The sequence below is a fragment of the Amborella trichopoda genome, chromosome 5 (genome assembly GCF_054954075.1).
Source record: "Amborella trichopoda isolate Santa Cruz 75 chromosome 5, AtrichopodaSantaCruz75HAP2 v2.0, whole genome shotgun sequence".
NCBI classification, from domain to species: Eukaryota; Viridiplantae; Streptophyta; class Magnoliopsida; order Amborellales; family Amborellaceae; genus Amborella; species Amborella trichopoda.
The window spans coordinates 42,943,444-43,065,633 of record NC_142340.1 but is presented as its reverse complement, the minus strand read 5'-3'; the positions used below and the strand labels follow the sequence as shown (position 1 = coordinate 43,065,633).

Here is a 122,190-nt window from a genome sequence, read left to right as displayed (position 1 = left end):
AAATCCGGTAAAAGTAAGGATTGCCAAAAAATAAGGTAAGCTATAGAGCCGTGATTATTTCAGATTTGGTTAAAAAAAACATAATGAAAAGATTAGATATATAATGATGTCCTAATATAAGATTGTGATTTGTAGCTGTTGTATGGATATACCAAAGCCATTAAATAATAATTTTATATCGTTACTATTGTCATTAGGTTAATACTTAACAATTTTTTGTTAAAACTAGTATAGTTGGTTTGGACTCTCGCTCTTTCTTCTTGTGGATTTAGACTCTCGGGTGAGCCGTGACTCTACGGTCTGCTCTGCCGAGTTGAACATTGATGAAGTAATGATGTATCTTACAATAAATCCAGCAACAATGCTTACTCTATTGACATATCACCATTTATTGGGAGCACAAAATGAAACACCAACAACAATACTTACCACAAGAACTATTTTAACAAATAAAAAGAACTGTGAACGAACATATACAATTATTTTTCAAAGAAAAACACTAAAAGGCCCTCAATATAGGATTGTACCTAATTAAAAAGAAAATGCAAAGCCCTAAATTCGTAAAATAGTGGTCTATCCAAAATGCTATGTTGTATACAACTATGTTGGAAAAACCGGGCGATCAAAATCGATAACCACCCGATTAGATCATAACCAACCACTGGTCGGTTTCTCTTTTGGGTGGTTTTGGTGATTGGTTAGTATTTTAACAAAAAAAATTCAAAAATGTATATAACATCCCAAAAATAAGGAATTTGGTTTATAATATATTTTTTAATTATTCTTTACATTATGGTAAAGATTAGAAATTGTTTTGGTCATTAATACTCACTTTTATATTTATTCATCTTTTTCAAAAAAATTTAAAAATATCCTTAGGCACAAATCAATTCTTGAAAATCCATTTTTTTCATTAATTTTCAACTTCATTTGAATGAATTTGTTGTTAATAATTCTTTATGTAATTTTCATATTTCAGAAGCTTTTTTTCTATCTTTTTTATTTTTCCAACAATTTTTTGACTGCTCGGGACTTGCCTGGTTAGAACAGTTGAATCGGCCGGTTAAATCGCTTCCAGCCCCATATCTGGTTAACAATTCTGGTTTGATTTTGCCAACACTGGTATGCATCAATAAAATACAAAATTAAAAAATAGCAATATGAAATTAATCAAATTTCTCCAGGCATAAAAAAAATAACAAAATGCTTAAGAAAATTGGAATCTTGCATTGAATTCCTAACTACCTAAATCTTTAGTATCATTGAATCTCTCTTTTTCTCTTTATAAGGATGCTATGGGTTTAAAGAAAAAATATATATATTTTTCATACTCTTCCTCTAACTTAACTTTTATTTTAAGATATACGATTGTTTTAATTCTTTTTTTTTGGGAGTATTTTTCTTACACTTTTTTCTAGGAACCCATTGGTGAAATTTTTCGTAGAAATTTTTGTTAAATCAAGATTCTTAATTTACTTCCACTGTTAATGTATTTATTTTTAAATTAAAATTTAATACGGTTAAGTTAATGAAGAAATAAAGTTATATAGGAAAAGTTTTTTTGAAAAAAAGATAAAATATAGATTTATATTAGTTCCAATAAAAACAATGCAATTTCTTGAAGATGTTTTGAAAAACTCAAAGTTCCAAACGTATTTCGTAAAATGGGAGATTTTTTCGAAAACATCGTGTTTTAAGCGAAGAATTGCTAACCAGGCATGTTACATACTCAACTAGAAAACCATGAGAAGATACTAACAGTTCTATAACCGCAATTAGAAAACCATGATGTGACACTAACAGTTTTATTACCGTATGTTGAGATAGTTATTTCAAGATAAATGAAGCTTTTTTTATGCTAAGATATTAACAGTTCTCTTTCAATACTTTTGTTAAGGAAATGCATACAATGAGACTATTTATTTTTTAATACAAGGAGATCATAATCATGACCATTAGATTTGAAATTAGGTGGTTGAGGATGTGTCATTGATAAAGCACAATTCCAAAATAAAATTTCTCGAATGTTATGCCTCATTTACATCCATTGGATTTCTAGTCCTATTGCCAAAAGTTATTGTGACTTCCTTGTACAAAAAATAAATGGTCTCATAACAAACAGTTTTTTTTGTTAATACTCATAACAATCGTCTTCCAATATTTTTAGAAGGAAAAGTCGTTCGACTCGTGAGAATGTTGTAAAAGGAAATGCACCTAAATGAGTTCATAAAAGATTATTCCAAAATAGCTTTTAAAAAAATCATTATTATTATCATCATCCACGCCTTATCCTAACTTATTGGGATTAGTTAGACAAATCATGTTTTGTCATTCCATTATATCGAGAGATATACCCTTAATTATACCAGAAGAGCATCACATCTCTTCTCGCTACTTCCATCCATTCCTTTCGAGCCTTATCACCCTTCTCGACTGGTATTGTTCTAGATTGATGCCACACGTGGTCAGACTATCTAAGTCTATTTTCCTTCATCTCATCGTCTATTGGAACTACCCTAGCTTATATATATTCATTATGAATTCTACCCCTTATCTTGTCACTCATCCACCTCAACATTCTTATCTTAGCTGCACTTGTAAAATAATTGTTTCTAGACCACTCAATATTTCGTCATAATATTTTGTCCCATAAAGCACGGCTAGTCTTATAGCCATCCAATAAAAAGATCCCTTTAATTATAAAAAAAAATTAAAAATAATTTTAAAATTTAAATACTTGAAACAAATTCCATATTTAAGATTATCATAACTAAATCATCCATCTATTAAAAATTTAAATCTAAAATGCATCTTTAAGATAGATTTTAGAAGGCGCCCAGCATGCACATGTGAGTCCGGGGACTAGTAGAAACCCGTCCTCCCATCCTTCTTATCTGTAATTGTATTGAAAGTTTAAGATGGAGCTAGACTTGGGATTGAGGAAAACTTTTAACTAAAAATTAAGTTTTTCTATAAGACTTGAGTAAAACTTTCATATAAACAATGGCCACCTAGTTTTATTTAGAATTTCATTGATGCTGGGCTGGGAGTTTTGGGTTTCATAGTAAACTTGGGTATTTAATTTCCATAGTAAAAATTTGATAGTGGGTGTGATAATTAAGTTTTATACATCTGGTATTGGGTGGTAAAATTCAGTTTCAAAGTTAAAAAAAATCTGATAGTGGGTAGAAAAAAAGGAAAAATTACAAAAAACCCCAAAGGATACTTTCTAGACATCCTACCACCAACAAAGTTTTATATAGCAACTTTTACCCCAAGTTGAGGTTTTCTAACAAATACCCCTCAAGTCAAAAAATCATATTTTTTGGATGAAAATGCTACAGTACCGAACCACCCCCATTTTGTATCCCGCATGCCCAATGCGCCGGACCGCCCCGATTTTATGGCGGGCCACGTGCTTTCCAAAAGCCCAAAGTGCCAGACCGCCCCTATTTTATGTCGGGTCACATGCTTTCCAAAAGCCCAAAGTGCTAGACTGCTCCTATTTTGTATCGGACCGCATGCCCAAATTGTCGGACCGCCCCTATTTTGTGTCGGACCGCATGCTTTCCAAAAGCAAAGTATTGGACCGCCCCCATTTTGTGTCAGACCGCAACCCCAAAACGCCAGACCACCCTTATTTTGTGCCGAGCCACATGCTTCCATAAGCAAAGTGTCGGACCTCCCCCATTTTGTAGAAACAAAAAACAATCCACGAAAACAAGAAAGGAGAAACAAACACAAAAGAAAGAGACAGCCAACGACAACGTAAAGACATATGTGGTTCGGCAACGTGCCTACGTCAACGGGAGATGAGAGATTCTTTATTGGCAATGGAAAATAGATTTACAATAGCTCTCTTCCTCACGCCTCTCTATTCTCTCTGATTTTACAGTAATCTACATTTTTCCCTTAACCCTTAAAAGAACCCCCATCGCTACAATATATATATATATATATATATATTCCCTTACAAATTAGCAAAATACCCATGTACGTATAAACATTCAGTCCCAAATAGATGGTACAAATTACCGAAATACTCTTGTAAAGATATTCGAAATTTTCCTCGAGGGCTGCCGTTCCCCGAACCCCCACAAGGGCTGAGTCAACAGAGTCTACCTATGCCGGACACTCCTCCGGGCTTTTAACGCCCCTCTAGAGTTGTCCGTTTGAGTCTACCTTGACAGATCTATTTCTTCATAATACAAGACATCAATCCTTAACACACTTTGTGATAGACCGCATGCTTTTCAGAGAGTATTTTGGTCTTCATTTGATATTTTTTACCTTTGTTTTTTTTATGACTTGGGGGTATTTGCTAGGAAACTTAAATGTGGGGTAAAAAGTGAAAATAAAAGTTTGGTTCGGGGTAAGTTGCATAGGAAGTCTATTATTGGGGGTTATTTGCAATTTTCCTTAGAAAAAATCAATATTCTCCAATACTACACTTTAATTTTTTTAAAAGAAAATGAATTTAATTATTTGAATGTGTAAAAGAAAAATAGATTTCAATTATTTAAATGTGGTTTGTATTTTTTGATAGAGGGAAATTATATAGCAAGCATATTATCCAAAAATACACTTATAGTTTTTTAAAAAAAATTAATTCCAATCAAATCATGCGCTGCAGAATTTACATGTTATATATTATTTTGATAGAGAAAAATTACATAAAATAAAATTGATGCAGCCATGCCCAGCATAACCAAAAGTTTGTAACTCCGAGGACCATTGTTAGGGGCAAGGTTAGTATTTAAATTAATAATGAATAGCTAAGATTAAAAAGAATGGTTTTTTACGAGCTTTTTTGGTTTTGACTTTGCTTAAATACTTGCTATTAAAGAGTTTTGAGGGAGATAAATTATTATTTGGCTGAAAAACTTCGAGTGAATAAAATTTAATTTCAAGGTCTGGGTGAAAAGAAAGGAGAATTTTTCTTGCAGAGGTGCTTCTACCTTGTAGTATTAGATTAAAGATATTTCTCGAAGGAAAATTTTGAATTGTAATATTGGTATCGCGATCTTGGGACAGCTTGTCGGGGTGGCGATTCCACAATGTCCAATATTCCATCTACACCATGCCTAGAATAAAGAAAGAAACGAAATTTTATCAAAATTCACCTGAATTATTTAATATTTACCTATTTTTGCCTTCAAATTACCTACGATTATGACTTTGAATAGTTAAAAACGAGTAAAATATTAACCAATTGATATGTTAAATATATTCTATAAATTTCCCCAAATATCTATTTCTAATATCTTTTAGAAAACTTGTCTTGCCATGTCTTAACATCCTAATGATTTCCATATTCTAATAAAAATATGTCTTGCCATCCTAATAATGAAATGACCTAGTTTTTTTTTTGCGAAGTTTACCATAGTGTCACTTAAAATTGTAAATTTTTGTTCTGGTCACATTTTATCAAAGCTTTCTATTGATTTATTATAGTTTTCTATTCATTTATTGAAGGAAAAAGTTTATAAAAAGTTGCAACATTAAAATGTAAAATTAAAGATGTACCTAAAACGCCATCATAAAAGGCTATTTTAATGTTCAAAAACCCTCTAATTGATCATCTCGACATCAAGATATATGAATATGAAAAAAAATTTAGATTTTGAATCACATAAATAATGCATCTTGCAACACAATATATACACCGTCAATTCTCAAGTTTTTCATATGTTTATAGATCTACTTGATTTTAACCATTTTTAGAGTCTAAAATTTTATAATTAAAGATAAAAATAGATTTATAGATAGTCTTAAGAATATTTTACACCAAAATTACATGTTATGAAAAAAATTGGTGGTGAGCTTTAATTGGATTGTTTAAGGTTGCAACCTTATAGAAACCACACCCTTTATTTAAAAGATTTAATAGCACTCTATTCACTTATTTAAAAGATTTAGAAATTTCCTAAATCTGAAAGAAACGTCGGCAAAATTCCAATCTAAGCAATTTGTTAATCTAGGGGCGTCTCAAAGATAGTGACCAGATATAATGTATTATAGGGATATGTTTCACCCTCAAATAATTATTCTAAAAACTATCTGAGTATTGTTAAAGAGGTGACCCTTTCTAAGGGCAGTTAGGCTAATAGGTAACCACATTTTTGTGCTTCGCACTAAATAAATGCCCATGCTGCTCTATATAACGTCGTACTGTATATTAAAAAAGTTAGTGAAATTCGTTAGGTAGAATATCATGAGGGAAAAAGTTTATATAGGGGCCCATTAAAAATCCTATAGAAGAGGGTGTTCCAGCATCGGAGAGCCCTCCAATTGATCATCTCGATCTGATGTATAGACATGGAGAGAAACAAAGATTCTAATCTAAAAATAGTGTATCTTTTAACAAGTTACCTAGACCGTCCATTTTCAAGATTTCAAATTGTTTATTGATGTGCTCGATCTATACTGGTTTTGAAATTTAAAATTTTATCACTCAAGATGAAAACAAGTTTTAAGCCATCATAAGGTTTATGATACATGAATGAAAGCTCTAAACAAATTTTAGATATACGCCTTACTTCTACCATATAAGAAGGCAAAATACAAACTTCACACTGTCATGAAAAGGTCCAACCACCTCAAAAAATTAATGAGGCGGTTAAAATCAACAATTTTGTTTGGGGTTTTTTTTTATAAATACTGTCATTTAGATACCTCTTCAAGAATCTTGCTATAATATCCTAAATGCCTTTGTTCCGCTAAACAAGCAAGGGCATTTAGGTAATTTATCTCACTTAAGTCGATTGAGCCAAATGTCATGTATATACGACCTTGTTCTTAGATCCAAATAGGGAACATATTTTTTATTAAGTAAGCAGAGGTATTTTCGATAATTTGGTGCCACTTAAGTCACCCATATCAAAAAAGGGTGTCGTTTGTATAAGGTATAACCTTAAATAATCCAAATAAGGTGCAACCCTAAATTTTATTATAAAATATAATTTTAATGTAAAAATTTTTAAGGATGGCCTTATAATCCATTTTCATTTCATAAAATTTTAAAACTCCAAACATGGTTCAAATCAAATAGATATAGACAAACATGAAAATCTTGAAAATAGTTGGTCTAAATAATATGCTGCAAGATGTACTATTTTTGGAACTCGAAAACTTTATTTTTTTCACATATATATATATATATATATATATATATATATATATATATATATATATATATATATATATATATATACATCTTATGTTGTGATGATCAAATAGAGAGTTTTCCAACATGATAACAACATTTTCTAATGGATTTTTGAGGTGCACATTAATTCTACACTTTAAGGTTGCAACCTTACATCAACTTTTTCCATCAGAAAAATATAAATATCTTGCTTGTTCCAAGTTCCAGAACATGATTTTGATTTTTTCAATGGAAAAACATGCTCTAGTTAGCACATAGAACAACCATAAATATTTAGGTTATTTGGATAGAGTAACTTGAGTGACCAATTAGCCAAAATGCCTTGATTATTTATGGTTCCGAACTTGAAACAATGGCAGAGTGGGCATTTTCTTACGAAATACTTGAGGAGGCACCTATGCTACATAATTTATGAAAAGTAAGTACTTCGGTAATTTAGTTGATTTTAACCACTTCATTGATTTTTTGAAATGGTGTGATGCAGCTTTGAAAGATCTATTGACATGTGAAGGCTACTCATGAATCCTAACATATGAAGTACAATATGTACGTAAATGGAAGGATTAAATGTTTTAAAATCCGGTTATTTTTTATCCTTTGGCCTTAACAAGATTGTCTTCTTTTTATCCTTCACAGAGGTCTAACTCGGATTCGTGAGAAGCTCCTTTCAGTGGATCATTGGAAATCCAGTGATCATGCCTCCCTCACCTCTAAACTCAATACTTGGATCAATCTTTGGGGTATTCCCATACATGCTTGAAATTTTTGGTGTTTTTCGGAGCATTGCTAACCTTTGTGGGGAGTTTTGTGATGGAGCATTGCTAACCTTTGGGGGGAGTTTTGTGATGTCGACTGGAACAATGTAGTGGTCCCTGACATGTCTTTTGTTAGAGTCGTCTCCCCAAGGCCCCCCAGAAGAATTTTTCTCAATATTGGAACATAATCATCCATGATTGATGTCACAATTGAAGGTAACTCCTCAACTTCTTCAGTTGTTTGCCCTTGGCTTTGGGGAATTGTTTTTCTTTCCTCTTCCTCCTCTCAGCCATTTTCCAGCGTAAACTTCTCGCTCTCAGGTTGCGCCTAACTCGAAGGATTATGTCCCCACATAGCCCTACTTGGCCAGACCTAGTGGTGCTTCTTAAAGTTTTTGATGGAGAGGCGGATGCATTGGAAGACGACTTATTGCAGGTTGAAGACTTGAATGTGGCCATTACTCAAGTTAATGATGGGTTGTTCGAGCCTGTTGTGGATTTCGATGCTGTTAATGTACCTTTTGGGGAAGATAGTGGTTTGTTACTGTCGGAAGAGGATTTGGGGCGTGCACACCATGACCAGACATATTCTCAAGATGTTGTTGATGAGGATGTGTTGCCTCCTGAAGTTGTAGTCGAAGCTCTGTTGGGAATTTTTTTGCCTCCTGAGAATGTAGTTGCGCCTCTGCTGATGGATGCAAGCATTGACGGTGAGCCTACTGGTGTTTTTGAGATGGCTGTATTTGACCAGCCTGCTGCGACTGACGTTAATTCTAAACCTCTATCGGATCCTATTTCGTCTGTAACTCTTGGTTTTCCTCTTGCTAAGAATTTTTCTTGTCAATCTTCAATCAATATCACACATGAGCAGCAGGCTTATTTGGATATGTTGGGGGATATGGGTGTTTTCCTCAATACACCATTACCTTCGGTTCTTTCTCCTATTGATGCCATTGTTAAGCCTTTTGCAGATCAATTTGTTGTGATGCCTCTGGTGTCCTCCTCTGATGCAGTTATAGAAGGCTCTTCTGCTATTATTCTAGCTCCTGTTGATCCCTCTGCTGTTGAGATCGAGATTGTTGGCTCAGTGGCCTCTGTGCCATTGAGCAACAAAGGAAAGTCCAAGCAAATTCGGGCTGGGACACGTTCTTCTACTCGCCTCCCCCCGCACCTCATCTGGAGGTATTTCTATCCTGAGCACGAGCACAGATATCCAGCCCCTGGATGTTTCCAGCAACTCCTCTTCTTCTTCCAGTTCTAGCGAAGTTGGTGACTTGGATGGATTGGATGACACCTCCTCTCCTTATGAAGATTATTAGCTGGAATGTTTGAGGGCTCAGAGACGAAAAGCGTAAGAAGGAGGTTCTTTTCCTAATAAATAAATTTCAGCTTCTTGTTATTATCTTGCAAGAGACTAAGCATTACTGACTTGTTTTTTTTGGAAGCTAATGCTATATGGGGCAATATATATGTTTGTTTTGAGGGGATTGATGTACAAGGCAACTCGGGTGGGCTGTGGCTTCTTCGGGACCCGACATTTCTCCTCTGTTGCAATGTTACTAAAACCGATAGATGCTTGACTATTACTTTTGTTGGACCTGCTAGGGGTTTTAAATGGGTTCTTGTTAATGTCTATGGTTCTAATTCTCCTGGCCTTAAGGCCACTTTCTTGGATGATGTTTATAATTGTTCAATTTCTTCTGGGCTTCTTGTATGTATTGGGGGGACTTTAACTTGATTAGGCATCCTGAAGAGATTTCTTCATCTTCTCATTACAACTCTCACATGCACTTGTTTAATGACTTTATCATGCGCCATAACCTGTCAGACCTTCTGATTAGTGGGCCTCATTTCACTTGGTCTAACAATGGTGTAGATCAACTTATTCTTTTCAAGCTGGATCGTTTTCTTATTTCAGGTGCTTGGGAAAATACCTTTTTCTCTTGTTAAAGTCCATGCTTTAACCAAGCTTTTTTCTGACCACTTGCCTATTTGCCTTAGTACATATGATGTTATTTCTGGGCCCAAGCCTTTTCGGTTTGAGATTGGGTGGCTTGATGAGCCCAAGATTTTGGACAATATCAGCGATTCCTTAAAACTATTTTTCTTTTGGGAGTGCAAGTTTTTAGTTGTATAAAAAGTTGCTCTCACTTAAACACAGATCACTGATGGGAAGAAAAACACATGATACCATTTAAAAGGTAAGATTGACACCATTCTCATGGACCTTGAGATGATCGAAAACCAAATTCATGAATAACAACAGTTTATAGAAATTTTAAGGGTTGATAAGAATTGTCTGCTAAATAATTTACATGAATATCTGCTATTAGATGAGATTTATTGACGATAAAGATATTGGGTAAAGCGACTGAAAGAGAGATAGAAACGCTTAGTCTTTTCATGCCATTGCTAATGCACACAGAAGGCAAAATGACATTTTTACTCTGAATCTACCAAGAGTTGCTGAAGGGGTTTCAGTTGACAAGAACAATGCCATTGTTAACCACTTCCTTAAGGATTTTTCTAGTAAACATATTTTTTATATTAACTTGGAAGGAGTTCCTTTTAGGACTTTGTCACCCTCTTTGGTTGCAGATCTAGAGAAGGGATTTACTGAGGATGAGGGAAAAAAGGCATGACAAGGCGCCGAGACCTGATGGAAACCCGCTTATTTTCTTCCATAAATTTTGGGGACTTCTTAAACATGACATTATTCTCACGGTTAAGGAGTTTTTGGTAACTAGTCATGTCCTGAAAAATTACAACTCTACCTACATCTCACACATCCCCAAGAAATATATTATTACGGAGCTCAGTGATATTCGTCCCATTAGTCTACTTTCTAGTCTTTATAAAATTATTGCTAAAGTTTTAGCATAAAGACTTAAAGTAGCTCTGCCTTTTCTTATTTCTAGAAAATAATCTAATTTAATTTGTGATAGAAAGATTTCAGATAGTAATCTCATTGCCCATGAATACCTTCATTCGAAGTCCCTTGATATGATGGCAAGGGTTGTTATTAAGCTGGATATGGAAAAGGCATTCGATAGAGTTGAATGACAAGTATTATTGGATATTATGAGATGTATGAGCTTTGGTTCTAGGTGGTCTTCTTGGATTCTTGGGTGTTTGTCCTCGACTAATTTTTCTATACTTATCAATGGTTGTCCTCTCTCTTTTCCTTTTCACCCTGATTGGATAAGCATTCAATATGATGCTTAAGAACATTGTTGGTAAGGGCAGACTCCAGGGCTTTCAGGTGAGTTCCAATGGCCCTATTATCTCTCACTTGTAGTACTCGGACGACACTTTAATTTCTGCAATGTTGACTCTATTATGATCAAGAATCTCAGTGACTTCCTTATTTGTAGCCAGCTAGCTTTGAGCCTTAAAGTTAATTTTCATAAAACATCAACGATTGGGACTTCTTGTGATTCGAGTCTTCTCAATTCTCTGGTTGTTATCCTCCACTTTAAGATCAACAAGTTCCCTATTAAGTATTTGGGGGTCTCTATTTCAAACTCAAGGCTATCTAGAGTGGTTTGGGACCCTCTTATCCAAAGATACCAAGTTAAACTGGATCTCTGGAAATTCAAAACTCTTTCCTTGGGAAGGCGTGTCTCTCTGATTAAGTTGACTTATACCAACCTGCCTATTTATCTAATGTTTATTCTTCAAATATCTAGTAATGTTTTCGAGATCATTGAGAGATATATAAGAAATTTTTTTTGGGGTTCTTATGACAATGATAATAGGAAGTTTCATCTGGTCAATTGGGATAAAATTTGCACCCCAATCAAAATGGGTAGGCTGGGCATCAAAAGACTAAAATATATGAACTTGGCTCTTCTCTCGAAATGGTGGTGGAGAATCATTCAATGTCTCAACCATCTTTAGATTCAGGTTCTGGCAGCCAAGTATGGTTTTGATCATATCTCCCATCTTATTAAAAAAGGCACGGGTGGTAAGTTTACATCACAAGTTTGGAAGGGCATATACAGTTGTAAGAATGTGGTGTTAGGCAATATTAGATGGCTTCTAGGCAGTGGGAAGGATATTTTCTTTTGGTTCAATAGATTGCTTGGTGATAGTTCTCTCTCTATTCTTTATCCTGATCTTTTTTCTAAAGTGACCTGTCCTGCTGTAAAAGTTGATGACCTCACAATCAATTATGGGGCTCTCATTTGGAATATTGAATGTACTTATAACAGATTGCCTGACAATGTGATTATGCAGCTTGAAAGCCTCCTTCTCTTGCTTAAAGGTGTTGACGTCTCACCTAATATAGATGATGTGGTCATCTGAGAAAGAAAGCGACGGTCTTTTCTCAGTCAAATCAGCTTATAGACTTCTTTTCTATGATCGATTGTTATGGTCTTTTGAGGGTGTCCATGCAATTTGGAAATGGCCTATCCCTATGAAGATACAAGCTTTCCTTTGGGTGGCATTGCAGAACAAATGCCTCAAGCTAGACAATCATCATATTTGTGTTTGTCTTTTGTGCAAGAATGCAGAAGAGATAGGTTGTCACCTTTTCTTACATTGTTCTTTTACTGATGCCATCTGAAAATGGGCTCTTAGTTGTTGGGTTTCCCTCTCATGCTTCTGGCTAATTTGATTTCTATTATTGACCATCTTCAAATCACCACATTTCCCCCTAAAGGTCTACTTATTTGGAAAATCCTGAAGAGCGCCATTCTTTGGCATATTTGGTTGGCATATTTGGTTGGAAAAGAAACATAAAAAGTTTTGATGGCTTATGTTTGGATCTTCACATTATCAAAGAAAAAATTATGTAGTCTCTTTGGGACTAGTTTTAGGTCACCAAAGGAGGGCGGGGGGTCTCTGGAGCAGATATCTTTGTCAATCTAAAACTACTTGTCTTTACCTATGTGCCTAAGAACAAGCTGGTCTCCTTTGGGTGCCTCCACCTTTGAAGTCTTTCAAGCTTAATTTTAATGGGAGCTCTCAAGGAAACCCGAGCCCAACTAAAGTCGGTGGTCTCCTTTGAGACAATATTGGAGCCATTATTTTCTTATTTGTTGGGCATTGCGGATCCACCATTGCTAACCAAATTGAGATTGATGCCCTCCTTCATGGTTTGGAGATCATTGTCAGCAAGCGCATCAAGGGAACTGTCTTTGTTGAAGGAGACTCTCTCAATGTGATCAAATGGTGTTTGCTAGAACAATGAATTACGTGGACTCTTCACTCTTTGTGGTTGAAAATTATGGATTTATACTCCTCCTCAGGGATTTGTGTTTTATTCTCCCACATTTTCGAGATGCTAATGACTCTGCAGATTGCTTAGCCAAATTTGGAGTTTCTTTACCCTCCTTATCCATTTTTTATGCTCTGATGCCAGTGTTGTAATTTATGCTTTTTAAGCACGCAATCAATAAAAGTTTAGTGTTAAAAAAAAAAAAAAAAATCTTAAGTCCCCTTAAATCCCACATCATAAACCCTATTTTAATAGTTATTTTATTTATTTTCTCAGTAGATTTCAATATTCTATTCATCATTTATATTCTGGTGATGAAAGGGGGCGAGCTTAAGTGTCAAGTTTTCTTCAATTCTGCAAGGTCATTTCAAAGTTGGATAAGTAGAGATCAAGTGAGCACATATGACAATTACGGCTTGATGGTTAATCTTATAATGAGTAGACCATCTTATGTAAAATTAATATCCCTTCTTTAAGGGCCTGATGGATATCCTTAGGGGAAAGTTTATATAGAGCCTAGGCTCTAAACAATCAAATTAGAGCCTAACTCAAAACTTTTATTGAAAGAAGTTGTTTTGATGCCCAAATATCATCAAATTGATCATCTCGACATCAAGATGCATGGACATGAGAAAAAAATGGATTGCAAGTTTTGAAAATGGTGCATCTTGTAACTAATTTTTTGACCGTCAATTTTCAAGATTTTCAAGTTTTTATAGATGTGCTCGATCTACACTATTTTTTAAACTTTAAATTTTATAACTAACGATGAAAATATAATTTAAGGCTGCACAAAACTTTCTAGTATTGAAACCATATTTCTCAACTCTATTTGAAAGTGGGCTCTAAACAATAAAAGAAAAAATGCATTTCAAGTTTTGAAAATAGTGCATCTTGTAACTAATTTTTGGAGTGTTAATTTTCAAGATTTTCAAATTTTCATAGATCAACTCGATCTCCATTATTTTGAAAGTTTAACTTTTATAACTAAAGATGAAAATATAATTTAAGGCTATCACAAAACTTTCCAGTATTGAAACCATATTTCTCGACACTATTTGAATGTGGGTTCTAAACAATTAAAAAAAATATAGATTTCAAGTTTTGAAAATAGAGCATCTTGTAACTAATTTTCAGACCGTCAATTTTCAAGATTTTCAAGTTTGTATAGATCTATTCGATCTACACTATTTTTGAAACTTTAAATTTTATAACTAACGATGAAAATATAATTTAAGGCTATCACAAAACTTTCCAGCATTGAAACCATATTTCTCGACACTATTTGAAAGTGGGCTCTAATTTGATTGTTTAGAGCGTCAGTTCTATATAAACCGAAGTCAAAAGGGAAAACGTTTATATAGAGCCAAGGCTCTAAACAATGAAATTAGAGCCCACCTCAAAAATTTCACTAGAAGGTTTTGTTTTAATCCCCAAATATCCTCAAATTGATCATCTCAACATCAAAATGCATGGACATGAGAAAAAAATGGATTTCAAGTTTTAGAAATAGTACAACTTGTAACGTATTTTTTGACTGTCAATTTTCAAGCTTTTCAAGTTTCTGTAGATCTACTCAATCTACACTATTTTTTAAGCTTTAAATTTTATAATTAAAGATAAAAGTATATTTTAAGGCTATCACATAGATTTCTAGTATTGAAACAACATTTCTCAACACTATTTGAAGGCGGCCTCGAATTTGATTGTTTAGAGCCTCGGCTCTATGCAAACCACACCCTTAAAAATGATATATTTAAAATTATCTATATAATTTATCTCGGATAATTTTGTGAGGGGCATTGTTGATCAATAATGTAGGTCATTATATACAATACTTTTTACTCTAAACAATAAATTATTATTGATAACAAGTACATCCATGAGACAATGGATCCGAATCCGATTCTAGACCTAAGGGGTAGACCCGATCCAGGTCTTGGTATGGGTCCACGTCCGATTGGGTTTGGGTCTGGGTCCTGTAAAACCTGACAATTTCTCATGTGCTAATACCATACCACATTTTTTTTTGACTAAAAGATATTAGTCAAAATGTGGAAAATATGACGTAAGAACCATTTCGTGACGTCAGGACCGGTGACATGTCCGATCTATGTCATGATGACACAGATTTGTGACATCTATGTCATGACACAGATTTGTGACGTCGGTCATCAAGTGATTTCTTGTAGAAATATAGCCAGATCGTGGATCCTAGACGGTTCCACTTATGCCCGATCTAGATGGGATCGGTGTATTTTTAATCTTGATCCAAACAAATAGCTTGTATCTAATGCAAGGATTTTTTTTATTTTTTTATTTTTTGTTGCGATGCAAAGTTTTACTCGGGTCAAAGTACCAGCTATGTTTTGATTCTTTCACACGTGCGTACTATATATTTGGGACTTGTTTTTACAAGACGTTATCGCGTGGTCCTCAGCGAACAAACTATACCCTTACTCTATGTAGCAAATGACTTATCTAGAAAGGTATTTTACCATGGGATTCTACTTCAGAATCACGTATAAATATTTTCCAAATAAGAAAAATGAACTTTGAACTCTTTAAACAATTAATATAACTATCTAAAAACAATTACATAATTTATAGGGTTTGGTTTCTATAAGATTGTAACCTTAAACAATCCAATTAAAGCGCACCTCTAAATTTTATCATAACATGTAATTTTGGTATAAAAAGCTCTTGATACTATCTAAAAATATATTTTTAAATTTCATAATAAAATTTAAAACTGCAAAAATGGTTAAAATCAAGTAGACCTATAAACATATAAAAATCTTGAAAATGGATGGTTTAGATAATGTGTTGCAAGAAGCACTAATTCTAGGACTCAAAATAGTTTTTTTTTTTTTTTTTTTTCATATGCATACATCTCAATGTCAAGATAATCAATTAGAGGGTTTTTCAACATTAAAACAACCGTTTCCGATGGATTTTTGAGGTGCATCTTTAATTCTACATTTTAAGGTTGCGACCTTCTATAAAATTTTTCCCAATTTATATCTTATGTTAAGACATTATTTTTAAGTTCATAGTACACTTATGTTTTTCAGGGATTATATACAATGAGATCATTTACCTTTGATACAAGGTGGTCACAATTCCTTACAACAATTTGAAGTGAAATTTGATAGTTTTGATATGCCACAAATTTCGAAAAAATTTCTTTTGAAGTTTGAGCTTGGTGAATGAAATACTTGCATCCAGTCAACTTCACATCCAATGGTGTTAGAGGAAGAATTGGTGTGTGAAGAGAGAGAGAGAGCTTCTTCCATTTAAAATCTGTGTTTTAGAGCGAGAGATGTGTATTTATTTATGTGTGAGAGAGAAATAGAGAACACTTCTCTTAGTGGCCAATTGTGGTTGCTTTCCACGCTACTCAATGATCTAAGGGAATTAGTTGGACAGAGAATTTGTTGGACATTAATGTTCAAAAAAAGAGTAATAGTTGGACATTCGATATAAACAACGACATTGCATAAACGATTTTTTTTTTAAATCAGTCACTGTGAATTTCATTCATCCATGAATGATTAACATTGCACAAACGATTCTCCGGTGCTTTCTTCCACACTCTACCCAAAAGGTCTACTCAACTGCAACAACCCTCACATTTTATAAAGGCTTCACCTCTTATATTATGGGGAAAGTATATTTAGGGCAGGTTTAGGATGTGTGAAAATATTTTTTACGTAAAAAAACTCTCTTATATTTATGTGATTAGGTGTGGGATTTTTTTCACATCAATTAGTCTCTACATTTAGGGGTACCCCTTGGTGGTGCATTATACAAACCTTACCCTTTAACAAAATGGAAAGTATGTAAATAGATTTTTATTTTTGATACAAGGAGGCCACTATCACTCTTTTGTTCAATTTAAAAGTGGGTGATTATAAATGTGACATAGACTAAGTTCAAAAAAAAATTAAAAAAATTTTCGAACTTTGTAATATAATTAAAGTTGTGCAATTTGAAATAAGATGGCTAGAGGTATTTATGATCTCTTTGTAATAATGGTGACATTGTATACAATCCCTTAGAAAGAGTATACAAAGGGACCATTAACTTTGATACAAGAAACAATCACTATTGTCCATCAAATTGCAAATCGAGTGGTCATAAGTGTGTGATTAATAAGTACCAAATTCAAAAAAATATTTGTTGAACTTTTTCATGCTAAAGTGGCCCAATTTGAAATCGGATGGCTTGAGTTATTTGTGATGTCCTTGTAGCAAAAAGTAAATGGCCTTATAATATACAATTCTATACATAAATAAAGTGAAAGCAAGAAGGAGAGAAGAAAGGAAAGAATATGGCAGTAGAAAGAATAGAATAAAAGAATAAAAAAATGAAAATAAAACGCCGTCTCACTGGATGTGATTATTAGTTGCTGATTAATAGAATATATTTACATTCTTTTTTCATTTTATAATGTTTGGAAATTATCTCAAATCAAATGATGGGTATTCACCTTTGCTATATAAATACCTATGTAACCTAAAGTAAGGTATACACGCGGAAACATGGGGCAACTTCACACGTGGTATGTGGCACGTGATTTTGTCACACGTGTCTGCTTGTCGCACGAGATTTTGTCACACGTGTCCGCTTGTCGCACGTGTTCGCGTGTCCGTGTCGGAGTGGTGATATTAGATCCGTCGGTTGATGATGTAGGCGGTTTACTGTTTAAAACTGTCCCGTTCTCTCTAGACACGGGAGGTTCCCGTATTATGTGTGGAACAGGCTCGTTCTGTGGCGATTCCTGAGTCGAATCGAGCGAGTCCTGCTCGACTCGGCGCTTTTTTAAACCCTGCATGGAATCATTGCAGGTGGGCCTTCACGGTCATTGAAAAAGCTTTGCATCTTCCCACTTGGTCCAAAGGTCCCATTAAAAAAAAAAAGGTGAGGTTTCTATAAGGTTGCAACCTTAAACAATCCAGAGACACACATTAAAATTTTATCATAACATGTAATTTTTTTATAAAAAATTCTTAGTATTATCTTAAAATCTATTTGTATATCTAGTTAGAAAATTTAAAATTCTAAAAATGGTTAAAACCAAATAAATCTATAAATATATGAAAATCTTGAAAATGGACGGTCTAGATAATGTGTTGTAAGATGCACTATTTTCGAGACTCAAAAACTTTTTTTGTTCATATTCATACATCTTAATCTCGAGATGATCGATTAGCTGGTTTTTACAACATTAAAACAATATTTCAGATATATTTTTGAAGTGCACCTGTGATTCTACACTTTAAGGTTGCAACCTTATATAAACTTTTCCCAAAAAAATAAAGATATGTCAATTTAGAAGCTGAAAAAGTTTATAAAAAGTTGCAACCGTAAAATGTAGAATCACAGTCACTCCAAAAATCCATCAAAAAATGTTGTTTTAATGTTGAAAAAACCTCTAATTGATCATCTCGATGTATGAATATGGGGAAAAAAAAAAAGATTTTGAATCTTAAAAATAATACATCTTAGAAATATTATCTAGACCGTCCATTTTAAAGATATTCATATGTTTATATATCTCCTTGGTTGTAACAATTTTTTTAGTTTAAAATTTAACAAAGTAATATATAAAAATAGATTTTGAAATAATCCAATTTTTTCACCAAACTTATAAATTATGATACATCCTTAGAGAAACCACGACCGTTAAGAAAAAGCTGTACAAGGAAAAATATAAAGTTTACAGGTGTAGTCATTAAAAAGCAGCATTCAAATTTAAAGGTGTACACTCTAAAAATATAGACTTTAAAGGTGAATTCACATTTAAAGGTGGAAAGTACTAAAAGAAAAAAAAAAAAAACAAAAACAAAAACAAAAAGGAACGGTCAGGGTGAAACTAGCAGAGTTAAAAGACTTACTCGGCTTACACGACCAACCTAGAAAAGGAAACAAAATATATAAGGAGAAAGTTTATATAAAGTTGCAACCTTAAAATGTAGAATCACATATGCCCTCAAAACTCCATTGGAAAAAGTTGTTTTTGCAACCTTAAAATGTAGAATCACATATGCCCTCAAAACTCCATTGGAAAAAGTTGTTTTAATGTTGAAAAACTCTCTAATTGACCATCTCGACATCATTATGTATAAATACGAAAAAAAAAAAAAAAAATTGAGTCCTGAAAATAGTGCATCTTGTAACACATTATGTAGACCGTCCATTTTCAAGATTTTTATAGATCTACATGATTTTAACTATTTTTGGAGTTTAAAATTTTATATTAGATATACATAAATAGGTTTTCAGATAATCCTAATATTTTTTTACACTTAAATTGCATGTTATGATAAAATTTGGAGATGCACCTTAATTGGATTGTTAAAGGTTGCAATATGGAAACCACACCAAATATATAAATATCAGAATTAAAAATAGGGAAAAATGTATACAAATTAGAGCCTACCTCAAAAATTTCACTAGAAGAGGTTGTTTTGATGCTCAAATATACTCAAATTGATCATCTCGACATCAAGATGCATAGACATAAGAAAAAAATGAATTTCAAGTATTGAAAATAGAGTATTTTGTTACACATTTTTTTATTGTCAATTTTCAAAATTTTCAAGTTATCATAGATCTGTTGATCTACATTATTTTTTACGTTTTAAAATTTATAAATAAATATGAAAATATATTTTAAGGCTATCACAAAAAATTTCAGTATTAAAACTACATCTTTCGACATTAGTTGAAGGCAAGCTCTAATTTGATTGTTTAGAGCCTAGGCTCTATACAAACCGCACCCTTAAAAATAAACTAAGGGAAAATTTCGTATAGATCCCCATCGTATTTCACAGTAGACCCTCTTTCTATTTTTCCTTCATGCAGCATAAAAAAAACCCTTAAGTATTTTACCCACATCTCTTCTCTCCTAGGTTTATTCATTTTTGGCTATAAAAACTAGCTCCAACAAATTGTTTTATTCCATCTCAATCCAAAAGCTTTTTTAAAACGTGCAAAATATGGTTGAAAAGGTTTTTGGATTGAGATGAAATAAAACAATTTGTTGGGGCTAGTTTTTGTGGCCAAAAGTGAATAAACATGGGAGAGAAGAGATGATGGGGTACAATGAAATATGGGAGGGTTTTTTTATGCCGCTTGAAAGAAATATGAGGGTCTTCTGTGAAATAAGATGGGGAATTAGAGACATGTACGATATTTTTACCTAAAAACAAAGTTTTACAACACTGAATACTTCAAAAAATAATTGATTTGTAATAAAAATATTTGAATACAATTTTTATACCTGTATGGCAGAGTAGTTGATAAAATCAGTGTGAGTTTCAATTTAATCTTGGCATATTCCAAGTCGAGTTGCTGAATTTTTTTTAAAAACAGCCTTATAATCTCTTAGAGCTCCAGATAAAAGGGACTCAATATGGTTCTCATTTATATGTCAATATGGTTTTGATAGAAAAAAACATACAACTTATTAAGAATATGGTGTTCACTATAACAAAGTCATTTCTTATGGTATTGTTTATGTTCATTTAAAACCTAAAAAGTATATCATCGTTAAAGTTATGGTACAATATTATTGTCAATTATTCATTATTCATAAGCTCATTACCTTATAGGAGATTAAAAACAAAAATAATAATAATATAATATAGTTAGTTCAATATATGAGAAAGTCGTCATTGGTTATTTTATTTCTATATGCAACATACGTAATTCAACTAGTAAATATTATGGACAAGAACGTCGATTTGAGGGTTTTCAGGGTCTTTTTCCACATATATTAGAAACGGTGTTGTTGGGCTTTAGTGGCTAGGTCCATTACTATTGCGTAGCGAAAATGACCTTTATTGGGTGAATCAACAAAAGGTGAAAAATAACAAATTTATAAAGGTTGTAGTTTCTATAAGACTAAGGTCCTAAATAATCAAAATAAGGCACACCTTCAAATAATATCAAAAGATGTCGTTTTAGTATCGAAAATCTTTATGATGGACTAAAAATTTGTTTTTATCTCTAATTATAAAATTTAAAGCTTAAAAAATAGTGTAGATCAAACAAATCTATGAACATTTGACAATATTAAAAATTGTTGGTCTAGATAATGCATTACAAAATAGTATTTCCAAAACTTGAAGTTCATTTTTTTTTAATGTCCATGTATCTCAAGATTGAGATGATCAGATTTGAGGGTTTTTTGGCATAGATTCTTCTCGTGAATTTTTTAGGTGTACCTTTGTTTGATTGTTCAAGGCCTCATTCTTATATAAATTTTTCTCAATTTATGACAGGTGTGGTTTGTATAAGATATCAACCTTAAACAATCAAAGTAAGGTGCATCTCAAAATCTTTCTAAAAGATGTAGCTTGAATGCCAAAAACACTTACAATGATGTAGACATCTATTTTAGCACCTAATTATAAAATTCAAAGCTCTAAAAATGGTGTAGATCAAGTAAATCTATAAATACTAAAAAAAATTTAAAGTGGATGGTTTAGATGATGTGTTACAAGATGCAATATTTTTATGGGGATTGTCTACAAAGAGACCATTTACCTTTTGTACAAGAAGGTCACCATCATTCTTATCCCTTAAATTTCAAAATGGATGGTCGTAAAAGTATCACTGATTAGACAAAAAGTTCCAAAAAAAAAATTTCTCCAACTTCGTGACTCATCCCAAGCCATACAATTTGACATCTAATGATTGAGAATAGTTGTGACCTCCTTGTACAGAAAGAGTTGAAACCCTTTTTTTTTTTTTTTCTTATACATTGGTCTCGATGTTCAAATAATCAATTATATGGTTTTTTAATATCAAAACAACATTTTTTAATGGGCTTTTGAGATAAATCTGAAAATTTATGTATATATTCATTACATTTATCATTATTATAAAAATACCTTTTAGTTTCCGTTATTACCGATATATCAGTTTTTTGAACTTCATAACAATTTTTTTATAAAAGATAGAACTCACTATTTTCAGTTTTTCAAAAATAAAAAATTAAGTAATTTCGATTTTTGAAAAATCGAAATTATGTTTCTTTTTCAAAACAACGGCTTTGAGCTCAGCTCTCTTTCTTATCTCATAGAGTTGCCTCTTTGCTTGCATTCTCTTTCCTTGCCATTTGGATACACCGCCCGGATAGGTTCCTGCATTTGGAATGTTCAATGGAGCAAAGCTTTTCTTGGTCACTGTTAAAATCGAAATGGAGAAATTTGCAGGCAAAGATGGGCGTTCCGGGTTCAAAACCCTAGACCGTGAGAGGTTTGAAGTGGGTTTTGGAGTGGAAATTAGGATTTGCAGTATGAACATTTTCTCGCTTTAGATCTTAGAGAAAACAATAATAATTCATAAATTGCAAAACCGACAAACTATATCAAACTATGACAGAGAAAATATTGACACTACTAAGAAACCTCAACTCTATATTACTGGGATTGATAATGAGAAAGATACCATAATTCCTGAACAAGATGAGAAGCAAAAGGTAACACATTTTTTTAACAGAGGGATTTGAAGAAGAAACCCAACTTACCCAATTTCGGTTTATGGAGTGTTTTGAAGAAGAAAACCCAATTTCCTTACTTTCTCTTTTTTGGCTGAGTTAGATTTCTCGTAATGCTCCACTGCTCTTTATATTGGGCATTAAATTTATCTTTTTTTGGACTAAGCTTTGAATTTGAATTTTGCAGAGAAGATTCTAAGGTTGCAACTAAAAAAGAGTGAGAAAGATTCAAGTCCATTAAAGCTTGAAATGATGCTTTTTGGGCCCGACCTAACTTCTTTGCAACTTCACCGCCTCCTTGGAACCTCAAGATCGGCCATTGCTGCCGTTTCGAAGCTCTGGAATAGCAAAACCATAGCAAGACTCAAACCCACCATTCAAGCCAATTCAAAGCTCCATCAAACCAAAATCAAAGCGTAAAAATTTTCAGATTTTTGAAAACCGAAATTTCTTAAATTTTGGTCTTCGAAAAACCGAATTCATATTGTTTACGGTTTTTCAAAAACATGAAATTTAAGAAATTACGGTTTTTGAAAAATAAAAAATAAGCACTTTCGTCTTTTTTCAAAAAATGTGTTATGAAGTTCAAAAAATGAAAATATCTATAATAACAAAAATTAAAAGTTATATTTCTATAATGGATATATATAAATTTTTCTAATCTGAAATGGAGAAACAGAGAAAACAAAAAAATGATAAAAATGAGAAAAATGGGAACTTTCTTTTTGGTTTTTCAAAACTTCCGGTGGAAAATCCAGTCATTTTGTCATTTAAAACTTTTCTTTACAAAACGTTTCGAGTAAATAACATCTTAAGAAACATTATATAACACACATCTATAATTAGATTATTCCTTGAGAGAGATGTTATAGAGAGAGAAACTGTGCATGACATACTCTCGGTATCTCTCGTACACATGAGAGAGACTATTTGGGCGAGCCAACAGAACTTACATGAGTTATAGAGAGATTACTTGGACGAGCCAACCAGAACTTACCCAAGTAACTTAGGTTCTCCACCCTAGCGATCCCGAATATCCTGAGTTTGGTGGCCAAGCTGATATTAATGAGATAGCCGGTGGTTTTTCTAAAAGGGGTGCTATTTCTTCTTCGCTTTTGTTGTCTCCGAAGATGTTTATTCTTTGATGTAATTATATTTTTGTATTAAATAAGTTTTTTAATATTTAGAAAAAAATATGCTTGGGGATATTAAAAATTCAAATAAATCATAAAAATCCAAAAAATAAGAAATTTATTTGTAATATATATATATATATATATATATATTGGTTATTTTGGTAAAGATTGAAAAGTATTTCTTCCATGAATAATTAGTATTATTTCTTCTTCTTTTATAATACTTTTTAGCCTGGCTAGACAGTGCCAGACTTAGGCTGAGTAACTCAGAACTCGGGCCAAGTTACTCGGTTACACAGACTCGGTCCATGGCCAAGGTGACATCTTACATTTTTAGTGTTCCCTTGAAAACTTGAGAATATAGAATTCTGAAGGTTGTTGCTCCTATCCCAACATGTTCTGCATGTCTAATGCATGTATGCATATGTATCTATCCTCGTGGTTGTGCATGTATTGATTGTATGTATGTAGTTGCATGAAGTCATGACCATGTGTAGCTTGCAAGGTACCTGCGTGGGGACCTATGAGAGAGAGAGAGGAGAGAGACGATGTTATTAGTGTCGGTGAGAACGATAACCACAATGTGGTGACTAAAGTGTGGGATGCCCATTTTCCGAGAGAGAGAAGGGATGTTATTGGCACGAAGGTGTGTGTCAAAGAGACAGAGTAGTTAACATTATAAAGTGAGAGTGAAGGGATGTTTTTTTTTTTTTTGGTAATTCAATAAGAATGACGAGCTTTTTGAAATCATTAGTTATTTTTTAATGCGTTAAGTGACAATGGAAGCCTAGATCTTAACTGGGGCACAAATAGTACTACCACCACGACCCCAACCCCATTCTCAGAGTGAAGGGATGTTGTGTCACTAAGATAACTGTGGGAGAGAGAGGATGTTATGTGCCACTACGATGTAAGAAAGAGAAAGGATGTCATGTGCCATTAAGATGCGATAGAGAGAGAGAGTGGATGTTATAGAGAGAGGGCCAGCATGAAACTCATGAACTGCACCGCTTTCAAATAGTTAATGGGACTGAATCTCAGGACAAATACCTCAAAAAAAAAAATAGAAAAAATATTAGATGGCTTCTAAAAAATGTGAAAAACTCAGGAAAAAAAACAAAGAATGAGATTTTTAACTTTAACTTGAGCTTGTGGTTGGTATAGGGTTGAAGCTTTAAACAATCAAAGTAGGGGGTACATATAAATAGTGCCAAAAGATTATTTTTCAGTAGCAAAAATCTTTGTGATTCTTGATAATTTATTTTTATCTCTAATTTTATAATTTTAAAGCTTAGAAAATAGTTTACAACGAACATATCTATAATAAGCACTTGAAAATATTGAAAATAGATAGCTTCCAAGATGCACTATTTCCCAGATTTAGAATCTTTTTTTTTTTATATCTATACATCTCAAGATCGAGACGATCAATTTGAAGTTTTTTTTGACATCAAAGCAATCTCTTCTAGTAAATTTTTGAGGTGCACCTTAAGTGATTGTTTAGGTCCTCAACCTTATACGCATTTTGTCCTTTCTTTAATGTAATAAAAGAGTGTACAATAAGAATTGCAGTAAGTAGTTGGTGACTATGAGTTGAAAGATCCCATATTTGGCTAAAGCATCAGCTTCATGAATAGCTTCTTTGAAGCAATGAGACAGAGAACTCAACCTTGATCATATTTCTAACTTCTTGAACCAAAGGGATTAATCTCCAAGGGGGGTTAGAGACTCCACTGCACCAAGAAATTGTCTTGATTGAATCACCTTCCTCAAAAAAATGGGTTGAAATAAGTCGAAGACCCTGAAGAAGAACCCGAATTCCTGCGCCGTTAACCATTACTTCCTCACAAGGCCCCGAAAAGGAGAGAATGATATTATCTTTGTGATCTCTAAACAAACCACCGATACCTCCTCTCCTAGGGTCGCCCAAAGAACTACCGTCAAAATTAAAATTGATAGAGTTTATCAAAGAGGTTGCAAGACAACTAATCGCCTGCAGGATGATGAATGAGACCTGCCACCTCTGAGAAGTTAAGAATAATTTGCTCCTTTGAGGTAAATTTACAGTCTTTATGAATGGATGCCTAATCAACTGTCTGTGCTAGTATGTTGCATCTTAACTCATCATTACTCTTACATTTACCCTAAAAAAGCATTCTATTTTTTTCTCTACATATGTTCCAAACAGCACTAGCCAATAATGCTCACCAAATACATCTATCAGTTTTAGATAGTCCTGGGCTAATCCATTGTTGCAGCAAGAGACTCAAAGATGGAAGGATCTGCAAGTTAAGATTAAGTTCAGACCTACCCCATGTCCATGGCTGAACAACAAATATACATTCGAGGAAAAGATAATTCAAGGATTCACCATTAACTTTATTGAGAATGCATACATCAGTTGAACGAAATCACCTTCTTCTCAAGTTATCTATGGTAGCCAACCTCGCTTAATAGGCAATGCAGAAGTAAAATTGAACCCTAAAAAGAACATGATGCTTCCAGACCTCGATAAGATTATGATCAACAATTCTATTCATGTCCTCAACAATAAACAATAAAATGATTTCACAGAGAGAGCTCTAAAAGTAGTAAGATCCCAAATAACATCGTCTTTTTTCGTCTGGTGGGTAAAAGAACTCATGTGAACTCCCCAAGAGGCAAGTATATTGAGCTAAGAAACTATCTGAAACCCTCCTTTGTCTTAGCAATTACAGCCCAAGTAGTAGAATGACCTACACAAAAGAACATCAATAACAATAGTTGGAGGATCACATACCTCAGAAAAAACCTTAGCAATGGAAACTCTAGAGGAACGTCACCAAGCCATTATCAAACAAAAAAGACGTAGCATTATCCTGACCCGCTATCTTCATATAATGGGCGAGATAAATAAGTCTACAAAAATCAGTGCAACTCCAACTACTTGATGTCGCAGCTTTAGATCTTGGAGTTTTAATACGAACAGTCCCCACTTCTTCACCATACTATTCCATCAAGACTCGCCTCCATAGTTGATTCTGACATGTATGATATCTCTACCTTCACTTGGTAAGTAAAGTGGTATTCATAAGCTTAGGCTTTCTAATCCACAACCCACCGAGAGGCACATACTTTATCCAATTTCACCATGTTTAACTTTTTGGATCTAACACTACTCGCTTCGCCCGCAAAAAAGCCCTCATTAAACCTTCTCAAGCTCTAATCACCTGTGAAAGCATACGAAAAAGGGATATGAAATAAACCAGCAAGTTAGACAATGTTGATTTGATTAGAGTGACCCTCCCGCCCAAAAAAACGTATTTAGATTTCCATAAGCCACTTCTTCTTACCTTTCTACCATCAAATCCCAAATAGCTTGAGAAGGATGAGAAACTACAAGAGGTGGACCTAATTAAATATTGGCAAAAGAAGCAACTTTATTAACTGCATATCTAATGCCAAATTTATTCTTTTTATCTTAGCCAAATTAAAATTTGGGACCATATTTTAATAAAAGTAAAAAGTTCCCCACTCGAACCTCACGAAAAATTATGGAATCATCAGCGTATTGCGAACGTGAAACTAAAAACTCACCTATCCTGATTTTGAAACCAGATACTAGATCTTTGTTCACCACAAACTTGAACATAGCAAAAACCGTTTCTGCAACAACAGTATATAAGAATGGAGATAAACTGTTGCCTTGCTTAATGCCTATGGATGCTCTAAAAAACCTTGTATCTTTCTCATTAATAAAAGCGAATAAGTGAGAATTAGATATATGGCCCTCAATCCATAATCTCCACCTTGATTCGAAGCCATCAATCCTAAATATCATATAGCGCATTCTATTCTACCTTATCATAGGCGCCTTTTCGAAATCCATATTGCTCATTATTCCCCTTGAGCAACAAAAATACAATCCAAGGTTTCAAAAATCGTCAATCCAGATTGAAATTACCCTATCCAAATAAAATATCGTCAGAGCATATCTGGTTTTTCAAAAACCGGGCGGGGTCCTCCTTTAATCGGCCGGGCTCACTCGACCAGTTCTGAGCAGTGGCCCACCCTGTAATTTATCGCGTCTTGAAAGTCACCAACTCACCAGGTCAACAAGTGGCTTGCACATGTGACTAACACTAGAACCATACAATGTGAGCCTAAGCGTTTTATAAAGGCTTTTACTTTTTTTAAATCCCGGATGCAGGACTTTTTTCGAGCCCACTCTACAGTACGAAAGGATTTTGGGAGAAACGAATAAAATTTGGGGTGTTGAATAACAATATTGCTTCACTCTACGATATAAAACGACTTTGCACAGGGCATTTAAAATGAAAAAATTGTTAAAAAAAAAAAAAAAAAAAGACCTTAGAATAACAAAAATATATTGCCGAGAAAGTAGAAATGGAGTATCATAGTTTTTTTCGTAATGGCCATTTTGGTTTAACAAAACCATGGGCTTCTTTTCTCTCTATTAACTCGAAAGGTCTAAAACTATTATAGGATTCTTTTTTTTAATATAAAAATTTGAGTTATAGAGATCTATCTTATTTAAGTGAGTTACATTTTAAATCTTATATTTGCCATAAAATGGATGTAATGGATAACAAACATTTTATTTCTAGTGATTTTTTTAAAACATTTTAATATGGGATCTTACCGATCTGGCCTATTCTTCGATCTGGATTGCCTATCCACCAATCCAACACAATTTTAAGGGTGACCATTCCAGGTCACCGATCCATTTTTTAAAACCTTGATGCTATCGATTTTGTTTGTCTTTTAAAAAGGCTGATTGGAGCCTTGAGATGACATAGTCCAAAACATATTTAGCAAGCCACAATCTTAAATGGGCTACTAAAGAGGCTAACAGGTCTAATATCATTTAGGCTCTTGATAACCACTTTTTTAGTACCAAAGCAATGAAAGTGGATTTCATAGCTATATAGATTTTACCCTTTGCATAGAACTCGTCAAAAAGACCTAAAAGATCTTCTTTAATGATATCCGAAAAAACTCTGGAAAAAAGAAAAGCGGAAAGCCATCCAGCCTCTAAGCCTTATCTTTTCCTTAACCCAAACACCACCTGTGCAATTTCATCCTCTTCAAACTTTCTATCCAAAGAGCCTGGGATTTTCTTGAAATTAAGATGGTCAAAAGAAATTCCCATACTATGACGTGTTATGAAGGCCTCCTTAAAATAATTGACAACACCATTTTTGAATTTTAATATTTGCATACGGTTATCCCTAATCCTTGAGTTAGTAATATCATGAAAGAATTTAGTGTTATGATCTCCCTCTTTCAACTATTTAACCCGAAATCCCTGTTTTTAAAAAATTTCCTCCATTCTCAGAGCTTCTGCAAGGAAGCTTAATGGCTATATTTGAACTTTATTACTCTTCTTTCGATTGTTTTCATTAATAAACAACATGTATCATATGAGATGATTTTAAAATCTCAAACTCCACCATACACTAAAGAGACTGATCATGTTATGAGTTATCAAATTACCCATAAGATATAAATTATGTAACGTTTTATCCTTTTGCAACCATTTTATGTCATTCTTATGTCTCTAATGCTGGGTATTTTGAAATTAAATCAAAATATATGGGTAAAATATTAAATTGTTCTTTATTTTGCTAAATTTCTTTACAAAAAGGCACTACAAAGTTGACCTCATACATCAACCTCAATTAAAACTTAATTAACTTTGAGGCAACCTTGGCTATAGTTTAACTAGGGTTACCAAGTTGTCATCAATTCAAAAAAAAAAGAAAAAGGGGTTGATGGATGAGGGAGGTCATCTCATTTTTATGCACACAAGTCTTCTCATACGACAAAAAAGAAGAGCGCGAAGCGTCTCCATCAGGTAAAAGAAAAAAGTTTATATAAGGTTGCAACCTTAAAATGTAAAATTAAAGATGTACCTCAAAATTCATCAAAAAATGTTGTTTTAATGTTGAAAAGCCCTCTAATTGATTATCTCAACATCGAGATACATGAATATAAAAAAATATTGCATCTTGCAACAAATTATCTAGACAGTCCATTTACAAGATTTTCATATGTTTATAGATCTACTTGATTTTAACCAATTGTAGAACTTAAAATTTTATAATTAGAGATAAAAATATATTCTCATATAATCCCAAAAACTTTTTACACCAGAATTATATGTTATGATAAAATTTGGATGTTCACTTTAATTGGATTGTTTAAGATTGCAACCTTATGCAAACCATACCCTTAGGTAACCAACCTACTTAAGAAGATTTTTCTCAATTTGAAATCTTAAGAACCACTTAAGACTCACTAGATGAATATTTCAGGATTTTGAGTTCTAAAAACTTAGAAACGAGTGTTTAAATTGGACAGTCATTATTCAATAGTAAACTATTATTGTTTGTAGGGAATAGTAGAGGCGGTTTTTTTTTTTGGCTAGGTCGAGGAATATATATATTCCAAAATCTAAGGTCATACTCCTACACAGGAATTAAAATATTATTTTAACATTTTTCCCTTTTTTTGAATTATTTCATAAATCCATCTGGTCATTAATTAATTTTCTCAAAACTAATTTTTTCACTACTTTGTTAACCTCATTTAGATGTTTTTTCTTTAATTTTACTTTAATTTCATTTTTTTAGAATTTTTTTTTGTATTTTTTATTTGTTAACATTTTTTGGTCTAGCCAGACCCGGGTAACTCATAACTCAGCCCGAGTTACTTGCCTACTCCAGCTCGGCCCATGGCTGAGTTCCGTCCTCCAGTCGTGGTTTCTAGGGTTGGTAATGGACCCGAACCCGACCTAGCTCCAAGTATGGGTTCAAAAATTGAACCCAGCAGGTTAGGTCTTGGTCCAAATATTGGACCCAAACACTTTTTAACTGATCAGAATAGTGTTATTATTTTAAAAATATTTAATATATAATATTTAAATAAATATCACTTGATATTTTTAGTTATAATATTTAGATAATACATGTATATATTTAATATAATGTTTAAGTAAATTTAAATATATATCTTATTTATTTTTGGGTTGGGTTCGTAAATTTTTGTTGGGTCTGGGTCCGGATCCACCCAAACTTGAGCCCGACCCGAATTCAACCACCCCAAGCTCCCTTGTGCCCTAAGTCAAGCCGTACTACCCCTCTCTATCTCGCACACTGTTTTAACCCAAAAGTATGTTGCCTCCTCTCTCGACCATCTCGGCTTGAATATTATGATTGTGAAAAAAAATTAAGATTTTAAGCTCTAAAAATAGTCACAAATTATCTAGACTGTCCATTTCACCCTAAAAATAAGTGTTTAATGATCCGCAAGATCTGTACCAATTTTTTAGTTTCAAATTTTATTGGCGGTTGTTCTATCATGAATACTATGAAAAATAGCAAGAGCTTTTTTCTTTTCTTTTGTTACAAAGAAATTGGAAAGAACAATTAAAAGCCAATAGCCTCGAGACTCGTCATCTCTTTCCCCAATTTTCTTTTACAACTTTCTTTGGTCTTGTCTTGTCCCTTGATGTCTTTTTATAAAGTGCTAGTCCTGGAAAACCCTAAATCCGATTAACTTTGTATGTTTGCTTCTTCTTCTTTTTTAATGGATTTTCAGTGCCTATTGTTTGTGATATGGGTTTGGAAATGTGTTGGTCATTCATATGTACAGATCACTGCCGCTTATCCCTTTCGACCTTGTTGCAATTTTTTGTTTTTTCCTTCTTCGTCTTTGTTTTTTTACTATAGGTCTTTTTGTTTTTATTTTGAGGAGTTTATCATTGGATTCTTGTAAGAACAATTGTTTCATGCGGGCTGCACTGTATTTGTACAATATGTGGTTCAGAGGTATAAAACATTTATCTTAAAGATGGATGCAAATAGACGGTCCATCTAAAAGCAATTGTAACTAACATTCTAAATGTTTTTTTAATATAATTATTATTTTTAGTTTTTCAAATTTATTTATTTTTCATATTCATGATCTCCATGTTAAAGATTATATATTCTCTAAAACATTTACTTAATATAATTATTATTTTTAGTTTTCAAAATTTATTTATTTTAAATATTCATGATCTCCATGTTAAAGATTATATATTCTCTAAAAAATATGATTAAATTATATTTAAAAAATATATTTATTGCCAAGTCCGCATTTCTAAATATGCAGGCTTGGCCGCGTGCTAACCGTGTCCTTCTTGTAATGACCTTGTTTGTTATTGCTAACGGCTTAAAATTTAGCTTTTTTAAAATAAAAAATAATCTTATTCCAAGTTTGGATATGTGTTGATGGAGCAGAATGGCGAAATTTGACTCATGTAGCTGATCCCAAATAATTTAGATATAGTCAGAGTTTAGATATGTGTTGAAGCTACTTTACATGGTCTAGACTCAAATAATTATATGAAATGAACTCCTTATCTACTAAGTAGTATTAATAGGTGTCACACCCCAAGAATTTACAGTACTGTTATTCCTGAGATGTGACGAACAAAACATATATACATCTATTGATCGGACAAATTTACAGTGGCGAGGTCTTACAAAGTCAATAAAGAAAGCTAGTATAACAACAGTATCTTCCAAGGTTGATCTTGACTAGCACTCAAAATGAATCCGCAGTTATCCTGAAAAATGTTTACCATAGTTTGATGAGTTTGGCTACTCAGTAAGAGATCATCATAATCCTAAAAATAATCATGATTGATAGATATTAATATTTTCAAAGGCTGAGATCTATTAATAGAAATGCATCAATAATTGCATAATTAAGTATAATCCGAGTAATTGAAATGCTTATAACACTTTTAACGGTAGTACATAATTCAAAGGATTTCACAAAATACCCTACTGGCGTCCCAAGTAGGTCACCTATATACCCCATCAGCGTCCTGATGGGTCCACTTAATCCCTATCGGCGTCCCAGATAGGTCCACTTAATCCATGCAGGTCCACTTATACCTCACCGGCGTACCGGATGAGTCCACTTAATCCCTACCGGCGTCCCAGATAGGTCTACTTATACCTCACCGGCGAACCGGATAAGTCCACTTGCATACTTAAATTATTTCTAAATCTCTTTAAACATTCGAAAGCAGCAATATCATGTACTCAACATATCACTGAAATCATTAATATGAATTTCACTTAAACCATTAATAACAGTCACTCTCTATAACATTTCAAAAATAACCAATCAAATAATTTGGGCTCAAATTTAGAAAGGTAGCAGTTTGTAAAGGCATTCTAGCATAATTGCCAATTTAATATGTATAGAAAAACTCTTATAAAAATTCAAGAATACGGAATTATCACAATTTATGGGATGTTAATTTGCAAATAAACATTTCACAACAATATTATAATCAATTGCAAAAATGTCAATTTTTAAATAATAAGGCAGTCATTTGCACATGAATTTTACAATGTCTAAATATTCAAAACAGTAGAAAGAAATATCATAATTTTACTAAAAGCAGAAATATCACATTTATTTCTAATAATAGACAAGAAAAATAAATAATTTTATTTTTCTAATTTACAGCATTCAAAATTTCTAACATAGATAAAATATCACAATTTTTATTAAAAAGATTATTTTTCAAGATAATGAGGTCACGTGCGCATAAAATTTATCGCGCCTAAAATTCATGATAATAAGCAGAAATAATTATTTCATTTTATTTTTAAAAAGAATGGATTATTTTTCGAGACAATGAGGTCACTTACACATAAAACTGATAAAATAAAGATCCTAAACGGAAATATCACTATTTATTAAAAACAGACTATTTTTCAGGAGGACGATGTCACTTACCCACAATTATTTGAGAGGGAGCTTCCGATAAAAATTCGGTTCGAGAGAGAAGTTCACTGTGTTTCGACCAGAGAGAGATCTCAAAATTTTGTTTTAGGGTGGAAGTGCTCACATCTCCTATTTAAATTCTTATAACGTATTATTATATTATTTTCTTACGCTCTACCTCATACCTGAGGTGTCGCGTTAAAAGCAGACTTTTATCGTACGAAAACCACGTCAGCTAAAGGACGCTGCTAGCTGCAAGCAGCAGGACGCAAAAGCGGGCAAAGGAAAAAAAGTAAAGGCAAAGCAAAACTTAATCCAAAGCAAAAGTTTTTGAAAACAGTGATGGTCCCCAAGGACCATCATACTTAAACAGAACATCACCTATTTATAAGCATATTTTCTCCTTTATTTTTTATTTTTTTTTATTTTTTTTTTTATTATTTTTTTTTTTTTGAAATTTTAGGGGTGTTACAATAGGACTCACTCGTGATTTTATGGTTTTTCTTTTGTTTTTGTGCTGCATTTTTAGACAGCACAATTGGGTTATGATTTAGGAAGATTTTTCATGGATTTATTCATTTACAAAGAGGCAATGTGATTCTCAAAATTTCTTGAGAGGTTTTTTTATGACCTGGTAGAGGAGGTGGTTGCATCGTCTAATTCGGGTAGCGAACTCCATTTTCTAAGAGGTGCATAAGTTCCTATGGATCACGAGTGTTTTCTGCAAGAAGGGGGACGAAGTAACCATTGTAGATCTTGCGCCCGAGTAGCTGATAGCATTGATTTTAAAAATCGGTGATCCAATCCGGAATCGGACGATCTGATTTTAAAAATCGGCGATTCAATCCGAAACCAGGCGATCTGAATCGGGAATGGCCACGACCGTCCCGAATCTGGTAAAAAACTGGGATTCGATCGATTAAGAACAGTGGACTCGCTGATTTTCTTCACGGAACCGCTGATTCCGACAATTCTTCACTGGGTCCGACCAACTCCTACCGATTCGTCACCGGGTCAAGCGAAAATGAAAGGATGAGCAGCTTTTTCTTGAAATATTTTTTTAAAAAAATTGGGACAAAAATTGTCAATCTTCCGATCCAATCTACCGATTCCCACGATCCGACACAAATATGGGTGTGACCGATTCGACTCACCTTTCCGTTTTTTTAAACATTGGCTGATAGAGTGGTTGATGGAGTCTGCCAGTTGACTGCCACTATTTCTACCCATGGAGTTGCCCCAGGCATTGCTTCTTAGGCGTGACAAAGGACCTGAACTGGACTATGGAGCGGACGACCAGACTAGACCCGGAAATCGATGACTCGGGTCTGGGTATGGGTCCAAAGATTGGACTCAGTAGGTCGGGTCTGGGTCCGAGTCCAAATATTGGACCCGAACACTATTTGCATCCGTGTCCAGGTCAATGTGGACCCGACCAGAATAGTATTACTATTTAAATAATATTTAATTAATATCTAAATGAATATAATTATATATTTTCAGTTATAATATTTAAATAATATATGTATATATTTAATATAATACTTAAATATATTTAAATATTACTTTTATTTATTTATTTTTGAGTTGGGTCTAGTTGGGTTGAGGTCCAGATCCAACCCGACCCATTGCCACTCCAACTAATTTAACCCCTTATTTGTGTGTATTTGGTCACGCCAAAAATCTCAATTATAACCAATGAGCTACTCAAGGCTTAGATAGCTCACCTAAGGAAACCAGCTCTCAAAAGTCATATGTCCCTAATACACCATCTAAACACCATTTTGAAAAAAATAGGTCAAATTGGAACGTTGGAACTTCATTTGCATAATCGCAAAGATAAAATAATTATTTTGAAAATCTTGCCTTCAATAGATGTATGTCCATACGTAATGAACATATTATATATACTGTTGAATGCTTAAAAAATAGTTCCATTTCAGGTTTCTAGAGTACTAAACAAGTTACCAAACACGCGAAATTGATTACACAGGGTTTTCCAAACCTGTTTACAAACATGAGAAGCTCCTTCATGTAAATTGTTTGCATACGTGATTAGTTTCACATGATCGTTCTTGTCTTTGAAAAGGTAGCTTGTGGATTAGATTTTTGGGTATTTCCGTACATGTCTGGTCCTTGCTCACTTTTCATAAACTCGCAAGTATGGTGAGTTTTGTGATGTTGAGAAGTCGGCGTTCTCTGGGTGGAGGCTTCGAATTATGCCTTTATACCTACAGAACAAAAAAAGGTTGTTTTATCCCCTTCAAGGTTTTGGCTTCTTAGATCGAAGTGCAGAAGATTAGAGCAGTGGTTGATGTTCAAGTGGTGCTCGCAATCTTGACAGCCGTGTACCCTCTCTAGCACCATCAAGCAGCAAGAAAGAAGCGTGTGATGCAGAGGCTGCCTTTTGACCCTATGGCAGTTAACCCTTTGGCGATGGTGGTGGTAGTGGATGATGCTGAGCTTATTGCAATGGTGGAAGATGTGGGGGTGATAGAGGAAGGTTTGGCCATACTTTAGAAGAGGACACCTTTTTAGAGGTGTGAACTCTACTCCTATCACTCTTATCCCTAAAAAAATCTGTGATTACTACCTTGGGGGACATTAGACCGATTAGCATATTTACGAGCCTTTACAAAATTGTAGCTAAGGTCTTGACAGAGAGACTTAATGAGGTTTTACCTCTTATTATTTATGGCCCTCAATCGGCTTTTATTAAGGACATGCTTATTACTGACAATGTTATAATTGCTCAATAATGTATTCGCTGTCAAATCCTTAAGGGCAGCCCTAGGGTGCTTATGAAGCTGGATATGGAAAAGGCTTACAATATGGTGCAATGGAATGTTCTTTTAGAAATTATGAAAAACATAATATTTAATGCAAAGTGGAGACAGTGGATCTGGGGTTGCTTATCATCAACTCACTTTTTTATTTTGTATAAAGGCAACTCATTTGGGTTTTTTAAAGCTATACAAGGACTATGTCAAGGTGATCATCTCTACCCTTTCTTCTTTACTATTTATGAGGAATGCTTTAGTCTGATGTTCACCAATGTAATGAGGAGGGGACACGTTAGTGGTTTGTATATGCCTAACAGTGGTCCGTGTATTTCTCATTTACAATATGCTGATATACCCTTTTGTTTTGTGGAGCACAAAATTCTTAGATTTCTAATATTGCCACTTTCCTGAAATATTGTGAAGTTGCATTGGGTTTAAAGGTTAATTTTGGAAAAACTAGTATTGCGGACGTTAACTGTCGTGATGTGGAGGTGTCCTCTTTAGCCGAGGTTTTTGGCTGTAAAATTTAATATTTCACTATTACCTATTTAGGGATGCCATTGTCAAACGGTCAGCTGTCTATTGCGATTTGGGATCAAATCCTTCGACGCATCCAAGTCAAGCTTGATTTATGGAAGTTTAAATATCTTTCCTTTGGGGAAAGGATTACACTTATTAAGGCGTGTTTGTCTAATTTGCATATTTACCAAATGTCTATCTTATAGATCCCTACCTCCGTGGCCAGGAAAATTAAAACTATGATGAGGAACTTTCTGTGGGGGTTCTCAATGGAGGAGAAAAGATTCCATCTCCTCCGTTGGGATACTCCTTGATTTGATAGAATGCCCTCTGGAGCGCACTTGTCAGCAAGTTGGGAAATAAAACACCGTATGGCTTGTACTCGACCTTGAAACCGCGGATTTCCCGAAGGTTCTAGGGAGGAGGCATTTCAGTAATGGCCCATATTTTCGACGGATCTACCTCAAGGGTGTGTACGCCCAAAAAGGAAGGGGGGCTTGGTATTAGAAAAATTAAATTGGTAAATCAAGCTTTGTTATATAAATAGTGGTGGAGTCATTGTCTCGAAGTATGGGACTGATAGGTTTGGTATGTGGGTGGGGACTAGGAATGGAGTCAGCGGTATACTGTTTGGAAGGCAATTCATTCGTGTAAAGGCTTTGTTCATCGAGACATTCGGTGGTTTCTGGGTAGTCGTAAGAAGATTTTTTTTGGCACCACAAATGAGTTGGGGATTATCCTCCGAAATTGCTTTTTCCTTTGTTCTTTCAAAAGATGGCTAATCCTGAAGCTACAGTCTCATACTGTTTTGCTCGCAACGGTACCCTAATTCTGTGGAATATTACCCTTCCTTATAATAGAGTTTCTGACCTTCTTTTCACTTAATATTTAGGGTTACTCAGTTTATTGAAGGACATATATATTCATCATAATGTTGTTGATAAGGTGGATTGGGAAATTGACAAAATTGGGATTTATTCGGTTAAGTCTATGTATCATTTACTATTCCATGATAGGGTGAGATGGTCCATGCCTGAAATAGCTATTATGTAGAAATAGCCCTTACCTCTCAAAGTGCTAGGCTTTTTATGGCTGGTAGTCCAAAATAGGGTGCTCACGATTGATAATCTCATTAAGCGAGGGAAAGTTCTGCCTAATATTTGTCTTATATGCAAGGAGGATGGGGAATCAGGTGACCATCTCTTTCTCTATCGTCCTTTTGCTAGCCACATATGGAGATGGTTTCTTGAAAAGCTTGGAGTTGCAATTGTTACGCCGTCTTCTATGGTTGGGATATTACATAGCTTGTTGGTTACCTTACCACGGACTGGGGCTGTTGTTTGGCAAATCTTTAAGGGTTTCATTCTTTGGGAAGTATGGAAAGAGAGAAATAGAAGAGTTTTTAAAGAGATTTCTCTACCTTTTGGAAAAGTTTTGGAGAGGATTCTGCACTCTATCTGATTACATCTTTTTGTTACTACTTGTGGGCAGGATATATCTGAAGTGGATGTTCGAAGAAATTTAAATAATCTTTTCCATTTGGGTTTCATGAAATGTAGGCTTAAAGGTAGATGGAATGCTCCACCACCAGGGGTTTACAAACTTAACTTTGATGGTAGCTCGGTTGGAAACCCGCGACAAGCTGGTATTGGTGGGGTGCTTCGTGACTGGATGGATAATGTGGTCTTTACATATGCGGAGCCACTTGGGGTTCGAATTGCCAATTTTGCCGAGCTCTTTGCTCTTTTTTGTGGTATGCATATCATTGTGGAGAGGAATTTGGGTGGCTCATTCATCTTTGAAAGGGATTCCCTCAATAACATTAAGTGGTACACATGAGCGCAGTTGATACCTTGGGACCTCAAATCTTTATTGTTTCAAATTTTGGACCTGCCTACTCATATTCCGTCTCTTTTGTTCATGTGTATAGGGAGGCTAATGGGTTGGCTGATTCTCTTGCTAAAGGAGGTTCATCCCTTTCTGTTTTGTTTATTTCTAATTATGTAATCTCCTTTTAATTTAATACAATTTATGAACTTTCATAATAAAAAAAAAATCCATTTTTTGTGAAACAAACATACCCATAGGGTGTCGATGATTCTACCATAGAGAATTGCCGATTTTTGGGGGGGAATGAGCAATTCCCATCTAGAACCAGCCCATTCTTGAAATAACAGAGGAACCATCATTGGGCACGATGACTTTCGATCTAGATCGGTGATTCTTTAAACCTTGATTCAAAGTGAGAAATGATTGAAAGTGGCTATCGGGCATGTAAGAGGTGAATGGTCTAATAGAAAAATTAAGTTCAATACTTTGGATTCTCAAAATACGAAGTTAGAGCGTTTATAGAAGGAAAATGTTATAAGGTTGCAACCTTAAAATGTAGAATTACATATACACCTTAAAAATCCATCAGAGAATATTTTTTTAATGTTGAAAAATCCTCTAATAGATCATATCGACGTAGAGATGTATGAATATGAAAAGAAAAAGATTATGAGTCTCAGAAATAGTGCATCTTGCAACACATTATCTAGACTGTCCATTTTCAAAATTTCCATATGTTGATAGATCGACTTGATTTTAACCTTTTTTGAAGTTTAAAATTTTATAATTACGTATGAAAATAGATTTTCAGATAATCCTAATAATTTTTTACATCAAAATTGTATGTTATAATAAATTTTTGAGATGTGCCTTATAGAAACCACACCCTTTATAAAAAAATGAGAAGAAAAATACGTAAACAAGATATGGACATAATATTTCTATTTTTGGGTTTTTTTTTAATTAACAATAAATTAAAGGGGTATTTCTCTGTTTTTTCTATCGTATACTCCCCCTACACAAATATTCAGTATGCGTTTTGTTAGGCAATACCACTTGGTGGTGTATAACCTTAAATTCCTCAATATTTTCGAACATTTAAATACCCTTGAATTGTAATACAAATTTTTTTAAGTAGGGGCATTTTTTGTTATTGAGAATGGTATAATGGATATTTCTATAAGAAAATAGTGGTATTATATTAGTAGTTAAAAAACAATTAATGCATCTTGGGGTGATGTCACAACCATGTCATTGTCCACTGTTGTTAATAAATACTTTTGTTTATATTAAAAATTTCTACTTTGCTTTTGACTAATTATTTAAAATACCCCTAAACAAAAAGTTATTACACTATAAGATAATGGTATCTAAGTATCAAAAAATATTTAAGACTTTAAAGGTATACACCACCAAGTGGCGTAGCCTAACCAAGCTATTAAGTATTTGTTTGCATTTCTATCTTTCTCCACCTCTCTTGCTCTTTTTTAAAAACCAGAGTGATGGAAAAGCTAAAATGAAATCAGCTAAACCACTCATTTTTGGTCAGAGAATTGAGCAAGTCTATTACGACACATGCAGCTCTAATCAGCCTGATCATTGGTCTCCTGCCCATTTTACTTTATTATTATTAGTTTATTTCTAAAATTTTAATCTAAAAATATTATTTTAAAGTTCTTTCAGAGCCATTCCCAATGCCACCCACATATAAAAGTTTAAAAAGTAAGGATAAAGTTGCAACCTTAACCTTATACTATTGAAGTAGGGTGCACCTCAAAAATCCTACAAGGGATAATGTTCTAGCATATGAGAACGCTCAAATCATCTTGACCTTTAGATGAATGAACATGAAGAAAAAAATGAATTCTAAGTCCGAAAAATAGTGCATTTTGTAACAAGTTATTTGGACCGTTTATTTTCATGATTTTCAAATATTTTTCGAATCGTACTTTTTTGAAATTTTAAATTTTATAATTGAGAGTAAAATAGATTTTAAAACCAACATAAGGTTTTGAACTATTGTTTCATAAATGCGATCCAAAGGTATAAAGCATCCATTTTAAAAATAGATGCAAATAGGTGGTCCATTTAAAAACAATGATAAATACCAGTCCAAATGTTTTTTCATATAATTATTATTTTTAATTTGAATTTTTTTTTTTTTTTATGATCTTCATGTTGGGAATTATATATTTTCTAGAAGTGAAGAACAAATTATATTTAAAAATTTTATTTATTGACAAGTCCGCATTTCTACATGTACGGGCTTTGGCCGAATGGTGACTGCATTCTTAAAGAAGGACAAAGCACAAAAAGATAAATCGGGGTTAAGATTTCTTTCTTCCGCTGTCTGGCGGACTACAAATTAATTTGCAGATCCTCTCCGTCTTTCTCTTGTTTGACAATCTAGATCCTCTCTCTCTCTCTCTCTCTCTAACTTTTTAATGGTCCTCTCTCCCTCTCTAACTTTTTACTGGTCCTCTCTCTCTTGGCTGAGGAATCCCTCTGTTTTCGAACCCATCGCCTTCGCTTAAGATTGCCCTCCCTCTCTCCTCTAAAGAAACAAATCCGTAGATTTATCATCAAGTCCATTAACCCTTTCCTCCTTTCTCTCTCTTCTGAAAACAAATCCATCCAGTTTTCTTCAAAATGAATCAAATCCTTTGACCCCTTCTCTCTCTGCTGTGGAATCCCATCTCTCTCCGTCTCTCTCACGTACACAGAAAACCCCCCAAAATGGACGATACAGAGGATGATGCGAGGTACCCACCGAACCCTTACCCCTTCAATTTCCAATCCTCATCCTCTTTCCCTTCCTCCCATCGCCCCAAACTTCCTCTTCGAAACCCTTCTCTCTCTACACCCAATGGCCATGCCCATGGCCATCGATCTCTCCATTCTCGCCACAACCAACAACTTCATCAAGAAGAAGAAGAGTATGAAGAGGAAGAAGAGGAGGAGGGGGAGGGGGAGGGGGAGGATGAGGAGGAGGAGGATCTAGAGAGAGAAACAGCAGAAGAAGACGAAGATGATGAACAAGAGGGAGAAGAAGACCACAATGAGGAGAAAGAAGAAGAAGGTGACGAAGAGAGAGAAGCTGAGGAGAGAGAAGAACATGAGGAAGAGGATGAAGGGGATGAGGTAGAGAGAGAAAAGGCCCAACCCCACCACCCCATTAAAGAGGAAGAGGAGGAAGACCATCAGCCGGAGAAGAGGCAGAGGCGTCATGCCCACCCCGCTCAGAGGTTTGAATTCGCAGCTCGAGCTTCACGCCCAAGCTCTGGTAAACCCCAACAACTTTCCGTCTCCTCACCATTTGGTCGAGCTTCACAGGCGGACTGGTGTGAACACTCAACAATGGTGTTATTGGAAGCTTGGGGTGAGAGGTTTCTTCAACATGGGCGCAAAAGCTTGCGCTCTGATGAGTGGGCTGAGGTCTCGAAGAGGGTTTCGGCTTCCTCTGAAACTCCAAGAACTGAAGCCCAATGTCGAAATCGACTCGACACTCTGAAGAAGAAATTTAAGAGAGAGAAACAAAGAATCGCAGAGGCCAAGGCTTTAGGCCATACTTCATCTTCAAAATGGCCCTATTTCAAGAAGATGGATAGGCTCATGTCCCAGGTCTCCTCTGCAACTCCTCAAGCCTCGCCTCAAGCACCTGCTCGATTGGCTTGTGGGCTTGATTCGGGCGAATTCGTGTTTGGAAACCCCAGAATTTGCTTGAATCCACCTGGTGATAGTCCAGAAAGCTCAGACTCTGGTTCAGGGGATAGCCCACCTCCACTGCCAAAGAGGGCCAGGGTTTCAGATTGGGGTTCGGATGGCGGGTCATTCAGGCTTTTAGCCGATTCCATTCAGAGGTTTGGAGAGATATATGAGAAGATCGAGAATAGTAAGAGGCAGCAAATGATGGAGCTTGAGAGGATGAGAATGGACTTTCAGAGGGAGCTAGAGTTGCAGAAGAGGCACATAATGGAGAGAGCTCAGGCTGAGATTGCAAAGATGAGAGAGGAAGAGGAGGAGGAAGAAGAGGATGAGGATGAGGAGATTGATGTGTCGGTCACAAATGTTAGTGGTTGATACCAGTATCTCTCTCTCTCTCTTTCTTATCTCTATTGTGAATTTAGTCTCGGTTGTTTGCATGGAAATTGGTAGGGGACATCTATGAATGATGGAATTTAGATGTGTTTTCTTTCTATTATTTCTTCCGTAAATTATGTTTCACTTGGTCATTTGCATTGAAATTTACTTGAAAGATGTTTATAATGGTATTGTTTGCGTGGATCCTCTCTCTCTCTGTTGTGTGTGTGTGTGTGTGTCTGGGGGGGGGCTCTGTGTTGTGCGTGTATGTGTGTTGCGTGTGTATGTGTGGTGCATGTGTGTGTGTGTGTGTGTGTGTGTGTGTGTGTGGGCTGTGTAAAGGCTCAGTTTCAGTTGATTATTTACAAAGAGGCATCATAAACAATGGAATGCAAATGGGCTACCTCTGCCGCTCATTCTGTTTCAGTTGGTTGCTTACATGAAGATTTATCCATGATATGGTCTAGATGATGGAACTGAAATGAGGTTCGTTTCTTCATTCTTTCTTAGGATTCTTCATATTTGAATTCAGAGAGTATCATGCTTTTGGTATTTGATATGAGACTTCTTTGAAGACAATATATGTGTTACAGGACTCAAATGGGAATATTGTCTCTGAACTTGGTGATGCGTTATTAGATGCATTATGCATTGATTATTAACATATATTTCTTTTTGATTGGCAAATATATCTGTAACCTATTGAACTTTTTTTTTTTTTGCATAGTTGTATATGGCTATACTTACTCTTGTGTATCGCTGTCTCCTTGTCATTTTTGTGAATTTAAGTGTTTGTTGGCATCTCTTATGGAATTTTTCTTAACGACTATTATCTATGTAAAGAAAAAGTAATTTTTAAGGTTTTTGCCCCCTTGTAATTCCTCCAATAATCATCTGCATTGTTCCTTATCACGTTTGGGTTTTCTGTTGGGTCCCTTGCTAAAGGTTAGACAATCAGTTCTCCCATCTCCAGCATGAAATTAGAAATTTCTTTTTGCCATAGTTTGGTCTTGCTGCCCTCTAAAGAATGATTTGAAGTCCCCTATAAATGTGTGTATCTATTAAAGATATTGTTGTGAAAATCTATCTATTAGAACCCACTGTTGTAAGGACTGGATCGGCTAGTTCAAGTGGATTGGACTCCGGACCTGGGCAATGCCCATCCATTACTCTTGTCAACCCTTGAATTTTGGGTTCAATTAAGAAATTGGTCATTCCTCCAATACCTGTGTATCTCTGTTTCATTGTCCTTTTTGTGAATTCAAGTGCTTTTTGGATCTCTTATGGATATTTTTTTAATGACTATTGTCTCATAGAGTGAAAATAATCTTTGGGGTTATTCCCCCTTGTAATTCCTCGAATACTCTTCTGTATGTTCCTTATCAGGTGTGGGTTTTCTATTAGTTCCTTTAGCATTAGATAATTAACTATTTGATCTCGAGCATGAAATTAGAAAATTTTAGGTTTAGAATGGTGATGGTTTTACCGCAGTTTGTTCGGGAGTCTAGCTATTAAAGACATTGTCTATTTTTTTTTAATCTGTGCTATTAAAGACATTGTTGTGAGAAGATATCTGTTAAAATCATTGTTTTGAGGAATGGACTGGATCAACTAGTTCATGTAGTTTGGAATCTGGACCTAGGAAAAGCCCATTTACTCTTGTCACCCCATGAATTTGGTTCAGTTAAAACAAAACCAAACTTATCAATCCAGCTGGTCACACCTGTTGAATCAGTTGACTCTTGCAAGCTTTGTCGTGCCTTTTTTTCCCCTTTTTTCTAGCCAATCTTGCTGTTTAATCCAAATTCGATTGGACCAATTACTTTATGTCATTCAATGGAAGGTCTGAGGACATTCCCCTGTGCAGTTATCCTGGCCTTAATCCAAGGCATTCCATCATTTTGGGCTGTTTTTCCTGTGGACCTTGAATATATTCATGTGATATCATTATCCTTGAAACAATTGGATAAGATTACGAATGCATATACCCAAACCCCTCAATCATATGGCATGCAATTTTTTTTTTTTGACATAATTAGTTTACTAAATTATTATTAGGATAGTGTTCAGGCTAATTTTTCAAGTCCTGCTCTACACTTGGCTCAAAACACAGATTATTTCTTCCAAGCTTTGAGGATTACAGCTAAAATCTGAGAATATCATGAGTAAAGAGCATCTATTCCTATGAATAACTAAGGACCTGATAAAACTGGATATTGAATATTCAGAAACTTGAAAATTTGTATAAAGGCTTTTCTAGCTTCCAATATATCTGGATTACATATTATCCTGATATATGTTTGTGTATGTCTACCTGTATTTCAGAATTTTTATCGGTTTGATAGTTTACTATTTGGCTGACCAATTCCGTATAGCCTCTAAACTGCTCCTGGAATTAGCTTGACAGCCCCATTAATATTGCCAATCTTGCAAAGGCCATTGATCAGTATATTGCATGTTATAATATCTGGAACAACTCCATTTTTAATGATCGATCCTCATGGTGTGCAGTAATTTATGGGCATTTTCTTAGATTTGTTCAAGCTAGAATGATGAACTCTATAAGTCCTGGTGTCTGGAGGGCATTTAGGGTTTTCCCAGCTTTGTCCCTCAACATCTGGTTGTAAACAGCTAGGGGAACCTGGAAAGCCTCTTCCTCCATTAAAACATAGAGAATTGTATTGTAAGTGAAGGTTTTCAGCCTACCATTGAACTCATCCATCTTGCTAAAGCGTTCCACTGCCTTTTTAGTTGTACCCAACTTTTTATAAGCAGAAACCATGGCTGTAAATTATGCACTCTTTCCAAGTCATATAGTCAAACACTCCAGCCATTTCCCGATTCTTCTTTTTGTGGCAAAGATCAGCAATTTTAGTTCACTAGAATCAGTGGTATGCAAAGCCCAAATCTTTCTTTAGGGCCCAATCAATCTACCACATCTTGATAGTTGTTAACTTTACTGTAGCCCAATATGAGCAAGGAATAAGTAGCATGTATTTGTAACCAGAAAATATCATTTTATTGGGGACCCTCACAATTCAGTGTCTCCTTTTGCACAAAGCCCTTGAATCAAAATGTTCAAGCAACAAATTAGCCACAATTGGTTATTCTTTTGAGAAAGCAGTGGGCCTCCTGAAACATTGATTTGTTAAGAAAAGCCTTTTAACTGTGCATCATATGGGGCAACCCAAATAACACAAGTTTCTTCCACCATTGTAATAGTTTCTGCAAATCTCTCTATTGTGCAAAGCCCATCAAACAGAAAGATAAAAATTACAGAATGAAGGTTTAATCCAGAATCTGTCATGTCCTTAAGAAGTCCTACTACTTCATCAATTTTGAAGTTTCACAAAGGCTTTGAGGTTAGGAGAGATTTGAGAGAACTCTCCAAATGAATGAGAGAGAGAGAGAGAGAGAGAGAGAGAGAGAGAGAGAGAGAGAGAGAGAGCCCTGCAATTGAGTAAAGCCGTGCTTTAGAGAGGAGAGAGTGTAGAGAGAGAAAGCTTGAAGCTTCATCCATGGAGCCCAAAGAAGGATAGTCTACTGAATCTGTCCAAAGATTTGGATGAAAGAAACAGCAGTTGTAATGATAGGCTATGGAATCCATCCACTGCTTTGGATGAAAGGAAATAGCAGTTGTGGTGACCTACTTCAAAAGAGGCCAATGACTCATCAAGATCAATGGCTGCCCTATCAAGTTTATTAGCTCTGATATCTACTGTTACAAGGCATGTGAACTCATCCTGGTTCTTGGCCACCATTGATTGCAGCATGATTAGAGGATTGGATTTGGGACTGAAGGAGGTCAAACTCTCATTCAATGTCATCAGGCGGAGTGTTGTCAAAGCTTCAGTTGCTTTCTACCAGAAATATGTTTGAGAGGGAGAGAGAGATGATGAGTTTCAGAGAGATTAGAGGGCTGTTGGTTTGGAGTTGTTGAGGGAGGATGAGAGGGGGAAACTGAATCATGATAGTTTCTATGACGGAAAAATGGAAAGAAAGAGAGAGATGATGAGTTTCAAAGAGAGGAGCTTAGTGGATATGGAGTCTTGCTATTTGAAAGGGTTGCTTTGATAAGAGTGATGCGCCACCAAAGAAATCTTCCTTTCCAAGCTGCTAGCCATAATTACCAGGATTAAGATTGAATCAGGACTGGGACTGTGGGATCATGACAGGCAGGATGCTCCCTGTAATAGGGATCGGGGTCCGCATACCCTAAAATTTAGGGATCTTAATCCTAATATGTGGGGGAACTTGATTCAAATTTAGATGGGATCTATTGATGAATTATACAGGAGTGATATCCATCTGGTTAAAAATTGAGGCCCCCTAGAGTGCTTAATTAGTACTGTAGTGTGTTATATGATACTATACCATACAACACTAGTATACAATGATATATTGCATACTACTATATTGAACTAATATACTATGCTATAGACTATATTTTTCTATATTATATTGTAGGCTACTACTATATGTAATTTTTTATGAACAAGTTTACAGTACCACACTGCTATACTATAGTGCAATGCTAGGGAATCTGGATGCCCTATAACTTAGGATCTTGATCCCTAATAGGAAGAGTCAAGGTTCCAAAGTTCAAAAATTGCGGAACAACGAAATTCCCTCCCCTAGAGTGCAGGAGCCAGTTTCAGGAGAACAATCGATACCTTGGTTGGACAATCCCCCACTATAGCATCTCACATCTCACAATTGCTTACATGGTTTTCCAATACAATTGGGTAGTCCAAGTTATCTGGATGGCAAAGAGTCGACCTACATTCTACACTCATGGGAAGTTTGGTGTTCCACTGCAACACCCATGAGCTTGGACTTTAACATGTAAATACTCATGCCAGTGGATGCTTCGAAACACTTCAGAAACAGCCAGAAGGTGTCTACTTCTTGGAGGTCTCTGTTGCAGAAGACGAAAGTATCATCCGCATGTTGAAGGTGGGAAATCTTGGAGCTGCTTGTAGATGACTTGAAGCCACTAAGATGCCTAGACTGGAAAACCCAATCGATAGAATGGCTGAAATTTTAGCACGATAGCAAACAAAAGGGTAGCGAAGGTCATTCTGTCTCAGTCCCTGAGAGGATGGTAAGTAACCTTTAGGAATACCATTGATGAGGATGGAAATGAAGGGGGATGTAATACAGCCAACATCTTTTCATTCAGGACCTCCATTTTTTTAAGGAGCACTTTGTCTAATATGGTGATTAAAATATCATCTGTCTAGATCGGGATTCATCGAAGAATATGTCAATGCTTGGGCTGAATTGGCAATTCTCTTGTAGATGATATATACTATTATATATATAATTCATATCACAAAACTTAAGTTGTTCTTTGGCTAGAGCGCTCCAACCTCAGATCTTCCCTATGAGGTTGGAGGTTTGGATCCTCCTAGATGTTCTCTTTCCTTTAAATTTTTAATATATATTTCCTATATTTTATAGCATATTTACTGTACTTATATGGTTTTGTTAAACCTTAGGAAAAGGAGAAGAGAGGATTCAAACCTCAACCGCCTCGTTAACAACTAGGTCCAATCAATTGAATGTCTCAAGTTATTTGTAATGGTTTAAATGTTAATTTTATTTTTTTATTTTACCGGATCTACTATCCAACCGATTTTGATCGCCAATCCATCCGATCCGAATTGTGTGGGTGATCCACCCCACCGGTCACTTTTCTAAAACACTGGTCTAACAAGATCCTCTCTACATGGTTGTGAGCTTTTCCCAGTCAAGTTTGACTGCAAACAAAGTGACTTTGAAAGGTGTCTCAAATGGACACAGTCGTCAGTGACCCTTGCACCATCGATAATTTGCCTATTTTTTATGAAAGCCTCCTGTCTGGGATATATGACCAATTTAAAGACATCCCAGCAATGAAAGACTGGAACTTTGAATAGAAACTTGTGTGGGTTGAACAAGCCAATGGGTTGAAAGTCTTCCAATTCCTTAGCTCCCTCTAGCTTCAGAATCAATGCCATGAACGTGGAATTCAGACCTTTGCAGATTCTTCCTTGATGATGGATTTCATTACAGATGACAAGAATGCCAGAATATTAAGTGACACATAATTTGCTCAAGAAGGAAACTAGGAACGTTCAGGGCTTGGAGCCTTTCCTGACCAAGGTCAACCACAGCTCGAGGGATTTCTGACTCAGTGGAAGGACCCTTTTGCAAGGAAGGCGTACTCGCTGAGCAGAGTGAGAAAAGAGGTGTCAAATGTCCTCTGTCTGGGCCTGTTCTTCTGAACAAGCTTCTGAATGAACTTGACACTCACTGCTTCCTCTTCTTGAGGCAAGTACTTTTATTTGATTAATGGAAAATTGTGGAAAAAAGTAGTGTTTCTCTCGTTTCTTCAAGTACGGATCATTAATCTCATTTGTAATAGCCCCCATTGTGTCTTCAAAGTTCCCTGGACATTGACTACTGCACAATCTTTAGGACTGCTCAAGTGTTTGGAACTTCTTTTCTAGGGAAACCTAGCCCAACCTTTGATTGTGAAGGATGGCCACCATTGTGGAATGATCTGGCCCTTTAGCCACATCAATTCAAACCTAAAAGTTTTCTACCCCACTGACGCTAGGGAGGTCTTTAGGGAGATGGACTTGTGATTTGAGACCAGCTTCACTAAAATACAGGAATGGAGACCAAGGAACTGCTATTCCCATTCCAATTAGATGAGGAAATTGTTGATCTTTGACAAGATAGGGCTAGCTATGTGATTGACCAAGTAAAAACAAACACTGCGATGATGCTAACATTCCTATTTTTCTTGAATGACCACCTCATTAAAGCGTCACCAAAGCACTAAGGAGTAGGTGGCATGGAATCAACTTGGTCAAGTTATTCTCACAAGAGATCTCTCAAATTGGATCTATTGGGGCCATAGATTGCTGCGAATTTTTGGTCAAAATGGTCTAACACCCTGAAGAGACGGATTAAGACCGAGGAGCTAATAGATGCTGAAATAAAATCGTGGACTGATGGGTCCCAAATGACCCCAATTACCCTTGATGCACACAGGGCATCATGGGCTTCCCATTGGCAGTCCATTTACCCCAGATCTGGTGCACTAAGGGGAGGGAGGGAGTCTGAGTCTTTGATTCTCAGATGGCTAACCTGTCAAGAGCATACTTCTAAGAGCAAGCAAGAAGGGAGTTTTTCCTTCCAGGGGAAACCCTGAATGTTCTAGTCATAATCTTCATGGGGAATCCAAGTCGCTCGAACTATCACTGTTTGCTTCATTGTATTTAAACGAGGTAACAATGATCGCCTTTTAGGCATGGGGTGTCTCTGGCAGTGGAGAGCTAGGGGAGCAGTGTGAGGAGTTGGCATGCTCAGACATATGGGGAACTTGGTTGATTGGAGGGCCTGGGGAGAGGACTGCCCTTGTGAGGCATCAGAGAAGGACAGTTGGTTAGAACATGGGATGAAGAGATTGGGGGCAGGGGGCTAGGAGAGGGAGATAGCGTGGGAATGAGAGAGATGATTGACCGGTGTTACAAGAGACTACATGGCATATGGTTGTCTGAGACCGATCAGGGTATGTTGGGGCTTAGCCATGTGTGGAAATAAGACCCTAAGAGGAAGAGGGGCATAACTGGATATAAAGGTGGAAGGGGCACAGGAGCCTTGGAGGAGGGAAAGGCATCTAACTCGGAGACACACATTCAGAGAAAGCACAAATGGGACAGGCCATAGGGAGAGACGGGATAAGAAAGAAGGGGAGGGGGCTCCCAAGAAGAAAGGAGAGGGGGAGGCAGCAAAACCATGGGGTGCACAGTCATAGATGCACGAGCCCAAAGGGGTGGGCATGAGGGAGAGAATGGGCTTAAATCTTAGGGGATTGAGTTGAGGTTGATGACTGCCACCCATGCGGATGGTGGGGATCTCTTCTTTTCGGCTTCCTCTGGGTTGATGCAACAAGGCATCATGATGAATCCATCCTACATTGATAGGGCATGGGGTGGTCATGTGTGAATGTTGGACGTTAGCTCGAGTTTGATGTTTTGGTGAGGTAAAGACGGGTGGTGATGCTCTCACTGACATGAGCAAGATGGGTAGTTTCTTCAGACAGCCCTCGTTGGAGTGATATGTGGTAAGGCCTAAGATGCACCATGGGCCATATTTATAGAGGGCAGAAAGTATGGATCGTCTAGGCTTAAGTTGGTGCACTGGCTATCTAAGGAAGGGATCCTTCTGCAATTAGTGTTGCATGTGTGCTGGGCGGTGAGGGCCATGCTATATCTAGGGAACATTGGTGACTCTTGCAGTGAAGTGCCAGTGGGCCCTGGGGGGTTATATGACAAGGAAAGCTCCAATGGGGATTGTCATCGCTCGATGTTCAATTTCAAGGGTCGCAATCTCAGGATGGTTAGTTTGTCTGAGACTGGTGCTTCTTGACACTGCAGCAGCAAAGGAATCAACGCTGTCAGATTTGTTCATCAAACCACTATGGGAAATCCTTTAGTTCAAGCTGGGGACTTTTCCAGAGTCCGTACAATGCTCGTGATGCACTAGGCTTGGGTTCATTCTCTCTGACTATGGAGAGAATGGGTTGGCAAGAGGACGAGACGTTGACAAGGCTGTGGCTAGGGTGGTGGCTAGGCTGGACAAAGGGGCCACATGAGACTCATGGGTGCCAGCCGTAAACAATGGATGTCTTGGAGACGGGTATTTTCTTTCATGCCAGGTAGGCTTAGCAAGAGACGCTTGCTTGTCTTGAGCCATCTGATGGAGGCCTTAGGTGACTCTGGTGATGGACAGCAGATGTGATGCCAGGCAATCCCCCGGGATGTGAGCCAAGGGATGGACGGGGGAAGAATTGGTATGCAGTGTTCACCTACTCGAGCCGAGTTCCGAGTACTCGGGCTTGCCGCCATGGCAAGCCCAACTTATCCCCGAGCTGAGTGTCCCATGGGGATCTCAAAAAATAATTCAAAAAAATATAAAAATTCCCAAAAAATAAGGAATTTATTTGTGATATGTTTTTTATGTTTTCTATCATTTTTTCAAAGATTGGAGAGTGTTTTGACTGCGAATACTTGTTTTTACATTTTTCTCTTCCTTTTTGGGTTATTTCTAGAATACCGTCATCACAAATTATTTTTTTCAAAATCAAATTTTCATTATTTAACATCATTTAGATGTTCTTTGTTTAATTTTACTTTAGACATATTTTTCCTATTATTGGGAATATTTTTGTATTTTTGTATTTTTTTATTTTTAACATTTTTTAGCTTGGCTAAAACTCGGTTCAAATTTGGGCTGAGTAACTCAGACTTGGGCCGAGTACTCGACTCTGGCACTGGCCTAGTTCCCAGCCAGAGTCGTTCCTTCGAGCACTGTTGATATGCGCTTGGGGGTACTCTTCTTGTGAATTTCTTTGGTCCTCTTGGGCATTGGAAGTGGATGGAGATGATGAGTCTTGGGCACGTGGGGATGAGTTGGTTTGGACACTATCTGCCTAGTGAACGCGATCTCCTTTTGTTTGTTGTCCCTCTGATTGGGAAATCTAAAATGCTGATTTTGGCTGCGCTTTTGTCCTTGACTTTCATGCTCCATCTTTAACCTCTTACCCCTGAGCGATAGCCCTGGGCATAGGACCCCCATAATCCAAGTTTTCAAGCTGCCTTCCATGGAGAATAGGACCAGAGAGACTAGTCAGATAAGGGTTTTGGATGCCCTGCTTGGCCCTCTGTGCAGATGGACGGAGTTTAGGATGAAGATCTCAATTAGTATCCACATGTCACCCATGGGCATAGCCCCAAAAGTTTCCAGTCCACTTTCAAGCATCCCAACAAAAATCCCCAATATGGAAGAACATCTCCTAATGGTAGCCATGGATAAGGATGCCTTTGGCTGACGTCCAAACTCGCGATGGCTCCAGTCTTGATTGACAAGGTTTCTGCAGTTAACCACCTTTGAACTTCAGGCTTTTGCCATTAAGGGCTTCTGAGTTTGGGATCAGGAGAGGAAATACAATAGGATGCCTTCCCCACCCAAAATCCTGCAGGACAGTTGTGACTCCTTCCATATCACTTGGCCCCAGGCCTCAATTCGTCAAATGTCATTTCCTGTGGATTGAAGAAACCTGCCTGGGAAACTTGAAGATTTTTCTGTGTGTCTAAGATGAAGTCTCCTTCCGGAGAGAACCTAATAATGAGTTGGATTCGTCTGAGCAATAATGGGGGAATGTTGGTCAAGAGGGAGCTTTGCACATAGAGGTTCTTGATGGCCGACGTTAACTGGTAGGTGGACTCAACGGAGATTTTCTGGTTAGGGTTTTCTTGGAGAATTGCACTGAATTGAGGGTAGAGAAGAGAGTAGCAACCTGGGAGGCGGTCTAATGAGGTGTGCATGGTTGTGGTATAGCTCAAGGAGATGGACCCCATGGTAGGCACTGGTACTGTATTGATTTGGGCCATTCACCAGTACTATCTTGATGTAGCCATGAATAACTTGTCTGGGGAGAGAGAGTCTTTGAGACTTGACTGAGGAAGAAAGAAGGGTGAGAGAGGGGTGGGTGGGAGGAGAGGTTAGCATCAATGGGGAGGCGAGAGTGATGATACTGAAGACATAGGGGCAAGGGGAACAGGAAGGGGGTGGAAGAAAAAGGTTAGGGAAGAGAGGTGTTACAGATTTCTGCTGGACCTTCATCTCAAACTCATTCTACTAAGGGGTTTAAGAATGCGACAAAAGAGAGAATGAGTGAAAGAGAGCAAAATAACATACTGTCCTCTACCTTATTTTCACACCCAAGCGCAGACCCATCTCAAAACCAACATAGTTCTCCATCCCTCCCATAACATGACTCGCCCTAAAGCACTCAATCTTGCCCATGGAACTTCATATTGCCTCGACACCTCAGAGAGTCCCCTTCACCATCACCAGCACAGAATGGCGACAGTGTCCAGACCATACTCACTCACCCCCCCCAACTCCATAACTACCCACACAGGTGCAGGATGACAGTATTTTTTGGGTAAGTAGTGCAGGATGTCAGTTGCCAAACCCAACAGAGAAACACCAGTTTCAAAGAAGAGGCCATGACACTTCCTCTTTTAGCATAGCTAAAACCAGTTTCGACGAGCCAATTTTGGAGGTTAAAATATTAAAACATTCTAATTAGGGTTCACCCCACATTGACAAAGATTTAGTAATCCCTCTTGAATATTCAAGACCTCCTAGTTATTCCTCCAAAAAGAGAAAAAAGACGATACCTGTCTACAGACGCATATCCTATTGCTTTAATAGAATCATGTGGAGCTGTGTATTACAGCTGTCTTGGCTAAAACATTTATGCTTTATCCGAACTATATCTTGCTCCAAAATATGGCTTTGCCTATCCAGTATTTATAGAGCTATTAGAAAGTGAAGTTCTCGGATACTCTACACCACAAATTGGAAGCCAAGAACAGGAGAAAAGAAAGATCATATTTTTCCTCCGAAGTTTGATGCAGATTACAAGGATTTCTGAAGAGGAAGAATAAATAGTTTGGCAAATAAAAACGGCTTCATGGGCAAATATTTTATCAGATGAAGAAAAAGAAGAACGAAGAAGAAAAAGAAAGTTAATCCTCATGTCCATACCAAATATTAGAAGGTATGAGTTCTGCCAATTCTTTATTTGGTTCAGATGATGATGAGTTTATTTTCTCTGATGATGAGATAAGTATTGAGGAAATAAAACAACGTTTCAAAAGTACCTATAAAGGAGAGTTTCGAAATCTATTTGATACCCCTGTTGCAAAAGAATTACAAAAGGATGATGTTTATCAATTAAGAAAGATGGTACATATGAGAAATCTTTTATTAGTACCAGCAAAAATAGTTGTTGTTGGCGGAGAAAATTAGAAGAAAATAAAGCTATTTTTGGACATGGGCTAATATAAATTTTTGTGCCAAGAAATTATGGAAAGACTGGATAAAACACCCACAAGGAGAAGCAGTATGGTATGAAAAATGAATGGCATAAGGAAATCAATACAATTTACCCTAAATGTCCCTTTGAAAATTGGAGACAAAATTACTATGGTAAATTTTGTTAGAATTGATGATGGTGGTAACCAAGCAGGAATTGGCTCGGTAACATTGGATGAAATTAGTCCTTACACCATCTCAAAGGCTCTGCTTATTTTTACTATAGAAGGTGAAAAACAGATTGTGCCTAGAATGCCTCAATCTTTTGAGATGAGAACTAATAATTGCAAGGAAATCCTTTTATTGTAAAAATAATGAAAAGAACTCAAAGTGGAAAAAACGCAAGAAAAGTATGAATTGATAAAGCAGATCAAAGGCATGAATTTGAAGTAAGTTCCCAGTTGATGGACATAAAAAGTATTACAGATGCCCTCAAGAGGTGGTGTAGAGAACATGCTCAGAAAATTGCGACAAAGATTCCCTACTGTTCATGTACCAACTCTTCATGATATTTCAGTCGAGAGTAAACCCATTAGATGCAATAAAGAAGATTAAGAAGAGTTGAAATCCCATAAGTAAGAGAATTGGAAGAAAAAGGGCTATTGAAAGTCAGAGTCAAACCATTCTTGTGCAGCTTTTATCGTAAGAAATCATAATGAAGAAAAAAGAGGACAGGTGGGAATGGTAATGAACTATATTCCTCTAAATAGGGTGACTAGTGCTATCCAATGGCCCTTCCATATAGAGAAGAATTGTTTCAAAGGGTTGCAAGAAAGAAAATCTTTTCAAAATTTGCCTACAACTCAGGCTATCACCAGGTCAAGATTATAGGAAAAGGATATCCATAAATAACTTTATCCACTCGAGAAGGATTGTATGAGTTGATGGTGATGCCTTTTGCGTTAAAGAATGCCCCCTCAAAATTTCAGAGAAGGATGGACACAATTTTCAAACATTTTTCTAATTTTATTGCTATCTATATAGTTGACTTTCTTGTTTTCTCTGATAGTATGCAGGACCACTTGGAGCGTTTAAAAGTTTTTGAAAAAATTGTAAAAAAGCATGGTATTGGTCTCTCAGCTTCCAAAGATAAATTCCAGATTGCTAGAGAGATTATAGAATTTATGGGAGTCCAAATTTCAAATGGCCTGATCAAGATGCAGTCCCTCCCTTGTAATCCTGAAAATTGAAAAGTTGCCACTAACTATGAGAAAAGTTACAATGCCAAAAGTTTCTTGGATGCGTAAATTATGTCTGGGATTTTATACCGATCTCATCAGAAATAACCAAGAAAAAAATAGTTGTTATGACAAAAGAGCCACTTTCCTGGACAGAAGATGCCTCTAAAGAAGTTTTTAAGTATTGCAAGGAGAATTAAACCAACTGTCCCCCTTTATCCCCAGTCTACGAAGGTCCTTCCATCTTATTAACAGATGCATCTTCAGACACTTGGGCAGTGGTGTTATTAAAGTATTAAGGCAAAGAAGAAAAAGTTTTGAGTGTATGCCAGTGGGCAACTTAAAAAGAATGAATTAAATTATTAGCCCAGAAAAATAAATTTTGGCGCAGTTACAGAATTAGAATGATTCCATACTGCTGTAATTGGAGAAGAATTCATCTTGAGAACAGATTATTCTAAGTTAGTATTATAAAAAATAAAATTATTAGTAGTCCAAAATTACAACGATGTGCATGGTGCCAATTTTTATTCTCTGTATAAATTTACCATTGAAAAGGTATCAGGAAAAGAGCATTATCTATTAGATGTTCGCACAAGAGTAATAAAGACAATCAGACCGGTACCAAGAGGTGTTTAAGATTAACCTAGATATGATATAGACACTCCTACAGCTAGACAAATTTTGGTCAAAAAATGAGGACTTTTTCCAATTGGCCATTTTGACATGGAATTATCCATCTATTGACTGCTTTCTAACTTCTGCAGGGTGAATGAGCATCATCATAAACAATTTAAGATGGATATCACTAGAAACTAAGATAATTTCTTGGTTAATCCAAAAAGAAGACCTGGATGATTCAACTATATGCCAATAAAACATCTAGACTTTAAGATCTTGGGATCTGCTAATTGGGAAGATGATTTTTATCTATATTTCCGGGGAATAATTTTGCTAACCAAGATGTTACTTGAAGAGCCTATAGAACAAAAGCCACACACTACAGAGGAACTATCGGCACTATTCTCTCATCAACTTATAAGACACTCCTGATGGACGTAGGTAGTTTCTCTAAGTCCTCACCTATTTCATCGTAGATAAGCCAGTTAGGGTGGCTATCCCTCTATAACTTTTTTCAAGGTGACTTTACATCCTCTTATCTCCTGGTGTTCTACCTCCCTCTTGATAATAATAAGGAAAAAAACCCGTTTTGTTCTGTTTCCTTTGTGCTCTCTACTCCACTTAAACTTCTCTAGTCCATCTCCCAAACCCTCTATTTCTGTCTTTCTTGATCATTTCTCTCATGTGTTTCACCCTTGTGCACTCCTCCCTCTTTCCTTCTTTCTTTTTCCTGTTTTCTCTTTCTTTTCTTTTATTTTTGTCCTTGGATTCTTGTATGTGTTTTGTGGCTGAAGTGGGGAAGGGTGATTATTCTTCCTCAATCTCAAGCTGACAAAAGAACTGCATTGTCTACCTTGCTTAACTTCCTGTGCGTAGAAGACGCTGCCAAGTGTCCTTGATTTTTCAAACTCCCATTTTCCTTTGTCTAACTTGTGTTTCATACATGTACTCACCTATAGTCATCAAATTCCTCTTTTTCCATTCTCAGTTATCTCATATCTGAGGGACATCTAGCACACATCTTAACAGCAGTCAGAGAACTATACAACCATGACATTTGGCAATCGCTAATCTACATCATCTATCCAATGAAGTGTGATATCTATGACCGGCGCCCACATATGCATGGATTTCATCTGTGAAGTAATCCATTATCTTTAGAATTCTTTCCAAGCTCTTGATGTGTTCCTTCGTTTTTCCCTTACTGCACTTTAGCATGCCTGATCACATGCTTCTCCAATATTGCTTTCTTTCACAAACTGTTAATTAGCAAAGCCACTCTCTGTTGATTTGATCATCTTTGAAGCCATGCATTCCTTAGAAATTTGAGTCAGTGCTTTGTTCAGTTTCTATTGGTACGAGCACTCATCAAAGTCTATAGGTAAATACTCATTTGAAGATGCTTTGTAAGTTTTGTCTTTATGATGAGGGACAGATTTTATAGTGTTGAAGATCTTGGGGTCCATGGAAATAAGTGGCGTATTGGTTGCTGTTATAAAATCTATAAAACAACCTAGAGATCATTAAGACTATCTGATAATGATGTGTACAAATGGGGTCTAAAGCGATGAAAATGGAATAGAAAATGGGTGCATGCTGACTATTTCGATTGTGAGATGTGGAGGATTTATGGGATATATAAATATGATGATGAATAGGAAATTGTTGTTAATGGGTTTGAATCCATTGTTGCTTTTTGTCGATACTGGGTGGATGAAGTTTCATTTTCTGATATCTGAAAGAGAGATTTCACTCAATCACAGGAAATGATTAAATGTATCAAGAAGGCGATGCATTATGTGTGTATATGCATGCATGTATGTTTGTGCGTATGTATATTTTTGTCCACATCTATAATTCTTACAAAACGATTGCATTTGGGCAGGGATATGAAGAGTCTACTGCACAAAGAGCAAACTGCGTTTGGGGGTTGTTTGTGAATTTGGTTTAGAGATGGTGATGTTGCATTATTTTGCTTTCATCCAAGAGTTGAAGGCCCCTCTTTGGGTATGTATATTTATGATTATGGGGATCTGCCAAACCCATATTTGTATCTCTCTCTCTCTCACACACACACATTTCTTTCCAAGGCAGAGTTCGGAATCCCAGTCCTGATCCTGAACTTAGTCACGTTGTCAGGGTTGACTTGAGACTGATCATGTCGAACTGAGAACTTTTCACAGTTGAGAGAAATTTTTTTGGTTTAGAAAATAATTTGAGTGGAAAATAGGCAAGAGAGAGAGAGAGAGCGAGGGAGGGAGGGAGAGAGAGTGTTGTATTTCTAGTTTATTAAATTCATTCTCTAATACAAATCCAATAATATAATTTGAATTTGAATTTTGTAACAAAAATAAAAGTCCCACTAATGATCAAAGTGGTAAATCGTGAAGGGGCGCCCAAATTGAGAGAAAAGGATGTAAGAGAGCTTCTTATTAGCATTTCTTTTTGCAGTAGAAAATCGTGAGGGAGAAATTGTTCATAATATTCATATATAATACCCAGTCAAATGGTTTCTTATTTATGGTAATACTTAAAGAGTAAGTCATTAATGAGTTGATAAAACATTCTTGGGAAATGTACAGAAAAAAATTGTTTTATTTTTGGAATTTAAAATCCTATATAATTCATAGGTTGCAGATTTTATAAGGTTACAACCTTAAACAATGACCTCCAAATTAAATTTTATCATAACATGTAATTTTGGTATAAAAAATTCTTAGAATTATCTCAAAATGTATTTTCACATCTAATTATAAAATTTTAAATTCCAAAAATAGTTAAAATTAAGTAGATCTATAAACATATGAAAATCTTAAAAATGAAGGGTCTACATAATATGTTGCAGCATGTACTATTTTTGGAACTCAAGATCATTTTTATATATATTCATACATCTTGATGTCGAGATGATCAATTAGAGAGATTTTTAACATTAAAACAACATTTTTCGATGGATTTTTTAGGTGCATCTTTAATTCTATATTTTAAAGTCGCAACCTTTTATAAACTTTTTCCTAATTCACATTTACATTCAAGTTGCTTTTAAAGAGAATAAAATATATATTAATTTTCTCTTTTCCTATATATTAAATTAAGCTCAAATTTGAGATGTTTATACTTTTCACTATCACATAATTTTAAAAAGTATTAAAAATATAATTTAAAAACAATAAATAATCAAAATACCCCTGTGGTATTCAAGGTATTTTAGTCATTTTGAATTGTTGTTATATTTTAATTTGAAAATAATAAATAACAAAATACCCCTATACTATATAGGGAACAGATAAATTAAAATATGTTATATGTTTTCGAAAACTGGGATTCTAATAAAATACGAATTTTATGGAATTATTTTTTATTCCCAATATGAAATAGAATTTCTCTATAAATTTTCCAACATTCTTGTAATTTATTGCTTACGTGTTATTTTGTTCATCAAATTTACTTCATTTCCTTGAAAAACACATAATTCGATTGGCTCTACAACACTCAAAAAAATGAGTCTTGACATGACTCGGACAGGTCGGCTGAGCCTATAGGGCAGTTTAATCCAGGTCGGGAGAGAGCCTCGTTTGACCTAGTTTGAGACCAGGCCCGGTCAATCTGACCTAGTCTTGGGCCGACCAATCCAGATTTACATATTGTGGCTACAAGTATGGCAGATTCATAACATTGAGTGAGGCAGGGTTAGGGGTGGCAACGAGTCGGGTTGGCCGGACCTTGGAAAAATGATATGGGACCTAGACCCGAAGCCATTGTACTTGGATCCGAAAATATAGTGTGAGACCCGGACCAGATTCAAAAATTAAAAAAAATTTGTATTTAACTATATTTAAATATATTTCATATATTGGGACCTAAAAAATATTACCGGACTTGACTTGTCTAATTTTTAGACCCATACCCGGACCTGGATCGGGTCTCTACCCCTTGGGTGCCCGGCTGGGTCCGGGTCCATTGCCCAGTTGAATCTCTTATTTCCTCCACGTGGTGCAGTCCTCAAGCTTTAAATAGCTTCAAACTATTATCATTTGAATATATCGCTTCAAACTCTCCCTCCATGGTTTTGAAGTCTTTCTTAGGGTTAGGGGAAGGATTCTTGAGCAATAACCGAGCTGGTTGAAACTCTCTAAATACTGTGTTCTAGAGTCCGGACAAGGTTCATGGTGGTAGGTTCAGCGGGCGTAGCCGTGTCCCTCAGCACCCACCTCATTAGTGGCTCTTGAGGTGGGCGAATTGTAGGGGACATCTGGCACTTCTTGCTCGGGTGCGGGAAGTGTAGCATTGATTTGGGAGCCACAGGGGCTTCCAAATTAACATTAAAAAGACGTCTTCTAAATTACGTGAAAGATGGGGCTTTCATTTTCCATGAAAATAAAACCCCCTTATAGTCTAACTTTAAAATTCTAGTAGATGATTTTTTGTTCACCACATGAAATTTTAGAATTTTATTTGGGGCTATATAAGAAAATGTATACAATCATTTTGATACAAGGTCACACTTATCCTTGACCATTAGATTTGAAATCGGGTGGCTAAAGATCTGTCATTGGGTACAATGTCCAAAATAAAATTTCTCAAATATTGTAACACAATTTCATGTATTGGATTTCACATCTATTTGTTAAAAGTAATTGTGACACCTTTGTACCAAAATTCAATAGTCTCATGGTACACAATCCTTATTTTGTATTTGGAAAAAGTTTATATAAAGTCAAGGCTCTTAACAATCAAATTAAAGCCCACCTCAAAATTTTCACTAGAAGAAGTTGTTTTGAAGTACAAATATCCTCAAATTGATCATCTGGACATCGAGATGCATGGACAGGATAAAAATGGATTTCAAGTTTTGGAAATAGTTCATCAAAAATAGATTTCAAGTTTTGGAAATAGTTCTAATGCATTTTTTGACCGTCAAGTTTCAAGATTTTCAAGTTTTCATAAATTTGCTCTATCTACATTATTTTTTAAGCATTAAATTTTATAATTAAAGATAAAAATATATTTTCAAGCTATCACAAAGATTTCTAGTATTGAAACCACATTTCTCGACACTACTTGAAAGTGCGATTTACTTTGCTTGTTTAGAGCTATACAAACCGCACCTTTTATATTTAGGGAAAAGTTTATATAAAGCCGAGGCTCCAAACAATCAAATTTGAGCCCATCTCAAAAATTTCACTAGAAGAGGTTGTTTTAATGCCCAAATATCATCAATTGATCATCACCACATCAAGATGATGCCTAGACATGAGAAAAAAATGGATTTCAAGTTTTGAAAATAGTGTCTTTTGTAATGCATTTTTGGGCTGTTAATTTTCAAGATTTTCAAGATATCTCGATCTACACTATTTTTAAAGCTTTAAACTTTATAAATAAAGATGAAAATGTATTTTAAGGCTATCACAAATATTTCCAATATTGAAACCACATTTCTCAACACTATTTGAAGGTAGGCTCTAATTTGATTGTTTAGAGCCAAGGCTCTATACAAACTGCACCCTTATATTTATACCTACATTTTTTGTAATCACACCCACCAAAAGAATTATACATCTACATTTTTGGTAACCACATTGGATCAAAAAGAAAGATGGATTTCTTAATGCTTAGTGTGCTAACACTTTGGATCATAGGATAATGCATGAGACAGTGTCAGGAACGGACTGAGGCCTATGTGGGAGACATGGCAAGGTGCCACAATATGGTATCTTGAGTTCTATTTCTATTCAGTTAACATTCCCAATATATATATATATGAGACAATATCAGCTTACAAACATTTGGTTCAAACTATTGGTGGTTTGTGTAGCTTTTAATAGTGAACTTAGAAAGTGTGCAGCACATTTCTATCCAGAAACTCCTTTATCTTTGAAGAAATTAATGTACATTTCATAAGAATGACATTTTATGCTCAATGGACTGCTATTTTGCAGTTGTGCAGTGGCAATGCAGTCAACTTAGAGGCTTTCTTGATTAACATATATAACTTCAGTGTATAATTCAGTTGGGAAATTCAGAAATTAAGTTCATAGTCTTTTATGAAAATCCTAAGTCAATTTCATTATTGGATTTCTACATGTTATGAACAAATTTCAAGATATTATGTTGCTTTTTTTCATCCATGTAGTGTGGTGTAATGGAGCTCTTTGCTCAACTCCTTGAGAGCAAGGTCATAATCCATGCTTGCATACAAAAGGAAAAGGGAAAAAAGAAAAAAAGAAAAGTAAATCTCCCCAAGTATTTTTTTTCTCAATTATTTGGCCTTTTTAATGTTACCAAAGTAATTCCAAAATCATTTGGGGGAAGAAAAACACAGACACAAAGATTCCTTGTAAATTTCCTCTAGTTATGGCTGTAAGGTTCAAAGACTTCAAAGACTACAGTATCTTAATTGTTCTCACCAGTGAGCATCGCCAACACATTCATGGCTGCGTTTTGAAAACGTTCTCTCTCTTCTTCTAACGTCTTCTTCCTGTTGATTGTTGATTCCTTACTCTGAGCCATTTCCTCTGTTATACCATTGGAGCTTTCGTCGATCTCACTGCAATGACAATTTATCGGCAAAAGATTGCAATTGCTAATTATATTACTTTCAAAATATTGATAATAAATTTAAGCTAAAAGCATGCACTGTTCATGTTTCGTAGAAAGAAACACACATAAATGTGCGTGTGCATACATGAACATGTGAATGCGTGTAGGCATGTCTGTACATATCTATCTTACAATTATCAGAACAAACCTAATCAAAATTTCCCGACATACACCTTGATAAATGGTTTTGTGCCTGATTCAAGAATGAATGTGCTTCGCATATATCTGGTAAGTGTTCCAGTACAAATTTCAAGCAATATATGCGTGATCCATATGCAGTACAGGGAATGTCTATTCTCATAGATTACACCATTAGTTTAGTGTGATGACACTCGACTTCTTGTGGTGGCACATGAGTGAAGGATTATGTACATCTGAAGAGATTGGTGATATCATAGTGTATCCATCAGATATTACTGTAACTAAGTTGTCAGGATTCCATGAACTGGTACATATTAGTCACAAATCACACATGCTGTGTTTTGAAAAGAGTAATCATATGTAGACACCGACTGTCCCTGGTAGCCCATGAAATACAACCATCTTACAAACATAAGGAAAATAACAAGCCATGCAGATTCATGTGGGATAGTTAGCTTCCACCATTGAGAGGTGATACAGATGCATCATTATTGTTCTTTAGAATTCATGTAGTACATAAATGTTGTTCATGTTTGCTAAGAAGGGTTACTTGTCGGAGATACATAGAGGATGGCAAAGCCAATATCAGAGAGTATTGTGGTCGACAACCCAACCATCGTGAATCCTGATATTTTTTAAAAAATGCTGCTTATTAGAGATGTTTCTCTCTCCTCCCCAGTTCACAAAATATCTGAGAATTAATGCTTATTTTGGGAAATGTTTCTCTCCCTTTGAGATGTACACATGAAAAGCAAGCTAACATCATAAAAGAGAGTGATTCCTTTTCTTTGATAATTAAAACAGATTGAATCCCCATGAAAATACATCATCATCCGATCCTACCATCGTCCATGAGACAAGTTTATGCAGTTATTTATAGTGCCATTGTTTCTGATTTCTCAATTGATTGTATATTAGTTACATAAACCATAGTTATCACGTAGATTTAATAACTGAAATTTTGTGTATACGATTTAAATGGGAAGGGATTTTGGGGGGATGCAAGTTAGGCTAGTGAAAGAACCCTTAAAAGTTCTAAGAGGAGAAGATTCAGGGCGAATTTCGAACTTCATTTGCGAGACCAAGGGGCCTACTCATTAAGGCCTTTTCCTGGAGCAATTGTCAAGCCACATTTATTTGACATCTGAACAAGTTAAAACCAGACATATTAACCCTTCTATGTAGTTGAAGACTTCCTCAACCTGCAGTTTTTTTTTGTTTTTGGGAATGTTTTATTGTATTAAGATCAAGAAATTACAAGCCTATAGGCAGCCCACAACTGGGTGCCCTGTACAAAAACCACAAGGCTTCGAAAAATGCTTTACAATACATTATACAAAGATTTTAAATTGTCATTTATATTTTTTAACAATACATCTTCAGTAAAAAATTCAAAACATATGGTTTCTTCTGATAGGAAGCAAATTTTACGAAAAGCTTGTATTCGATAGTGTTAAAAACTAAGCCTATAAATAAGACCAAAGCTCATTGCATCAGTAGAAGAAAGAACATAAATAAATTCCTAACATAATAGCTCAATATAGATAACAAAATAGGTGTCTAAATGAGAATACACTATTTTTGTTTGACAATGTCAGGTTTATTTGCTTCAGATTTGATGATATATCTGATTCAGGTCAAACGCAGATCAGATACTGTTCCAAATAGAATAGCACTTCAATGAATGATGCAATGTTTCAAATAGTCCCAACTGTTTCATAAGGTAATAACAACTATAAAAACACAATTTTGTTGGAAAGCATAATTATTTTCATATATTACAGACCTTATCATCCGAAGCATGTTCTCTGTGGCTCCTTGTGCTTGTTGTATGACATCTACAGTTATAACAGAATTAAGCAATAATCAATACGATTATATGAGTGATATAGAACTGTAACAACCTTCCTCTCTCTTCTGTCCACGTTATAGATTCACTTCATATTTGTTTGCTCCATGATAATATAACCTGAAATCCGAATAAGATGCATCTGCTCTTTGATCATTCAAACTGATGTCTCGTATAATCATATATTATGGCATAAAACTTTATTTATAAGAGTTTGACTACACTTAATCAATCTATAATCTAATTTCTTAATGCCTTCCTAAATTATTTTTTAGCATATAACCAGATCTATCATAATAATCATTGTGCAATGTCCGCACATGGTAATTTCTCATAATCACAGAATTTTTAGAGTCAGGCGTACAAACAGATCTACTAAATGGAAGTTATCAAAAAGAAGTTGTTGAATTGAAGATCAAGTTATCAAAGAAATCCAAAGTTATCAGTGAATACACAAGACCTCAACAAAAAAAGAAACATTTCTCCTCAACTCATAAGAATTTCAAAACCTAACTCTCATTAAATTTGTCCGATATTTAAGCATGCAGCCTAATGTCTCACGGATATGTTAGCAATACCTTAGTAATGATTTCTGAAATTATAACCCCATTTCTCAAAATAATCACCGCTTTTTTGCCAAATTTATAATGGATTCAGAATTTCATATTTCAAGTACACAACGAGATCTACTATTGCAACTAAATGGAAGTTATAAAATTAAAAAAAAACAAAGAGATTAAAGATCAATGTATCAAGAAGAAATACAAATTTATCAATATATTCACAAGATCTGGAGAAAAATGCAGGTATCCCTCATTGATTAATAGGAATTTAAGAGTGAACAGCTTTTTTTTTTTAGAAACGAGTGAACAGCTTATTTCTCTCTATATTCATCAAATATTCATAGAACCTAATAACTTATTTGATAGTACATCATATATCCACTCGTCGTGTATTATTTATCCGAAATTTGAGAATATAACCCCATTTTTCTGAGTCCTAAAAATCACGCGATTATTCCAACTGAATAATCTGAATACTTCACATTTTTGGTAAATACAGAAGAGGAAAAATATCTAAACACAACAGTACATCAAAATTGTTGGATTATACAGCCTTGATCTCCAAAATTAACATGATCTCAAGAATCAAAGGAATATTACCAGTTTTATTATGATCATAATCAATTTAATGGAAATCTTAAGAAGTTTTATGATGAAATACATCAGAATTCAACGATTAAGAGGATCTCAAGGAACATTACCAGTGATATCATGATTTCATTGTATTTCTAAGAAGAAATAGTAGGAAATTTATCAGAATTTAAGAGAAGTAAAGATGAAGACAGGACAATGGAGAAGGTACCGTCAACTAGAGATGAGAGTTGAGCTGCGGTTTCAGAGAGGAGTTGAGGGTTTGAAGGGGAAGGGGCAGGGAGACCTAGTTTCTCGTCCATGGTTTTGGCGCCAAGAATACCAGATTTCTCTCTTTTAAACGAAAATTTGAAGAGCGAGAGAGAGACAGGGCCTTTTTATAGTAGAAAATTTGAACGGGGAGATTTGGGACATTTTTTAATGGAAAACATTTATATAAGGTGTCAACCTCATACTATACAAGTAAGGTACACCTCGAAACCCATAGGAAAATGGTTGTTTCGTCATTAGAAAATCCTCCAATTGATCATCTCTCCTTCGATATGTATGAATATGTAAGAAAATTTGAATTTCAAGCATTAATAATAGTACATCTTGTAATACATTATCTAGAACGTCCATTATCAAGATATATAAGTATTCATAGCTTTGCTAGATTTGCAAAATGTTGGGAGCTTTCAATTTCATAATAAGGGTGAAAAATATATTTTAGGGCGATCATAAGAGTTTTGGCACCTAAAATGCATTTTATTATGAGATTTTAGGGTACAAACCTTACCCTTTAATATTCGAAAATATGAAAAGAGATTTTTTTTTGCTTTTTCCTTTAAGGGTGCGGTTTTTAGAAGGTGTCAACTTTAAACAATCAAAACACACCTCCAAATGTTACCCAATTTTGGCACTATATATCCTTGTGATGACTTGAAAGACTACCTTAATTATGAAATTTGAAGATCTAAAATTGGTGTAGATCGATTAAATCTATAAACACTTGAAATTTTTTAAAATGGAAGGTTGTGTTACAAGATTACTACTTTTAGAACTTGATCAATTAGATGATTTTCTAGCATCATAACAACCTTGTTTCGATAGATTTTTGAGGTGCATCTTATTTTTAAAGTAAAGTATAAGGTTGATGCCTTGGATAAATGTTTTCGGTCATTCTTTTTCCTTGGGAGGGGGATTTTTCATCTTTTCTATTTGTTTTCGGGAGGGGGGTTTTTTTATCTTTTCTATTTGTTTTCCTATGAGGGGGAAGACATGTTATAAGATCATTTCCTTTAGAATACAAGAAGGTCACAATCACTTTTAGTTGCATAGGATGAAATTGGATACAACAAAATTGTTCATATTGGAACATGAATTTTAATATTTGACAGATGATATTAGGATAAGGCTTGGATGATAATGATGATTGAAACAATAACTCCAATTAAAATATGTTTTTTTCAATAAAATAGGTATATAATTCAGAAAAAATTATAAAATGATTAAAGGGAAAAAATTATCAAAATAAACCTCATTTTTAATTATTTAAAGTTTTACTCTTTTGTACTATTCCAACTTTAAATCATCTGCATTTTGATATGGATTTTGAAATTAAATCAAAACAAATGGGTAAAATGTTAAAATTTATCAATTTCTCATTTTTAAAATTTTTTTAAAAAAAGATTAAATAAAAAAAATTATATATCATAAATTCAATAGTTATATAAATAAAATAAAAATTTTTAAAGAGAGAACGGATGTTGATGCGTAATTTGGAAATTCGTATGGTGATCTCATGGGACCAAAGTGTATATTCCCATGGAGAAAAACACCTAGTTAGGGCCTTTGTGATCGTAAAATGTTTCTAGTATGATCCACTTTGTGGTTAATTTTATAAAATGCAAAAAATGAGGACCTAAAATGCTATATTTGATTGTCCATCAAATTGATGGGAGGTCCCAAACACTTTGATCTTAAAATTGAAATAAATATGATGGGTGTATAGGAATTATACACTTTGGACTTTGCTCCCTTCAAAAGACCTAATTACAAGAATTTTCATGATTCAACATTCTGGGGTCCCCACTAGAAGCTCCTTATGAGTAAGTTTAAAAAATAAATAAAATAAAAATTTTGAGTTTTTCAACACCTAGCTCTAGTTCTCTAAAAATTGAATTTGAGTGTCCCCAAAGTTTGGAATCCCAAAAATTTTCATAGAACTACCCAAAAATAAAAAAAAACCCTCCTAGCTAGAGTTTTGCTCAAGGGAATTGTGTCGTGTCCCCAAAATATAGAATCCTTAAAATGTTCATAGAACTTGCAAATAAAAAAACAAAAAATTCTCCTAGCTAGAGTCTTGCTCAAGGGAATTATGTGCATTTTGTTAATTTTGCTCTCCCAAAGACGTGCGATCTTCTCTCGATCTGAGATCGGGGCTATATGTACAGTTTGATCCAGTGTGACATGAGACCACCATTTATTCCTAATAAAGATAGATGATAGTATTCCTTAAATAGAATAAGTTTATGTAAGGGCGAGGCCGTAAACAACCAAATTAACGCATAACTCAAAAATTCACCAGAAGATGTTGCTTTGCCCAAAAATCATCAAATCGATCATTTCGATCTCAATATGTATAAACGTGAGAAAAAATAGATTTCAAGTCTTAGAAATATTGCATCTTGTAATGCATTTTTGGACTGTTAATTTTCAAGACTATCAAATATTCATAGATCTGCTCGATCTACATTATTTTTGAAGCTTTAAATTTTATACTTAGAGATGAAAATAAATTTTCAGGCCATCACAAAGATTTATAGTACTAAAATGACATCTTTCAATACTATTTCAAGATGTGCTTTACTTTGATTGTTTAGGACCTCAGCCTTATACAAACCACACCCTTCATTACTACTAAAAGATATTCTACTCCGGTGTAGATTATCTATTTATTTCCTCAAGTAAAACACCACCTAGAATTAATTTTAGGATCTCAAATATTGGAGATGTAACCTCTTCAACCTACACAATAACCTCAATAAAAAAAACTTTCCCAATTGCATCCTCTATGCACTTGAAAAAAAACGTCTCGAGATTGAATTGAGAATACCGAATTTTTAGATAGTGAGTTCTAAGTGTTAGAAAGCTGAAACGTCAAATTTTTTTTTTTTTGAGACCAATCATCTTGGAATTCTTAAGTGATTCCCAAAATTTCAGATTGAAAAAAGTCCTCCCAAGCAAGTACCTATGCTATTAAGGGAGCATAGTATACTCTTCCTTAATAGGGATTAAATAACTTTTTAAATTGAAATTTTGATAAATAAAGTCAAGTTAAATTTATTAAAATGAGATTATATAATGAGATCGTTTATGTTTGATACGAGGTAGTCACAATTACTTACAATCATCCGATGCGAAATTTGATAGCTTGGATGTTTTACAAAGTTCGAGAAAACTTCTTTTGAAGTTTGAGCTTGGTTAATAGAATAATTGCTGCCACCCAATTCTACATCCAATGAGTAAGATTAATGTGATCATCTTGTATCAAAGGTAAATAGTCACATTTTATATTTTTCATATTAAAATACCTATAAAAGATTAAATATTTAATACTTTGCATTTTACAATTATTTCAACACGAGACTATGTTCTTTTTTATAAATATTTTGAAATTAAATAAACATATTATATTTTAATAGTTTTTCCTAAAATGTTGTAAACTTGTACATGGTGGGCATCACTCCTCTATAAAGGCACACCATGGAAGTGTAATGCTCAGTAGAGTTTACCCATAAGCAACTATTTAAGAAAGGTTAACGTGTATTGCATAAATGATAGTATACACATAGTGACATGGATCGACTTTTCTAAATTTAAAGTGGACGTGTATTGCACAAATGTATAGTATACACACGGATTAAATTTTACAAACTTAAATATGAGCCTAACCAAAACCGAGAACCAAGGCTATGCTTGTGCTATATAGATGCAGACAAAAATGTATATATATATATATATATAGAGTAGACCTTACAATAGTTGGGTAGCAATAATGAATAATGATATAGATAGAATCACAGCTGTCAAATATTCATCTTGTAGTTCAGAATACATATCATTATACAAATTTTAATATTTTTTCTAGAAATCGGATCATAATGAAATTTTAGATGTGTGTACTAAAAAATAGGGTGTACAATTAAAAATATATAAAAATATTTTCTTAATATTTTCTAAAGTATAAAATGACTGAAATAGCCATGAAAAATGAAATGGGTAATTTAGTTATTTTAAATTATTGAAAATGATTATTTCATATTTTATATGATGTGTAATAGTGTTAGGTATATACACCTAAAATTTTATCTTTATCAGATTTATAAAAAACAAATTAAAATTCATATGGTGATATGCATTCTTAATCACATAATGGAGATCTTATGGCTGGGATTTCATTTATATTATTATTCATTATAGCTGGCCAGCTATTGTTAGCTTTATATATATATATATAAAAGACTACAAAACACCTATAGGCAAAAATGAACAGTGATTTCGCCTACCCTCATCACCGTCCAAAGTTCATCGTACGGTCACGATTGTCTAGTAGTGTTTCATTTTTTTTTCCTACAAGTGTGAATGATCTGAAATTTGGAACGTGAGTTCATAAAAAATAGGTGAATATACGAAAAAAATATGAAAAAAATATTTGCATGAAAAGCATTGACCAAAATACCCTCGAAAGGTTTCAGGGGTATTTTGGTTATTTTTAATTAATTTTTTTATATTTTTATTAAGAGTGCCTCACTAAAATATACACATTCTAAATTTTAAATCATTCAGATTTGTAAAAAAAAATAAAAATAAAAAATACTAATAAACAATTGTGACCGTACGATAAATTATGAATGATTATTAAAATATATAAAATCACCATTTATTTTCACCCGTTGAAAAAGCTTTTTCATATATATATATATATATATATATATATATATTAAGACAAAGATGAGATTAACACGCTCACCGACCCCTTCAGTTGCGCCCAACGGTCAGGGTAGCTTTACCAAAATTTGACGGTCACAACGGCTTTACCAAGACCCAGCCTTTTTCGTTCAAAAAGCGACTTTTTTAAACCCTACCTCGACACGTCGGGACAACCATCTAACACATCAGGACAGGCGTACACTACGTTTCTTTTCTCTCGTAACGCACTATTACTCTCTCTCTTCCTTGTTAGCACATTCTCTCTCTCTCCTCATCTCTGTGTTTTTTTTTTGGGTAAAACGTCATCCCTATGTTTCTCATTGAACTTCTCAAACCCCTACTCCTTGCCTCTCGCGCACCATCTCTACCCCTGCTCCCTGCCTATCGCTCACCATCTCTCCACTCTTTCTCTCTCTAAATCCTTGTTTTAGTTTTTTTGGGTAAAACCTCATCCTTGTGTTTCTCATTGAACTGCTCAAATGCCTGCTCGCTGCCTCTCGCACACCATCTCTGCCCTTGCTCGCTGCCTCTCGCGCACCATCAGTGCCCCTGCTTGTTGCTTCTCGCACCCATCTCTTAAAGCCCTAAACTGCTAGGTTGAAGAATAGTGAGTTAAAGATTCTGAAATGTCAGTTTGTTTGATCACAGCAGAAAGCTTTTGGTCGAGCCAAATCCTCAAGCATCAGGTATGAGTTTTTTTTTTCTATTTTATAGTGGTTTTTACATGGATTTTGCAGTGACTTAACATTATCTGCCGTAAATGTTTGATAAGGGACCAAGGAACTTAAATAGCATTGCAATAATTTGCATTGATTAAATAGCATTTTTGCAGATGTTTAGAGTGATTGACAAGTAGTAACGTGTTTCTGAAAATATATTTTTAACATTCAACACAACAAAAAAATCTCACAATAAGTATTGATGTATTATGTGATTTTCATGAGCTAGGGCTTTTACAATAGTCCAGTGGCTTCAGTCTTTATGATACATAAAATTTGTTCACATTGCATAGTATTACATATTATTTTTTATGGTGATCATTACGGTTTAGTGATGTAGCATTTCTGAGTAGTTTTGAACTTTTAATTGCAGTACTCGAACTTTTTTTGGAGGCCTTATTTTGTTAAAGTATAAATAAAAAATCTGTTTTGATTGGAATTCTGCAACTTGTTAACAGTGATGTAGCCAACGATTTGTTAACAGTGATGTAGCCTTATTTTGTTAACAATTCTTTACTGTTGTTTCAGCCATCTATAAATCCAATTTATTCCTATTGCAACTCTGCAACTTGTGAACAGTAAAGTAGTTTCCTTATGATAATTCGCGTATATGTCCTTGATTAATTTCCTTAATTCTCTTGATTGGACTATTTCTTCTGCAACTTGTACACACAAACTAGGATTCATTCATTAGTTTGATAGAGGTCCCCTGTCGCTTTATCAGTTGAGAATGTTGAATGGGTCATTATTAGGTTAAGTTTTGATAAATGAATTGGATTACTAGTTTTACATTACTATTTTTTAGGGTAAGAATAGCATGCAAATATTGGATGTGATAGAGTGAGAATAGGGCATTTGATCTCATCTTATCATTTTAACTTAAACATCTTTTGAATAAAAAATCAAATGAGTTCGTTGAGACCAAGTCTTTCTTTCAAAATTTCCTGAGCTTTTTTATATATTTTGATATATCATATGTTGTGTCTAAGTCCATTATCTTCATGTGGCATCTGATTCACCATATAATGATGATCATTATGGTTTGTTAACTGTGATATCGCATTTCTGAGTAGGTTTGAACTTTTAATTGCAGTACTCGAACTTTTCTTAGAGGCCTTATTTTGTTAAAGTATAAATAAAAAAATCTATTTTGTTTCATGTCTATTGAATCAGAACTTGGGTTGGATTATTTCCAGTATTGGAAAATTGATCAATTCATTCGATTTTCTTTTGGTGAGTTTGAGGTGTTTCCGGTTTTGTTAACCTTTGTATGCCTTCTTATTGGAGGAGTCATGTTGTCACACCCCAAGAATTTACAATACTGATATTCCTGAGATGCGACAGTCAAAACATATATACATCTCTTGATAGGATAAATTTACAGTGGCGAATTCTTACAAAGTAACAAAAGAAAGTTTAAGCACAACTACAATATCTTCCAGAGTTGATCTTGACGAGCACTCAAAATGAAACCGCAGTTATCCTGAAAAAAATGTTTACCATAATTTGATGAGTTTGACTACTCAGTAAGTGATTATCATAATCCTAAAAATAATCATGGTTGAAAGATATCAATATTTTCAAAAAGGAGATCTATTAACAGAAATGCAGTAACAATTTCACTTTTAAAAATGCATAATTAAATATAATCCGAATAATTGAAATGCATATAACATTTTAACGGCAGTGAATGCTATAATCAAATGTAAAAATATCAGTTTTCAAATAATAAGGCAATCATTTGCACATGAATTTTACAATGTCTAAATATTCAAAAACAGTAGAAAGAAATCTCACAATTTTACTAAAAGCAGAAATATCACATTTATTTCTAATAATTTTACAGTATCTAAAATTTTCTAACAATAGACAAGAAAAATAAATAAATTTATTTTTCTAAGAATTTACAGCATTTAAGATTTCTAACATAGATAAAATATCACAATTTTATTAAAAAGATTATTTTTCAAAATAATGAGGTCGCTTGCACATAAAATTTATCTCGCCTAAAATTCATGATAATAAGCAGAAGTAATTATTTCATTTCATTTTTAAAAGAACGGATTATTTTTCAATATAATGAAGTCAATTACCTAAAATATTTGAGAGGGAGCTTCCGATAAAAATTCGGCTAAAGAGAGAAAGAGTTCACTGCGTTTCGACTAGAAAGAGAAAGATCTCAAAAAAATTTTAGGGTGGGAGTTCTCGCCTCTCCTATTTAAATTCTTAAGATACCTTATTATATTATTTTATTAAGTTACACCTCATACATGAGGTGTAATAATTATATTACACCTTAACGTTTAAACCAAAAGCTTTTGAAAGTAGTGATGGTCCCTAAGGACCATCATACTCATATGGAACATCACTTATTAAAAGTTTCTTTCCATCTTTTATTTATTTATTTATTTATTTTTTTGTTTTTGTTTTTTTTGAAAGTTTAGGATTGTTATACATGCATCTTTCTTTGAACTTGTATTATGGTCTAATTTGTTGCTGCTGACCAACTATTTTACCACAAATGCATATCCTCTTTTTAGATGGAATGCCACAAATCATTTTACCACAAATGCATATCCTCTTTTTAGATGGAATACTTTTTATGGAATCCCAATAACCTCTTTTCTTTTATGTATTATCTAATTATGAAACTCTTAATATTCAATTTTACTGAATTTGACAAGAATGTAAACTGCTTTTCTTTCTTCCTAATGAATTTTATGATTTCTATCAGGTGCGTTACCCATTGTTAACCATCTCAGATAAATGGATTAAGAATGGTTGTGACGAAGTGTTTAATATATTCGTTGTGAGTTTTTTATAGAATAGATCTCGACAATCAATTCCCTCCAAGGATTTGTTAACACAAACCAAGATGTGGTCGGATGCGTGTGTTTATATCAAAGACACATGATAACTACAATAAGCATTTCTATAAATGCTCTAACTGGAAATTATATAATGTTCATTTATTAACATAATGTAGAAGCATATTGGTGTTTATTTGTAAGCATATATCTAACACGCATTTATCTTATCGTGTTAACCACTAGAATGAGACTGGATGCGGCTATCTAGATTGATGTGATGAAATTCTAGGTGAAGATAGGAAGCATGTGGTTAAAAGGTTCATGTCTCAAAGATCATATACTTGTACATCTGATGGATTAGATGCATCTTTGTTTGAAAAAGAGAAGCGCAAATCTGTTGCTATGTTCTCTCAGAAACAGATATTCAAAAAATTACTCTTATATGTGTAATTTTATTTATGATATTGATATTTGCCTTCCTTTTTTTTTTGTAAAAAGAATGGGTATATGTTTTATGGTATCTATGTAATTATACTTGTATACACTTATATTTCTCTATCTTCTATGGAACAATAATGTTCAATTTAGTATATTTGTATATTAATGTAATTTGGATCTCTCTCTCAATCATAAGATATTCATAAGTGGTTTGAATCTCTCTCTCAAGCATTTGATATTCCTAAGTGCTTTTGATAAAAAAAAATTGAATGCTAGGTGTTTTTTTAATAAACTTGTTGAGTACTCTGTTCACAAAAAAAAGAAAAAAAAAAAAGTTGTTGAGTTTTAATGCAAGTCCTAGGCTTTCTGATCGAAGGTATAGCCTCATCTCAAACTATCGCTCTGATGATAAAAAAACCTACCTCAAATCAATCATTTCAATAATTATGGATTAAAAAAATATGGATTTCAAGCATTAAAATTAGTATGTTTTGAGAAGTTTGGACATATAACATAATAAATTTTCAGAGCAATTTAGCCTATATAAAAAGTTAGCATTAATTTTATGGAGCTCAAACTAGAGATGGCTACGACCTTGTGGCACAGCTCAACATAGGTACCGATGGGCGTTGAAGGTCGGCTTGGCATGGGGTGGTTCCAAACCCCTTTTAGGGTCTATCAAGCTCACTGGGTCTACAATCAAGCATGACTCCACCTAAGCCCGGGTTGTATACACCCTAGTACTAATATTAGGCCACCATTGTCATGCTCCGCCTTGCTATTAGATTCGGTTATAATTTGAGCGTAGGAGACTAGAGATAATTGAATCGATTATAAAATTAGTTACAACATTAGTATTGAACCTCCCAAGATTGCTCTGTATGTGTCCTTCACAAATGGGTGTGAAATAAAGAGGCATACATTACCCAATCAGATACCATAATTTTTTAAAACCACATATGTGCACGTCCATCTCTCTCTCTCCATACATGTAGTACACCATTACTTGGATTGTACACTTAACGAATTGAAAGACTCGCAATCAGCGAGACGGGCTCTAGTGATAATATATGGCATCTGATAATAATTTGGCATATATTCTACTCATCTAAAAACCTTTTAAGAAACAGGTTGATAAATTATTGCCATAGTGATAATGCATTGCATTTGATACTTGTAATATTACATACAATTCATCAAGTACTTGCCAAATGGGGTAGTCCATTCAATAACAAAATTGTTCATATAAAGTTTAGCGAAAAGAGTACAATGGCATACAACCTACATCTTTTTTTTCAGTGAATACCACACAACCTACATCAGTAATGCCAATAGTTTAACAACAAACTTTTCAAAAAAAAAATAGCAACATAGCCCCTCCTTTGAAGTTGTTCCATATGAATTTGTCCTATCTGTCTGACATATACAATACATTATGATGAGTGACAATAGTGTTCCAAATAAAAGTACAAATATGAACTTATACGCATATAAAAATGTTTCAAAATGAACTTACAAACATGCCTTCACAACAATTGCTTCTTAGCCCTGTAAGAGGAAGATAAATTCATATGTTATCATTTCAATTGAAGCTAATACATTTGTAAATCAAATACATCAACAATAATGAAGATAATACAATTGCAAATCAAAATAATGAAAAAGCATGCAGCTGTACCTATCACAAACGAACGATGGGCAGTTCCTTTTGTCATGTCAACTGCCATTGCAGACTGCGCATTTCCTTTTTTTTTGTCTTCAAGTTCCATCCTTAAGAACGAGCTTTCATTCTTTTAGTGGCCAGTCGTCCTTTTGTCCGTACTCGTGCAGGTTCAAGGACATTGCGGCAATGGTTACTTCCACTTGATGTGTTACTACAACTACTAGAATTGTCATCTTCATTAACGTGGCTCATGACATTATCATGTGGTTCTCTCTTGCACACAAACTTTTCATCAAACTGACGAATTCTATTTTGTATTATGGACATTACAAACTCATGGCCCTCTACACTTTGTGAAGCATGTTTGACAAGGGATTGACTTGCCTGCATAGCCTCATTATATCTAATGGAGCGTGGTAGTTCAAATGTTACTTGAATTTGATCATCCTTGGTCGAACGCCTCATTATATATTGTAGAGGGATTTCAAACACATCTTTCACCATAAAAATCTTCAATATATACCTGTAAAGGAGGCTCATCCTCTCAAAGAAGTGACAACTGCAAGAAACAAAATTGTCATGGCAATTGAATTTCACTAGATAGGGTCTAGATCCAACCCCCAAGACTGCTACCTTAAAGGTACCAACCTATCAATTGTCTTCAACTATCTCCCTCGTAAAATTAAAATAATTAGCCACCTCTTCCCTAAATATCTTTGAAATATTTTGAGTATAAATTTTTTATGCATGTGACTCAATGAAAGTGGTTGTTCGCAAGACTGGAGCAGTTTGAATATCTTTCTAGTCATTTTTCGTCTCTTGTCGTACCTTCTTATCTTAGATTTTTGCAACAACTTCTAATAATGTATGCAAGCTTGTTGTGGGTGTCAAGTACATTTTGAAATGTGTATTCATCCCTTCACTCCTTTGAGTAGAGGCTATACCCGCAATGAACGTGTCAGCTAAGTATGCATCAACCCATTGCATGCGACAACCATAAAGCCTATTGAGTCATTCATTGTCTTCCAGCTTATAATTCTCAATCATTGATTTCCATCCCCATTTAAATTCTTCAATTGTTGGGCTAGCCACACACCTCTTAAAGGTATCTGAATAAAAAGGATACATACGCAAGACATGACACATTTTTTCTTTGATTTTCGCAAATATGTGCCACTTACAATAATGACGCTTACTTTGGTAAAGAACTTGTCTCACTGCATATGAAATTGCAGGAACTTGATCAGTAAGAATAACGCCTGATTGCCGTCCACCCATGGCTCCCAACCAGTTTTCAAATACTCATATAAATGATTATATTTGCAAATAGAAAATCATTTTTTTTAATACTTTTCTAGGATTTAGAATATATATTATTTGGATTTTTAGTTTTCTTTTGGGTTATTATTGTCTATTTTTAATTGTAGATATTTAAAAGGTAAATATGATAATTTAGTTTTTCTAAAAAAGATAGATATGGATAGGGATTAGCATTGTTGAGTTGGTTAGGATATGTTAGACTGGGTTTTAAAAGATAAATGAAAGATAGGGTTTTGTATTCTATCTTTATTTTATTTTTGTTTATAAATACAAACCTATAAAGAATAATAAATAAAATAACAGGGCAAGCTTTTTATGCTTCCCATACAGCATAAAAGTTATATACTTCCCCTTATCCAACCGTCCATTCTGAATAGAGGGTTAAGATTGCCCTAATCATAATGTCATGCTTCTACATTATTTTATTTTTAATTTTTTATATATAAGCTATTTTGATACCAAACTTTGTATGTCCACTCCTTTATTAAACTCGCACGAGCAAAAAATATATAAAAATAATAATTTCAATAAAATAAAATGATCAAAATACCCTTGAAATATTCAAGGGGTATTTTGGTCATTATATTTTATAGAAAAATTATTTTTAATATTTTTTTATAGGTGCACCCCAATGAGAATATGACATGTATAAAATTTTATATTCATAAAATTTGTATAAAAAGAACTAAAAATAAAATACTTTGAGATGTTGGATCTCAGATCAAACGGTGAGTGGCTCTCTTGATCAAAATTGGACGGCTAGATGATAGGGGAAGCATAGATCTTTTATGTTGTAGGGGAAGTGCAAAACCTTTCCCAAAATAAAAATAACAAACTAAAACTCTATATCTCCCATATCTCTTAAAAAAATCCAACATATTATAACCAACTCAACCATGTTGATCCCTATCTATATCCATCTTTAGAAAAAAAAAAAAGAAGAAAACTTCCAATCTACTCCATAAATCTCTAAAACCTATTCTACTTCTTAAATATCTACAACTTAAAAAGGCAAGTACAACCCAAAAGAAAATTGAAATTCTAAATAACATATTTTCTAATTCTTAATATATATATATATATATATATATATATACATATATATATAATTATTATTATTTGTTTGTATCACCCTCTTGAGGTTGGCAGAAGCTTGACATCGAGCTTGTTGAACTTAAATATATTTCAGAGACATTCTCAAAAGTTGATGATGCAGTCCAAACATTCTTCTTAGCATTTTGTCTTCAATAAACCAATTCTTCAAATACTTTATGTGCAACATAAAGTAGAACACTGAGATCTAAAGCTTAATATTTAATTTTTCCTTTAGATTCACATATTTAGATTTCAAATACTGCATCACACATATATTCTTCTTCATAATTGACTTTTAAATTTCTTGCATGTTTGGGTTGGTGTTTCGTATCGAGATCTACTTTTTCATATTCTTGTTCCTCCTGCTGCAATCTACTAAATAGATCTTGTACACTTTATTGATACGTTTTATCAAGTCTTCTTTGAGTCTCTCAAATATTTAATCTAATTGCTCAAATATTTGATCTATGCACTCCATAATTAGATCAGTAGATGTTTGTCACCATCAGGGATCTCAAAGCTCTGATACTAACTGATGCATGAAATGATAATAAACCAAAAAATAAGATTACTCTATACTTTATTTATTATTATTATGTTTTTGGCAAGGTTACACATAGGAATGGAACTTAAGACGTTGGACTTAGCCCCTACCATCTTGACACAAGTTGTTTCCTGATTACTTTATAATTTGATCAGTAATTGTTTGTGATTAGCAAGGATTTTAAAGTTCTTATACAAACTGATACATGGAAAGATAATAAATAAGAAAATTAAGATTACTCCATAAATTAAATCAATAGTTGTTTGTGATTAGCATGGATCTCAAGGTTCTGATACTAACAGATGTAGGGAAAAATAATAAACTAGAAAAACAAGATGATACCCTCTCTCATAATAAATCGAAAAAATAAAATTATACCCTTTTTCTAGGTGTGCAAGACAATCCACCCCAAAATCTTTTCACAAGATCAAACTCTTTTTTATTCTCTATTCACTCCCTAAAGAAGGGACATCTACCTTTAAATACAAAGTGAAATTTATAATAATGAAAATAAAAGTTCTTATAGAGCATAGGCTCTAAGCAATCAAATTAGAGTCTACCTCAAAAATTTCAATAGAAGATGTTGTTTTGATGCCCAAATATCCTCAAATTGATTATCTCAACATAAAGATGCATGAACATGAGAAAAAAATGGACTTCAAGTTTTGAAAATAGTGTATTTTGTAATGCATTTTTGGACCATTAATTTTCAAGATTTTCAAGGTTTCATAGATCTGCTCGAAGTACACTATTTTTTAAGCGTTAAACTTTATAAATAAAGATGAAAATATATTTTAAGGCTATCATAAAGATTTCCATTTTTTTTTTTTTTTTGACAAATATTAGTACTTTTATTGAATATAAGAAGATTACATCATTAGCAATAACAAGGGAAGGTAAACAAGAACCACCGTTAGCCAGAGCATCAGCTACAGAGTTAGCTTCTCGAAAAACATGAGAGAAGAAGACCAATAAAGGGGAAACAAGATCTAAGATATGCAACTATAATGGCCGGAGTTCCCATAGCACGCACTGCTCGTTACACCATTTAATGACATTCAGTGAATCCCCTTTAATCCAACAATTGTTACATAATTCCTTACAATAAAAATTTTCAAACCTTTGAGTAACGCTCTTAATTCCTCATAATTAGCAGTTGCAACACCAATTGGTCCAGCATAGGAAAAAATGATGTTACCCATATGATCACGTACCAGTCCCCCGATTCCAGCTAAACCATGATTGCCAAGAGAATTGCCATCAAAATTGAGTTTCAAAGAACTTGCTTGAAGTGCAATCCATATATTTCTCAGTCTATAACTAACCCAACCAAGAGTAATGAGATTGTGTAAGTTTACCATAACATCCACTTTCGAGATACCCCATCCATTCTTTAACACAGAAAGCCACGACCAAATTAAGCATTTGATAGTGTGAATCAATCTGTCAAAACCCATGGAAATTCCTTCAAAGGTCTTCCTATTTTTTTCTTTCTAAACCTCCCATAGGATCACACATTTAGCAATCTTCCATAAGGCCTTACCCACCTTGGGTAAATGAGGAAGGAATAATTGTGAAACCACCCCTTCCACCGATTGAGGAAGTGTTAAGTTGATACCTAAAACACCGAACAACCAATGCTAGATTCTCACCGTAAAGGAATAATGGATGAAAATGTGAACACCAGATTCACCATCAGCTTTGCAAATAAGGCATGCATTAGGTAAAAATTTCTCCCTTTTAATCAGATTATCAATGGTCATAACTTTATTCATAGTAGCCAACCAGATGAATGCTTGTACCTTGTGGGTAGCGGCCACTTCCAAATCTAAGCAATCTGGGGGCATGACCATCTCTATCGATCATGAAAGAATAAACTATAATAGGATTTGACAGACACCATACTTTCAATTTCCAAAACCAACTCATCACTGGCATTCTGTGAAACATAAACCATGTCTAGCATTTCCATAAGAGAGCACCGTTGGGAGAGGAGGACAGTATTCAGTCGGTTATAGGCCAACTGAATGTTCCACGAGAGATTATTGCCCCTGCTATCCACAGCTTCACTGACTAACATATTCAGGCTCGTGACAATCCCAAACAGATCAGGAAAAACAGACATTGGAGGAAAGTCCCCAATCCATCTATGGTGCCAGAAGGAAATTTGGCAACCATCTCCTGGATTCCATCTAAATATCATGAGATCATAGTTTTACAATTTGCAATCGATCTCCACATCTGAGAATTGTCTTGTCCTCTACCAGGCTCAAACCAAACATCAAATCTATCGACGCCATATTTAGAGATGATGACTTTGTACCAAAGGTGATCCTTAAATTGAAGACTGCGCCACCACCACTTGCACATCAGAGCTTGATTCTCCATATACCCAAACCACCTTCTTTATTTGGAGTGCAAACTCTATCCCATATCAAAAAATGAAATTTCCTAACCTTAGAAATAGAACCTCACAAAATGTCCCTCATTATTTTTTCAATCCTCTTCGCAACTGAGGCAGGCATATTAATCACAGACATCTGATAGACTGGAAGATTGATCAGATGAGCCCTCAACAAAGTCACTCTACCTCCCAGGGATAGGTACTTATGTTTCCAAATATCAAGTCTGGATTGGTCTCTTTCAAGGATTTTATCCTAGAGAGCCAAAAGAAGCCTCGAGTCAGATATGGGAAGCCCAAGATAGGTTACTGGAAAATGGTCTTCTACTTTACACCTCATCACACTAGCCAGTTCATCAACAACCTCCTCCGCACAATTAATACCAATCATAGATGACTTGTAAAAATTTACCTTGAAACTAATTGTGACCTCACAAATTTCTAGAAATCGAACAAGAATCCTAACTTGAGAAGGTTTCGCGTCACAAAAAATAAAACTATCATCGGCATACTGCGGATGAGAGATTATAATATCCGAATTTGCAACGTTAAAGCCCTCAAAGTGACCCATTCTCTCCACCCTGCTCAACATCAAGCTGAAGCATTCTGCATAAATAATAGAAAAGAAAGGAGAGAGAGGGTCCCATTGTCGAAGACCTCTAGTGCCATTAAAAAGAACTGAAAAATGAGCTGAAGAGAGGCATCAAATAATCCAACTTCTGTATTTATCACCAAACCCCATATCTGTCAAAATTTCCAACAGAATTCCCATTCAACACGATCTAAAGTTTTTTCCATATCCAGTTTAAACAAAAACATCAGGTTTCTTACTCACGACCCGAGAATGAATACATTATTGCACCAAAAGTACACTATCCATAATCTGGTGGTCATTGATGAAGGCCGATTGGGTATTAGAAATGAGGGAAGACAGGACCATTTTTAATCTCTCAACCAAGACCTTTGCAATTATCTTATAAAGACTCGTATCGGTCTAATATCAGATAACTCAGAAATCGAGGACTTCTTGAGAATTAAAGTAATAAATGTAGAATTCACGTTTCTAAAAACTTCTCCCCTGATGAAAAAGCTTATGACAAATTCCAGAAATTCATCTTTTTACTACATCCCAAAACCTTTTGCTAAATTCTATCTCTCTCTTATCTTTTAAAATTAACTCTAATATATCCTAAGCAACCCATGCTAAACCCTATCCACATCCTCTTTTTTCTTTTCTTTTTTCTTTTTTTTTTTTTTTAAAAAAAAAATTTCAATTCTATCCCTTAAATTTTCACAACTAAAAAAAAGAAAAGAATAACCAAAAATAAAACTAAAATCCAAATACCAAATTTTTTAAGTCCAAAAAATATATATATAAAAAAATCATTGTTTTCTATTTGCAACGCAGCTGTTGTTGTGGACTCTTTGTACCAAAGTTACATAGTATTTTATAAGACCCGCTAATTTTATATTGTATTCTACAAGACCTTGTGTTTTGTACAAGTGTACAGGTTAAGAGTACCAACTGATTGTAGTCTATAAGACCACCTCTAGGTTCTAGCCAAATGCAACAACTGATGATGTGTTCCAAAGTTTGAAAATATTTTATTTAGATTCGAACTTGGTCGATAGTTCATCCACAATGACTAAAATTTACACAATTATCGTCAGCATTAAAGCCTTTTCTCAACTAGTCATTAAAGGTTATTGTAACCTTGTTGTATTGAAGGCCTCTTATTCGAGTCTAGGCGACACCATATCGTTTTTTCCTTTAAAAACTGGGCTTGAGTTTAAGTATAAGTAAAACATCAAGCAACGATACATATCAAGTTCCATTCCTACTATTGAATTACGCAAAAAAAAAAAAAAAAAAATTCCTTTGTTGTGCTGAAAGGATATGCTTAAGGAAAGGAAGGTTCCAGACAAAGTATTTCCTAAAAAAAATGTTCCAGAAAAAGTATATCCCTTCTCCAATTCTAGAATGACCATAGAGTGTTCCTTTTGCTGCATACGTGTATGAAGCTGTGGATAGAGAGAGAATTTATCAAAGAGAGGAGAGAGAAGTTTCTTATAGAAAGAGTGTATCACTCATAAAGTTGCCCAAAAAAAAAAAAAAGGTTGCGGTTTCTATAAGGTTGCAACCTTAAACAATCTAATTAAGGTGCACTTTCAAACTTTATTATAACATGTAAGTTTTTATGTTAAAAATTGGTAAGATAGTCTGAAAATCTATTTTTATATTTAATTATAAAATTTTAAACTCTAAAAATAGTTAAAATCGAGTAGATCTATAAACATATGAAAATCTTGAGAATAGTCGGTCTAGATAATGTGTTGCAAGATGCACTTTTTCAAAAACTCAAAATCTTTTTTTTTTTTTTTTATATTCATACATCTCGACATCGAGATAATCAATTAGAGAGTTTTTCAATATCAAAACAATATTTTTTGATAGATTTTTTAGATGCATTTTAGTTCTACATTTTAAAATTGCAACCTTATATAAACTTTTTCATAAAAAAAGGTCATTCAAATGTATGATATATCTATCCCCATATGATTTTTTGCTCAAAATTCTCCTTATCTCTAACTAAGATTATATGCTTCACAAAGTTCCATGTTCTAGTATATGGAACCTTATTACTTTTGCCCCTCGATATTTCACATGGCTTCTTGTCTTGCAAAAAATTACCAAAATATCCAACGCCCTTTTTCAAGGGAAAAATTTATAATGAGACCCAAATTCCTTAAAATTTTGAAATTAACATAACTTTAGCAATTATGGAATCTCAAGTCTTAATAATAGTGTACATTGTACTATATATTTTGGGCTGCTTATTTTCAAATGTTTACAGAAGGTTTGTATCATATTTAGAGCTTCAAACCTCTATTGCCCTGTACAAAAATAATTTTTTAAGCAATATTGGGCATTTTTTATTTCAAAACAGTATTTTCCAATTGTGCTTCAAAGGTCATTTTTTATTTTTTATTGAATAGGCTCAAAGTTCAAAAATAAAATTTTTCGATTTTTGTGATAAACTTAACAAGTCATAATTCTACTAGATTGTTATAAGTAATTATGACCCCTTTGTATCAAAAGTAAACGGATTGTATAGTATACAATATTTTCTTACTTATGGATTAAATTTCTATAGGGCCTAGGCTTTATGAAAACAAAATAAAAGGTATAGATCTTGTAGACTTGTGAATGCTTATTTTGGAGCAAATTGGAGTCTGGATAATTTGTTGTAATCTACACTAATTTTAGAATTTGAAATCCTATTTTTTTTGTACAACTAGAATGTTCAATCTGAGATGCTCGATTTAAAGGTTTTTCAACATTTGAAATGCAATTTTTGATGGAATGTGAGGTGAGGTTTTACTTATTTTGATAGGGCTGCAACCCTATCAACCCATTTTCCTGTAATTATAACTTATTGCACCAATTAAAAATTTTAAAAATATTATCTAGGTGTTTGGATGCCAACACTACTTAATCAAGGGGTATGAGATTTATTTCTTGCAAAAGCTTGGAATTTTGTAATTTTAGTTAGTTGGGCTTATTGGACATATGGAAAACTACTGAGGGCATTTTAGTCCGTATCATTGTCACTCGTAGGTCAAATGGGTCCCAAAACGGAACGCCGCTTTCATGGGGGAATAACCATCTCTGGGTTAATGTGGACCCCATAAAATCTGACAATACCCTACAAATCCTATACGTTGAACATTGAAACGTTAGATTAAGGAAAGGGGGCCTCCATGGTGTTCCCCCAGGAGCAAACTATTGGAGAGCAACCCATAGACTTGCTTCCTTGCCCAAAGGAACTACATGGGAAGTTGAATTACGTGGGGACCCTAGTTTTATCCCCTTTTATCTTGAAACGCTCTATATTTTTGCAAAAATTACAAGGAGGTCACCCCGACCCAGCCACGTTTTTATTTTTTTTCATAATTGCCCATCGGTCTCATAAGAGAAACACCGAACAACTTTACATAATGGGCTTTTTGGTGTTTATAATGTCAAACAACCCAAAAATTTTAGTAATAAGGTGTCTAACATTAATAGTTGAATCTGCCATAAAACGAGCATGTCCAGTATCACAAATACTAGATAGTTTACAATTTTAAAAGTAATAGATTCATCTGTTTGATGGTGCTAAAGTCGAACACCCCTAGGAACTTTGGTTTGACCAACATTACATACACCGAACAACCCCACATATAAGGTTGTTTGGTGTTTTTGATATCAGACTTACCTCAAATAAAAAAGTGAAAAATCGGGGAATTTCTCATATGTCCGATGTTGAAAATGTCTGACATGGGCAATTCTACAAAAAAAAAAAAGGCTGAGGGTGGAGGTAGTCTCTTCATAATTCTTTAAAAAATATAGAGCATTTTATAGTACAGGAAGGAAGGATCTGTACGTAATTTTCTCTAAAGGAAAAAAATCAATTTTGATTTTATAAACACTCGATTTAAGTCTCAAAAAATTATAAGATTTATGATCAATTTTATGACATTATTTTTTAGGATGATGGCAAGTGAAATTTATATGTGAGTGAAAATGAACAGATAGTGCCGTTTGATTTTTTTGGACGGCGGAGATTAAAAGACCGTCACGGACATAGCATGTCAATGACCGGTTTTTTATACAAAAAAAATGTGAACAACCGCTATGACTCCCGTAGATCCGTAACCAGTTTTTAAGGTAAAACCGCCACGGACATGAATGTCTGTGGTGCGGCGAAATTTTATTTAATGGAAAACACTACAAAACGCCAATAGGTGAAGTTCTACAGTACTTCACTTACAACTTTATCACCGTTCAAAGTTTATCACACGATCACATATGTCTAGTAGTATTTGAATTTTAATATTTTTTTACAAATCATAATAACCTGAAATTTTGTAGGTGTGTGCACCTTAGTGAGATTCACATGAATAAAATATAAAACAAGTAATTCGAATGATAAAAATTACATAGAATACCCCTATAAAGTTTCAGTAGTAATTTTATCATTTTATTTTATGTCTATTTTTTTAATATTTTATTTTAGTGTGACTTGGTCATATGCACACCCCAAATTTTGAATAAATCTTATTAGTACAATAATTATAAAAATTCAAATACTACCGATCAATTGTAACCGTATGATAAACTTTAGACGGTGATGAGGTGTAAGTGAAGTATTGTAGAACTTCACCTATAGGTGTTTTGTAGATGCTTCCATATATATATAATTTCATTTTTTTATTTTTTAATTTCTTTTGAAATTGGTTGCTAGGTAGAGGTACATCCCTACCATTTGAGATTCTAAAATTAATTTTAAATAAAATTTTACTTGAGCTAGTTGATGGATCATATGCTCCGAGGAAGTACTTATTAGTTTGGATAAATGAAATGCTGAAAGTTGTGATTCTCTGCTTTCTTAGCACTGACAAAGTGAAATACTCCCAAAGCACTAGCAAAGTGCTGTGGCTTTCTAAAATTCAAGACCCAAAATTGACTTGCTTTTCTCCAAGATGCTTCAAATACAAATATCCTATATTCCTTTCTCCTTAACCAGCACTGTTTGATTTCGAAAGCACAACCAACTTTTCAACTACGTGCAAAATTTTGTATTTGTTGTTGGATTTTAAGACAACGAGATAAATATTTTCACGTGAAAGATTTCTCTCATACAGTTAGATGCGCGAATATTTTAACGTTAATTGGTCCCATTGCATATTTTCATACTAATGGACAGTTAATCGGTGTGAAAATATTCTAAAACTGAGGGAATTTTTTTATGTAAAAGTATTTTGCGGGAACGAATCAAATGTGCCCATTCTCCTTAGAGGTATCAATGCATATGTTTTTTTATGAAATCTTCATTTTTATTCATTTAATGTTTATGACCAAACCAAAATTAAAGATTTACCATGCTAACTTTTATAAAGAAAGAAAAAGCCATTAGGACCAATCAAAGGATAGTGTGCTCCCTAGGGAGTATATTGTTCAGTTACTCTATTGGCTAAAACCCAATCTAGAATATTTTTAGTGCCCCAAAGTTTGAGAAATAACTTGTTCAACATATAGACAAACCTCAAAATAAGAAAATCTTAAATATCACCCTCTATGTGCTTGAAAAGATAATGTCTCAAGATTGAATAGAAATTGTCTAACTTTTGAAAGCTGAGATCTAAGTGTTAGAAAATTAAAAGTCCGTATTTTTCAAAAGATAATCATCTAGTGAGTCTTAGGTGATTCCTGAAATTTGCAGATTAAAAAAACCTGTCCAAACTAGTCTCTTGCCTGAGGGAGTACATCTATAATATGTGCCACAGGAGAATAGTGTACACCGTCATTAAGTTACCACAACACATGAGCAAAAATGCATTTGGAGCTGCTCTAGCATTTTTTATAAACGAAATTACCCTTGTTGGTGTTAATGATTTTGATGGACTATAGTACCACTATGGACTAAATGATTTTGATTGACAAAACGACATTATTGAGCACATTAATAAGAAAAGTACTTAAAACTTTGGTATCAAAATAAAGAGTAGTTTAGTTGTATTTAGAATTTCAAAACTTGGTCATCTGTATTGGGGATTATCATTTTAGATCAGGAATCGGTGGGATAAAACCAATTTCTAGAAGTAATTGATTATTGTTTTGTTTCCCTCTAAACCCCCCTATTCATGTTTTTCCTTCTTAAGTTATCTAATATTTTATTAGATTCTCTAGATCCCCACTACATAATCCCCTATTTTATTTTTCTATTTTTTAATATATATTTTTTAATTTTTATTTTGATATAGACTGAACTAGATTTGGCAATCTAACATAATTTTGAAACACTAGCCCTTCCCGATCATTTTATTAAGGGGTGTGGTTTCTATAAGGTTGAGACCCTAAACGATCAAAATAAGACGCACTTTCAAATAGTGTTGAAAGATATTGTTTAGTGGAAATATTTGTGATGGTTTGAAAGTTTATTTTCATTTTGATTATAAAAATTTAAATATTCAAAAGTAGTGTAAATCGAGTAGATCTATGAACACTTGAAAAACTTGAATATTGACCAGTCTGAAAATACATTACAAGATGCACTGTTTCCAATATTTGAAATCTATTTTTTCTCATGCCTGCACATCTTGAGGTCGAAATGATCAATTTGAGGTTTTTTAGCTATCGAAACCACTCCTAGTGAATTTTTGAGATGCACCTTAATTTGATAGTTTAGGGCCTCGCCTTTAAATAAAGGGAAAATTACTAAAAACCCCATAGAATGTACTCTATAGACACTCTACCCCTACCCCAAATTTTCTCATTTCTTTTTATAAAAAACTAATTTTTATAACTAAAACCCCCCAAACCTAAAAAATAATAAAAATTAGGACAAAATTATCCCTCCTTTTTAATTTACCTTTTATCTTTTTCTTTTTTTTTACCCTTACTCTACGGTCCTACGTTTTTCACTTTCTCTCCTTTCCTTCTTCTTCCATCAGAAAATTTCCCGTTTCTTTCTCCTTCGTCAATATATTTCCCCTTTCTCTCTCCACTATTTTCCCTCATGCCCTTCTCCATTCATTCTCCTTCATCATGGTATTCATATTTCCAAGTCCATGATTTTTCCCCCTTTCGTTTCTCTCTCGTCAAATGTGAGTTATTGTCTCTCTCTTTTTCTATAAGACCCACTCTCTTTCATGACCTATTTTTTTATTCTCCTCATCTCTCTACTTTTTGCCCTACTTTCTCTCTGTACTTAAGCCAAAGCTGTACTTCTCTCTCAATGTCCCTTTTTACGAAGGCCCCACTCACTCACTCTCTCCCACAAAGTTCGGCGATGTTCATTCTGGCAAAAGTCAGTCCGGCTTTAGTTATGAGCAGTATGGTAATATCATCGAACATTTCGGCTTTGATGTATTGTTCTCCGGCGATTATTTATTGAGACAATTGGTCCGGTTTTTTATAGCATCAAATAGGTGGTTTTCTCGATTATTCCAACGTTTAGTGTGCTCGGTCCGGGGTTTTGGTATTGTTAAAGAAGAACTCCGACGTTGTAGAGCTACGCTCCGATGGTTTGTTAATTAGCATAAGAAGTGCGACAATTCATTGTATGGGTTTGGCGTTTTGTAATCTAAGTTATTTACGGTTCGGCGTATCACTGTCTAAATAAGCAATCCGGTATTACAGTCAATCAGATCGGCATATGTAATGAGTCTGGCAAATAAGTACCGCGGTCCGTCGAATGTATTATTGGGGTCCGTCGTTCATACGGTGAAGGTACGGGAAGGGGTAGTTTCATCAAAATATTACAACTTTTTTAGTTAGGGGGTTTTAGTTATAAAAGTTGGTTTCTTATAAAAAAAAGTGAAAAAAGTTTGGGGTGGGGGTATTATTAGGTATATTTCACAAATGCATCTTGTATAGAGCCTAGGCTCTAGACAATCAAATTAGAGCCTCCCTTTAAAATAATGTCGAGAAATGTGGTTTCACTACTAGAAATCTTTGTGATAGCCTTAAAACATATCTTTATATTTATTTATAAAGTTTAAAGTTTTAAAAATAATGTAGATCGATAGATCTATGAAAACTTGAAATTCTTGAAAATTGACAGTAAAAGAGTACGTTACAAAACGTACTATTTTCAAAACTTAAAATCCAATTTTTTCTCGTATTCATACATCTTGATGTCGAGATAATCAATTTAAAGCTATTTAAGAATTAAAACGCCATCTTCAAATAAAATTTTTGAGATAAGCTCAAATTTGATTGTTCAGAGCCTCGGCTCTATATATAAACTTTTCTCATAAATAAATAACAAGGTCCTTTTGGAAGTCAGCTGCCAAGGATAAAGAGAACACACGCACCAACAAAGAAAGTACAAGACCAACGACATGACATGCATGGATTTGCCAGAATTGTTGGGGATATGTGAGAAATTACGGCTGAATTTTTTTTTGGGTGCGATTTGTGTAGAGCCGAGGCTCTAAAACAATCAAATTAGATTTTACCTTTGAATAGGGCCAAGAAATATGGTTTCAATACTGAAAAGTTTTGTGATAGTCTTAAATTATATTTTCCTCTCTAATTATAAAATTTAAAATTTTAAAAATAATGTAGATCAAACAGATTTATAAAAACTTGAAAATAAACAATTCAAAATGTATTACAAGAAGCACTATTTCCAAAACTTAAAAATTCATTTATTTGTATATTTATGCATCTTGATGTCGAGGTAATCAATTTAATAATATTTAAGCATGAAAACAAAGACAAAATTTTGAGGTAGACTACTTTGATTGTTTTGAGGCTAGGGCATATATAAACTTTTCCCATTTGTATTGCTAAAAAATTACCAGAAAGAAAACAGAGACCCAATAACTCAATTTTAGTTTTATTTGTTTTTTACTTTTTTTTCGCCTTGTGCAAAAACATAGGCACTATTTAGCCATGGAGATTTGTTTTTCTTCTCTCTCCTCTCTCTGTCTCGTTTGCTTTTCCTCTCTTGGTATCACAGTCCCTCTGTGAGAACCTCATGAGGCTTTTCCATGGCGGCCCTCTTAGGGTTTAATTTGCAAAGCCTCAATTTTTTGCTTCAGTTTTCAAGCTAAGGTAAAGAATTTGAAACCCAAACGAATTTTCTACTTTGGGGTTTTGTACATGTTACATGATTGTCTGGTGTTTGGGAATTTAACGGATTATTTCTTCCTCTGTCTCTCTATGGGTGATGACTTGAAATTGGGTACTATGACACAGTCGATGTGCTATTGCGTTTTCTTTAGTTACTTTTGGTTGTTTTTTCTACCGATTTTCATGGATTTTCTCTCTCTATGTAATAAGCTTGGGGTTCAGTTTTAGTATATATTTCTTATGAAGTTTTTCTCTTTCAGTTTTTCCTCGTGGTTGGTTTTTGGTGAAATTTTAATGGTCTCTCTCTCTCTTTCTGGTTGGTTTTTGGTGGAATTTTAATGGGTTCTCTCTCTCTCTCTTTCTGGTTGGTTTTTGGTGGAATTTTAATGGGTTCTCTCTCTCTCTGTCTCGCTTATGTCAAATTTTGGTATTAATTATCGTTTGCCTCTCTCTCTCTTTCTCTCTCTCTCTCTCTCTCTCTCTCTCTCTCTCTCTCGCTATGTGCGTGTTGTAGGTCTTTAATTTGGTCTGTTTCTCTCTCGTGAAATGGTAGGTCTGTTCTTCTTGATTGGTAGGGTTTGCTCTCTGATAGGATTTCAATGGCATGCCTCTCACACACGATTTTTCTCTGTTATCATCACCTTTCCTCATGCAATATTTGGTGGTTTTGTAGTTTCACGATATAGCTCTAGATTTATCAAATATTAAAGGAAGTGAAAACTGCAACATTTTTGCGTCATTTTCTTGTGGGAACATGAAAATAAGTTCTCATGTGGTTTTTTCATGAAAACCTGTTCACTTTCTTGTTTCTTCTGTTCTCTTCTCTTCTCTCTCTCTCTCTCTCTCTCTCTCTCTCTCTCTCTCTCTGCATACTATTTCCCAGGATGGGCTTATCTCTCTCGCTCTCTCTCTCATATATTGTTTATATCTCAGAACTGATTTTTGCAGTTTGGCGGCGAGATTATATAAAATCTGCAACATTCTTTTCTTAAAAAATGCTTGTGATAGGAAGTGCATGGTATTATTAATTATGGGTTCTGAAAGAAAAAAAAGAATCCTCTAGCTTCTGTTGCTTTACCCTTAATCTTCTGTTTTCTTTCAGCATTTCCCAGTATTAACATCATTTAATTGTCATGTATAATAACTTTTCTGTTGCTGAAGTAGTTTGATGTGTTTCCTTAGAAAGCATGATCTCTCCCAATCAGGAATTGATGAACTCCTAATGGTAATAAACTTGGGCTAACTATTAAATAGAAATAAACTTATTCAGTTCTCTGTTGTATATTCTTTCATCATTGTGAGTTTCACCAATTAATGATTCTTCATTACTTACTCACGCTTGTTAATGAACTGTATTTATGATTCTACATTGAAAACTGTAAAGTTTACCTGAATGAGAAAATAAGGTGGAAGGATTTATCTACAAAATGGTATTCTTTGTATATACAATGGCTTTATGAGATCTTATGGAGTCCCAAAAGGAAAGTAGAAGGAACGAAGGTTTTTCGATGTGGTGAGAAGAGTTAGCCTGAACCAATCCCCCCCAAACCCCAACCCCCCCCTAAAAAAAAAAAGATTATATAACCCATACAGAATTTGTAATGCATTGGAAAAGCTTCAGCAAAAAAGTTAAACTCACGAAAAACCAAAGTTATGGATATGGAGAAAGATGGGTAAAGAGTGAATGTGGAGGTTGTTAGCTTTTTGGTTTAGTCAAATACCTCTTGAAAAACAATTTTGTCGTTGGGGAAAAGATTAGTATAAAATCTGGTTTGCCAAAATTTTATATTTTTTTTGTCCTTATCTCACTTTAGAATGCCTAATTTAGTAGGGATTTGGATATTCCAAAGTCTCTTTATAGACTTGGGACTGCTTGAGTGAGTGTATCAATATTGTCGGGGGCAAGATGTTTGTATGCCTACTAAATTTGGAGGTCTTTAAGTAGAAGGTCTAAGTATGTTGATGGGCTTCCACCGTCGAGGTTATAGAGCATATCCTAGAGTTGGATGGAGGTATTGAAGAGTGGCAGTCATGACAGCATGTGCCCAAGATGTTCTACGTACATGCATCTCAAACTAAGTTGATGATGTAGTAGTATGTAGAGCAAGTATTGGAGAGTTAAGATGGGAGGAGTAGATTGTGAAGTGGCCAGCTGTCCAGAAGGGTTTAGAACTACGTACGATTAATTATAATCATATAGGATTCTCCTCCTTTGATGGAGATGGAATTGTAGCTTTTGGGGAGAAATAATGTGTTGATTCACTAGAGGATCATTTTCCAGGAGTCAACATTGTGCTGGAAATATAGATTCCCAAAAAAATAAAAATAAATAATTGTGCTGGGAATGACATGATATTCATGTTTGGCTCGAATTTGGAATTTAGATGTGACAATTAAAACAACTTTTACCAAACTAAAAGAAGAAGAAAACTCACAGGTTAGTTCTAATGTTTGTGCAATAAATTGTATATTTTTTAATAAATATAACAAATAAAAAAATCACATTTAAAGTTGGAAAATAAAGGCAATGCATATATACTTATTTTTGGCCAGTATAATATTAGAAACAATATCAAGCAGAGTTGTCATAAAAAGCGTCGACTACAAGTTTCTTGAGGCTGATTCCTCAAAAAAAAGGCACAAGTATCTTGAGCTGTGGGAAGTGCTTGTGTTGAATTTGTGGTGTGCACTACTAACATGGTTAATTGAATGAAGCATTAGTCCTTTGAATTTTCTTTTTTGATGTAGATTGAGGTTAAGGTATTGGAGTCCCTCACATAGCTTGGGGACACTTATGTGTAACTTCTTGGTTGGAATTTTGGTAATGTGGGTAAGGTTTTACTTCTGAAGGGTTTGGAAAGAGGCTTGATCTACAATCTTCTCATTGACTCCCTTATTGTGGTAAAACTTTGGCAACTGATTATTGAATATATCTAAACTTAATTTGCATGGCTTGTCAAGCTGTTGTATTTTGTTGGGGAGGAATACTTACTAAGCTTGTGTATTTTGTTGGGGAGGAATACTTGCTAAGCTTGTGTATTTTGTTGGGGAGGAATACTTTAGTGGATCACTTGCTAATTCATGGGAGGAAAATTTTTTGATCTTTTTGAGGTTAAATGGGGCAATGTTTGATTCTGTTGTAATATGGTGTAACTGTATAAGGTTACTTTCACGTGATATGAAAATAGAGGGAGTTGTTAATACGCTAGATGTGTGTTGCTACTTTAGTTTACAGGATATATAAGGAGCTAAATAATTGCATTTTAGGGAGATATGGTTAAAGCTTACAGGATATATCCGGAGCTAAATAACCGCATTTTAGGAAGATATGGTTAGTTGACTCAAAGGCTTACTGGAGGGGTTGATACCATGTGACATGAACGTGTTATAGCTGAGTATACCAGGAGTTTTATATGTGCCCTTTTGACTTAGGACCTGCTTCGCCTTTTTTGTGGGGGGTGGGGTTTTTAATTGCTCTAATTTCTTGGAGTGCTAACTTAAAGCATAGTTAGATGGTTTCAAGGGTTTGTTGTAATGTGTTGGAGTATATCATTAGATGGTATGCTAGGATATTTGGCACTATGGACTCGATTGGGATGGCAGTGAGCCATCTTGGTTAGGTGCAAATACTCTCGGGACTTTTTTGAGTGAATTGTCATTGATGGTGGCTCTTAATACCATAAGGTGGGATTCAGGTGATTATAAGGCTCATTGTCTTGTGCAGTTTTTTTTCACCATTTCTACATTCTGTCAGTGTTTACTATTGTCGATGTACCTTGGTTGCATATAGCATAGTTGATCTGTTTGTAGCTAGGGAGTCTTTTATGGTGTTTTTCCCTCTGTAAATTGTTTCTTCTTTTGTTCATTGTATTAATTCTTTGTTGTCAGTATTATATGATACACAACTTTCTTCTTTCGTTTGTTGTGATATTTCTTTCTTGTCAGTATTATATGATACAAAACTTCCCCTCAGACGCTATTTCTATGATTTTTTCAATTAAATTTGATGAATCATAAATATGTCAAGCTTTATGATATTTAAGCACTCTAAGGCTGACTTCTTTGGTTCTTATTAGAGGATTGAGGAAACAATGCATGAGGTCATGTGTGGCAATACACTAACGAGGTTAACCCTAATGAGGCACATTGGGTGATATTAGAAGGATGTAGTGCTATATCCTGTCCATGATGCTTTGCTCTGATGTTTGTGGTGTTAGCTTGCTTAACTCATGGCCGTCGTGTGAGTGTAACTTGTAGCAGGCAATATTACTATAAAAGTTTACGACTTGAGGACGTTTGCTTGAGCATATCTTAGTTTGAGATTTAAGAGCATGAGCATGGAAATTAACTACTTTGAAATCTTAGTTTACCTTGAGTTATTTTGAAATATAAAGAAGACAAGCATTAGTTATTTAGAAAGCTCCAATTGGCTTGACATTGACGTACTTGTTTGATGAGTGCATGCTTTATAAGTAATCTTCCCCATCTCCTCTTGCAACTTGTCCCTTTTTTTTTGTTTTCTATTAATACCATAAATTATTGGAGCCTGAGATGTATCCAATGCAAAATTGTTGGGATTGTTGTTGTTATACTTGAATGGCCAAAAATAGCAAAAATGGACTATACGAGGAATGGCGCTATAAACAGCTCTTGTCTATGTATTCGCTTTTTACCTGGTGAATCAGCTAAGTTGTTTGCTTCTCTCCATGCATGCACAAATATTATTTGAATGCCTATGCATCTGCATTTCTGCTGTCAGTTTGAGTTGTTATCGTGATAGCTGGGGTATGGGTGCAAATGGTTGGAAAGTAATTTTCCTTTTTTCTTTTCTTTATTGAAGTAACCTTGGAATGTGCTGCCGCCTCCTCCTTCCACTTTCTCTCCTTGTCAACTCATTCAATTGGGCTTTTATAAGTTTGCATAGTTAATGAAATGTAATCAAATTTCCACTGATTAATGCTTCTGTCTTTCTAATCTTAACTTGTTTGATTAAGCATTGGGCATTGATTTGCATTTTCTTGCCATAATTTTTCTCCAGGTTGTGAGAGCAAAGCATCTTAAAATGGTTTCTGCTGTAAAATCAAGATATCAGAGATCCAAGAATTACTAACATAGGAGACCTGAACCATGCATGGAAAAAGAAATGGAAGTGCGTCCTGCTTTCTCCATACGAAGTTCTAACACAATGCAGCATAATTCTTCTCTGGGAATGCCGCAAGGTCCTTCTTCATCTTTACCATGTTTGTCAGCACCATTGGAGGATCGTCAACCTAAATTTCCAAGTACCCAACAAGCTGGCATGGGAAAAGAACTGAGACCCAGTACTGTCGGCCCACTTACCGGCCCCGTGGCCTCTAACAATGGTGTTGTGGGCCCTATTTTTTCGACCGGTTCAGCATTTTCTAATGATCTCCATTTCTCTTCTTCCATTTCACAACGTCAAGGACATTCTTCATCATCCCCGTTTATCTCTCAAGCATCAAGTAACTTCATCTCTCAAGAATCAAGTAACTTTATCTCTCAAGCATCAAGTAATTCCACTTCACTTTCTTTATTACATTCATCCCAATCAGGGGATATATTTCAGCCAGTGGCTTCTGACTTTACAAAAGAAAGCAATGATGTCTCCTGGTCTTCTGACCCACTTCAAGGTTTTCTTGATTTTCCTGACAATGTTGGTGAATCTAGCCAACATAATGGTATGGATGGGGATGATCAAACCAGGAGAACTGACTGGGGAGCATGGACAGATCAGTTAATTGGTGATGATGAAACTTTGCCTGCTGGTTGGAGTGATCTTCTTCTTGATACCAATGCTGCTGATCCGCAACCCAAGGTATGTTGCTTTCTTTTTTGAGTTTTTTTATTAGTAGTGTTACTTTCATATGGAGACTTTATGGTATGGATTGTTTTTTTTCTTTTGTAAGTGTTAATTGTTGTATTGAAAAGAAGTAAGTACGAAGAAGCAAAGAGAAAACCCACAGACCGGGCCTCTTGCCAAAAAAATTGCTTACCAAGGATGGTAGCCCTAGACAAAAAATGGGATTATAGTGAGCAGATGGCCCAAGCATAATAAACAAAATTACATAAGTACAAAAAACCAAAGCACTCAAGGTGAAGTGGTGCTGGAAAGCGCTCTGTCTTTAGCCAGATGGTCTGCGAGGGCCTTGGATTCCCTCCAGGTATACCTCCATGAGACGGCCATAACCCTGCAAATATGAGTAATATCGTCAAAAATCGTTAGGAACTAGGGCAAGGTGTGGAGCCTGAGGTCCAAGTAATGATGTTTTCAGCATCTCCTTCGATGATCAGGGGCAAGAGGGCTTAAAAAGCTTAAGGCCGGAAAGGAGGCCCATGGACTCAGCTAGTTGTGAGTCGGTGTGCCCAATATTCCGGGAAAAAGAAGCGAGGATTTGGCCGCTATGGTCTCGGAACACACCACGCACCCCTGCCGGGTCAGGATTACCGAGCGAGCACCCATCGAAGTTCAATTTGGTCTGCCCTAGAGGGGGAGGGGACCAAGAGTTCGAGCGGGAGCAGCGTGGGGTGTGGGTGCTGAGGAGAGTTTTCCAATGATGAAGGAAGGTCACAGAGGAGTTTCCTGTGAAGCTCTTGTGATTGTAGCCTAGAAGATGAATGGGGCAGTTATTTTGTGGAAGAGGGCCGGAACCTCACTTTTGGCTCCTTGAAAAATTCTCGGGTTCCTCCCGGTTCAGATGTCTCAATTCGTGGCAGTGACAGAGGCCTTCCACAGTATCCTGCCGGCTTTGGGCCACGGGGTGACAGGAGTGAGTTTGTAAAATGCCGGGATGGAGAGGTAAGAGATTGCTCTTTTTATCCGATAGGCACCTAGCGCAATGATTGGTGATAAGGACACCCCTATGCTGTAGGTGGTCCACCAGAAGGGCCCTCTTAGAAAGGGCGATCCATGCCAAAGCTTGGACTTTAGGAGGAGCTGTAGAGGACCAAGCCTGGGGGACAATGGAGTTTGGGGAATGAGGGAAAGTAGGTGGCATCAAAAGTTTCTTGTAGAAAGAGGCGACAGAAAAACAACCCGAGGGTGAAGGAGTGCAAAGGATTTGGTCGGGTCCAGAAAAAGCGAAGAAGGTCGAATGAAGCAGGGAAGACATGTTAAGAAATTCAGAGGTTTCAGGGTCAGAGAGAGGCTGCCTGAAAGAAGGGTTCCAGATTCTAAGGGAGCCCAAAGATAGCATCTCATCCGCCACAGAGGAGAGTCTGTTTAGGGCCAATGAGAATAGGTTGGGGAAAAGGTCCATGAGAGGGTTGTGGCCTATCCAGAGGTCGGACCAGAACCGTATTCGATGTCCCTCCCTGGGTAAAAACGTTTGTGAATTTTAAACTTTTCTTGATACATGAATCATAGAGTTAAGTTTATTGAATGAGTAGATGATTCTTGTGTAATTTGATAATTTTGCAAGTCTACCGACCTACCTACCGAAAACACCCCCCCCAAAAGGAGTTGGTCGGGTCCAGAAAAAGCCAAGAAGGTCGAATGAAGCAGGGAAGACATGTTAAGAAATTCAGAGGTTTCAGGGTCAGAGAGAGCCTGCCTGAAAGAAGGGTTCCAGATTTTAAGGGAGCCCAAAGATAGCATCTCATCCGCCACAGAGGAAAGCCTGTTTAGGGCCAACGAGAAGAGGTTGGGGAAAAGGTCCATGAGAGGGGTGTGGCCTATCCAGAGGTCGGACCATAACCGTATTGGATGTCCCTCCCTGGGTGAAAACGTTTGTGAATTTTAAACTTTTCTTGATACATGAATCATAGAGTTAAGTTTATTGAATAAGTAGATGATTCCTGTGTAATTTGATAATTTTGTAAGTCTACCGACCTACCTACCTACCGTGAACACCCCCCCCCCCGTCCCCCCCCCCAGGCACCCCACACACACCTAGAAATTTCCTTTAAATTTCTAGAAGTTTTAATTGCAAATGATACTTAAGTCTAATGGGCTACAGAAACCAGTCCATTGGGTCCTCACAGTCCATTACAATTGTAGACAGTGATGGAGAGAGGGAGAGGGACACATCAGAATGAGATCTGATCCCAGTGCTTACTCCCACTCTTTTTGTACCTTCATTCAAATGGAATGACCCAGTGGACTATTTTGTTAGATAGTCCACTGGACAATAGTGTATCTTCCTGTGAAGGCATTTCTAAATGTATGAATCATATGAAAATGTATTTTATCAAATTATTGGGGGTTCATATAATCTAATCATATAGAAATCCAACAGTTCCATTATAATCTGATTAGTTATAAATCTAAGATGGTGCATAGTTTTTGGGCAGTTCCTGTAACTTTCTAAGTATTTAATTTATCATTTATGGATATTTTTTATATCTTTCAAGTTGTTAAGAAGATATACTGTATATACAATGTTTCTTATATTCCAAAATGGGATTGGTAAATCATAAAGCAATTTTCTGTTCAATGTTTTTTGTCTTTGCGCAGCCTTTTTGTCAGACACCTAAACTGTCTTCAGATTTCAAGGTGCAACAGGGGCCTCTTCCTCAGCTGGCTCCTGCTCTTTCTGGAGAGTTTTGCTCTGTCTCTTCTCCTTCCTCTGGAAATGGTGGCACTAACAAGGCTCGCATGAGATGGACACCAGAGCTCCATGAGTGTTTTGTGGAAGCTGTTAACCAGCTTGGTGGCAGTGAAAGTGGGTGCTTTCATTTCCTATTTTTTCCTTTCTCGGTTTTCCAATTTTTTTGCTTATAATGAATTTAAAAACTTTCTTTTTAAGGAATATCATTATGTAAAGAGAAATATCAGTTAAGTTTGTTATCTGAGCAAATAGGTTCCTTGTGTATTCCATGACATTTATTTAATTTGCTGACAAGAAAAATAAATTGCCACAGGGGCCACTCCGAAAGGTGTATTAAAGCTCATGAAAGTTGAAGGCTTGACTATCTACCATGTGAAAAGTCACTTGCAGGTGTGTGTGCATTTTTTCTAGATTTTTCACTATTGATATTAGTGATCATTGATTTTACATTTTTTTTAATTGAACAGTTGTTTGTTTGATTTGCAGAAGTATCGAACTGCTAGGTATAGGCCAGACATATCAGAAGGCAAGTTATAGTCCCTCGTGCCGTTATTTATTTGCATGTTTATGTTCTTTATAACCAAATTTCTTGGGAAAAATATGTACATAACAAAGACGTGTGTAAGTTGTCGCTTAAGCACTGATTCCCTAATGATGCTTACCTACATCCGACGAGTTTCACCTATGGCCCAGAACTTTTGTGTTGTCCATTCATTAAGATGGAGTCCACTAAACCGAATTGATGTTTTCTAGCTTAGACAGGCCCATCAACCCTTTGATCTTTTGATGGCAAGCACTGCCTCGACCATTCTTCTAGCTCTAGCTTTTAAAAAAAGATGCCGCCCTTTCAGAATGAAGTGTATCAACATGATACTGCCTACAAACTTCATATCCGCATGGAATGGCCATATTTGATGATGAGCAAATTCCTGGTCACTGATGTATGGAATTTTTTTTACTATTGGAGCTCCCTAACCAAGGAATTTGATCTTTTTTTTCCACCATTCAAGTAATGTCCTCCCTGTACAAACCATATTCTTTCTTTCTCTTTTTTTACTGGCTTCAACTGCGTCCTCTGCTAGACTTATATGAAACTAGGTATCTGCTTCTCTCTCTCTCTCTCTCTCTCTATGCAACATCTGCTCTCTCTCTCTCTCTACAACATCAGAAGGGTCTCATGCGGTGCCTTCTCCCCGCTCAACCTTAGTATTTGTACTTCATGGCACCTGGTCATTGCTCTTCCAAACAACAGAGTTCTCTGGAGTCACACTTGGCCTACTTTCTTACTCCTTGGGCCTTAACCTCAACTCCCACTCTGAGGCCCAAAGTGTTGCTCCCTTTTCCCTCCATTAAAACATCACTTCACTTATATCTTGGAATTAATTGTTATTTGAACATATTGTGTGCTCCCTGAAATGGCCTCTATATTCTACATGTATTAAACCACAGTTTGGGGTACGGACATGTGGCATTCAACTAGAGAAAGACCTAAAGAGAAACATTAGTGTAGGGTACATACTGAGGGGGGGCCTACAAAGTGGGAATACAGGGTGACCTACCTCCTAATCCAGTTTAATCGCTATCTCTTCTCAAAATAAATACTTCTATTGGTAATTTAATTGGAAATATATAACAAGGAAGCTGATTGGAAAATGAAATCCCTTTAATGAGTACTTTTGTCTTCATCCAAATTTAAATATTTTGGATGTATGTACACATAAACAGCAATTCTCTCCTATCTTAAGGACAACTAATTTCAATGGAGACCCAATCTCTGGATTATTTTTTCATCATGCAATTTTACCATTTTGATATTTTAGTCATAATAGAAATGTGCGCTACTGCTAGTTAAATGTGACGTTTGATGTATGATTTGCGTGTCATGCAATATGTGTCGTATATGTCCGTGCTTCATAAATTAAGATATGTTCATATTGTCCTGAGTCATTGGTATTTGTCCTGTGCATATATTTCTCTTCTTTACAAATTACATTCATATACTGTTAGGACTTCTTTAGCTGACAGCACTCTTATGACCTAATTTATGCAGGCAATGCAGAGAAAAAGATGACCAGGCTTGACGACATTTCAACTCTGGACCTCAAAACGTAAGTGTTCTCATGAATATCACCGGTAATAATCCTCTTCTTTCTTTTTGTGTGCCGCTCGGTTTAAATCATAAACAAAAACATTGGTGAAAAAATGGCTATAAAGTCATAAGAACTTAGAAACATGATGATAATTGTGAAGAATCGATATGAAAAAGATGGCAAGAGTATGACATTTATCTTGTACAAGTTACAGCCATGTGCAGTGCAACATTTTGTTCTCTATTTCCGATTAAATTGTTATTGAGGTAATAAGTGCTTCTAAAAGCATAGAGACTGAAACCCCCAACCCTGCCCCCTCCACTAACTGGCAGCACCAATTAGAAATCCTTGGTCAATACAGTGCAGCACCCCATACTTGAGCATCCCCTACACGCCATGCAATTTTTGTAGATACACCATAGCTTTATTTGGTTGGACTTCTTTTGTCACTCTGGCATAAGCTTTGGGCGACAAGCTTTCTCTCTCTCGTTTTAATGCTAGCCATATTTTGCTATTGATGTTATACATAAGGAGTTTAAGGGTAGATTCTGCTTTTTACTACCCATTAAGTGTTCCTCTGCCACATGGTTAGATTATTCCTAGATTCTGAACCAGATGGGTTGACTTGGGACACACCTGAGTTAATTAGACTCAGATTTGGGTAGCATGGTTGAACAGGTAACCTTACTTGGGCACATTTATTTCTTTTTCTTGAGCTGATTCGGTCATTTACTTTTTAACTATCCACTCACTTTGTTTATATTCTGCCGTCCAAGAAATTACGGATCATCAGTTTGGCCACCCAATGTTGGGTGGATCATTAAAACAGAGAGGGAGTGTTAGGGAGAGAATGTTTGAATTTGAAGCCTGAACTTTTCTGATGCCCTGATGTACTCCCATGACAGAGGTATTGAGATTACAGAGGCATTGCGGCTGCAAATGGAGGTCCAGAAGCGGCTGCATGAACAACTTGAGGTATGAACCTTCTGTGGAAGCTTTTCTTGTTAAATGGGTTTTCTTTTTTCGAAAGATTTTGTGACATTGGATTCCCTTATGAAACATTTAGTTACCATAAGTTGCCTCATTGACCCGAATCAGAAATTACAAGCTAGTGTTAGATTTTTACAAGCAACATAAAACCCAAATTAGAATACGAGAAAATGGACAGATCATGAGCAACTGGCGCACGAAAACCAATTTCAGAATGAGAAGGAAGACAAACGGAAAATATAAATAGGAGCCACATGGTGGTAGTGGAAAGTTAGATGGAAGCAATCTTGATTCTCTGCTTATTTTGGGGGTACATTTTTATTTTAGTTAGTACTATGACGTTGGGAAATTTATCCATCGTTCTGTTTATGTCAGTTTGTGAGCACAAGCATTCACATCTGTTTATGCATTTTGGAAGTTGTTATTTTAAAATTTTATCTACTACCTAGGAATTCCAGATATGGAGACACTTAGTGGGCAGCCCTTGTGCTGCCTATGGTTTCTTTGAAACATCATAGATGATATTAGTCCACTGCCTGTGTGGTGCACAGGCGTAATAATTCAAAATGTATATTATTTGTCAAATATTGCTTTTTTTAGTAGGCATAATATTTTTTATTTGTTCGAAAATAAATGAAGTGGAGCCCATATAAATGAGAAATTTAAATCATCACATATGCCAAAAAAAAACCTTATTTATTAGGAGTCCAAATAATTGGGAATTTAAGTCATTTTTTAATATCTAATGTTATTTAATTATTTTCCAAAGAAATTAGGCAGGCGATGCACTACTCATTCCTAGGAGTTCAGGAAAATTGGGACTTCATCTTAATCTCATGTATGTAAGGAGGCCTTATTGGTTAGGCCTCAACTGTAGATAGAATGATCTAAAGGCTAAGGAAACCTCATTAGTTAGGGCATAATGTAGATAAAAAAAATCGAAAGGCTGTTATTAAATCAAACAAACTCGAGGACCTTATTGCATGGTGATGACTCAAAGATAGAACATATAAGAACTTTAATATTAGCAGTACAGATTGATAACGTGTGGTGATTTAGAGATGACCACATTAGAGATTTCCATGACTTGCTCAAATGGAATATTATAGCATCATTAGCCTAGCTGTAAATAGTTACATGGTGTTTTCATGCTGTATGAGTAGAGTCTGTAATCCTCATCTGCATCGTTTTGCCTTGGGGTTCATACTTCATAGTGTTCCATAACCTTAAAAAATAACTAATTAGTGCCGAATCACTAAGAATATAGGGGATTTGATGGAATCATGTCTATTGTTGACCTGTTCAAATAACCCCTAAAATTCTTGCCTTTAGGATATAGCCAAACTGCATAGGACCATTGAAGATAATCTTGCTTGATGGATTTCATGTTGAATCCACCCATGCATTGAGATCTTAGTTGTTAGGGGAGGCAAGAGGGTGGAGGCTTGGTCCTTCAGGAAGTATTTGAGGACTCCTCTCATGAATATGGGATTCTATGCATCAAAAGTCCTGTTCTGTCAGCACTGTCCATGCAGTGAAAAAAACCAGGTTAAAAAATTGATATTCAGAAAAACAGTAATCTAATGATCTCAATCTAACTCCCGAGTTTCATTAAGTTCCAACCTTATATATATTCATATTTCTTGTAAATTAGGGTTGTAAATCTAGAGTTTTAACCTTGATTTAATACCATGGAAATAGAATTTTGGAGAACTGAAAAGTGTTCTCCTAGACTCTCATTTAGGGTGTGTATGTTATTTACAAAAAATAAAGAAGTATGGGATTCTATGCATCAAAAGTCCTATTCTGTCAGCACTGTTCATGCAGTGAAAAAAATTCGGTTACAAAATTGAGATTCAGAAAAATAGTAAACTGATGATCTCACTCTTGCTCCCAAGTTTCATTAAGTTCTAATTACATATTCATATTTATTGCAAATTAGGGTTGTAAACCTAGAGTTTTAACCTTGATTTAATACCATGGAAATGGAATCTTGGAGGTGTGTATGTTATTTACAAAAACTAAAGAGTATTACAACTCAATTTTTATTTTTGATCGATAGGAGAATAATAACTCACGTCTCTTTTATATAAACAAAATATCAAGCACATCTGTGCAAAGAATACGATGGAATGCCCTTGACTCCCTAATGATATACAAATGATTATCATGTACAAGCAAAGAAAACATAAAAGACCTTGTGACAGATATATACAAGTACATGAAATGCGGCTCAGCGCAGAAGTTGGGCCCTTGGTGGTCCGAGTTACTTGGGCGAGTCCGAGTTGACTTGCCTAAGCCTGTGCTGAGCTTCCTGAAGATCCAAAAAAACCAAAAGAAATTTGGGAGAATCCTGAATATTTGATAGTAGGAAAAAACCAAAAAAAATGGTAAAAGTAGGGCTTTTCACAAAAAAAAACCTTGCAAGACATGTTGTCTTCAAGAAATTAGACCTCTCAACATTTTGCTTTTGACTCCCATTCCACGTGCAGCCTTTCAAGAGGGACAATAGTCCAATTTTTACTGCATTTAAAGACAAAATACAAGGGACCCCTTCTCCCGCATCTCTCCTTTCATTCCAATTTTTTCTTCCCTCCCCCCTCACTAAACCCCGACCCAAATTGTTCTTTCACGTTCTCTCGCTCAAAAACCAAGCGTTTCTCATCTCATATGTTCTCTCTCTAGAAGCCCAATCTATTCTTCCTTTCTCTGATATTCTCTCTAAAAATCCAGCCTCATTCTTTCCGTCTCCCACTCTCTCTACAACTGAAATCAAAGAAAAGATAGAATTCAAGGAAAGACTACCGCCAGAAACCACCTGCTACCAGTAACTTTACTGACTGGGGAGTTAGTGTTTGTACAGAACCATGGGATCCACTCATTCGGCCATGTGCCAAGAATAACAAAACACGAGAGAGGGAAAGAGGAGAGAACCAAATAAAGTGGGAAAAAGAGATGGGAAGCCAGAAAGAAAGAGGGTGGGAATGATGGAAGAGAGAGAAGAGAGAAGCAAGAAAGAGAGTTGACAGGGGGAATAGCAGGAAGAAAGAGAAGGGAGAAAAATGATTGAGTTGACAGAAGCAGAGACTCAGCCAGCTCAGTCCATAGGGGATTTTATACATACAGAGAGAGAGAGAGAGTTTAAAAGGGGCTTTTAGAGCTAGAGAGAGGAAGATGCTGAGAGAAGGAGAGGATTATCGCTGGTAAAATGGGCGAGAGCCCTCATCGTACTGCTGATCATTTCATTGTGTGGCGTTTCAGGTAAATTGAGCCCTGCATACCGTGGTTGAAATCATCTTGGATCAAGCCCTTTTCCTTTTCTTAAGGATGCCTGAAATAGTAACATTAAAAAACAAAAGATGCCTTAAATAGTACATTCTATGCCCTTACATTCTCTCTTTGGGGCTATCACCAGTTGATTTTAGGAGTTGTATTTTCTTTCTGAGTCCCAAAAATTTGGTTTTGAAAGAGGGGCATGGGCAGCTCTTTCCTTTGGCCCTCTAAAATGGCCCCATGTGGAGTGGTAGAATCAGAATCAGAAACAAAATGTTGAGAGGTCTAACTTTAATTTCTTAAAAGAATCATGTTGGAAGGTTTTTATTATTAGAGGACCTAAAAAGTATATAATGTTACAAAAGAAGAAAGTATATAAAAGATGAGAAAAATCATCATCAATATCATCCGAGCCTTATCCCAACTATTTGGGTCAGCTAATAAAAGTTGTTAAAAATGCTAAAAAATAGAAAGGATCGAGCATAACTACAGATCATTTTCTCAGAAAATTTGATAATAAATGGGTGAATCAGAAAAAATACTATAAATTATAAAAACATAAAAAAGTACATACAAAATTAATTATAAATCAATTATGATTGATTGGCCAAAGATTAAATCAATTATAAGTTGATTATAATTATAAATTAGTTATATATACCCCCTGAGTTGGGGGATGTACCAGGCTTGACGGGCCAGCAAGTCCGTGTCGACTCACACCAATTTGGTAAATACAGACATGTGTGTGCGTGTTTGTAGTTTGATAAGTACTGCAGAAGAGTGAACTTTATGCCTTCGGCCTTTTACAATTATTGAATAGTCAAACCAATTTTTCTTGGACTGTCTTTGGTATCCATCTTGAGCTTATTGATTATGGTTGCTTCCTGTTTCTTATTTTCTTCCTAATTATCAAGTGCTCGGTTGCTCCATTCCTTCTTCGTTGGGTCTGATAGCTAAGATGGATATGAATGCTACCACATGAATTAGTTTTAAAAACTGTAGTCTTCTAGGCTCCGATCATGTTATGTTGATAATTTGAGAAACTTTTCTTAGTTACTTCACACTAAATTATTCAATTTGTGGGAGCTGATTATTTTGAAAAATAAGGTAGGTCTGCTTAGTTTGTTTATGAGGAGACATAGGATTGAACCCTTAGACCTCCTGCTATCAAACTCTGGGACTACTTTATATTATTTCATAAATTATAAATGAAATATTAGATTATCAATTTAGTTAATCAATCAATTTATTAGTTATGAATGTTTAGATTGTTTTGTCAGCATTCTATAAATTTTTTTTCATATGAATGTTGCAGATTCAGCGAAATCTTCAGTTACGAATTGAAGAGCAAGGTCGGTACCTTCAGATGATGTTTGAGAAGCAAAGCAAGGGGGGGGTTGACAAGCTCAAGGCACAGATTGCCTCAGAAAGCGACCCATCGGTCCCTTCTGATTCAACTCTTTCTCTGTCTAAAACTGATTTCTCTGCAAAAGAGTCAGTAGAGAGGAACAATGCCACAATCACTTTGGAAGAGCCCCATGTGAATACCCAATCTGACAGTGGGTCCCAATACCCCCCAGCCAAACGTCTGAAAAGTGGGGATCCCAGCTCCTCAATTTCTGAATAGGATCATACGTGTCATTCACGTGAGCACTGAAAATTATCAAAATGCCCCATTTGCTGGATTTTCTACAAGTTGCATAGAAGAATTACCCTGCCTGCCTGAACTTGGAGTTGATTGAAGACCTCTAACCATGCTGCTTCTCGGGTTATGTGGTGAGGGAAATCACCATCTTCCTCTCTGTTTTTTTTTTTAATTTAATTTCTTGCTTTACATTGGAGATATAAAATATGCCTTTTGCATTTGTATTTCGGTTGTTCATTCTTCCAATTGAATGGGGAGATTGGAAGAAACAACGGAGATTATCCCGAGGGTAAGAAAAGAAAAAGTGTCGAAAAACTGGAAAATGCTTGGAGCTATAAAGAGTTGTGGATCATGGAGCTGTTAAGCTTGTGAACATTTTACTGGTTTTATTTATCAAAAAAAAGAAAAGAAAAGGTTCTCCTTTTACTTCATTTGGAACTGTAAAGAGTTGTTATAGGATTTTGTGTCTCAGGGGCAGCTTTGTAGCTTTGCAATGAAATAAGTGTTTTAAGGTCATCTTTCATCATTGTTATTTTTTCATTAATTAGCTAATGTAATTGATACTTATTTGGAAAAAATCATTGATACTTCAATAGGAGATTACTTATCTATTTTAATTTTGGGTAAAATATGTCCTGATTATTTTCTTATTACGATGAACATGACCTTGGCTTTGTTAATGTGAGAGGACCAAGTTTATCCTATAAAAAGCAATACAATGAATGTAAAGATTTCATGATGCATAATATAGTAATGATGTCCGGGCTTTTTTTAGGAATTTCAAGCCGTTAGGAGCTGATGTTTAACGACGCTATATCTCAAGTTCGATTCTTGCTACTAAGCTACTCAAAAAAGGCAAAAAAGAAAAAAGGAAAAAAAAAAAAAGGGGCTTGGGTTTTGTGGCTCCTAATTCTCCAATGATTGGGTATTTTTGTAGAATTTTTGAGAGTACATGCTACTAGAAATTTAAGAAAAAGATGTATATATCAGTAATATTTAATGTTATTGCTTTCAAGTTTTCATTATTTTATCTATAATTGTCTTTCAACGTCATAACATGTTTTTTTAACAAGACAGAACTGCCTATTTTCGAATTTTAAAAAACCAAAATGTTTAAAACATTGGGTTTTCAAAAATTGAGAAATATGCTTATTCAGTTATTCAAAATTTGAAAATTAGCTAAATTTAATTATTCAAAAACCGAATTTGTGTTTGGTCTTTCAAAAACCCAATTGTCCATAACAAGTTCGCTCACCTTGATAGAAGGTAAAGAGAGTGAAGAAGAAGAAAACTAATTTTTAATAAGGCACAACCATATCTTTAGTGATGATTGCATATGTGTTCTTACTTAGTGACCATATATTTAGTAAAAACTTAATAAGGTGCAATTATATATTTTATAAATTTATCCTTAACAAATCATTTTATCATTAATTTTTGTATTTTAGATAGTTGTTAATATTATATTATCCCGTATGGGGAGTTTACCTTAAATATCCTTTAAAATTAAAAGAAAGGGAACCCACGGAAGATTTTGAATCCCTCTTGTTTGCCTATATTGAATTATTGATAAACTTGATTTCTTCAAAATTTTCTAAGGGCTAAAGTATTAGGCCCGGATTCCGTTTCTCCTAAATTATTTTTACTAGCTAATGGCAGGACGTTCAAATTGGTAAATGGATACAAAATATTTCTTTGTTATATGACGGGAAAAGTTTATATAGAGCCGAGGCTCTAAACAATCAAATTAGAGCCCACCTCAAAAATTTCACTAAAAGAAGTTGTTTTGATGTCCAAATATCTTCAAATTAATCATTTCGACACCAAGATGCATGGACATGAGAAAAAAATAGATTTCAAGTTTTGGAAATAGGGTATTATGTATCGCATTTTTAGACCGTCAATTTCAAGATTTTCAACTTTTCAAAGATCTATCGATCTATGCTATTTTTGAAGCTTTAAACTTTATAATAAATACAAAAATATAATTTAAGGCTATCGCAAAGATTTATAATATTGAAACCACATTTATCGACATCATTTGAAGATAGGCTCTAATTTGATTGTTTAGAGCCTAGGCTCTATACAAACGGCACCCATGTATGATTTACATGAGAATTTACTTTATTTTTACTTTCAGTATTACTACCACACTTGCCCTTCAATTTTTATGTTATTTTTATATTAAACTAAAATGCAAAAGTCCAACTATTTTTTTAATTTCTTTGCAACGTATATTTTATTCAGCTTGGTATACGGATATGTTTTTCTTTAACTTGGTTGCCTGATAGGGGTGGCAGTAGACCCGGACCTGATAATGGGTAGACCCGACCTGGATCTAGGTATGGGTCTGAAAAATTGGACCAAGTAGGTTGGATCCGGAACCCCAAATGTTATTCCTGTCTGGTTCTAGGTCTATGTAAACCCGACTGGACCCGATCCGGATGTTGATATTTAAATAATATTTAAATAAATATAACTATAACTATATATATATATATATATATATATATATATATATATATATATATATATATATAATATTTATTTTGATTTTTTGGTTAGATTCGGATCTCATATTATATTTAGGTCCAGTGCTAGTGACTTCAGAATTGTTTTAGGTCTGGCCGTACATAAACTTCTAGTGGTTGACTTTGATGAATGAATTTAATATCATAGCCTCTAGAAAGTCTTCCTAAAAAATTTTCTTTGAGTTTTTAATACATGTATGCAATTCTTTCTAAGTAAAGCCTAAGATTGCATTATTACCACTTTTCAAATGAAGCTACAAAATTAGAGAGGGATAGTATACTATGCAACCATTTATCTTTGGTGCATGTAGGCCATAATTATTCCTAACTATTAGATGTCAAATTTGATGACTTAGGGTATGCCATCAAGTTTGAGAATTTTCTCTTGAATTTTGAATCTAATCAACGACACTTTTACATCCATCTGAATTGAATTTTGATGGATAAGAGTGATTGTGTCATTCTTGTACCAAAAATAAATAATGTCTTTATATGCTTTTCCAATAATAATTGCATTTTAGATAACAAATGAGATATTTTTATGTGGAGATAGAAATAAAAAAATTAATAATATATATATATATATATATATATATATATATATATATATATATATATATATATATATAACTTTGTTGTCGCAACTTGTATTTAGGCGATCAGAGATACAAATTTTCCTACTCATTAATATGGATATCTGTTCCTATCTTTTGCCCTGTTATTTTAATTGCATTGGGTGCAAGCATCTTTGAGAAACCAAATTATCATATTCCTTTTCAGTTTTTGCCCTTTATTTGCTTACGGCATGGGCAAGTGGAAAATGGCACTTTTTGATGGGTCCCACATAAAAATATTCCCATATGATTGAGAGGGTTTTTTGTGTCCCCACCCACATGTATGGTATATGTAACCTCTAGTTTCAACCATCAAATATGAATAGATGGCTGAGATGGCTTGAGTCACAGTATCATAAGTTAGCAATTAACCATCAGATTTTGATCAGTGCTTTATTTTTATTTTTATTGTTTACAAATAATACTGAAACAAAATTTGGACATGCATAGATCTAACAAGGGCACACATGATAAAAATATTAAAAAAATATTTCTGATGATAAAAAATTACCAGAATGCCCTGAAAATTTCAGGGGCATTTTGGTACATTTATTTTTATATAAAATATTTTTTTTTATATTTTTTCTAGGTCCGCCCTAATTTTCTGATGGGTCGCCCTAATTTTTTGATAGGATGCCAAACTTTCATAAAAAAAGTTTTGTGGAAAAAAAATGAAAAATAAAACAGTATTTGACATAATATTGTGGTATGAATAATCGTAGCCATTCGATTCAAATCGAACAGCTAAGAAGTGGGGTTGCATATAATTTATATGTTGTCGAAACATTTCCCCTATCAATAATTGATATGTTGTCGAAACATTTCCCCTATCAATACACGTGAAAATATTCCTACACAAATGGTACCTAGTATCCATTGCAATTTACAAAGGAATAATCTAAAGGTCCCATATAAATAGTCCTTCATGCAAATAAAGATAAGATATAGTATAGATAAATAATGCATTTATCCATTGAAGGGAATAATCTAGCTTATAATGTCAGCAGGCATTGGTTTAGGGTATGTTCTATATCTTGGTTGTTGCCAACTTATCCACTATATTTGTGACAAAAAACAAAAAATATTAACCAAAATTAAGGGTTGTTAGAATATGTTTTTCTTTGGTTATATTATTCTAAACATAAGGTATATGAAAAGGTGAAATTCAATAGTAACTGATATAATGTTTTATCATTTCTCTTTTCCACCTTTTTATATCCTTTTTTAACAGGTGATGCCAAAAAAAAAAAAAAACACACACACACAAACTCACACAAAAAAAATGAAGAGCCTCTATTTCTCTCTCTATACAATATCATTCAATTCAAATGCCATATCCCAAACTCTACACATTCTGTGAAAAACAGCAGTCATTATGTTCTCCATAACAAGCACCAAAGAATACATAGAAACCAGCATAGGAACCTCCCATAGCCCTAAACTCCTTGACATTTTATGCTCAAATAGACACTCTATAAAACCCAAGTTCAGTTTAGTTATCAGTGCCATTATCAAAGCTGTTTGCCTTCTCTCTCTTATAAGATTGTTGGCCCTGATCATGGCTTCAAAGCCATAGGAATCTGCCTCCAAAACAGGCAAAATCCCAGCCAAATTACATACAATAATAATATTTGCAAGCCCAATGCAATAAAAAACACAAACCACTCCTAAAACAGCCCAAAAGACCCACATTTTTTGACCCAAATGCAATGAAAAAAATGCATTGAAAACCAGTTTAAGGAGTATAAGAAAAAAGAAATGAAACCCAACTGTGATAATTTTTTCCCAAACACAGGTATGAATCATCTTTGCCCATATCAAACCTCCTCTTATGTCATGGAGTGTGCTTTCTATGCTTGGTTTGATGCCATCATAGCTATCTTTGACTGCTTGGGAAACAGCAGCCTTGGCCAGGAGAGAGAAAGTGATGTAGAGAGGGAAACACATGATAAAGGAGAGAGTGGAGTTTGAAAGCATGAGGAAGAAAGTTTCAGGGAGAGAGACCCCATTCATTACCAGTGTGTTGGTAATGAATCCATGGAGAGATGAGTTTTTGTTTGAGAAGTGGTGTTTGAGGTGATAAGAGAGAAAGAGTGAGGCTGGGTATGGAGAGAAGAGAAAGACTGAGACAAAGTGGAAATGAGAAGGATGGTTTAGGAGGATCCTTAGTGATTCTCTACAAATATGGGAAGTGCTCAAGAAAGGAACTGGTGCTTGAACTTGGGTTCTTCTTGCCATTGTGCATATGTCACTGTATGTTATGTTCCATAGAGAAGCAACTTTGAAGGTGGGTTTTTAAGTCAATGCATTTTAGTGTCTTTGTTGATTGGTTTGGTTGCTTAAATGCTAATTCTTCATCATTGCTAAGACAAAATAATAGAGAGAGAGAGAGTTTAAGTGTCTTTGTTGATTTGTTTGGTTGCTTAAATGCTAATTCTTCATCATTGCTAAGACAAAATAATATATATACACACAGAGAGAGAGAGAGAGAGAGAGAGAGAGAGCTGGACTGATTGTAGGGGTGGCAATGGCAGAGGGAGAGCTAGATTAATTGTAGGGGTGGCAATGGACCCGGTCCCGACCCGGGACCTGAGGGGCAGACCCGATCTGGGCTTGGGTATTTGGGCAGATCGAATCTTGGGCCCAAACACTTTTCGGGTTCGAGTTTGGGTTTGGATCCGGTAATTTTTTTTAAGTTTCAATTTATAAAATATATTTAAATATAATTAAATACATAGATATTTTAAATTTAGGTCAATAGGGTCGAGTCAGGTTTGGCTCTGGACCCGACCCGACCCGTTGCCGGCCCTAAATTTAATTGGGGTTGGTTGCTTGCAAGCTAATTCTTCATCATCTCATAAACAAATAAACAAAGGGAAAGAAGACACACATTCTCATTATGATGAGGTTTTGGAATTGTTGGTTTGCTATGTTAGATGGTAGTTGAGTAATTATGATTGCAGTAAGAATGAAGGAGTGATTTAGTTTCTTAATATTCAAGAGTAGCACGGGCAACGGACAGAATGATGGTGGACATGTTGTAATATATGAGGGGTCATGTGTTTTTATGGAAGACTCTTTTGGTATATCTAATGCATTTTAAATAAGGATGATATTTTATAAGACTTTATTTTTAAATACAAGGCGGTCATAATCTTTCTTAGTCACAAATCTGCAATTAGGGAGGTGTTATGTAGTTTGAAAAATTTTATTTTGATCACACACACCTTTAGCAGTTGGTTAATAATGATTATGACCCATGTTTTACAGTTTTGCGCTTTTGTTATCTCTTTAATAATGATTGTGACCCATGTTTTACAGTTTTGCGCTTTTGTTATCTCTTTCGCTTATTTTCTCTCCTTGAATGGGGTTCACACTGCAGATAGATTCCCTCACAACATTATTTCTCCTCCATTGAAAGTGAGAGACAGAAATTAGGGTTCCTGATGGTGTTGATAAAGCAAAGCTTCATGACTTGAGCAAACCCTAATTTGATCTAGACTTGAAAATGGTTATAATTTGTTTTATTTCCCAACATTCCACTTCCTCATACAATATTGTTGCCTAAGTTCGTTTAGATCAATGGATGATGTTACCAATGGATAAGAAGTGTTTATCATAAATGAAAAGGGCAATAGCTTTTTACGTTCGAAGGGATTAAATGGATCCATTTACTGTTCGTAGTTTAAGAGAGAGGAGTGTGTTAAATAGAGAGAATGTATGTGAAGTGGTTTTTGAAATTGTTAAGGGAATGGAAGCCTAGAATTTAGAATAAACTCACGTGGTGTACCACCACAACCCACCTCTCTCTCTCTCTCTCTCTCGAATAGAGAGAGATGCTAGTTTAGCCACGCTTGCATTAGTTAACATGCATATATTTAAAGTCAATATAAATGTGAGCATTTTAAGTTCTAAATGTTTATAACATTTGTAATTATTTTTTCCATGCAAATATTTTTTCATATAAGTTGATTTTGTAGGTCTATATTAATTGGAATTGTATACAATTACATCATTTACTTTTGATACAATGAGGTCCCAAGTACTTATAACCATCTGATGAGAAATTTGATAGCTTGGGTATGTTACAAGTTTTGAAATTTTTGTTTTGAAGTTTGAACTTGGTTATTAGAATCAATACATCCATCCAATTTCATATTCAGTGGTCAAGATTAATTGTGAACACCTTGTACAAAAAGTAAATGGTCTCATTATATTGTTTTTTGTGTTATAAATATTCAGTTTGTAATAATTACTTTAACACATCCCTCATTAATGCACGTCAACATTAACGCATCTCAATTTTTTTTTATAGAATAGTAAAGCACATTTTTTTAATAGTAATTTATTCAATTAATTAAGTATACAGACAAAATACATATTATGAAAAAATAAAAAAAGATAAATTAAAAGAACTGGTGCAGTTGGGTCTCTCGAGGCCTTAGACTGAGGAAAACGTTGGATACAAGTTCATTTGGCACAAGTTGTGACATTGATTGGGAGAGTGCCTTGGAATACGGTCCATAGAAGTACATATCTAACTAAATTCACCTAAAATTTTGGGTGAAAGGTTATATTGCTTTAAAAATTTATAAAGTGTTCCAAACTCAACTTGTTCCATAGTGGGTGTCAAACTGTTTATATACATATTCGATCTTGTTCGTCAGTGGACTAATCTACTTTAGGGAGCTGTTATAAAATTTCAAAATAATTTAAAAGTTTGGCATAATTTAGGAATTTAACGAAAACCCTAAAGGAACTAAAATAGATACTTGTATATAAAATAACTGATATAGGGAAATTTACGTACATACCAGTTTTAGGCTTGTTTATTATGGGATGGTACGCAATTTGCTAGACATTATGTCAGGACCCATAGGCCGTCAGTTTGTGTCCAGATTTCTCTGTCGTTCAATGTTTTCAATATCGAATGGGTAAAAAACTTCTTCTTCTTTTTTTTTTAAAGTTTAATTTAAGGCTATCCAAAATCAGAAATGTTGAACAAACCTATCTATGGGTCAGTTTTGTGTTGTGAACAATGGTTTAAAAACCGGATCAGTGACCCGGATCGGGCTTTTCAAAAACCGATCCGGATCGGCGAATCGGCGATCCGCATCGGCGAATCGGCGATCCGGATCGGAATCGGGTGAATCGGTCAGAATAAAGCTTCAAAAAAATCCGAAAAAATTATTAAAATTCATTATAAATATTGGTTTTTAGGAATTCAATAAAAAATGAGGGTACTCCATTAAGAATTTTCATGTTTTTGAATGTATATGCAAATATTGATATGTTCTTTCCCTGCATGAACCGCCATTCAGCATTTAATTTACAGTATTTCGTGCTCATCCCTACACTGTTGCTGTTGGGACTCGATATGTGAATAATATGGTTGGGATAGGGTGGCCTCAGAATCATCATCTCTCTCGTTTTCTCTTTGAATAATATGGATTAAAAAAAAAAAAAAACAAATTTTCAAAAAAATCTATCATGGATTAAAAAAAAAATCACAAATTTTCAAAAAATTCTATCATGGATTACAAAAAAAAATTCGATCATGGATTAAACAAAAAAAATCACAAATTTTCAAAAAATTCAATCATGGATTACATAAAATTCGATCATGGATTACAAAAAAAAACAAACAAAAAAAACAAAAAATTCAATCGTGGATTACAAAAAAAGAAAAAAATAGTTCGATCATGGATTACAAAAAATTCAATCATGGATTACAAAAAACTCTATCATGGGTTACAAAAAAAGCAAAAAACAAAAAATTCAATCATGGATTAAAAAAAAACAAACAAACATTTCAATCATGGATTACAAAAAAAAAACAAACATTTCGATCATATATTACAAAACATTCGATCATGGATTACAAAAAATTCTATCATGGGTTACAAAAAAAAAAAAAAAACAAAAAAATCGATCATGGATTACAAGAAAAGAAAACAAACATTTCGATCATGGATTACAAAAAATTCTATTATGGGTTACAAAAAACCAAAAAATTCGATCATGGATTACAAAAAAAATCTATCATGGATTACCAAAAAAAAAAAAAAAAAAAAAAAAAAAAAAAAAAAAAAAAAAAAAAAAAAAAAAAAAAAAAAAAAAAAAAAAAATTCCGTACGGAATCGCCGATTCACTGTTCGGACTCGCCGATTCCGTACAGTGAATCGGCGATTCACTGTACAGAATCGTCCGGTTCTCTCTAGAACCGGACGATTTCCGATTTTCGGGGCGATCCGGTTCCTTTTTCACTATTTCCGAGTCGAACCGGGCGAGTCCGGTTCGACTCGGCGTTTTTTAAAACGCTGGTTGTGAATATCAAACACCCCTAAAAAGACCTACTACAGTGTCTGATGTCAAAGACATTGGACTGCTCGAATTCTTGTCCAATGTTGTCAATGTTGGACATCTTATGCCGACCTTTTTTAATAAGTTTCTAGCTATCCAATGTTTTCGATATCGAACCACGTCGAACTAGGGCACAAAACCACGAGGCAGCCCTCTTTCACCTTCATTTTCGCCCAATCTCTCTTTCTCTCTCTCGGACTGCAATCCGGTGTCCTAAACCAAATCTCATTATCCTTAAATGGATTGTTTAGAGTTTATTTATTAGAGTGATTGATTTGGAGACTTCTTAAGCCCCAAATCTCTTCCCGATGAAGTTGATTTTAGGGGCAATTTTAGATTATTTAACAAAGAATAATTGTTTCATGAAGGCTGAATCACATTTGTACAACATGCGGTTCAGAGCTATAAAACATCCATCTTAAAGATGGATGCAGATAGGTGGTCCATCTAAAAACAATTGAAACTTTCCAAATGTTTTCTTAATATAATTATTATTTCTAGTTTTCAAATTATATTTCCTTTTGCATGTTCATGATCTCCATGTTAAAGATTATATATTTTATAAAGGGTGCGGTTTGTAGAGAGCTTAGGATCTAAACAATCAAATCAAAGCCTACCTTCAAATAGTATTGAGAATTGTGGTTTTACTACTGAAAATCTTTGTGATAGCCTTAAAATATATTTTCAACTTTATTTATAAAGTTCAAAGCTTCAAAAATAGTGTAGATCGACAAATCCATAAAAACTTGAAATCTTGAAAATTGACGGTCTAAAAATGCATTACAAAATACACTATTTTCAAACCTTGAATTTCATTTTTTTCTCATGTCCATGCATCTTGATGTCGAGATGATCAATTTATTTGGGCATCAAAACAACCTTTTCTAGTGAACTTTTTGAGGTAGGCTCAAATTTGATTGTTTAGAGCCTCGACCCTATATAAACTTTTTCGTTTTATAAAAATTAGGATTGAATTATATTTCAAAAATAAATTTAGTAAGGGGCCTGTATTTCAACATGTGCAGGCTTGGCCGAACGCTAACCACGTCCTACAAATGAGATTGTCTACAAAAAGACCATTTATTTTTTGTATATGGAGGTCACAATCATTCTTGTCCCTTAAATTTTAAAATGGCTGGTTGTAAAAGTGTCATCAAATAGACACAAAGTTTCAAAACAATCTTGGAGTTTGTGACTCACCCACAAGCCATCGAATTCGACATCCAATTAGTGGAAATAATTGTGACGTCCATGTATAAAATATAAATTGTTTGTTAATAGTCAATCCCTTAACAAATTTCTACAAAAAGAAAAAAAAAAAGTCCCCCCATCTATGGTTTGCATGCACCCAACCACGTATTGACGACCCACCAAATCTTTCGACATCTTTGGAATTTTAAAAAAAAGTACAAAGGTACCTTAAACCATTATAAAAAGTATATAAAGAGCCATTTACTTTTGGGTGAGTTTGTATAAAGTGTCAACCTTAAACTATTGAAGTAAAGTGCACCTCAAAACTACGCCGAAAATGGAGTTTTGGTGCCACAAAGCCTTTCATTATATGGAAATCTATTATTACCCCCAATTATGAAATTTAAAATATTAGAAATAGTGATGACTAAGCAGATCCAACACACATGAAAATCTATAAACTTGACGGTCCAGATAATATATTAGAAGATGAACTATATTTAGGATTAGAAACCCCTTCCTTTCATGTCTATGAATCTCAAGGTTGAGATGATCAATTTGAGAGTTTTCCAGCATAGGAACAACCTTCTCTAATAGGTTTTTTAGGTGCACCTTATCTGTACAGTATAAGGTTGACACCTTATATAAAATTTTTCCTTAACTTTTTGGGACTGTATTTATGATGATATCATTTATCTTTGTTACAAGTACTAATAGCCATTATATATCAAATTAGATGGCTTGGGGTGGTCACAAAGTTTGATATTTTAACTTTTAGTCCAGTCAATAACACAATCACATCCTAATTTGAAATCGGACGGATAAAAAGGATTATGATCTCCTTGTACTGTAAGTGTTTATATAGCATATTCTTTCTTTTCATATAGCATTCTATTGATAGCATATTGTAACTTGGAAAAGTCTTAAAAATGCCTATAGGTGAATTGCTATATTGTTTCGTGATGTCACTTTTTCCTAAAAACCGTCGCAGATGTGCGGGAGCCACGGCGATTTCTGTACAATGCTTGCGTGAAAAAAAACCTGTCACGGATATGCTATGCCCATGACGGACCGTCACAGATGTGCTATGTCCGTGAAGGTCTTTAATCCACATCGTCCGAAAAAATCAGACGGCGCCAAGCCTATGGACGAAAATATTGTACATTTTCGCTCATAGATATTGCGTAGTCTCTTCCTCTAAAGAGATGCAAATATTATTGTATTATAAGCACAGGCCTACAACACCTGCAAAGAAAAGTACAGTTTCCCTTTGAGCTTATTATCGTGGGATGGTAAGAACACCAATTGTGTCCTAGGCCACCTTCCATATATGTGTGTATGTGAGAGAGAGATTGTGTATCTCTTTCGATCAACACAGAGGAGGATAAATAGACCATATGTGTGTATGTGTGAGAGAGAGAGTGTATCTCCTTCGATCAACACGGAGGAGGATAAGGATGGTCTACTGGTACCCACTTGTGCGTATGTTTCAGGCCTCCGCGGAGCCGTTGGGTCGGGAGTGAGGAATAAAACTCGGCATTCGCATCAGTCGTTAATTTGGAAGAAGAAGACGACGACAACGACGACTGAGCCCAACTAGAGCAAATGAGGCAATCTTACAGCTCCATTCAACCTTTTTTTGCAGCAATGGTAACATATCTAGTAACAATTACGATAAATACTTAAAGGATCACTCCATGAAACCAAGACGCTTAACAAAATCATAGCTTCTGAAAACTTAGCACTAGCACCACCTTCCATCTCTCTCTCTCTCTCTCGTACTCGGTGTAGGAGTACAGGGTCTGAAAGGCCTATTTATAGACTAGGTAAAAGGTGAAACTGTCATGGCCTTTGTTAATTATCTGTGTTTAATGGAGCAATAGTTTCATGTGGGTCCGGAGATATAAAGCATCCATATTAAAGATGGATGCAAATAGGTAGTTCATCTAAAAACAATTGTAGCTAACAGTCTAAATATTTTTTCCATATAATTATTATTTTTAATTTTCAATTTATTTTATGTTTTTTATTTTTCATATTCAAGATTTCCATGTTAAAGATTATATATTCTCTACACACATGTGTGTGAGGGTCTCATAGGATCATTACTCTTCTACAAATTAGAATTGAATTATATTTAAAATATGAGTAATGATCCTATGAGACACTTCCACACCCATGTGTGTAGGACCCCAAAGGATAACCATTAAATTTGGCACAGATCTCTAAAACAATCAAGTCTCACATCCATGTGATAACTTTTCTAGAGATCTGTACCAAATTGAATAATGATCTTTTGGAGTCCTACACACATGGATGTGGGAGGGTCCTGTAACAATCCTAAAATTTCAAAAAAAAAAAAAAAGAAAGAGAAAAGATGCTTTTAATAGGTGATAGTCTGATTGAGTATGATGGTCCTTGGGGACCATCACTATTTTCAAAAGTTTTACTTGGTAAAACTTTTGCTGCTGCTTTTGTTTGCTGCCTTTGCAGTTGCTGCTTGCAGCTGGCAACGTCCTTTAGCGGACGTGGTTTTCGTATGTTAAAAGCAGACGCTTAACGCGACACCTCAGGTATGAGGTAGAGCTTAATAAAATATTATAATAATACGTTCTAAGAATTTAAATAGGGGAGGTGAGCACTCCTACTCTAGAAAATTTTGAGATCTCTCTCTCTCTAGCCGAAATTTATCGAAGTACCCTCTCAAATATTTGTGGGTAAGTGACATCGTCTTTCTGAAAAATAGTCTATTTTTAATAAATAGTGATATTTTCGTCTAGGATCTTTATTTTATCAGTTTTGTGTGTAAGTGACCTCATTGTCTCGAAAAATAATCCATTCTTTTTAAAAAGAAAAATGAAATAATTATTTCTGCTTATTATCATGAATTTTAGGCGCGATAATTTTTATGCGCACATGACCTCATTATCTTGAAAAATAATCTTTTTTATAAAAATTGTGATATTTTATCTATGTTAGAAATTTTGAATGCTGTAAATTAGAAAAATAAATTTATTCATTTTTCTTGTCTATTGTTGGAAATAAATGTGATA

The 122,190-nt window shown here is 34.8% G+C and overlaps 4 protein-coding genes and 1 long non-coding RNA gene across 7 annotated transcripts; 3 read left to right on the top strand and 2 right to left on the bottom strand.

The window, feature by feature from the left end:
- Positions 1–41,036: 41,036 nt before the first annotated feature.
- Positions 41,037–62,484, top strand: LOC18434219 (Alcohol dehydrogenase transcription factor Myb/SANT-like family protein). Of its 3 annotated transcripts, none has more exons than XR_002280949.2 (3): positions 41,043–42,786; positions 58,426–58,547; positions 62,180–62,484. XR_002280949.2 is itself a non-coding variant. In XM_088868072.1 (3 exons), the coding sequence occupies exons 1-2, from the start codon at positions 41,455–41,457 to the stop codon at positions 43,253–43,255; spliced, it is 1,362 nt and encodes a 453-aa protein (XP_088724198.1). In that variant the 5' UTR covers positions 41,043–41,454; the 3' UTR covers positions 43,256–43,284; positions 58,426–58,751. The 3 variants fall into 3 exon arrangements, 2 of the variants coding, with proteins under 2 accessions (XP_006844357.2, XP_088724198.1); XM_088868072.1 differs by lacking the exon at positions 62,180–62,484 and adding an exon at positions 43,226–43,284 and having other exon boundaries at positions 58,426–58,751; XM_006844294.4 differs by lacking the exon at positions 62,180–62,484 and having other exon boundaries at positions 41,037–42,786; positions 58,426–58,751.
- A 290-nt stretch (positions 62,485–62,774) lies between these two features.
- Positions 62,775–66,648, bottom strand: LOC18434223 (polyamine-modulated factor 1-binding protein). The gene is made up of 3 exons (XM_006844298.3): positions 66,496–66,648; positions 65,068–65,119; positions 62,775–63,087 (listed from the first exon to the last, which is right to left on the bottom strand). The coding sequence occupies exons 1-3, from the start codon at positions 66,584–66,586 to the stop codon at positions 62,934–62,936; spliced, it is 297 nt and encodes a 98-aa protein (XP_006844361.1). The 5' UTR covers positions 66,587–66,648; the 3' UTR covers positions 62,775–62,933.
- A 4,740-nt stretch (positions 66,649–71,388) lies between these two features.
- On the top strand, positions 71,389–75,372 carry LOC110007266 (uncharacterized). Its single transcript, XR_002280945.2, has 2 exons — positions 71,389–71,944; positions 75,031–75,372. It is a non-coding gene; the product is annotated as an uncharacterized LOC110007266 (long non-coding RNA).
- A 16,355-nt stretch (positions 75,373–91,727) lies between these two features.
- Positions 91,728–108,954, top strand: LOC18434224 (protein PHOSPHATE STARVATION RESPONSE 2). Its single transcript, XM_011625059.3, has 8 exons — positions 91,728–91,855; positions 96,912–97,709; positions 100,347–100,554; positions 100,754–100,830; positions 100,927–100,966; positions 102,491–102,548; positions 103,436–103,505; positions 108,109–108,954. Exons 2-8 carry the CDS (start codon positions 97,005–97,007, stop codon positions 108,418–108,420), a joined length of 1,470 nt encoding a protein of 489 aa, XP_011623361.1. The 5' UTR covers positions 91,728–91,855; positions 96,912–97,004; the 3' UTR covers positions 108,421–108,954.
- Positions 108,955–112,879: 3,925 nt separating this feature from the next.
- On the bottom strand, positions 112,880–113,847 carry LOC110007269 (uncharacterized). Its single transcript, XM_020667224.2, has one exon. The coding sequence runs from the start codon at positions 113,819–113,821 to the stop codon at positions 112,889–112,891; it is 933 nt and encodes a 310-aa protein (XP_020522883.2). The 5' UTR covers positions 113,822–113,847; the 3' UTR covers positions 112,880–112,888.
- Positions 113,848–122,190: the final 8,343 nt, after the last annotated feature.

Bases quoted from the DNA above. Each gene is read 5' to 3' on its own strand.
- LOC18434219 (XM_006844294.4), top strand. From the start codon at position 41,455: ATGGACGATACAGAGGATGATGCGAGGTACCCACCGAACCCTTACCCC. The intron at 42,787-58,425 runs GTTAGTGGTTGA...GCATTTGGGCAG, and splicing joins TTGATGTGTCGGTCACAAAT to GGATATGAAGAGTCTACTGC.
- LOC18434223 (XM_006844298.3), bottom strand. From the start codon at position 66,586: ATGGACGAGAAACTAGGTCTCCCTGCCCCTTCCCCTTCAAACCCTCAA. The intron at 65,120-66,495 runs GTACCTTCTCCA...TTATAACTGTAG, and splicing joins ACTCTCATCTCTAGTTGACG to ATGTCATACAACAAGCACAA. The intron at 63,088-65,067 runs GTCTGTAATATA...TTGTCATTGCAG, and splicing joins AACATGCTTCGGATGATAAG to TGAGATCGACGAAAGCTCCA.
- LOC18434224 (XM_011625059.3), top strand. From the start codon at position 97,005: ATGGAAAAAGAAATGGAAGTGCGTCCTGCTTTCTCCATACGAAGTTCT. The intron at 97,710-100,346 runs GTATGTTGCTTT...GTCTTTGCGCAG, and splicing joins CTGCTGATCCGCAACCCAAG to CCTTTTTGTCAGACACCTAA. The intron at 100,831-100,926 runs GTGTGTGTGCAT...TTTGATTTGCAG, and splicing joins ATGTGAAAAGTCACTTGCAG to AAGTATCGAACTGCTAGGTA.
- LOC110007269 (XM_020667224.2), bottom strand. From the start codon at position 113,821: ATGGCAAGAAGAACCCAAGTTCAAGCACCAGTTCCTTTCTTGAGCACT.